The sequence below is a fragment of the Spermophilus citellus genome (genome assembly GCF_964194105.1).
Source record: "Spermophilus citellus genome assembly, chromosome: 10".
NCBI lineage: Eukaryota > Metazoa > Chordata > Mammalia > Rodentia > Sciuridae > Spermophilus > Spermophilus citellus.
Window position 1 is genome coordinate 56,297,665 of NC_138197.1, and position 144,179 is coordinate 56,441,843.

The 144,179-nt window shown below is 35.8% G+C and overlaps 2 protein-coding genes across 23 annotated transcripts in view; both read right to left on the bottom strand.

Annotated features, from left to right (window-relative positions):
* Positions 1 to 681: 681 nt before the first annotated feature.
* Positions 682 to 85,949, bottom strand: LOC308657518 (importin-8). 3 transcript variants are annotated; one of them, XR_014023954.1, is made up of 25 exons: positions 85,646 to 85,949; positions 79,491 to 79,572; positions 64,343 to 64,499; positions 59,692 to 59,850; positions 58,115 to 58,271; positions 55,533 to 55,622; positions 54,072 to 54,166; positions 53,080 to 53,164; positions 52,602 to 52,736; positions 49,944 to 50,043; positions 48,511 to 48,587; positions 48,023 to 48,139; positions 47,492 to 47,581; positions 47,058 to 47,223; positions 45,909 to 46,069; positions 44,961 to 45,086; positions 40,999 to 41,065; positions 36,065 to 36,190; positions 35,375 to 35,472; positions 23,398 to 23,493; positions 11,493 to 11,713; positions 8,551 to 8,756; positions 6,449 to 6,647; positions 3,952 to 4,068; positions 682 to 2,638 (listed from the first exon to the last, which is right to left on the bottom strand). XR_014023954.1 is itself a non-coding variant. In XM_081309274.1 (25 exons), the coding sequence occupies exons 1-25, from the start codon at positions 85,727 to 85,729 to the stop codon at positions 2,541 to 2,543; spliced, it is 3,114 nt and encodes a 1,037-aa protein (XP_081165400.1). In that variant the 5' UTR covers positions 85,730 to 85,947; the 3' UTR covers positions 682 to 2,540. The 3 variants fall into 3 exon arrangements, 2 of the variants coding, with proteins under 2 accessions (XP_081165400.1, XP_081165401.1); XM_081309274.1 differs by having other exon boundaries at positions 6,444 to 6,647; positions 85,646 to 85,947; XM_081309275.1 differs by lacking the exons at positions 59,692 to 59,850; positions 64,343 to 64,499; positions 79,491 to 79,572; positions 85,646 to 85,949 and adding an exon at positions 58,979 to 59,079 and having other exon boundaries at positions 6,444 to 6,647.
* A 13,740-nt stretch (positions 85,950 to 99,689) lies between these two features.
* The window catches only part of CAPRIN2 (caprin family member 2), a 46,603-nt gene continuing 2,113 nt past the window's right edge, over positions 99,690 to 144,179 (bottom strand). For 11 of the 20 annotated variants that reach the window (XM_081310218.1, XM_081310228.1, XM_081310224.1 and 8 more), the window contains 17 exons: positions 140,863 to 140,925; positions 134,931 to 135,017; positions 132,851 to 133,089; positions 131,618 to 131,700; positions 129,097 to 129,264; positions 127,547 to 127,590; positions 125,836 to 126,513; positions 122,264 to 122,386; positions 121,014 to 121,095; positions 119,564 to 119,619; positions 116,117 to 116,221; positions 112,939 to 113,085; positions 110,003 to 110,171; positions 106,052 to 106,237; positions 105,176 to 105,276; positions 101,821 to 101,887; positions 99,690 to 100,602 (listed from right to left, as the gene is read on the bottom strand). In XM_081310218.1, the coding sequence (XP_081166344.1) occupies positions 100,034 to 100,602; positions 101,821 to 101,887; positions 105,176 to 105,276; positions 106,052 to 106,237; positions 110,003 to 110,171; positions 112,939 to 113,085; positions 116,117 to 116,221; positions 119,564 to 119,619; positions 121,014 to 121,095; positions 122,264 to 122,386; positions 125,836 to 126,513; positions 127,547 to 127,590; positions 129,097 to 129,264; positions 131,618 to 131,700; positions 132,851 to 133,050 (2,778 nt within the window). In that variant the 5' untranslated portion in view covers positions 133,051 to 133,089; positions 134,931 to 135,017; positions 140,863 to 140,925 and the 3' untranslated portion in view covers positions 99,690 to 100,033. Of the gene's footprint in view, positions 100,647 to 101,820; positions 101,888 to 105,175; positions 105,277 to 106,051; positions 106,238 to 110,002; positions 110,172 to 112,938; positions 113,086 to 116,116; positions 116,222 to 119,563; positions 119,620 to 121,013; positions 121,096 to 122,263; positions 122,387 to 125,835; positions 126,514 to 127,546; positions 127,591 to 129,096; positions 129,265 to 131,617; positions 131,701 to 132,850; positions 133,090 to 134,930; positions 135,018 to 140,862; positions 140,926 to 143,047; positions 143,340 to 144,179 lie in introns of those variants that run through there. The other 9 variants (XM_081310214.1, XM_081310225.1, XM_081310222.1 and 6 more) reach the window with 6 other exon arrangements.

A 144,179-nucleotide genomic window follows, 5' to 3' on the forward strand; every position in this document is an offset into this window, starting at 1 on the left:
TTTACTGAAAACTATACTATATGTAATTCACTCTATCACTTAGAAAACAATGATTTAAAAATTGTCATTTATCTTAGAAACATTCACTAACTTCCAGTGTATTGGTTCAGTGTAGTCTTAAAATAACTTGGAGGTGAAGATTTTATTGTCAAGAAAGGGAAGCACTAAGAATATAAAGGCTAGCATATATCCAACCAGTTATGACCACTCCAAATTTGATAAGAATATTGTTCCATTTTAGTCACCTTTTCTCTTCCTTCCCTTTCACCTTCCCTTCCTGATGTAGGTAAATGACCTTGCTTTCCCAGAACTCTGCCACTCTCATTTGGATATGTGACTGGGGCTCAGTGGTAGAGTACTTGCCTATCACTGTGTGGGGCGCTGGGTTCAATTGTCAGCACCACATAAAATAAATAAAGGTGTTGAGTCCATCTACAACAAAAAAATATTTGAGAGAGAGAGAGAGAGACAGAGATAGATAGATAGATATGGGGCTGGCTTCCTACCACTCCCCATACTTTGGCTGTTCCTGATGAGACCTTCTGTTGGCCCAGATGAGTCCCTGGTACCTTCCAGACCAAGTCACCTTGCTGCAGGTATCAGAAAAAGGTACTGATAGTTTGTTATCTGCCTAAAGCGCCTGCACATTTTGGAAAACATTTCACACAGAAGAGTTCAGAATCCTGGGAATCAGTCCGCATTTTATTCTACAGTACATTCGTGTAAGTTCCTGCATTTCCAAGATAACCAGATCACATTCAGGTTAGCACTGCTGGTAACAAAATCATACAACTTCCCTGGCTTCAAATACAAGATAGGGCAATGCACATTAATACTTCTTTCCCTTTAATACTGCAGAAGATAATACATCACACACACAAAAATCACATGCCTTTTACAATCCAGTGTGAAGGCATTTTATGTTAAAATTAAGCCATGTGGAACATGGGCACAATAAGAGTTCCAAAGTTCCCTAACATTCCCAACAATGCCATCTTTCTCTTAACTGAGGATAAGATTCAGCTTCAATGCCTTGGGAAGTGAGGGATGGGAAAGTAGAGGATTATTTAATTCTGAAACTCATGGCTTTTCAGGCTACTTCTGTGAAAATTATTTAAATAATCTAAAATTGTAAAGAGTTAATATGAATAAGGGATAGTAATATAGGAAGCACCTGGGAAAAAAATTCCACCAGTCACTGATGGGAAATTTAAACTACAGACATTTCACAAAAATGGAAAATCTGTATCACATCCAGTAATATGTAAATTCTCAAGATACATTTTCATTTTACTGAATGAACACACTATGATCCATGTTCTGGTCTTGAACAGTTCAGAAAAATTCTCCATCTGCAATATTTACTAAAAGCCATCCTAGATCATTACCCATCTAAAAATACAACTGACCAATATACCCAACCCTTACAAACTGAGCTATAATAAAAACGAAAACAAGATATGTAGGAGAAAAATCAGAAGTGTGGGAAAGCAAGTTAGACTTGTTTAAGTCGTGTGACTAAATAAACAATTTCATTATAAAATGGTTCAGACCCTGGTCCAACACGGCTGGAATGATGAGTTACTGAAGATACAAGCCCCCATCCAGAAAGACACTGTGCTACGCAGCATCTTTCTCCTAAAAGTTCAATGTGCTTCAGGTAAAATCATTACTTCACTGCATAATTAAGTACATGATTCAGAATATCTTCAGACTTGCTGTTAACTCCAGTGACTAATGAGCCTCTGCCACTTGCTTCCAAGAAGCTGCTGAGTCCTAAACGTATCAGGTTCTGAATAAAATCGATATGCATATTTGTTGATCCTGAAAGAAATCCCACCCCTTTCAAGGCAGAAAAATATGATGGAAGAGGGAATAAGACACTTCTTAGGAAAGCCACAAAACAACTTATGAAAAACCAGAGCCAGTGCATATTTTACAACCCCTGAAGAAAGCCCCCATAGCAGGGTGGGCAAAGGGAGCAGTGATGTTTTTGAAACCAGAGTGACTTGCAGCTAACTGCCTAACAGTAAATTCACAGAGTAAAATGCAGAATAAGTCGACATATAACCAAGGTTTACATTATATCTAGAAATGTTTTATGCTTTAAAAAAATTGCAATGCACTCCAAAAAAATTTTTCTGATAATTCATGTACAACAGAAGGCACTGTTATCCGCATAAATCCATGGATTCTGCATGGCAAAAACCTGAGACCTGCAAGTCAATCCAATCCTCTAAAAACCATGGTAGGCTGTCAGCCTTTGGAGCGTATGGTTTGTCCTTTTCAATGCAATGATTCTGTTTTTCTTTAATTTCATACATTACAGTAGCTGTTGAAAATATATATTTCAGGGTGAGAAAGGTCAAAGGGGAAAGGGAGAGTGGATAAAAGTACTGCCTAATGCCAGATGATAACTGGTGCAGCAGGAGGGCCCTGAAAAGCAGCCCCCTAATTTCTCCCCTTGAGTCTCACACTCCCTTTGTGAAATTGTGAGATAAAACACAGCGAAGACGTCTTGGTCAGCTGATGTCCTTCCTTCAGTTGTTGCCCGGCACAGTCCCAAAGTTAAAGGCAGAGAGAACTCCTTTGTTTTCAAACGTGAAGCCTCCCTGTTGTTCAATCTTCTTCTTTGCCTCTAGCATTTTCAAAAAAAAAAAAAAAAAAAGAGGAAGAAAACAGAAGAGTCCATAAGGCACAAAGTTGGAAAGAATCTCAAAAGAGCCAGATTCTTTGCATACTTAGAACTGAAGAACCGTGACTTATGGTATTTGTTACCTGGCCAAATTGAATGCCAGCCTTTAGCAGGAGCACATCAATAAGTAATTATGTTTACTATCACAGAAAAACATTACTACAGTAAGTGAAATGAAAACAAGTCTCAAGCTAGATTCCAATAGCTTCACTGTCTCTACTGCTGAAAAGGCACCCGACTTCTCATAGCAGGAGGGTCGATACCAAATCCGAAGACCTAAGTCTGTGAAGAACCAGAGTTCTCAACTCTAGACGCCCAGCCACGATGTTTTCTACCAAAATATTTTTGTGATCACAAAGTCTTTTCCATTGCTAATCTAGGAGTGACCATAACAATCTCAACATAAAAATAAAATAATTTCTTTAGCTTAAAAACTGAAAATCAACATGAGTCACCAACACAAAAAGCCCAACAAATATAAATGGAGAGCATTTGTTACAGTTTGGATTGTAAATATCCCCCAAAAGCCTACATGCTGAAGGCTTGGTTGCCAGCCTTGGCACTCCTATGGGGGGGATGAAACCTTTAAGAGGTGGGGCCTAGTTACGGGAAGTTAGGTCAACAGGGGCATGCCCTTTAAGGGAACACTGGGCCTTGGCTCCTTCCTTCCTCTGTTTCCCAGCCACCTCGATGAGCAGGTTTCCTCCACCACAAACTCCTACATGATATTCAGCCGTACCACAGGCCTAACAGCAACAGGGCCAAGTGACCTTGGATTGAAGCCTCTGAGACTAGAAGCAAAATAAACTTTCCTTCCTTATAAGTTAATTTTCTCAGACATTTTGTCACAGCAACAGAGAGATGACTAATGTAGTATTTCATTTCCAGGAATACAAGTTCCTTGCAAGAATTCATAAAGAGACTTTGGTCTACCTGTGGTTAAGATGTTTAGGTAGGTGTCCATCTGATTAAGTCTCCCTCAGCAAGATTCATGCCTACCCTTACTTTTTACCTATACCTCCAAAATAACGTAAGGATCTGAATGGGAATACCACTAATAAACACATAATGGACAGATTTTTGCAAATCTAAGATATTGGAAATGATTAAAAAGAACAACCATTCAATGATGACAACTCCTCATTATCATAAAGGGTTGGTCTCTAAAAATTTAAAAAGCATATTTAGGTGCCCCCTAGGACACTGAAAAAGTCTGGCTGCCAGCAGTCTGACACACGTGAAAGTGAGTGGCTGACCTGCCACCGTCCTTCGGTGCTCTGCCAATGTGTACACCTCCTGCAGTGTTCTCTTCTGGTCCTCACTGAGAGGGGCTAACAGCAACTGGTACCAAGCAGCATCCCGATTCTGCACAGCTGTTGCATTTCAGGGGTGTAGAGGAAAAGGAGAAAAAGATAAGAGTCCAATAACAACTATTACCTCAGAGAAAAACGAGTGGCATGATCAAATCACAATGAAATTACTTCAGATGATGACAGGATGATGAAACTTAACCAAGGAATAAATTGTTCTTCTTTCTAAATTTTACCATCTATCAATGTTCCCTAAAATCCAGATCATGGGACATACACCTGTACGCACTTGTTACCATTTTCCTCTAGAAGCTTCAGCATTGTTTCCACAACAAGGACCCACATCTGTGTGCATTTAGGCAAAGTCTTCCCCTTAGCTACTGGACTTTCCCCCTTGGATAGCTCATCTCAAATTCTACACAATAAAACCAAATTCAGCACTTTCCTCCCAAACTCTGTTTATCTCCCTATTTCTATCACTGGTTCTATTAGTCTCCCAGGCACCCATCCCAAGCCCTTACCACCTCCGCCCACATTCTCTTCATGTCCAATCCTCTGAGACTTGATGTTTTCTACTCACATGATTCTTTCCATTAAATCCCATTCTCTACTCCAGAACTTATTCCTCCTACTTTAACAAAATAATCTCAGAATGCTTGGCTCCCTCAGCTCTTTTTACACATTGAACACCTGGAAACTCCCTGAAGGTAAACTACCACATGCCCTTACAGAAAACACTCAACACTCTACTGGGGAATGGCGACCAGAACTCAAAGCCGCTACAATCTCGTCCTGTTTCCTTCCTTCACTGAGGCTTTCAGCAGTGGTCATTACAAACTGGCCCAAAGCTGGGTGTCTAACTATCACTTGAGGAGCATTTTAATAGTACCATACGTGCTGGGCACAGAGGCACACACCTATAATTCCAGATACTCAGGAGGCTGAGGTAGGAGGATCACAAGTTTCAGGCCAGCCTCTGCAATTTAGCAAGACCCTATCTCAAAATAAAAAATCAAAAGGACTGGAGATAGGGCTCAGTGGCTAAACACCATTCTCCAGTACCTAAAAATAAAAAAGGGGTGGGAGTATAGCTCAGTGGTAAATCACCTCTAGAGTCAATCCCCATTACTGAAAAATTAAAAAATGAACTACATCTTTTGAGACTCCACTCAATACCTAAAAGTTTCGTTGGTGACTAGGGTGCACACCCATGTCTGGAAAAAACTATCTTGGTACACATCATATTTCCATCTCCACATTTATGCTTTTATTTTCCTAATTGTTTTGTAATGACATTCCTTGTACTCTCTTTAATTCCTGTGAAATTTCAATAAAAATATTTAGGTAGTTTTTAATCTTCATCAATGGTATTTGCAACAACACTAAATGATGCCAAAATTATGCTAATATTGTCCCTGTCAGTAAAAATATTTTATACAGAAGCATATCCACTTTAATATCACTTATAACAAAAAACTAGAAATAATCCTAAATGTCCAAGAATAAAAATAAGTTATATTATGATACAATCACAGAAATACCATCTAACCATAACAGAATATACATTAGTGGGATTTTTTTTCATTGTAATTTCTTTAATAATTTTCTAAATATTATCATTGGTTTATCATTTCTTTTGCAGGAGGGACTGAACTCAGGGGCACCCAACCACTGAGCCACATCCCCAGCTCTGTTTTGTATTTTATTTAGAAACAGGGTCTCACTGAGTTGCTTAATACCTCACTTTTGCTGATTCTGGTTTTGAGCTTGCAATCCTCCTGCCTCAGCCTCCAGAGCTACTAGGATTACAGGCGTGCACCACTATGCCCGGTTCATTTATTTTTATTCTATAAAATTTCTATTTCCCATTTTTATACTAGTTCATTGGTCTTACTCATTTGTAGAAGGCTTTTGGATGTTGTGCATCATAAGCCTATGATACATTTAGCAAGTCTTCTCTCCCAATCTTCCATGAGTCTTTTAATTATATTTATGTGTCTTGCTGTACAAAATTGGTAAACTGTTTAAGAAGTAAAGAGCTACCCTCTGTTCCTTCCCTCAGGGACTGTGAATAACTAAAAGGTTTACACCACCATTTTTAAGTAACATACATATGAAATACTTCATTCTTTTCTGTAAATGCTTGGTCGATTTTTGCCTAAAGGATCAACAACACATTTGCCTGGAATTGCTTTCGTGAGGATAACCTACAGGCTCACCCTATTGCTTTAAAATGATGAAAGATGCTAGGACTGGGTGATTAGAGTTTCTTTATGCTAATCCCTTTCATTTTGCATATGTATGGATATTTCTGTAACAAAAAATTAAAATTTTAAGTGTCTATACCGATTTTTAGTCAGATCCCAAAACAAGTAACAGAAAGGAATGAAAAAAAAAATTCTAAGAAATAGCTCAAAATTCAGGGAGTAAAGACATACTTAACAGAGCTTGTGTAAAGAACTGATATTCATCCACACTATTGTCAAGGTCAAGTGGAGTGCTGAACCCCTCAAGGGCAGTTTCTTCCAGCACTTCTTCATCCCAGTCATCCTCCTCTTCCTCCTCATCTCCACCTCTCCCGTTATTTGCCTGCATGGCTTGAGCAGCAACGTTTGTATCCTCCTCATCACTGGAAATCTCCTCTGTGGATCCATTAATTATTTAAAAGGAATCAAAATATGCAAGTGTAATAGATCAAATTCCATGAAAAAGACTATTTTAAAAATGTAGAAATGGAAAAACAATTTTACATAAATACATAAAAATAAACCTTATGCCTACTCTACAGTTTGATCAATTGAGAATGGCTTTATCCTTCTCACTGAAAACAATTTCCCTAGATCTGCGGGTTACCTGAACATTGCTAATGTTATACTATAGCTGACTCATTAACTTGAGAATACTATTTAACTGCAGATTTCCCATAATTTTTGTTAAAAAAAAAATAAAAAGACATCAAATGATTTTGTAATCAGTACATGTTTTTAGATAACAATGACCTCCCATTGAGAATTCAGGTCTCTCACTGATTAAACAGATTACCAAGTGTTCAGAAGTACCAAAATGAGGAGGTCATTTCCTTTAATAGAAATAGTAAAAATACAAAAAATGTAAATAATAATAAAGTAGTCAACTACATGTGCCTTGAAAAGTTATAAGCCAAGTTACACATGACCTATTTTCAGTGCTGCTCTGTTCCAAGTGGTTAGATGAATATTATAACTGGAATATTGTAACTAGAAGGCAGCAAATGCAGAATAAAAATCAACTTAAAAGGAAAAACCTAGAGTAAACCAGGCAACGTCAATCTAAAACTAGTTCCATAAAACACACCACACTGAAACAGTTGGATTAAACTAAAAGGGCTAAAACAAGAAACCATAGTTTGGGACCAGACATGTATTGGGGTAAAGTGGCAAAGGTACAATTACAAAGATAGCAAGATATACCTTTGCTAGTTAATATTTCCACACTTTGGTAGAAAATTCAACAAGTCTTGGAATATTACTAGAAAAAAAATTATTTCAAGCCATATTATTTATAAGCCAAAAACCAGCAAAACATGAAGTTAGAGATCATAACAAAATGAAAAAATAATTTGTAATTCTTGGAATATGCTTAACCCCCTCCAAAAAAAAAAAATAATAATAAAGAGGGGGAAAAAAGTAACTTCTAGAAAGAAACTATTTCAAAAAATCTACTCAGAAATCAGAAAAATCAGAAATTTTTGTGGTAAGAGTGGTAAAGGGTAGCTTAAAATTCCTTATATACCAGTTAAAACAAAAAGTGTTTTAAATCTATACCTGCTGAAATCACAAAGTTTAGCATCAAAAAATAGTTTGTTTTTTGTTTGTTTGTTTGTTTTTGTTTCCTGGCAAGAATTCTGATTTTTCTTAGCTAAAGATAAATGTCCGTTTTTAACCAGAAAAGGAAAACCTCCACTCAGAATTAAATAGTGCTACTTCCTGGGCCCTAACAAGTAGCTTTACAATCTCATTATTAAATGTCTAATATTCTTGATGTTGACAATCTTATTCTGACTTTAGATTAAGCAAATTATCTTCATTTCTGAACTTTATTCTAAATGTATATTTAGACCACAAATATATCTCTCATTAATAATTTTGGAAGATGAATCACCTACCAATCCTTTTTTTAAAAAAAATCAATCTCCACTGTTCTTAATCTAGTGTTTCATTTAATTCATGGCTGCTGCCTTCATTGAGTCTATTAGCATTAACAAGAAAATAAAATACTAAGTTGTTAATGTGTAGCAAGACCATATGATTCTGTTACAAATATATTTACCAGGTATAAAAACATCCATTAGGCTCAGGTTTAAAAATAATTCAGTTGACAGTTTCAAGAAGTACACAAATCTGTTATCCCACATGATACAATTAACAAGTCAATCAAGTCCAAGATATTTGTCAAATGTTCAGCAAGCCAAAGAATGTAAATCTGTTTAATGAAGCCAAACAGACTAAAAGTCAAAGAAAACAATGCTCAAATCACAATCAATTCTAGCACCGTATAAGACTTTACCATTTTCTTCTATGTCAACTTTCTCTGCTTTTGAGCGATCTTCCCGGTTTACCAGTTGCCTAGTGGCACAGACCTGCTTTAGGCCAAGGAAAAGGAAAAGTATTGAAGGGACAATCTGTCCCACCACAGCATCTACTGCAGGAGGTCGATTTTGCAATTCAAAAAGGATACTCAGTCCTATTATACACATCTTCCGATCATGATGCCTGCAAAATTTAAAGGGAAAAAAATGTAGACATGAGAAGTGCAATAAAGGACAAAACCCAGAGAAATTACAAAAAGAAATGTTCAAGGCAAACTCTAGGGTTTATTCATTGGGACTGTACAGAAATATCTCCAGTTTTCTGCTATATGAAATCTTACATTTAAAAAGTTTTATAAATCATTATCATTAAAGACCCATGGGAGTCTGCAATTAGCATGGTGAATCTTGCTGTAATACCAACTTATGACTAATGTAAATGCTACATTTGAGTGTTGGCATAATGGGTTTTGTTAAAGCAGAAAATTCTTATACAATGGAAAACTTGGAGAGTTCCCCAGACTCTTCCCATTAGACTAGTCCTCAAGTTTTCTTGGCACAGGTATCGTACACTAACATCAGGTGCCAAAAGCTATTTCAAAAACTTGATATCCAAATAAGCTGAGCTTAATAGATCTAAGTAAATCTACTAGCATCCTCTGCTATAACACGGATAAGGAACTCTTTTTATTAAATTATTTATTCTAATTTGTTATACACAATGGCAGAATGCAATTCATTTCATGTTACACATATGAAGCACAATTTTTCAAATCACTGATTGTACACAAAGTATTTTCACACCATTCATGTATTCATACGCGTACTGAGGGTAATGCTGTGTAACTCATTCCACCATCATTCCTACCCTCTTGCCTCCTCTCTTTTCCTCCCTCCCTTTTGCCCTATCTAAAGTGCCTCCATTCCTCCCATGCTCTGCACCACCCCAGGAAAATTTAATTCTGAAGGAAAAGATGTTTGACCAATTTATATTAGTCATATTTTTCTATATATTCCCTTTAAATTGTTTAAAACTAAAGATACTAAGAACTAAAAGACTATTATATTAGTATAACCACTTAAAATTGCAAGCATGAACAAAAAAAAATCACTTGCAGTGGTTCAATTCATTTAAAATAAGATTATAATACAACAACCTCATGAATACTTTACCAGCTTCTGTTATTCCTCATTATTTGCATTGCTTGCTTCATTTGAGTTACTAACGGCCAAGTAGTATGACATAAGAGGAACTGTACGTGACCGAAGGCTTTCTCATTCTCATAGTATCAAACTAGTAGTGCATACCAGTCAAGTGGATCATAGCAGGAAAGATGATTAACCAGTGGGTCTCTAAATAATCTAAGGAAGCACTCTGCAAGGATGCCCAGTGTATGCAAAAGCTAAAAAAGACTTTCTTTGAAAAACTGCTTATTCATGTTGACAAAGATATAAGAATACCAACTACATAACTTTGCATGAACAAATCTCTACTCTAAATCTTTGTCAGAGATAACTTTAAGCACACTTTTTTTTTTTTTGGGGGGGGGGGGTGGGCGGCTACCGGGGATTGAACTCAGGGACACAAACACTGAGCCACATCCCCAGCCCTATTTTGTATTTTATTTAGAGACAGGGTCTCACTGAGTTGCTTAGCACCTTGCTGTTGTTGAGGCTAGCTTTGAAGAATGTTTTTCCCTTGAAAGTTTTATAAACAAATATAAGTGAGGGACAAATTCCAGGCCTCTACAAGTAGAAAATAGGCAGAGCCTCCTGTAAGTGTGTTCACTCAGTCCTACTCTACCATCCTAACCCAGGCCTTCACCATCACCCACACACATGGTAGTGTACTGATCATTTCTACCCAAGTGTCTACTCCCTTCAGCAAATTTTTCTAAGTAATATCTTACAAAACTTAAAAAATGTTCCCAAATTAAGACAGCAAGCAAGCTCAAATTCTAACATAATATGGCCATCAACATGTGTTGGGTGACTTGAGATGGGCATATAACAACATAGGACCTTACTTTTCCTGTGTTTGAACCATGCCCCCTGCCTTTTTTTTCTCGCAATACTGGGGATGGAACCCAAGGCCTCATGCATGCTACGCAAGCATTCTACCTTAGCTATATCCCCAGACATAATTTGTGGTTTTTTTTTTCCTTTGTGGCACTAGGGAATGAACCCAAGACCTTGTACATGCCTCGCAAATGCTTTACCACTGAGCTCTATTTCCATCCCTATGTTTAAAAACTAGGAGAGTGAGTCACAGAAAGCCAAACTCTTCTACAGAGGCAATCTCTAAGCTAAAATTAATAATCTTTCTGACCACATTTGAGAACAGGCTCCTTTGAGAGCTGCAAAGAGCTAAACATCCCAGAACAGTATGTAACATCTTTGGCAGACTGGTATCCTCCTTAGAAACCTGATTGCCCCTAGAATGCCCACAGACACCTAATAGTCATAGCATTTAGACCCTTAATTTTTGCTGCCTAAGATAATAATGACACACAATAATCAAAAACAAATGGGAAGGGGTTGGGGATATAGCTCAGTGGCAGAGCACTTGCCTAGCACATGTTGAGGCACTGGGTTTAATCCTTAGCCCACATAAAAATAAACAAAATAAAGGCATTCTGTCCACCTACAAGTATTAAAAAAAACTTTTTTAAATGGGAAGAGACTTGAATTCTTTTCACTAGATTGTACTGTTGAAACACATTCATAATACTCTAAAAATTAAACATCATGTTACTAATATACCAAAAATAGATCCAATGATATGAAAATTGATTTTGTACATGGTATCCTACATACATACATATATATATATATATATATATATATATATATATATATATATATGAAGTAAACTTCCCAGAAACAGAAAGTCAATATGAAGTCCAAAAGGCACACCTACCCAATAAAATAATCTGTATCGTTCATCCACTGGTTTATAAACTGTACAGTGATAGGTCCAGGGTTGTGAGGCAACTGAATTCGCTCTAAAGTATGTAGCAGCAAATCAGGGTTATAGTACAAGGCAGCAATTGCAACCTGAAGACACATCGTACGGAGTTCACTAGTTTTGACCCCTCGAGTTAATCTCTCCAAAACAAGTTGAACAAAGAGAGGAATGCACTAAAGAGTAAAAAGAAAAGAAGAGTCAACCATACACAGAGCAACCAAGAACTTACAGAAAGCTAATGCTGGCAAAGAGTAGTATCAAAAAGTCAATAAAATGACAATAAAATTTTTGCTTAAATTGTTTTTAGATATTTACAAGATTTACATGTTCATAAAATTCACAGAAATTAAGTAAACAAAACAACAATCCTTCAGCAATGCCAGCAAATCTGCTTTCTTAAGTGAACACTGGAGTTCATGCAAGACTGTCCAGTAGAGTCCACACTCAAATGGTGACAATAACCCATGGGTGAACTCAGCTAGATAAAATGATGAAGGTGGACTTTTCTTTGATTAATCAAATTGAAAATAAATGATTGGGACTAAAAATAAGTATGATAGTCTCAGTATGTCTCTTGAAAACAATTTTACATGAAAGATGAAAAAGAAGTGGTGAACCCCACACATTAAAATAAAATGATCTAATTCCAATGCTAACTCTGTTTCTTACTCAGATGCAGAATACTCCTGGTTCTAATGTAATAGCACAACACATGTGATTTTAAAATACATTAAAAATTATTACCCTGGCCAAATAACTGGTTGAGAATCAGTGAAGTCACAATGGAAAACAAGCCTGAAGAGCTCTTTTTGAGAGGTTTTAAAAGTAAATTTTAATTTTAATTAAATTTTTTAAATTAATTTTTACTAATACATACAAAGCCAAGAGGAACCAAAGGAATCTTTAAGTTTTAAACTAGTAACACTAAAATTATCCCCTTTATAGTATATTAAGACAAAACTGATTATGGAGACAGGTTGGACAAGTTACACAAATCCACAAATAAAGCACGGTGCAACTACAAGAGCAGTGCAGGAGAGCTGCTCGTACCACTGTGGAGGGTGGTCGCCAAGAGAAGAAGGGCGAAAAACATAGGTAGAGTGCACTGCTGTGTATCTAAGAAGCAAGGAAAGAATGAATTTAAAATGGAGGGAAATAGGGAATTGCAGTAAAGGTAAAAGGATCAGTGATGGAGGCTAGACTCCTCTGAATACACCTCATTTATTAAGTTACACTTTAGAACTGTGTATATGTTCTATATTCGTTAATTTTTTTTTAAAAAGCAATCCCTAAAAATTCAGATTAATTGAGGTAAATGAATAAGCCAAACAGGGATTATTTTAGTGACTTTAAATTTAATGATTTGACTGTATATTAACTACATGTATATATTTGTATACTCCCAGAGTATGGACATACCTTGGGTGAAAAGAGCTACCAAAAAATCTTGAACTGTTAATAGTAATTTTTTTTTAAAGAGAGAGAGAGAATTTTTTAATATTTATTTTTTAGGTTTTGGTGGACACAACATCTTTATTTTATTTTTATGTGGTGCTGAGGATCGAACCCAGCACCCCACGCATACCAGGCGAGCGCGCTACCGCGTGAGCCACATCCCCAGCCCAACAGTAATCACATATTGATGATAATAATGATATAATTATTCTGAGACTATTGTTTATATTAGTGGAATAAAGCACATAAGTAATTATGATAACCTAATTGATCCTACCTCCTACACCAAAAATTATATTTAACTAAAAATAAAGAAGCCCTGAATTTTAATTGGAAATTAGAAACATCTACATATATCTATGTGTACTAATGATGCACAGACTAAAAAAAGAAAAAGGTATTTCAGCTCTTCTTCATAGAAACAATGACCAACTCAATATTTATGACTATACATAAACAGCAGTAAAATATATATTATATATGAATGTTAATATATAATTGATGCATATTACATCATCAACATACTAATATATTAATGATATACTACATCTACATAGAGAGAAAATGTGCATGCATGCATAATAAATATCACTTATGCCCAACTTATAGTCTTGAAATACCATTTCCCAGGGTAGGGCAGTCTAGGACAAGAAATCTATACAATGATCCTGGAACAGCTAGTCCTACCTGATAATAGGAAAACTACCAACGACTATCAGAGTTAAGTCAAAAGGATTCATAAGGGCTGGGGTTACTGCTCAGTGGTAGAGTGCCTGTCTAGTACGTGTGAGGCACTGGGTTTGATTCTCAGCACTGCATATAAATAAATAAAATAAAGTCCATCAACAACTTTTTTTTTTAAATATTTATTTTTTAGTTATCGGCGGACACAACATCTTTGTTTGTATGTGGTGCTGAGGATCGAACCCGGGCCGCGCTGCATGCCAGATGGGCGCGCTACCGCTTGAGCCACATCCCCAGCCCCATCAACAACTTTTTAAAAAAATTTAAAAAAAAGGACTCATAAGACAAATTCAAGAGGTTCCCACTGGCCAAAGATGACATATCTTTGTATACTTGGAATATATTCAAATACCTCAACCAATTTGAATTCATAAGTTCACAATGATACAAATCAACAGAATGAAACAAAAACAACATAATAAAACACTTCATTGGTCATCTCTGGAAGACGTCAAGAAACAAAAGTATTATCTTGCTGGGCACAGTGGCGCACACCTATAATCCCAGCAGCTTGGAAGGCTGAGGCAGGAGGATCCTGAATTCAAAGCCAGCCTCAGAAACAGCAAGGCACTAAGCAACTCAGTGAGACTCTGTCTTTAAATAAACTACAAAATAGGGACAGGGATGTGGCTCAGTGGTCAAGTGCCACAGTGAAAGTTCAATCCCTAGTACCCAAGATAAAAAGTATTATTTTGAATCATGGCAGAAGAGAGAATTAACATACTTAAATACTCAAACTTTCTCAGGATAATCATATAATTTATGAGAAAACATTTCGTTTTACAGAAATATTTCATATAATAAATGAAGAAGGAATGGTAATTAGAATATCACTTTCAACACCACTAACCTCAGAGGATAGGAGACAACTAGACCTACTGTGCTTCCTAGGAGAAATACACATCATCACACATGACTTGTTCTTGCGAAAAAGTAAAGCCTGAGTCTAACCCAGTCTCTAAATTTAACTACCACGTGACAGGAAATTTAGAGAAATGGAATGCCAAGGTAATGTGTTCCTTAATAGATAGTGAATGCACTGTGTATTCGCAACCATTAGAAATCCTCTTAAGTCCTCAGCTTTCTGATTAAAAATTCTCTAATACTATCTTCCCAGATCCTTCTACCACCCAGTTTTAGGAGTAGAAATTGACTATATCACTTTAGAGATTTTTGGTTGCTGACTTTAAATGAACCTACACAGATAAACAATCCTCTTATTCAACTCTTCATTACCTACAATATTGCTCCAAACTGAAATTTCAATTTTTTTGCACTTTTACAAGTCTTCCTAATTTGCTGATAAACAAAGCCAAGATAGGCCAGAAGTTCAGCAGAGAAAGCCCAGGAAGGAGACAGCCAAGAACAACTTTCCTGGGGAACAAGAACAACCCTCATGGGGACAAGACAAACCTCACAAGAACCTGAAAACAAAAACTCAGCCATTACAAATGCTTAAAGAATAAAGGAGGGCTGGGATATAGATGAGTCTAGAGTGCTTGCCTAGAGGTGAAGCCCCTGGGTTCAACCACCATGAAGGAAGAGGAAACCATTCTTAAAGGAAACTTTGATTACAATACCTCAAATATAGAATAACAATAAAAACAGACATTATAAAAAAAATTCTGAACTTAAATACTATGAACAAAATGAAAAATTCGGGTTGGGGAAGTGGCTCAAGCGGTAGCGCGCTCGCCCGGCATGCGTGCGGCCCGGGTTCGATCCTCAGCACCACATACAAACAAAGATGTTGTGTCCGCTGAGAACTAAAAAATAAATATTAAAAATTCTCTCTCTCTCTTTCTTTCTCTCCCTCTCTCTTTAAAAAAAAAAAAAATGAAAAATTCACTAAAGAAGCTCCACTGGCCAAAGGTTTAAAATGGCAGAAGAGAGAATTAACATACTTAAAAGACAAGCAATAAAGACTATGAATTCCAAAGACCAGAGGAAAAAAGAGAATAAAGAAAAATGCCCACAACCTCAAGAAAATGTGGAACATAATTAAGCACACTAGTATACGAATAACAAGAGTACCAGGAAAAAAAAAACAGGACAGAAAGGGGGGGAAATACAGAAAAAATGGTTGAAAACTTCCCAAGTTTGACAAAAATAATCTGCACATTTAAGAAGCTCACAAATTTCAATTAAGAAACACAAAGAGAGCCACACACATCCACATCATAGTAAAAATGCTGAAAGACACAATCTCGAAAGTAGTGGTAAGAGAAAAACATATACCAACACAATGAACAAAGGAAGGTTAATAAGATTAACATCTGTTAATCATTGTTTCTTCCCAGAAATAATGGAGGCCAAAAGGCAATGTCATAGCATAGGTAAAATTTTGAAAAAGTTGTTCACCAAAAATCTACCAAAACTACCTTTCAAATATGAAGGCAAATCTTTTCTAGCTACACTTCTGACAGAGGATTAATATGCAGAATATATAAAGAACTCAAAAAATTTAACACAAAAAAACCCCACCAAAAATCAAATAACCCAAATGATAAATGGGCAAATGAACTAATTAGACACTGCTCAAAAGAAGAAATACAAATGTCCAAAAAATATATTAAAAGTTCAACATCTTTAGCAATTACACAAAAGCAAATCAAAACTATACTGAGATTTCATCTTATTTCAGTTAGAATGGCAACCATCAAGAATACAAATGACATCCAGGCGTGGTGACATATGCCTATAATCCTCAGCTCAGGAGGCTGAGGCAGGAGGATCACAAATTCAAAACCAATCTCAGCAATTTAGCAAGGCCCTAAACAACTTCATGAGACCCTGTCTCAAAATGAAAAACAAAAAGGCCTGGGAATAGGGCTCTGTATTTATGCAACCCTGGGTTCAATCCCTGGTACCAAAAAAGTATGAACAATAATAAATGCTGAAGAGAATATGGGAAAAAAGTTAAACTTGTACGTTGTTGGTGAGAATGTAAATCAGTACAACTACAGTATGAAGGTTCTTCAAAAGACAAAGAATGAAATTTCCATATGATCCAGCTATACCACTTTTATACAAAAGAATTTTAAGTTATCATACTATAGTGATACATGCATACCACTTTATAGCAGCACAACTCATAATATCCAAACTATGGAACCAAACCTACATGTCTCTCAGCGAATGAATGAACAAAGAAAATGTGGTATGTACACACAATGAAGTTTCTTTCAGCCATAACGAACAAAATTATGTCATTTGCAGGAAAATGGGTGGAATATGAGACCATTATGTTTAGCAAAATTAGCCAAATTCAGAAAGTCAAGGGTCATGCGTTTTCTCTAATATGCAGAAGCTAGAAAGATGAAAAGAAAGGTGGGGGTGGATCTCATGAAAATTGGAGGGACATTAGTAGAGTGGAGGAAAGGGAACAGGGAGTGGGAGGAGGGGAGGTAAAGGAGAAATACTGGGAAATGGTATCGGCCAAATTATATTGTTATATTGTGTGCATGTATAAATATGTAAAAACAAATCCCTCCATTATGTACAACTACAATATACCAATTAAAATATTTTAAAAAATAAATATCCCTTTAAAAAACAAATACAAGGGGCTTGGGTTGCAGCTCAGTGGTAGAGTGCTGCTTAGCATATGTGAGGCCCTGGGTTTAATCCTAAGCACCACATAAAAATAAGTGAATAAAATAAAGCTATAAAAATATGAAGGTAAGATAAAGGCATACTCAGATAAAGAAAACCAGAGAGGGGCTGGGGATATGGCTCACGTGGTAGAGTGCTTGCCTCACATGTACAAGGCCCTGAGTTCAATCCCCAGCACCACCACCAAAAAAAAAAAAAAAAACCGAGAGTCCATTGCTAACATAGCTGCATTATAATAAGTACTAAATGAAGTTCTTTGGGCTGTGAAAGCAAATGACCCAGATGGCAATTAAACGTTACACACACACACTCATACACATACACACAGGCACCAGTAAAGACAGCATACACAATATTTCTTTGACTTTGTTTTCTTTACTGTTTTAAAAAGCAACTACATAAAACAAAGTATACCACAATTGTACTGTTGGGCCTATGACATAAAGCAATGTAATAATACAGAAGAGGTAGGAGGAGCAAGGTAATCTTGAAGCAAGGAAATAACACCAGATGGTAACTTAAGTCCACAGGAACAAATAAAGGAATCAGAGATGGTTAAATAAGAAGGCTAATATAAAAAAAAAAAACCATATTCCACAAACCAAGAACAACTCTGTGCATACATACTTGGTTATCTCTCCTCTCTCTCTTCAATTTCTTTAACAGATGCAAAGTTACAAAAAGTGATAATTATTAATAATGTATTATTGGATTTGTAACATAAACATAATATGTATAAGAACAGTGCAAAGAGAGAAGAGGAAAGAGTAATATCTGACTATTTCTGTTATCTTTCTGAAATTAATATTAAGTGGATTCTATAAATCACCAAAAAAATTTATTAAAATGAAAAAGTTTATAAGCCTATGTCAGATTCTTTAAAATCTTCAGCTATACCAACAACTCTTGAGTTCCTTAAACTATAGGATCCTGGCCATGATTATTTGCTGTAAACCCATGATAAAGGGGGATCAGGAAGAGAAAATATTTAGGCTGACAGATTTGGCCTTAGGTTTCTCTGTCCGATTTCCTGGCCTATGCGTACTTCCATTTCAGATGGAATCTCTCACTGGGCTTCTCTGTGATTCAAATGAACAATCACTATTTATATCAAACACTACTTTAGTCATGTCTTTAAATTTTTTAACATCCAAAAAATTTAAATAGTGAAAAAATATAGAGTAATCACTAAGAGAACAAAATAGTGGAAAAAAAATAATTAAAGAAATTAAGATGTAACATTGGAAAATATTTACTTAATCAAAATAAAGCAGATAAAGGATTAAATAATGGGAACAAAAACACATGAGATATAAAAAATTGACTAAATCCACATGTAACAATAACAGAGAATGTCAGGATGTCAGATTGGATTAAAAAACAAGATCCAATTATAAACTGTATACAGAAAACACTTTAGATTCAAGACACACAATACATTAAAAGCAAAACCATAGAAAAAAAATATATCAGGGAACACAATTATGAAAAAAGATAATATCAGACAAAATAGACATTAAAACAGTTTCTAGAAATAGAAATTTTGACTAATGAGTCAATCCATCAGAAAGCTAAAACTATTATAAGTATACACAAACCTAACAACAGAGCCAAAAAAAATATGAAGCAAAAATGAACAGAAATTAGAGAAGTAGACAATCCAACAATAGTTGCAGGTGACTTAAATACTTCACTTTCAATAATGGACAGATCAAGTGGGCAGACCATCAAGATATACAGGACTTAACATTATAAACCAACAACTAGACCTAACAAACACCTACAGAACACATCAAAGAACAGCAGAATATACATTATTCACAAGTGCACACAGAACACTAAGACAGACTAGATGAGAAGCATAAAACAACCCCCAAGGTCTTAAAAAGGAGTGAGATCACACAAAATGTGTTCTCCACTCAAAATGGAGTCAGAAATTTCTGAAAATCTACAAATTCACAAAAATTTTAAAAAATACTTCTAAATGATTGGTGGGTCCAGAATAAATCACAAGGGAAACTAGAAAACATTTTGAGATAATAAAACAAACACATATCAAAATTTATGGAATTTATCTAAATCAGTGCTGAGAGGAAAATCTATAGCTGTAGGTTCTTATATTAAAAAAGAAGAAAGATCTCAAATTGATAACCTAAAATTCCACCTCAAAACACTAGAAAAAGAATAACAAATCAACAAAGGAGAAAAAAATAAAGATTAGAGGGGAGACTAAAAAATGGAAAACAGAAAATAAAGAATGAAACCAAAAGTTAGTTCTTTAAAAAGATGGACAAAATTGACAAAACCATTAAGTCAATTACCAAAGGAAAAAAAAGAGAAGATTGCTAAAATCAGGAACAAAATAAGGTCATTATTGCCACTCCTATACAAAAAAAAAAGAATTGTAGAGAATCACTATAAACAACCACATGTCAACAAACTAGACAACTTTGATGAAATGGCCAAATTCCAGAAAGATGCTAGATAATGAAATTGATTTCAAAAAAAACTGGAAATATTAATAGACTAACAAATGAAGAGACTGTGATAGTAAGTTTAAAACTAACCACTGAAGTCTACCAAACATAGAAGAATACCAATCCTTCACAAACTCTTGGAAAGAAGAGAATAGGGGAGAACTTCCAAAATCTGAGACCAACATTACTCTGATACCAAAGCCAGCCAAAGACATCACAAGAAATGAAAATTCTATATTAATCTCTCTTATGAATACAGACACAGCTAGACATAATGGTGCATACCTGTAATCCCAGTGGAAGGGAAAAAGAGAAAAAAAAAAGTAAGGAAGGAAGAGAGGGAGGGAGGGAGGAAATCAACAAACTTTGTCTAGAAATACATAAAATGAATTATACTCTATGCCCAAGTTTGTACCAGGGCTGTAAAGTTGATTTAACATCTGAAAACTGAAAGCAGGGGAGGAAACCACATCATCTCAATAGACGCCAAAAAAAGCATTTGACAAAAATTCAAACCCCCTTCATGATAAAAATATTCAATAACTAGCAATAGTCAAGAACCTCCCTCAACTTGATAAAGGGCATCTTTAAAAAACCCCAATTAACACTAGATCTAATGGTAAAAGATAGGATGTTTTCTCTTCCTAAGACCAGAACAAGACAAGATGTCACCTCCCACCAAAGGCAGTCAACATGGGATACAAAGTTCTAGTCAGGCAATTAGTCAAGAGAAAGAAAAAGCATCCAAATTAGAAAGGTAAAACTATTTGTAGATGATATGATCTTTTATATAAAAAATCCTAAGTAATTACTAAAACAAATGAGTTTAGCAAGGTAGTAGAAGATAAACATACAAAACACATTTGTTTTTCTATACACAGGCAGTGAATCTAAAAATAAAATTATGAAAACAATTCTACTTATAATAGTATCAAAAAGAATAAAATACATAGAAATATTTTAAGAATAGAATTGTAAAGCATATAGTCTGACAACTATCAAATATTGAAAGAACATAAAGATGATCTAATAAAAGTTAAGACATACCATGTTTAGGGATTAAAATACTAAATATTCTTAAAAATGGCAATACCTCCCAAATTGATCTACAAATTCCAAACAAGGCCTATCCCAATCCCTGCTGGGTTCTTTACTAAAATTGGTCAGCTGATTCTAAAATTCATACGTGGAAATTTAGGGGATCCTGAATCGCCAAAATGATCTTGCAAAACAATAAAGTTGGAAGATTCAAATTTCCTGATTTCAAAACTTACCACAAAGCTACAGGAATAAAGATAGAGCAGTTACTAGCAAAAACAGATAAATAAGTAAATCACAGTGACAGCCCAGAAAAAATACCCTCACATTTAAGGTCAATTGATTTGACAAAGATGCCAAGAACACTCAATGGGGGAAAAGTCTTTTCAGTATACTGTGCTGAAACAACTTAATATCCACATGCAATGAGTAATTTAGAGCTCCTCTCACTTCATATGCAAGAAATTAACTCAAAATGGAGCAAAGATCCAAGTATTAAGAGCTAAAACTATAAAATTCTTAGAAGGAAACAGGTAAATCTTTGTGATCTTGGATTTAGAAATTTTTCTTAAATATGACACCAACCACAGGCAATAAAAAAAAATAAACTGAACAGCATCAAAATTAAAAACTGATGTGCTTCAAAGGACATGATCAAGAAAGTTAAAAGACAGCCTACAAATTGAGAGAAAATTTGTGCAAATCATTTATCTGCAAGGGACTTGAATCTAGAATATATAATGAATTCCAACAATTCCACAATAAAGAAATAACGCAATTAAAAATTAAAAATAAGTGTAGAATCTGATTAGACATTTCTCAAAAAAAAATAAGTATACAAAGTCAATTATCCTTGAAAAGATCTTCAACATCCTTAACTATCAGAGAAAAAAAAAAACTAGAGCGAGGCACTGGATTCAATTCTCAGCACTACACAAAAATAAAATAAAATAAAGGTATTGTGTCCATCTACAACTAAAAAAAAAAACCTACAATGAGACACTACTTAATACCTACTACAATGACTATCACAAAAAGATGAAACAAGTGTTGTCAAGGACTTGAAGAAATGGAAAACCACCTTCACTCCTTTGGGGAATAGAAACAGTTTGACAATTCCTCAAATGATTAAACTTTGAATTCCACATGATCCAGCAATTCCACTCATAGGAAATGAAAATATGTCCACATAAAAACTTATACACAATCATTCATAACAGCATACTCATCATAACCACAACAGGGAAATAACTCAGATGATGAACAATTGGTGAATGAATGACAAATGTGATATTTCTACATGATAGAATATTATTTGGCAACAAAAAGAAATAAAGAACTGATACACTACCACTTGGATTAACCTTGAGAACCTTAAGTGAAAGAAGCCTACAAGAAAGCATCATATAATGTGATTACATATAATGTGATTCTATTTGCATGAAGTGTTCAGAATAGGCCAGTCTATAAAGATGGGAAATACAGTAGTGATTGCATGGGCTGGAGGGAGTGAGAGAAGTGTTGGAGAAAGTGATTGCCCATGAAAAGAGAGGGGTTACTCTTTTTGGGTGGGGCAGATGATGAAACATTATAAAATCATGGCAATAGTTACACAATTCTGTGAATACAATGAAAATCATCAAGGTGTACACTTTAAATGGGTAAAATGTATATCAAGTGAATTATATCCATACTACTATTATAATAAATAAAAGAAAAATACAAAACTAAAGAGAAATTCACAATTTTACTCAAATGCCTCCATATGTATACTTAATCAATGAATATCATAATAGTACCAAAAAAATAATCTCATTGAAAATTTATAAATTTATCTTATAAAAAAGAAAATATAAATTTATAATTTTAAAATTTTTCAAGAGAAACTTTCTCCTTTTAATTTTTTCATAGTATCTTAATTTCTATTTAGAAAAGATATTTGGGGCTGGGGATGTGGCTCAAGCGGTAGCGCGCTCGCCTGGCATGCGTGCGGCCTGGGTTCGATCCTCAGCACCACATACAAAGATGTTGTGTCCGCCGAAAACTGAAATATAAATATTAAAAAATTCTCTCTCTCCTCTCTCTCTCTCTCTCTTTAAAAAAAAAAGAAAAGAAAAGATATTTGGTGAGTATTTAAACAGTATACACAAAAACAAAGAAATGTACTAGAGAGCACGGCAGTTGAGTGCTTGCGTGTGGGATGCCCTGAGTTTAATCCTCAGCACTGCCAAAAAATAAAAGAGAAACATGCAAACACTAGGGCTCCAAATAAGTAAAATTTACTTACACACTTATTTCTTTCATTATTTCATAGCTCCTTAAATTATTATATATTTATTATGCATCCTTCTCAGCTAGGATGCAAGGTACAATCTCCAAAATGCATGATTGTTTGGTCATTTAAATAAAATTTGCACCCACAAGCACAAATTATCGGCTATCTTTTAAATTTTGCATCAAAAGAAAATGTCAATCAGGCATATAAATTTTAAATTTGAATGTTTAGACACTTTCCAGAATTGTATTACCTGATCAATTCCCCTTCCTTTGCACTGAAGAATAATGACTTCAAGAAGTTTGGCTGCATGACATTCTGCATCTTCTCCTGCATCTCCACATAGTACCTACAGCAATTACAATTTACCTCAGTAGTGAGTGGTATTGCATGCAATTTAATCAAGACCACTTGAAGCAAATATTCTATACAAACTCAATCATAGCGATTATAGCTTTCCAAGTTTACTTATCAACCCAAAGAAGGGAAGGTCAAAATAAAGTCCATCTATCTCCTCTAGTACCACTCTAATTCCTTATAAGGCATAATAATTCACTCATTTGACTCTAAATTAATAAAGTAAGCTATTTGCATTAACCACCCAGATAAATAAAGATTCCCTTTTAAAGCAGCAAAGCAATGAAAAGAAAATAACTTTTCAAGCAAACTATTTTTCTGTCTTTTGCCCATTTTTTTCAAAACTGTAATTTGATACTATACATTTTTTAATTTTCCACCTGGAATTCATAATTAGAATATTTTCGTTGGCTATTATAACTAATCATCTTACATACAGGACATAGTACATGAATATAACAAAGTTACTAAACTGTTCCTCTATTGTCAATTCTGTATTTTTGCTATTATAAATGATTCTATAATAAACATGTTCATATGTAAAATATGGAATATAATTTTCTTATGATCCCTAGAAGAGAAGTTCCTAGAGTAGAACATGCTTATATTAGAAATTAAGACAAAAAATGAGTCCAAACACAAAACATAAGAAAATGAACTGACTTAACCCAAAAAAATAGAAAAAAATGAGAGCAGAAAATTAAAATACAAAGAGATTACAAAGAGAAACCAAAAGCAGATTCACTAAGAAAAAAAAGACTAAGTAGACAACTTTTGCCAAATGTTTACAAAGCAAAAACTTAAATATATTAGAAATGTAAGACAAATATAAAAGAGAAATAAGAAATAAGAATATGGGGAACACTATTTCCATATTTGAAAACCTAAACAAATTGAATTATTTCCTAGAAAAATACAATTTTAAAAAACTGATTTGAGAAAGACAACAGAAGGAACATTCCTATTTAATTGCATTCCCTCCCAAGAGGTTACTAAAATAACAGTGAAGAGTTTTTAATAGTATATATTCAACAAAGAGAAAAGGAAAGATACACCAGTAAAAATTTTGGAAGCTGGAAAATAGTGAGCTAATTCATAAGCAGATGACGGCAGAGCTAAGAGTGAGGGCTATTTACTTAAGTTTAAATCTCTCCCTCCAGGACAATGTACAAAATCCAGCTTCTAAAACAGCTCTGGAACAAGTACAGCTCTGCCACTCATTACTTGTACTTTTAAAAGCCACTTAACCCCTGTGTCTTACTTTCCATCTATAAAATGAGGATAATAATAGTACCTACCTCAGGGATTTCTATGATATGGAAAAAAAAAAAAAAAAAACATTTCCCAAAATTGCACTCACATGGAAACTTGTTTGCTTAATTGATTTCTGTTTTCTCAAAGGGAAAGAAACAAGATACATCCTGTAATTTTAAAAATGAAGGCAAGGAATGGTAGCACACACCTGTAATCTCAGCAACTCAGGAGGCTAAGGCAGGAGGATGGCAAGTTTTAGGCCAGCCTCAGCAACTTAGCAAAGTCCTGTCTCAAAAAAAATTTTTAAAGGAAGAGGGTGTATGTTGATGGGAGAGTGCCACTAGGGTCAAATCTCCAGAACTAGACTACCTGGGCTTCAAATCTGCCTCCAACACATAGTAGCTATGTGATTTAAAACAATTTACTAAACTCTAGCCACAGCAAAAGAAATTAAATTATGCCCTAGTTCTCTCATTAATAAAAATGTGACACCTTCTTCATAATATTACAAAGATTAAAAAAGTCAATACGTATAAAGTGCTCAGAAAATACCTGATATATTGAAAATTAAGTAAATATAATTTGATATTAAAACCAAGAATATGAAATATATTTTAACTACTTAGTAAGTATAAGGACATTATGAGTATCAGTTTTAGTGTACATGCTTTAACACAGAGCACCTGAGTTACTAATGGAACATACAGAATTGCTGTTTTCTACTTGTTTTCTTTCTCCCTTTCTGTCTCCATAATGGGAAAACTGAAGATGCCAGTGATTTTGATTTAACAAGATGGGCTATCGCAGTGCTAAACTGAGGTTTTTAAATATCACAGCTTAGATGTGAAGTTTAATGACTTCCCAAAATCTCCCAGGCTTTTAATAATGAACTGGAACCTAAAAGAGACAGACTGATTTTCAGTTCACAGCTCTTACCAGATTCTGGTACACATCTCTTCCAGTGAGAATACACACTTGCTATTTTATTCCCTACTCCAGAATCAAACTTTTTGTTTTCAGGCTAGTTAAGCTTTCTAAAATCTGCCTGATGGCTTTAGGCAATATAGTTTTAAATTTATGTATATGTGTGGGGAGCCATTCTGACACGTGATTGGGTGACTCCCGTTAAGGGCCTGAGGCACTCTGGCTGTGTCGGAGTTATCCCGACCCTTTCCTGATGAGAGAGCCCATCCGTGTGGGGGTGTGCGTAACCACTGACCCTGGAGACCCAATCACTGACCCTGACCTTGGAGTACAGCCCCCCCTCAACCTTCATTGGATGGAATTCTCCCCTGAATCTCTTGTTTCCCCCAAATAAAAGGCTGATCCCCGGCGTGTTCGCTCTCTCTCTCTCCTGCTAGCCCAGAGTAATCCTCGTTGCCCTGCTGAGCGGCTGGAGGCAGGGAAACAGGGAGACCGAGCCGTCTCGGACCTAGCATTAAAATAAGGTACTGTCTGTGTGTTTTATTTTGATCTCTTCTAACTAACTGAATGCCAGAACCTCATTAATGAAACCACTGCGCAGGCCGCGTGGTAGAATTGGCGCCCAACGTGGGGCATTCTGAATTAGTTAGATTGAGTGGGAGCGCGCGCTAAAAAGATTAAGGAAATAGAAATAAAGAAATAAAGAGAAAATAGAGGAAATAAGGAAGATAAAGAAATAAGAGAAAGGAAGAAGTGACATTTGGGTCACAAAAGTAATAAAGAGAATAAAGAAAATAAGAAATAAGAGAAAGGAAGAAGTGACAATTGAGTCACAAAAGTACCAGGAAATATTGAAGGAAAGAGACGTTAATTTACTTAAAATGGGAAATTCTACTTCTTCGGATAAGGAAATGTATCTAACTATTTTAGACAGTATAATTAATCAGAAAGGAAAACAGATAAAGAAAACTCAGTTATTGCAATTCTTAAAGATTGTAGGTGAATATTGTCCTTGGTTTTGTGACCAAGAGTCTCCAAATTTACTTACTTGGGAGAAATTAGGAAGAAAGTTACAGAGAGTTTGTCTTTCTACTGAAATACCTGGAGGCATAGAGAATATACAGAAAACTTGGACGGCCCTAGAAATTTGTCTCTTTGAATACATGGACCAGAGTCCGTGGCCACCAGAAGAGCTTCTGAGAGGTATTCAAAGAGCCATTAAGTCTATTCAAATGGAAAATCAGCCTGAAGCTAAATTAATTTCCTTTCCTTTGAGCCGTTTTAAAACAAAAGCGCTAGGAGCTAAAACAAAGGTTAGAAATGTGCAAGCTAGCCCGCAGACAGATTATACAGAACAGCATGATAAAGAAGAAGCATCTCTAATCTTGGAGAGCCCTCCAGAAGTGGTAACCAATCTTCCTGGAGAGGAAAATACAAAGGAAACTCCTAGCGGGGCTCAGGTTTCTTCTCAGCCACGTGAGTTAGAAACCCAAATTCCAAATGGCGATAGTACAGAGTCTGATAGCAGCTCGCAGTCTGAGGAAGAAGAATTAGACATAGAAACTCAGGACTTAGAGAGAAATTTTAATAGATTGCATTTAGCACCACCTGCCCAAGCCCTAAAAATTCAGCCGATACCTGCTAAAAGAACCAAATTTAACAGGTGTGCTGAATTAAAGATGACTTTTCTTACCCCAGTTCAGCAAGGTATTAAGAAGGCTCAAGAAATGGGGGAGGATACTACTGGTTTTCACCTCTTTCCAGTTTTTGAGCAAACTGATGAGCAAAATCAGAGAGTTAGAATTCATGCTGTAATTCCATTTAAAACTATCAAGGAATTAAAAAATACATGTGAAACGTACGGCCCAAATTCGCCTTTTGTTCAGAGTCTGATAGAAAATATCTGCTCACAACCCCTTCCTCCTAGTGACTGGGTTTTTTTAGCCAGATCTTGTTTGAGCGGGGGAAATTACTTACTTTGGAAAACTTACTGGACTGATTTTTGTAATGAACAGGCAGAAAGAAACAGAAGACAGGGCATAAAAACGCCAGTAGCGATGTTTTTAGGGACTGAAGATTTTGCTGATTTAGAAAGACAGTTAAATTATGATTTTGTAGTGTACAATCAAATAACTGATTGTGCAAAACGTGCCTGGAGACAAATTGTCCCCAAGGACCAGTCCAATTTAGTTCTTACCAAAATCAGACAAGGTGCCAATGAGACTTATTCAGATTTCGTAGCCCGACTATATCAGGCTACAAACAGGTCCATCGGAGACCCAGGAGCTAGCGAATTTATTGTTAGACAATTGGCTTTTGAGAACGCAAACAAAATTTGCCAAGATGTTCTCCGCCCCCATCGTAAGAAAGGAACAATTTCTGAGTATATTCGCTTGTGTTCTGACTTAGATTCCACTCAGTTACAAACGGTAGCCTTAGCAACAATATTAAAGGAAACTTTGGGGCCACAAAATTCAGTTCAGAAGTCCCGCAACAAGTGTTACGTTTGCGGAAAACCCGGTCATTTCGCCTACGAATGTCGCCAACGCAAATTTAGGTTTAGGGCTCCATCTACTGGCGATAATAGATATTGCAGGACTCGGCGCCACATGGTTGATTCGGGTGGCGCGGATGAGCCCGCCTTCTCGCCACAAGTATTTCCTCCTAGCGAGGGGACAAAAAACTTCCGTTCGGCCCCTCCCCGGGCCCAGAAACAATATGGGGAGACGTCGCACAGTGTGACGTCACTAGCGGCGCCGACCAGGACAGTCCGCGATTTTTACCAGAACAGAGACATAGATCACAGACAGTTTTCTTAGGACCTTCAGAGACAGTTGAATTAGATCCTGAAACGGGACCAACACAAATCCCTACTGGGATTTTCGGGCCGCTTCCTGAAAATACTGTAGGTTTAATTTTGGGGCGTAATAATTTAAAGGGAGCTATTGAAGTAATACCTGGTGTGATAGATTCAGAATTTAGAGGGCAATTATATGTTACTGTAAGATCCAATTATGCCCTAAGACTCACCCCAAAGGATATTTTTGCTCAATTAATATTATTGCCTTGTGTCTCAGAAAGGCACCTGCCGGCAGATTCAGTTTCTAAACCGCCGGACAGAGTATATTGGTCCCAGTTAGTGCGACAAGAACGCCCTTTATTAAAACTTAAAATTAATAATAAAAATTTCCTAGGAATAATTGACACAGGGGCTGATAGCTCCGTGTTGTCCAGCCGGTTTTGGCCCAGGACATGGCCTCTACATACAGCCTCAGCTAATCTAGAAGGAATAGGAAAAATTTCACAGCCTGCTCAAAGTGCCAACTATCTCCGTTGGGAAGATTCTGATGGGAACAGTGGAATATTTAAGCCTTATGTGTTAGAGTCTTTACCAGCTAATCTATGGGGAAGAGATATACTAGCCAAAATGGGACTGCTACTAGTCACCCCAAATTCTATAAGGTCAGTTGAAGAAATTAATCAAAGGTATTTTCCTGGAGATGATAGGGAAAACTTTCAGGAAGAATATCTGTTTACAAGCCAGTCTCCACGACAAGAATTAGTAAATACTTCAGGTCAAAATTTTTATTAGGGGCACTGAGTACTTCCCCGATCCTTAAAACAGCTGAAAAAATTACGTGGCTCACAGAAGAGCCTATTTGGATTTCTCAGTGGCCCATCTCAGGGGAAAAGCTTAAAATAATTCATAGATTAGTTGAGGAACAACTTCAAGCTGGTCATATTGAACCAACACTTAGCCCTTGGAATACACCTATTTTTGTTATTAAGAAAAAGTCAGGAAATTGGAGATTATTACAGGATTTAAGGGCAATAAACCAGGCAATTCGGCCTATGGGATCATTACAGCCAGGACTTCCCTCCCCCACAGCCATTCCTTTAGATTACAGCTTGATGGTAATAGATTTAAAAGACTGTTTTTTCTCTATAAGGTTACATCCTGAAGATTGTGAAAAATTTGCTTTCACTGTCCCAGCAGTTAATTTTAAAGAACCTGTTAAAAGATACTGCTGGAAAGTCCTTCCTCAGGGAATGCGTAATAGCCCTACACTGTGTCAAAAATATGTTGATCAGGCAATAGATCCCATTAGAAATAGCTTCCCTGATGCATACATTATTCATTTTATGGATGATATATTATTGGCCCATGCTAATTCAGAAGTACTTTCAGAAATTTTTACTCAGTTAGAGACCTCACTTACAATTATGGGTTTAAGTGTAGCTCCTCAAAAAATTCAAAAGGTATCTCCTTTTCAATATCTAGGTCAGATAATTCAAGGGAGTACAATCCGTCCTCAAAATCTTCAGATAAGAGTTAAGGAGTTACGTACCCTTAATGATTTTCAAAAACTATTAGGAGATATTAACTGGCTAAGACCATCCTTAAAGTTAACTACTTCTGAGTTAAGTCCTTTATTTCAGATATTACAAGGAAATCCTTCTCCAACCTCTCCACGTCAACTAACTTTGGAGGCCAAAGCAGCCTTAAGGAAAGTGGAAATTGCAATTAAAAATGCACAGCTTACTAGAATAGATCCTAAAGAAATAATATATTTATTAATATTTCCAACTGAACATACCCCAACAGGAGCCATATGGCAAAAATTAGGAGTTATTGAATGGATTTACTTATCTCATTCCCCTCAAAAGACATTAACACTTTTTCATGATTCTACAGCTCAATTAGTGATTAAGGGTAGAACTAGGATTTTACAATTAATTGGATCTGAGCCTGATATCATAATTATTCCATTTTCTGTTCAACAGACTAATTGGCTTTTTCAAACTTCTAGTTCATGGCAGATAGCTTTTGCAGATTTCCCTGGCCAGATAGATAGCCATTATCCTCGTGATAAGATTGTACAATTTGCATCATTAACATCACTTATTTTTCCAAAGATTGTACTTTCCCATCCAATAGAGGGAGCTTTATCGGTGTTCACAGATGGTTCCAGCTCTGGTAAGGCAGGTTTCTTCAGCCGTGTTCACACAGAGGTAATACAAACTTCTTATACTTCAGCTCAAAGGGCAGAACTTCAAGCCCTGATTTTGGCCTTAGATTATTTTTCAAATGAGCCTATTAATATCTATTCTGACAGCTTATATGCAGTCAGAGTTACCAAAAATATTGAAACCTCAGTTATTGGGTTTACTTCATCACAGGAGTTATTTAAATTATTTCATAATTTACAAAAGACAGTGCTAATGAGGAAGTACCCATATTTTATTGGACATATCCGAGCACATTCTAGCCTCCCTGGACCTTTGGTTGCAGGTAATGATAATATTGATAAATTAGTAGCTTTTTGTCAACAGATGTCTTCATATGACTGTGCCCTAGCTTCCCATTCCTTGCATCATCAAAATGCTTCTAGCTTACGTAAAAAATTTAGTATTACCAGAGAACAGGCTCGTCAGATTGTAAGCCAATGTCCTAAGTGTGTTATTTACACTCCATCTCTGCCATCAGGGGTAAATCCCCGTGGATTAAAACCAAATCAAATATGGCAAATGGATGTAACTCATATTCCTCAATTTGGTAAGCAATGTTATGTGCATGTCATAGTGGACACTTATTCTAGATTTATTTTTGCCACAGCACGTACTAAGGAAAATACTCAACATGTAATTTCTCATTGCTTAGCAGCTTTTTCCGTTTTAGGGTGTCCTATGCAGATTAAAACAGATAATGCTCCAGCTTATGTAAGCTCTGCTTTTCAACAATTTTGCCAAGAGTTTCAAATTAATCATAAAACAGAAATTCCTTATAACCCCCAAGGTCAAGCCATTGTAGAACGAGCTCATTTATCTATTAAACTTCAATTACAAAAATTAAAAAGGGGGAATAAGATAATGACTCCCCAAAATAGCCTTAATCATGCCTTATTTGTTTTAAATTTTTTAAACTGTGACACAGAAGGTCACACTGCTGCTGAGAGGCAAATGTCTCCCTCGGTGACAGGCCCTTTAGGCAGAGTTCTATGGAAAGATTTACAGACTGGTCAGTGGAAGGGCCCAGATCCGGTAATATCATGGGGCCGAGGGCATGCTTGTGTTTTTCCAGAAGGTGCTTTCCGTCCCATCTGGGTGCCTGAACGTGCCATCAGACATGGAGGAAATAGAACCCAGACTCAAGCGACTGAGGATAGACACGGAGGAGCCACAACCCAGAAGGAGGAGATACCGGAAAAAGATGAAGAAAGACCAGATTGAACCAGCTGAGAAGCTGATTTCATGGAAAGATGTGAAGAAATTGACAACCCAGGCTTCCCAAATACTTCGACGCCTAGGAAAGAACAGGACACCAGTCTTGATGGTAGCGACAGTAATTGCCCTACTGGGCTGTCAGGTAAAAGGGAATCAAATAGACACTTATTGGACATATTTCCCAGATCCACCCCTGGTACACCCAGCTGTGTGGACTGGAGAATCTATTCCAGTATTTACTAATGACTCATTCATGATGGGAGGATTTACAGATACTCATATTACTCCCAATCATGTGACTAGATTTAATTATTCTGGCTACAGTGCCCAATTACCTTTATGTTGGTCACATGATAAACATGCTGGCTGTCTGAAAGTATCATTTGAAGAAAAGACAGCGATTGGTAAACCTAGACTGACAAATAATTCTATTTATGGAGACTTAAAACCTAATACTAGATCAATAATTAAGATGGGACTTTCCCATAACAAGCCAGTCATTTCTGCAAAACCTCCACCGGTACCCCACTGTCCAAATAGTTCTATAATTGAAATTGGCACCTTTCCTAAATGGATGGATTGTGTAAATACCTTTCCTGTACGACATAAGGTGTCTAAAGCTAGTGGGTATATTTTAGACTGGTCTCCAAAAATTGATAAGAGACAATTACGAAGAAATTCTGCTATGACACCTACAGGATTTGTTAGTAATATTTTGACTTATAGTGAAGGAGGCATTCAAAGAGATATTTGGCGTTTAATTGCTGCCTCAGAATATTTACATTTTACAGATAAACCTTTACCAAAATTTGTTGGCAAGAACTGTAAAGAGGGATCTTGCTATGGCCTAAGAGCCTGTGTCCAATCTCCTTATGTTTTAATTATTGGAAATGTAAAGGTTAGATGGATAGATGATAGATATTTTGTTACTTGTAATAAGTGCAACCTAACCAATTGTATTTCTAGGTATAATGGAGGAAAAGGAGTGCTGATACTTCATCAGCCCTCTTTTGTTTTATTACCTGCTAATATTTCAAAGCCATGGTATGCTGATGCTGGTTTACAAGTTTTACAGCAAATTCATGCCCAGCTAACAAGACCTAAACGTGCTATTGGAGTCATAATTGTTGGTGTCTTAGCACTGGTCTCATTTATTGCCTCAACCGTCTCTGCATCTCTGACATTGTCTCAGAATATTCAGCATGCAAAATTTCTTAATAATTTAGCTCAAAATACTTCCAAGGCTCTGCGTAATCAAGTAAATATTGATGAAAGGATCGAGACTAAATTAAACGCCTTAGAGGCGACTGTTATTAACATTGGTAATGAACTTTCAGCCTTAAAATTTAAGGAAAGGCTTAAATGCCATGCTAATTATAAGTATGTATGTGTTACAGCTGCCAAGTACAATGCTTCTCTCTGGGATTGGGAGAAGGTTAAAAACCATTTATTAGGTATATGGCAAAATAGTAATAATAGCTTGGATATTCTGGAACTTCATCACCATATCCAAGACATTCAAAATAATAGAGCTGATTTTTCAGATCCTTCTTCTTTGGCTAACCAAATATTGAAGGAGTTAAATGGATTCAACCCTGGAAATATTCTTAAACACTCCGCTTGGTACATTATTGGATTATTCTCTTTGCTGTTAATTCTCTTTTGTATTGTAACTATAGGATGGCGAGTCCTCCAATCAAGAATCCGGGGACTCCAGAGAGTGAACCGCCGCCTCATTGTTAAGAATAAAAAGGGGGAATATGTGGGGAGCCATTCTGACACGTGATTGGGTGACTCCCGTTAAGGGCCTGAGGCACTCTGGCTGTGTCGGAGTTATCCCGACCCTTTCCTGATGAGAGAGCCCATCCGTGTGGGGGTGTGCGTAACCACTGACCCTGGAGACCCAATCACTGACCCTGACCTTGGAGTACAGCCCCCCCTCAACCTTCATTGGATGGAATTCTCCCCTGAATCTCTTGTTTCCCCCAAATAAAAGGCTGATCCCCGGCGTGTTCGCTCTCTCTCTCTCCTGCTAGCCCAGAGTAATCCTCGCTGCCCTGCTGAGCGGCTGGAGGCAGGGAAACAGGGAGACCGAGCCGTCTCGGACCTAGCATTAAAATAAGGTACTGTCTGTGTGTTTTATTTTGATCTCTTCTAACTAACTGAATGCCAGAACCTCATTAATGAAACCACTGCGCAGGCCGCGTGGTAGATATATGCCAATAATTATCTAAATGAGAAAGAAAACATTATTTAGCCATCAAAGATTCCAAGACATAACCAACAGAGACCTAAATCTAATCTATAAAGACAACACAGTAGACAATCATGTTTGTGCATAAAGATAAGAATAGCTATAAAAAAAATAATAAAATAAAGAATAAATTAGGGCACAGGGGCTGTGGCTCAGTGGTAGAGTACTTGGCTAGCACATGTGAGGCACTGGGTTCAATCCTCAACACCACATAAATAAACAAATAAAATAAAAAATTTTAAAAAAAGGATTGCCATTACAGGGATTATAAATTATCTTGTCCTGAGCTAAATGATGCTGTTTTTCTAACTACTATAATTGTTTGGGGATGGGTTTATAGCTAAGTGGTAGAGCTCTTGTCTAGCATACATGAGGTCCTAGATTCAATTCCAAGTACTGCTTAAAAAAAAAAATTGTCTTATATTGTTCAAATTACCTATACCTAGTGATATCCAATATACACATTCAATCAAAAGAGAAAAGATCAATGACAGAATGGGAAATTGTGTGGCCAGTTTTCCTAGCTTTTCTTAGCACATTTCTTTAATTAAGTAATGAGTTTATATATTAGAAAGAAAAAAGTAGAGAAGTACAGTTGGTCCTCCATAGGTTACCTATCCAGATTCAACCAAAATATCAAAAATACTTTTTAGAAGAACTACATCTGTATTGAACACATACATAGTCTTATCATATAACAATTATTTATACAATATTTACATTGTATCAGTTATTATAAGTAGAGATGACTTAAAGTATATAGAAAGTATGTGCATAGATCATATGCAAATACTATCCCCTATTACTCAATGGGCTTGAGCATTCGTGGAGTTTGGCATCCACAGATATCATGAAATCAATTCTTCATTAATACTAAGGAACAGGGCTGGGGTTGTGGCCCAGTGGTAGAGCACTTGCCTAGCATATGGGAGGCATTGGGTTCAATCCTCAGCATCACATAAAAATAAAGTTGTTCATCTACTGCTAAAAATATATTTTTTTAAATTCTAAGGAACAACTATATTTATCTTTAAAATTATAATGTAGATATTAAAGTAGTAAACATTTTAAGCACAACATATATCATGAAACTTTCAAATTACAACAATCCCAAATTCATTCTGAAAATGCAAATTGACAAATACATGTTGATAAAGGATATAAATATTCAAGTATTAGTAAGAAACACTGTGACAATTGATTAGGATATGCTTACCTTTCTACACATTGTAAAAAGTACTTCTAAATGCTTTGGATTTGATAGTAAAGTATTTGTATCTATTGTCACATAATTATGCAGGAGAGGCATCATGTCTAAGAAAAAATTCAAAATCCCAATGAGATTTGAGCAACAGGAGTAGAAATAATTATTCCTAGTGAAACCACACTTCCATAATGCCCAACATAATTCTTTTACCTAGCAACTACAAAATGCTAGAAATGAAGGTGGTCTGCCCTTTTTGTAAATGAGGAAAATGTGAATTTGAGAGATTAAGATGCTTACCATTTATTGTAGTGATTGTCCTGAATTTTTGCTTATTCACCTGAATACTTCCCTGCCCTCTCCCATTCCCCACCAGAATGCAAGCTTCAAAAGGGTTTCTGAAGTTCACTGCCATATTACTGAGTTTAGAAGAGCATTTGGAACATAGCTGACATTCAGAAAATATTTCTTGAATTAACATAAGGACATGTGCTCTGGTTGCAAAGTAACTTAACACAACAAGAAACACAGCCTGACTCTTTTGATTATATATAAACACTGCTACAACAGCTCCGCCCTATTCAGGACAGAAAAATAAGAACATTTTCTAATTAGTGCTAGAATCATGTGTAATATTTGAAGTGTCAAAGGAGTAAATATCCAGAACCAGAAAGTAAAAAGGCCATATGGTCAAAGCCATACCTGTAAAGTATTCAAAGCAATCCTGCTGGAAAACTTCATATAAAATACCTAGAAGTTGCCACATTTGAGGGGAAATTGTGTGACAGGTTAAACTATATGCCAGTGAAAGAATTTCTTCATAGAATTCTAGAAGGAAGAAAATCTCTCATTAGAATATCAGAAATAGCAAAAAATAAACGCAAAGACCACGCAGAGGAGCAACACACGTTCCTCCTATATCTAATGTGCTTACCAGCATCCCTTTCTTAGCATCAGCACTTTCACCCTTCAAGACTTGTCCTCAACTTGAGGCAAGGCAAAAATTTGTTTTTACTAAACTTTCTTTTAATACTGGAAAAAATATAAGTTTTTCTATTTTATAACAAAACAGTTTATTTTTATAAAGTTATATTAGAATGCATGAGAGAAGGAATAGATTATCATACCTCTTTCACGTAGAGGATTTTAAACTTACAAATAATAATATTCTTTGAAGAGCTTAATTACATAGGGATTAAAATATCTACCTATTTCACATTTATATTTTTAAAAGCAATTCTTGCTACCAGTATTTTTCAATCCATAAAACTTAAAGATTTGCACAGTATTCTTCAATTTACCTCAAAACAATTATACCCACAGGGCACAGTAGCACACACCTGTAATCCCAGTGGCTCGGGAGGCTGAGGCAGGAGGATCTTGAGTTCAAAGCCAGCCTCAACAAAGGTGAGGTGCTAAGCAACTCAGTAAGACCCTGTCTCTAAATAAAACACAAAATAGGGCTGGGATATCACTCAGTGGTCGAGTGTCTGAGTTCAATCCCCAGTACAAAAAAAAAAAAATTATACCCACTGTAAAGTAGAAGAGTCCAAAAGAAATGTTCTTACATTCACACATATTTAATACCATCACCCTCAATCAAAAGTAAATTATAGCTAAATATATAATCAGAAAAGACAAGCCTCACTGTAAGTTTCAAATAACTCCTACCATGTCACTGAGCCAAGAAGTCTAACTAGAAAGTTTTATTTTTGTCTCAGAAAGGTAACTAACACTTACCCTGAAAGCCTGAATAATATATTCTTTGTCTTACTTAAAAGAACATATTCAGAAGCTACTAATACAGACATTTGCCTTATTAAAAGTAAAATAAGATAGAAAGTATAAATTTTGGGAAATAATCTGCTATATAAGGTAATCACTTGAAAACCAACAAATTGTCTGAATAAAGGATTTCTGAAAGTTTCAACATGGCATAAAATCAGTAAAATAGAATGGAAAACCTAGAAATAAATCCATGTATTCACACTCAATTCATTTTCTACAAAAAAAAAAAAAGCACAAGAACACATACAGGGAAAAGACAGTCTCTTCAATAAATGGTGCTGATAAAACTGGATATCCACATACTGAAAAATGAAATTAGATCTTCATCTCATACCATATACAAAAATCAACTCAAAATGAATTAAACACTTGAACATTAAGACCTGAAATTATAACACTACTAGAAGAAAACAGAAGGAAAAGTTCTGTGCCATTGCTCTGGGGAGCAATTTTTTTATGACCCCAAAAGTACAGAAAACAAAAGCAAAAAATAGACAAACAGAATTATGTCAAACTAAAATTTTTCTGCATAGCAAAGGAAACAATAGAGTGAGGAGACAATCTACAGAATGCAAGACAATATTTGTACACCATACATCTGGGGGAAAAAAATCATATGTCTAATAAAGAATTACTATCCAAAATACATTAGGAACTTAATTCAACAGTAAGAAAATACAAAATATAATTTTAAAATTGGAATCAGGCAATCTGGCATGTTCCCATAGTCCAAGCTACTCAGGAGGCTTAGGCAAGATGATTGCTTCAGTCCAAGCCACAGTTAGACCTCATCTCAAAAAATAAAAAGACAAATAGATATTTTCAAAAGAAAACATGTAAATGGCCCATAAGTATATGAAAAAAAAATGCTCAGTATAACTAATCATCAGGGAAATAAATATTAAAGCAGATTAAAACTCACATCTGTTAGAACGTTTATTATCAAAAAGATAAATGCTGGAAAGGATGTTGAGCAAAGGGAATCCTCAAACACTGTTAGTCATGCAGCCACATGGACAACAATGTAGAGGTTCCTCAAAAAAGAAAAACCAGAACTACCATATGATTCAGCAAAACCACTAATGGATACATATCCAAAGGAACTGAAATCAGGATCTTGAAGAGATGTAATAGAAATGAAAAAGCTAAGTGCCCATTGACAGATGAATAAATAAAATGTGGGGCTGGGGATGTGGCTCAAGCGGTAGCGCGCTCGCCTGGCATGCGTGCGGCCCGGGTTCGATCCTCAGCACCACATACCAACAAAGATGTTGTGTCCGCCGAGAACTAAAAAATAAATATTAAAAATTCTCTCTCCTCTTTCACTCTCTCTTTAAAAAAAAAAAAAAAAAATGTGGTACATATCCAGGATAGAATACTATCTAGTATTTTGGAATTCTATTCTATTATTATCATTATTATTATTATTATTATTACTACTACTACTACTACTATATTACTATTAAAAATATTTAGAGTTAATTCTTTATACTGCACATTCTATGCATTTTGACAAATGTATATAATGACATATGTCTATCAATACTGTATCATACAGAGAGTTTCAATGTCCTAAACATCCCATACTTCCACATATTCATCCTTCCCTCTCTCCCATTCCTAGTCCCTAGCAAGTATTGATCATTTTACTGAAACACATACTTTTTAAAAATTATCTTTTATGTATTTTTTAATTGGCCAAATTAAAAATGTGCATTTTATAGTTTACAACAAAATGTTTTGAAATATACATGTTTTCTGGAATAGTTAAATCATCTAATTAAGGTATCCATTACTTCACATACTTATTTTTTGTTGTAAAAACACAAAAACGACTCTCTTAGCAATTTCCAAGTATATAATACATTAACTATAGTCACCATTTTGACCAACATCTCCATATCTCAATCCACTCCCACCCTTGGAAACCACCATTCTAGTGTCTCTTTCCAAGAGTTCAACGTTTTTAGATTTCACATGAGATCTCACAGTACTTGTCTGTTTCTGACTTATTTCTATCAACAGCCATCCTTGAACTGTATGTGAAGACCTTTTCAGCATTGCAGCCAGGGAGTGGGAAAATCTGGTATTGGGAACTTCCCGTGGCAATCCCACAGAGTAAGATCCCCCAAATACATGTGAACTCCCTCTCAGCTCTGCTCAAAAAGGTCTCATACAGTACCAGAGATGGGGTGACCTGCTATTGTCACACAGCCTCTCAGAGATGGGTGAAACCTGCCAAGATGCCAACCTGTTGACTGCAAGACATCAAAAGCAAGATTCCACCCTCAAAACTTTATCACTGCCTTTGATATATACCCCCTTAGATAAACCACGGGAACCATTTTCTAATTGTCTAGCTCCAGCTCCTGTGAGGGCTGAACCTATCAGGTCCTCCATCGTTCAAAACTATAATTCTGTCTCTGTATTTTGTTCTTTACTAATTATTTCAGACTTTAAGTTCTTTAGAGGCTTATCCCTCTGAACAGAAAAGGGTTCCCTGGTGAGGAGCTGGCACCCACAATATATTTCACTTCATATAATTTCCTTTAGGTTCATCCACATTTTTGCAAATGACCAAAGTTCTTTCTTTTTAAAGGCTGTGTAAATACTGTGTATGTACATGTATCATATTTTATTCATATTTTATTCAAATAATCTCAAATACTATAAGTATTTGAGTGAGATCAATACTTATTGAATAAATAATCTCAAATACTATTAATATTTTTAGACATGCATGCTCAATTTTTTACTAATGAGTGAACAATAAAAAGTTTGGAGACAACTACTCTTAAGCCATAACATACTTTTCTTACATCTTTCTACATCAGTACTAAATAACTTGTGTCTTTCTCATGCCCATATGTCTTGGGATTGGCATCTTCAAAATGCTTGAAACTACAGAAAGTAGCCTCCTCTATCAAAAATACCCATCAGCTCATAATATCTAGCATCAGTTACTGATTCTACTCACAAGTCAGGCACTTTTAACAGAAAACAGGACAATTCACACTGCTAGTAATAAATATTTCTATTTTTAAACATTTTTCAATCCCAGATTAAAGAATCTCACCAAAACCTCACCTCAGTTCATTTCTGAAAATGTAAAATACAACATTCTCTGTCCTTTATACTTTTCAAAGCCAAAAATTCTCACTGGATATATTATATAAGTTACTCCTTCTCTAAATTGTCCATCTGTCAAATTGAAGGGCTAAAAATGTACTTTAAGTTCATCAAATTGAAAAAATAAAGTCTCGATTATCTTTCTTTGGGGGGGAGGGGTTTTGAACCTAGGGCCTTGCACATTCTAGGCAAGTGCTCTACCATTAAGTTATATCCTCAATCTTCAATTAACCTTTTTTGGGAGTGGGGTGATGGTACAGGGAATTGATCCCAGGGACACTTAACGGCTAAGCTATATCCCCGGACTATTTTTTTTTTTTTTTAATTTTTTAGCTGTCGTTGGACACAATACCTTTATTTATTTATTTTTTTTTTTTAAAGAGAGAGTGAGAGAGGGGAGAGAGAGAGAGAGAGAGAGAATTTTCATATTTATTTTTTAGTTATTGGCGGACACAACATCCTTGTTTGTATGTGGTGCTGAGGATCGAACCCGGGTCGCACGCATGCCAGGCGAGCACGCTACCGCTTGAGCCACATCCCCAGCCCCCCGGACTATTTTTATATTTAATTAGAGACAGGATTTCACTGAGTTGCGAAGGGCATCACTAAGTTGCCGAGGCAGGCTTTGAACTCGCGATCCTCCTGCATCAGCCTCCTGAGCCGCTGGGATTACAGGCATGCACCACCACTGCCGATTTTTATTTAACTTCTGAACTTACCAATTACATGCTTCTGTAAAACAAGGTCAATGATCCGTAGACAGATATTCTCTAATTGCTGTGTGATCTGAAAACAAATTTTAAATATTTACTTTAAAATTCATCATGATAACCTTTAAGTTAATATATAAATTAATATTATCCCAATAAAAATACCTATAAGACATTTCTGAGGGGAACTTGATAAATTAATTCTAATTTTCATGTGAAACATTAACCATGCAAAAATGCAAGGAAGGGGCTGGGGTTGTGGCTCAGCAGTAGAGTGCTCACCTAGCACGTGCAAGGCCCTGGGTTCGATCCTCAGCAGCACATATAAATAAAATAAAGGTATTGTGTCCAACTAAAAAAATAAATTTTTAAAAAATGCAAGGAAATTCCAAAAAGTAGACCAAAGATGGGGATAAGAATAAATCCATAGTAAATCTGTGAATTAGATTAGTTCCTTACCTGTTTTATACCAAAATAAATTTATAATGGATAAAGATTTCAGATGCAAAGAATTAAAACAAACAAACAAAAAATACTAGAATTAAAAAAAAAAAAAAAGAATTCTCGTGTAATCCTGAAGTGGGAAAGTGAATCAAAGCCCAGAAATTTAAAAAAAAAAAAAAAAAAAAAAAAGCTGAGCCATCTGATTGCAAAAATTAAAATTTTCTGCATGGAGCCAAAAATGAAATACTATCAAATGGTATTACAAAAATCAAATTCCCATTATATGAAATCAACAGAAAAACAGGCAAAGGTTATGAAAAATAAATCTAAACAAGCCTTAAGCTTATAAAAAAAAGATGTTTAATATATGAGAAAATTATAAATTCAAAGTGCAATATTAATACTTTTGACCTATCAGACTGCCAATGATCAAAAAGTATGAGACTGGAAAGAAAGACATTGTGGTACATTGATTCGTGGACTATAAATGGGTGCACTCTATTTAGGACAAATTAGCAACATCCTTAGAACTAACTCATATACATACCATTTAACCCAACAATTCCACGTCAAGAAATTACCCTCCAGACATTGTTATGTGCACAAAATGACATGCAAAAAGTATTCATTGCAACAATATTTGTGATTTCTCACCAATGTCCATTTAAACAAGGGACATCTAAATTATTTCTATTAACTAGCAACCTGTTATATAAATTTGACACATCATACAAGAGAATAGTATGCAACCATTAAAAATGTGTAAGTTTACTGACTGGTATAGAAGGATCACCAAGATGAATTAAATAGAAAATGGTAGCTAAAAATTGTGCATAGTATGTTACTGTGTTCATAAAAGAAAAATATGTACACTTTTTGTTTGTATGACAGTAGAAAAACCTCTGGAAGAATACCAAAAAAACCTGAAAAAACTTTGCTATCTTCTGCAAGGGATAAAATTAAGACAACTAGAGAACTGAGTAAGAAAGTAAAATTTCACTAAGTAATCTTTTCAGACCTTTTAAATCATTCAACATATTTGTTTTAAACATTTTTTAAATAAATTACAATTAAAATCCATCATGTTAGATTTTTACTGTAAATATCCAATTTCATCTTTTAAGCACTTTCTAATACTCAATTATTTTCTTCATTGTTGTTTTTGAAGTATTGGGGATTGAACACAGATTAAACTCCTGAACCCAGGAATGCTCTAGCACTGCCCTATATTCTCAGTTTATCTGTTTGTTTTTGTTTTGAGATAGTCTAAATTAGCTAGGCTGGACTTCTAATCCTCCTGCCTCAACTTCCCAAGTAGCTGGGATTATAGATCCATACCACTACATCCAGCTGTGTTTTTATTTTTAATTTTCACATAATAATGGTGCATTTTTGTGGGATACAGTTTAGTAACCCGATATATGTTAAACTATTATCTAAAGTTCAAATGATCCAAAATGTCCCAGTTTAAAAATTGCCAATATACTTAAAACCATTAAATAAAAATGTACATGCTTAAGCACCTATTTCAGATTTCCAATTATGCTCTTCATGCATTAAGTATTTGTACAGATATGGGTTTTTTCCCTTTTAAGGAAATACTGCTTTCAAAGTTTGCTTTTAAAAAGGCAAAGTTCAAAATTAAAGGGCAAGTGACCTAGAGACCAAGATTTCAGTTGGTGTTTTGTCTCTAACTACCTATGACCTCAGTAAAGCCAGTTAGCTAAATCATTAAGGCTTTGCTCTATAGTATAGGTAAGGGAGTTAGATTTGTGTTTCTCAGTTTTAACCCACTCCTCCTTTGAAAACCAGAGTTCACAGCTCCTTTAACATTATTTGAAATTCAAAATAAATTTAATATCAATAGTGAAAAATTAAAACAAAAAGACCAAATGCTATTTTGTTTTCAAACTAATCCTAAAGCTAATTCTCCTACTTCTTACACCCTCACCCACACTCAGAAAAACTGGAATAGGTGATTTCTAAGGTGTCTCCAAATTTAAGGTGAAAAAACTATCCTTACAATACATATTGTAACTTAACTTGGAATATCTCACTGTTACAAGAGGACCATAGTTTCAACATGAACAAAAAAATAAAATGATGAATATGAAAATAAAAATTCACATTAAGCCCTTCAATTAAGATGCATCCAAGAGAGAATACTGAACCATTTTTAAGACACTAGCAAGCTCTCATTAATATCTGATAAACACAGGATAAATCAACAGTCACATGGTTTAACAATAATGCTGTTATGGTTTAGATGTGAGGTGTCCCCCAAAAGTTCAAACGTGAGACAATGCAAGGTTTAGAGAAAAAAAAAAATGAGCCTTAACCCAATCAGTGAATTAATCCCCTAATGGGATTAACTAAATGGTAACTGAAGGTTGGTTGGGTGTGTCTGGAGGAGGTAGGTCCCTGGGGGCGGGGGCATGACTTTGGGGTATATGTTTTTGTATCTGGTGAGTAGAGTCTCTGTTTTCTGATCATCGTGTCAGCTGCTTCACTCCAACACACTCTTCTGCCATGTTGTTCTGCCTCAACTCAAGCCCCAAGGAATGGAGCCAGCTGTCTATGGACTGAGACCTCTGAAACTGAGCCCATAAATAAACTTTTCCTCCTCAAAACTGTTTTTGGCAGGTATTGTAGTCACAGCAGGGAAAAAAAAAAAAAAGCTGACTAAAACATGCTATTTAAAGAACTGGCACCTACTCCCTAAGTCCTCACTGTATAAAACAAGAGCTCCATCCCTGACAAACCAATCAACTTGTGCTCACAGAAATAATGAGTAAAAATCTAATTTGAGGTGAGTCCACGTTATAATTCAGAAGGAGAACTGCAGGTTTTAAGTGGTGGGGAAAAACCAATACATTATCAGAATGATCTGACTACAAACCTAAATGCACAACTTATTAGCTCTATAACCATGAACAAGTCTCCTGAACCTACCTGAACTTGTTGTCCTGTTTCAGCAAAAAGAGATTACCAACACCTGCTCGCTCGCTCGCTCTCTCTCTCTCTCTCTCTCTCATGGCATCAATAAGACTACATCAGCTAATGATATGAAGACACAGGATACATGTCTTTGTAAATTCTTATCCCAATACTATTCTAGAAATTGGTTTATGAAAAATGTCTAAGTTCTTGCCACTCTTCTATTCTTACAATACTAGTAACATCAGAATTCTATTCCTTTACTTAACATTTGCCACTGTGATTGAATAGCTATCTGTTTTTCTCTACCACAAAGACAGAACTGTGGGTTCCCAGAAAACAGGGCTAATGTCTTATACAAAACCTAGCCGGGCACATAGCAGATATGATGAACTAAACTCTTTAATACAGAGAGATATACTATATACTTTAAGTTCATCTCAATGTTTCTTTAAAATTTGAGGGCAATTTTTAAAGCCTAGCAACATAACTAAATAGCAACTTCAAGGTCAAGACTTTAAAACTCATGCCCACCAGTCATAAAAATTTCAGTCACTATTATGTCATAATAAAACACAAAGAAATCCCACCTCTTTATGATCTTCTACAACTGTTAAGATAGTATCAATAGTATGTAAAATTCCCATAGCCATTACTGTTTTGTCTTCAACTTCTTCATATTCATCACTTTGAAGAACTTTGCCAAATATCTCAGCCTAGGCAAAACATATTAAAATATTCAACAGTTGGTACTGTTACAACCCCCCTCATTATAAAAATTAGCAAAAGGGTAATGTCACACATTAAAATATCAGCATCACTCAAACGTTAATTTCTGCACTTTGTGAATAAATCACCGTTTTTCTTACAAAAATATAATCTGTCATATTTTAAATATAGTCATTTCCCCCATATAGTTATCAGTGTGGAATATTCATTAGCCATTACAACCGTTAATTTTTTTTTTTTACAGAGAGAGAGAGAGAGAGAGAGAGAGAGAGGAGAGAAAGAATTTTAATATTTATTATTTAGTTTTCGGCAGACACAACATCTTTGTTTGTATGTGGTGCTGAGGATCGAACCCGGGCCGCACACATGCCAGGCGAGAGCGCTACCGCTTGAGCCACATCCCCACCCACCTTGAGCCACATCCCTACTCCCCCACCCCCGTTAACTAATTTTATTGGTTGTCATTAAGCAAAATGACTTAAAAACAGAGAAATTTATCAAAGTGGTAACACAAAAACAAAAATGCCCCAATGTAAAGAAATTGATATACCAGAATCAAAGAAAGTAAAAATTTAGAATGTTCACATCAAGGCACGTTATGAAATCTTAGGATACTACAGATGAAGAGAGATTATCCTACATGTTATTAGCTTCAAGTCTGCTTAACTACAGGAATATCAGAATTATCAGAGCAAACATTTTTATATTAGTATTTCAGTTAGAAATAAAACTGAACTTGAAATTATGGGGTTTAATTTAGATTACTCAAGGATTCCAAGCCAAACTAACAAAAAACTGTCACGTCTTACCAAGTGTTGGGTCATATCAATAGCAATCGAGGCTACCTCTTGACTGTATTCACATATCATCTTCTGGATTACATTAGTAACATCATCATTTTCTGTCTCTCTAACAATGTGCAACAGCTCCTGCATAATAGGCCTCACATGTGGCTTCATATATTCCTTAGCTAATGCAACAAAACAAAATTAGTAAAAGTTAGCCATTCACAGATAGTAAAAGGAATTAACTTGGTAACAGGTCGAGTGACACAAGGTAATACCTAGATAAGGTTCTAGATACACTCATGCTCTATGGTGAATAAGTTACAGAGTTGCATCAAATAATGTTCACCACTATACCAACTTCAAGAATATAAAAGGGATAAGCAGTTCTACATAAGAAAGGACTGTCCTATTCCAACTGCTAATAGTTCCCACTGAAAAATTCTAACTACACATATTGTCATCAGCATAAATTGGAGAACATAAATATTACATCAGTCTTGATGTCAAGTATAAAAACTCATGTACATAAAGATTATCCCAACACTGATGGGGCCCACTCCCTACCCTAATCCATTTCTACCCCTAGATTTCTGGAAAATCCTCATACAAAATCCAGTCCTCCCATTAAAACATGTTAAATAAAGGTAAACAAGGTTCATGTTTTTCATAAAGCTGAATTTGTTCATAAAGGTTTATTTGAACTTTGAACAGAACATTCTTCTAAACAAACAAATGAGATATTTGTTTTATCACTCCCTAGAAATATTACTTGCTAGAACTGGTAGAACCAAAGAATTCTAAAGTTGAAAAAAATCCTGAAGCCATCTAATCTAACCCCCTCAAGTTTAAATATGTGGAATATAAGCCTTGACAGATCATATGTCTCACCCAGCTTTCCACGACAAGTTAGTAGCAAAATCAAAACTGAACCCAAGCCTCTCTTCCCAGTCTACCTTAGTGCCCAGCAATTATTAACTTGTTCCTCATGTAAAACTTTTCAAGAAACCACAATCAATAGGAACTCCTAAAAAAGGGACAAGAATAATCCCCTACAAAATTCTGAGGGAGCAAAAGCCCAGGAATCCAAACTCCTGGAACCTAAAGAACCCCCTTTATTAGGGAAGGAAGTGAATGAAAAATTACCCTTCTAAAAGGCATTTTTGGTTTTACCTTGTATCTGATTAGAAATTAATGACTGAAGAGCAAGGGCAGCTTCAACTTTGACTGGCATCTCCTTATCTTCAATCAGGCTCTTCTTTGCTAATTCAACTGCATTTCTGAGGTTGAGTTCATTGTGAAACTTCAAAGAACTAAATGCATGAAGCACCCAACATGACTATAGTATGAGCAGAAAGTAAACAGAAAGCTATTAGGATAATGGCACTGAGCAATAATGTCACATAAACAAGAACTTTTTTTTTTTTTTTTTTGGTGGTGGTGGTGCTAGGGATTGAATCCAAGGTCTCACACATGCTAGGCAGGCACTATAACTATAAGCTACCTGCATCCCTCACACAAGAACTTATTAAAATATCACATTTATTTCAATAATTTTCTTACAGACGAGGATTTTAAGGTATAAAATAGATACACAGAAAACTTACTCTAGCTCGAAGATATCCCAGGTTAGACAACAATAAAGGAAATACATGATTCTGTAGGAATAGCTCGATTTGGTCCTTGAATAAACTCTTCTGTTAGGAAACAGAAATTAAATTTCAATTTATCAGTGGCTTTCTCATATGTAAAAATCACTTCCTGATAAAGCATGTTTATTATGACTTGCATTTATATACTTCTATTCACAATTTTGTAAAATTGTCTGACCTACATACTGCATATTTTAAAACACAATAATAGTACTTTAGATCAATTAGATATTGATGGATTTTTGTAGAAATAATAACACTAAAATCATTTCGTATCCTTTTTTATAGAGCAGTTTCATAAGGAAAAACTGACAAAAGTCAAATTTTCTCTTAATAAAGAAATAGGTTACAAAAAAAAGGATCTGTATCGTTGACTCAATCACCCAGAGGAAGTCATAATTTTTAAATTATCCATAACTTTCATACTATCTTATTAGTCTGTGCTTTGCAATTTTATTAAGTAAATTAAATTTTGATAATCTTAACCTTCAATAAAATCTCAGCTAGGGAACCAATCACATGCAGGGCTCCATCTTTCTTCCTAGGGTCAAAGTTCGGGTCTGTTAGGATTTGATAACAGAATGCCATCATTTTTGGCAACACCTAAAGAAATAGAAGAATCCATTTTAGTCTACAAGAACTTTCATTATCTTAATAAAGTATTAAATATGATATAAATTTTCAAAAATAAAAACCATTTTATTGTGTTTTATCAAATAACCTTAAGCTCAATAAGAAAGGTACAATTTATTAAAAAAAAAAAAAACAAAGTACTTCACTCTTTTCCCCTACTAGAACAAAGAATATTCTTAAACTGACAAGTTACAACTAATGATAATATTATTTTTGAATACTAGGGGTGTATTAGAATATACTTTTTCCTTACTAGAGCAAAAATATTCTTAAACTAGGTTATAACTAATACAAGATAATTTTAAAATACAATGGGTACATTAAAAAGAATAATTATATACCTCTTTCCTTTTCTTTGCAGCAGTATATAAGAGAGTCTGGGCTGCTGTGGTAGGAGAAGCATAATCTTCAAAAATATCTAAGATTTCAAAAGGTCAAACCATATTAGTAAAAATGTAGTGACTTATGATACAGATTTTAAATCTGACCAACCAATAATTCAGACCAAAAAATAAAATAATCCACATAATGCCATTCACAGCATAAAGAAGCTAAGAAGAACAGGTGCAGTAGTACACGCCTATAATACCAGCAACTGTAGAGAACTGAGGCAGGAGGAACACGAGTTTGACATCAGCCTCAGCAACTTAATGAGATCCCATCTCAACAAAAAGGGTTTAGGAGTGTAGCTCAATGGTAAAACACCCTAGGGTTCAATCCCTGGTACCAAGTCGGGGGAAAAAAGAGGAGAAAATTAGCTAATCATTTTGTCTTGTCAAAGCAAACTAGAAAAACAAATACATAAGGAAGGGGAAGTAATAAATTCTACACATGAGTTTCAAAAAAACAAAGAAACAAAGCAGGTGGTAAACGTTTCATTTGCTCTTCCTGAACTTTGTCTCCAAGAGAAAAAGTACCTCCTCACTTACAAAGCCCTGTAAAAACACCAGAGTCTGATAATCTAATGCTTATACCAGTAAGTTTAACTCAGATAGCTAGAGACACCTGGCTGAACAGATGACAGCACAGCTTTGTCATGGCACATTTGGCATCTTTGTGTTAGTTCTAGTAGTTGATTTCGACATTTACTGAAGACATATTAAGGCCACGCACAAGTAGAGGAATACAGAGGAGGAAAGGATAAAAAATATAAAACAAATAAGACAAAGCTCCTGACTTCAGATAGCTGCTAACTTGTGGGAGACAGAAACACACAAATTAATATTTTACTATGTTAAGTGCTTAAAGGAGGATAAAGGGAAACAACTTAGGCAACCTACACAGTTCAACAGCTTCCAGGAAGATCAAATTGCAAAGAACCCCAGAGAATTGTGCACATGCAGTATGTCTAAAAGAAATCCTATTCCCTGTGGAATACTTAGTCATAGGGAAAGGACACAGGTGAAATAGGGTGCCCCCAAAACATGCAGAAATCTAAAGGCTGTCTCAGAGTTGAGAACAACCCAATCCATAGGTGAGAACAAAGAAAAAGATGGTCCCTTCAAATCCATGGGACACAGCCTAAGTAACAGATGGCTTCATGAGTATTTCAGCACTCCTAAGAGAGATACAGAGGATTTTCATCTCCCACACCCAAAGGCCTCAAATTCTCTTGTTCAAAAGGACACCAAACTCTCATGAGCTTCAGTTAAACAAACAAAGTGAAACTTTGGGAATTTAACAAAGTGATTAAAAAAAACTGCTTAAAATGTAAATATAGTTATAATATATTTTACATATCCAGGAACTATTAAGGAAAAAATATCTCAAGTACCAAATTTCATCCTTATATACTCATATGGATCTTCTTGCCACAGCTCTTCATCCTCATCTTTATAGCACATCACAGAAAAAATCACATCTTCGGAGATATTCTAAGATGAGAAACAAACAAAACAACAAATGGGTATGGGCTATTCAAATTTGGGGAATACCAATAGTGTATTCATTGACAGTCTCTATGATCGTATTCTTCCGATTATAGTAATTCTTCTTTTAAGCCTGCATTCACTATGGTGAAAGCAAGTAAGCAAAAGTCCCCAAGCAGGCATTGGGGTTAGAATTACAGGTAAGATTGCTTTTGAACAGTGAGTAAAAGCACAGAGAAAGAAACAAATATAAACTACTCTTTGAAGCAACAACAGGGACAATGAAATTTTACTAACAAATTGACATTAAACAGACTTTGATTTCTTTAAGGAAGAAAAATGTCAAGTCAGGGATATATTTCTATTTCTTATGTTGAAATTCTTAACATTTCCACATTGGTCCTAAATGTCCACTGATCAACAATATTATAATTTTCTTTTTTTTCTTCCACTTTCAAAAGACTAATTTTCAACCTCCAAACTGCATATTTAGGGCTGGGGATATAGCTCAGTTGGTAGAGTGCTTGCCTTGCATGCACAAGGCCCTGGGTTCAATCCCCAGTACCCCCCCCCCCCCGGACAAAAAAATGGCATGTTTAGGGAGGTCCTAAACTAGTGGCCTCTCTTACACTGCTCTAACAACTACTTATACAAAACTGAATAATTCAAGAATGGATCCTTCTCTAAAACAGACCATATCTTATGCCATAAAGCAACTGTTACCAAATACAAAGAATAAAGGTAATAACCTGCATCCTATCAGATCATAATGGAAAAAATTAGAAATCAATGATAGAATGAAAAATAGAAGCTACTGTAATACCTGGAGACTAAATAATATGCTATTGAATGATGAATGGATAATAGCAGAAATCAGAGATGAAATTTAAAAATACTTAGAGGTAAATGAGAATAGTAATACAATGTATCAAAATCTCTGGGACACCATGAAGGCAGTACTAAAAGGAAAGTTCATTGCATTTAGCTCATTCATTAAAAGAATAATAAGTCAACATATAAATTACCTAACATTACAACTCAAAGCCACAGAAAAAGAACAATTCAACACCAAAAATAGAAGACAGGAAGTAACTAAAATCAGAGCAGAAAATAATGAAATTGAAATGAAAGAAACAATTGAAAAAACTGACAAAACAAAAAGTTGGTTCTTTGAAAAAATAAGTAAAATTGATAAACTCCTAGCCATACTAACAAAGAGAAAACTCAAATTACTAAACATATGAGGAAAAAAGAAATATCACAACAAACACAACTAAAATACAGAAGATAATTAGAAACTATTTTGAAATTTATACTCCAATAAAATAGAAAACTTAGAAGACACCGACAAATTTCTAGAGACCTACCCAAACTGAATCAGTAGAACATACACAATTTAAATCAAGGATCAATTGCAAGTAATGAAATAGAAAATGCCAGGCTGGGGTTGTAGCTCAGTGGTAGACCAATTGCCAAGCATGTGTGAGGCACTGGGTTCAATTCTCAGCACCACTTATAAATAAATAAATAAATAAATAATGAAGGTTCATCAACCCAAAAAAAAAAAAAAAAATAGTTTAAAAAAAAAAAAATAGAAAATGCCATCAAAAGCCTACCAATCAAGAAAAGCCCAGGACAAAACAGATCCTCAGCCAAGTTCTACAAGATACTATATACTTTTTTAAAAGTACTTCTCAGTTCTCAATGGACGTCTATTTTATTTATTTATATATGGTGCTGAGGATCGAACCCAGTGCCTCACACATGCTAGGCAAGCACTCTGCCACTTAGCCACAATCCCAGCCCCAAGATACTATATTTTTAAAACTAGTAGTAACAGAATGCTAACCAAATCCTATGCTGGACACAAAGGAAAAGTGAAATAATTTATTTTCTTGTTACATACCAACTTACAGAACTTAAGAACTCATAGTTGGGAAGTGGTGATTCAGCTCCTAATGTTTTTGAATTAGCCAGGATTATTTATGTGTGAGTTATTTATTAATGGCCCATAATTTTTTATTCTCGTTTGTAGTTTAAGTAATAATGCTGAATTCTACCTTAAGTAAACAATTGGTATAAAAACAGAAAATGTTAACTTCTACTGAAGAACTTAATCTAAAGAAAATAAAAAGCTTTTCTGCTCAGACCTATAAAAGAAAAATGGTCCACATATCAGATTTTATTTTCTATAAAATAATACTGTCTTAGTAGAGCCCAACTGAGTTTTCAAAATACTTTCTCACAAAATGCCTCATTTGATCCTAGTAACCTTTAGATAAGAAATGTTATGAGCCTCAACAGAAGAGAAACTGAGATAAATGAGATTTTAAACAAAGTCAACTTTCAATCCAAGTCTTCCAACTCTCAAAATGAAAGGCCTCGCTCTTTTCAAATGACTAAATTTTTCAAGTCCATAACAGATGTAAGATTGTGCTTATTAGAAGTTATTAATGGAAATAAAGAGATACTAAATATAAATACAGGATTAATAACTTAGGTTTCCCAGGTAAAATTAGTGTTAACTGGAGAACGATTCTGGAGAGCTGCTCTATGACACTTACCTGTATGTGTGGCTTCATCTGCTTCCAGGTTACAGAATGAACAACCCCTTGGTTGAGATAGTTGAATGCTTGCTGAAGAATACGAGGGGCTACATACTCTTTCTGTCTATATTGATCTAAAATTTTTAGTAGTACCTACAGGAAAATAGGAAGAGAAAATATGGGAAAACAACTTTAAAATTAAAAGAGATGGGGCATCTCCGCGTTACACTGAACCAAAGGCTGACTTGCTGTGACTCCCAGGCATTTGTCCTACTTCTAACCTGCAGAAATACTCAGACTAAGTCTAATTTCTATTCCACTGTTGGCTCTTTGAAATAAATTAAGACTTCTATTTTAAGAAAAATGCAGCTCAGTGGTAGAGCACCCTAGCTTCAATCCACACTACCACAAAAATAATGTAATGAATTAGTATGTCTATAATTCACCTTTGAGTAGATGGAAATAATTTTCTGTTTTAAAAGTGAAGGCTTATTACCTGCTGAATTCCCACTGCATAGGTTTTCAAGAAGAATTCAGAAAATTCAAAATATTCTTTTGTGACATTTCCTGGGCTTCCATACCTTAAAATTCAAAGAAAAATTTCAAATACTATGAAGTTTAAAAACAAAGCAAGCTCACTAGCTTAAATATAGTCATTGAAAGATGCATTCTATTGTAACAAAACTAACACATTCCTCTTTTTCAGAAGGCACAAAATGAAATCATAAAGAGCTGTGCTCAAACTCTGAGCCATACTTAAAATTTCACATGTAAGCTTTTACTTTCTAAATCAAGAGTTCCTACAGAGCTAATGGTAGGACTAAAAAATGCTTATCTGACGTGTAATAATTTTCTTTCCATAAAATGTTTATCTGACATGTAATAAATTTCTCTCAATAAATGTTCTTTTTTTAAAATTTTTTAATTTGTTCTAATGATTTATACATTACAGTAGAATGCATTTTTGACACACTGTACACAAATGAAGTACAACTTTTCATTCATCTGGCTGTACATGGTGCAGAGTCACTCCAGTAGTGTAATCATACATGTATGTAGGGTAATAATGTCCATCTCATTACACCATCCTTCCCATCCCCACAGCCCTTTCCCTCCCCTCATTGCCCTCTGTACAATCCAAAGTTCCTTCATTCTTCCCTATCTCCCCAATAAATGCTCTTAAATTTTACTTTCTAATGGAGCTTGATAGCCATGCACCTTCTTACATAATTCCTGGATATTTCTAATGGACTGAATAATGTTATTTTTCCATGTTTTTCACAGAATAAAAGAAAAGAGCCAGAGAAGGCTCCCTACCTCATTATGATCTCAAAGCCAATGATCACAATTAAGCCACTTTAAACCAAGGGTGACTTTTTGCCCTCTGTGGTTTTGAAGACATATAATTATAAACTGCAGAGCAAGAAGGCAAGTACCCACTTTTATTATACTGACCATACAAGCTAAATGTAATAAACAGAGAATTACCGTTCAAAGAGACGAGCTACAATATGCAGAGCCCACTTTTTACACTTCCACCATACTAGTTCTGGTCTATCATCTTCATCAATTTGCAGAGTCTCCTAAGAGGGCAAAAATCACCCAGATTAAATGTCTGCATAATAGAAGGATTTATGTGACTAACAAAAACAGAATAAGTCTTGGTATAGATTAAATCATATTAAATGTGTAGTTAGATTGCTCTACAAGCATTCTTTATAGATTGCTAGGTAGAAATTAAATAAGCAAATTTCATAGTCAATGCCATTGTTCACATTATCTACTATCTTCAATAGGGCCAAATAAGTAGACAACAAAATATAAACATCATGATCCCTTGATAAAACTCTTGAGATAGCAAAAAGCCTCTACACTTTAATCTGAGTGATGCTCACAAAATTTTACATACTAAATTTTGAGCATCTATATATGTACAGTAAACCTTTATATACTGTTTCAAATTAAAAAGAATAAAACTAGGGATATAGCTTAGTGGTAGAAAGTATACTCAGCATGTGTAAGACCTACATTTATTCCTTGCACACACGTACACAAAGATAAGAACAATGGAAAGAATATTGTACACTTTAAGACCAGCTTAAATGTAAAAATATAAAAAGTTAAGCCAAATGTAGTAATCCCAGCAACTCAGGAAGCTGAGGCAGAAGTATCACAAGTTTGAGGCCAGCCTAGGCAACTTAGTGAGACCTCGTTTCAAAATTTAAAAAGGGCTGGGGATGTGTCTCACTGTAAAGGACCCCTGAGTTCAACCCTAAGAACAGCAAAAGAAAAAATATATTGGGGAGTGAGGGATTAATTTGACAGATGCATACTCTCGCTGCAGATCAAAAGAAGAGACATATGAAATAGGCAAACTTAGAATTCAGTGTATACTCATAATAGGCATCTTCAGCCACTGTTTATTAAAATATAAATCAGGGTGCCCTTTCTGGAAATCATTCCGTAAGATGTATCAAAAGCCTAAACACTTTTAGAAATTTTTCTAGAGAAAATAATTGTGCATGTGCCCAAAAATTTAACTGTGTTCTCATATTTAAAACACTAAAAGCATCTGACAAAAATGAAGTATAAAACATTCATAATCAAAAAAATATATATATATATTAAATTTTAGGCCAAAATGAACTTCAAAATAGTATATACAAGTACTATTTTTTATTCATAAACTATTGTATATAGATGCAGAGAAAAAAGGCTAGAGGAATACCAAGTTTTAAAAATGGTTTTTACCATATTTAGTAGAATTAGCTATTTCATTATTTTTGCTTCTGAGCTTCCTAAAAGTGATTATGAATTATTTTATTAATTAATATTATTACAGTAACAATTTTCTTTTTTCAAATAGCAGGATAGGATAATGAATTAGCCCAACACAAGTACTCCAAACCCAAGACTGCCCATTTTTTTCTCAGAACACCCCTATCTTACAGGAGGGACTGTCCTGTCAATAATAGTTCGGAAGATCTCCATCCATGTTGTCATGGTTTGGTTATTCACCAACTGAAGAGGCAATGCATACTGGAAAAACAGAACAACAACATAAAGAAGAATTCCCATTTACCATAAAAATCAGCAATTTTATCTATTCTAAAAGGTTAAAATATGTAAAATAGCTAATTTTTAAGCATTAAAATAGCAATTTCATATGATTCAACCTAAAATTAACTTGAATTAGATGTGTAAGTATATGTCTAGGCTAGGGATATAGCTCAGTTGGTAGAGTGCTTGACTAGCATGCACAAGGCCCTGGGTTCAATACCCAGCACCAGCAAAAAGAAAAAGTAAACTTTTAAATTATGTATAATTTTGAAAAAAATTTTAATTAAGCTCTTATTTATTCAGCAACACTATATCATTTCAAATGGACAAACGTAGTCTATAGATGGTAAAAGTAAATAAAACAGGACCTACATAACTGTGAGAAGCTTACCTGTGGACCTATACTTTAACTAGAATTGATATTCCAGGTAAGTGATTTTTACTGTTTATCCCTTTGCATGTCAAACTTTTAATTTCAATCACTTTAATGATTATCTTTACCTTACTGAACACTCATGAAACTATTTTTTAGTTACTCTCATCTACACTGTGACATAATAACCACAGTCCACTTTGAAGCAGGCACTTGTCTTCCTGCTACATTGTGAGCTGTAGGAGAGCAGGGACAGTGCCTCTATGTTTATTCCAAAATGTGCTAAGGACATAGTAAGAAAGATAGTCATTGCCCTCACAAGCTTACAGTCTAATTGGAAAAACAAACACACACACACACACACACACACACACACACACACACACACACAAGTGGTAAAGATTAAAGGTGGAGGGATGTAGAGTTTTATAGGCTACATTCAGTTCACACTTTATTCAAAATGCCCTGGGGATGCATTCAGACTTGAATTAGGGTGCAGAGGAACCAGGCTGAGAGTTAAGCAAAGAATGGTGATTTCTCTGGAATGTATGAAATATCCAAGAACCCATACAAATAAATGCTACTCAGACAAAATCAATCTCATTGTACAGACTTTTAAAAAATATTCCTCTGCCTCTTTCCATATTGTCAGTCACTTTTTAGTTACATTATTATTGCAACTGTGTCCCTCAATGCTTTGAAATTTTTTGCTTTCAAAGGAACATATTATATTAGTACATTAACAGATTACCAAAATGGTTAAAAGTGTTGAGGGTATTTACCTATTTTTTAGGTTTTTAGCATGTATAGGTTGAGAGAAAAAAAATTTTAGATTTTTCCCCATTGGCAAATCAACAATAACAACAGGCCTTAGAAAAAATGATTTGGTCAGTCTATCTTACTGCTCAATTCCTAGCTATGTTTCTCCCAATAAGAAAGTCAAGTCTGGTCCTAAACAAACGGGTTATTACCAAATCTAATGGCAAAACGTCTCACTGAACAAAAAATTTGCCTCAAAGTAAAGTGATCCTCCTGAGGAAGATTTCTAAACAGTGCTTCGATAAGTAGAGGCATCATGCATCTTCCTTCCCTATTCTATTAAAAAAAAAAAAAAGTAGAGGAATATACTTTTCTAATATTCTAGTTCTTCTCTCTTCTCAGATTTGCCTCTTTTTCTTTCCTCTCTCAATCCCTCAAAAGGCTGATCTGAAAAACAAAAGTCTAGCTCAAACTGTCTTTAGTAAAAGTTTAAAAGATGTAAGGCTGAGGGTATAGCTAAGTGGTAGAGTGCTTGCCTGGCATACCCAAGGTCCTGGGTTCATTGCCAGTAATACCCCCTACACAGATAGTTTTAAAGATGAGACTTCAATATAACTATAAATCTATATTGAAATGAAATGTTCTGAAACAGTGCCAAGAACAAACTGTCCTGCCTCTCAAGTTCAACAAAACTATCCTAGTATCATGAGGAATTTAACTAAAAACATGTATTAGTGCTTCAATTCACTAATCATTACATTATTTAGGGTGACAACAAGGATTCTTCCCCCAACCAGACCTCATTTACTCAAGCCTTTCAAAGATTTATTGTTAAATACTTTTATATTTTATACACATTACATGTCTGTCTTATAATTTTTTTCATTCCCACATTAGTAGCCCTTATAGCTTTCAGATATGAAAAAAGAAAATTTTGAATCAAGAAAAATGAGCCACCAAATCTTGGTTAGCTTTAGGTTGGTGGAAGACAGAGAAATTATCATAAATATGATTTTCCAATAAAAGAAGGACTCTATTCTTATTTTCCTTACTCTTTTCTTATAATCATAACTATGCTTTGGACAGAAATGTCTACTAAAAGTTTTGGGGAAAGTAATGTGTTGGTTCTTACTGACCTGGAGCTTCAGACACTGGAATGGAAGCACAGACACTGAATCTCACCTCTGTTAACTTCTGTAATCCTGTTTCTCATATTCTTTTTAAAAGAAATATATATGAAAATATATAATAATTTTTAATAATAACTGACTCTGAGCATTTTCCACACGTGAGGAAGAAATACAAGACCTCATTTTTGGCTTCTGCAGTAGAAACTTACCTGAACAAGAGCATAAAAGATTTTGAGAATCTGTTTCTGTAGTAATACAGAATAATGGGAGGAATCAGGAAGGAGCTGCATGATTTGCTGCTGAATACGTGGCAAAAATATCTGCATCGCTGCTATAAGAGGTTCTCTTTCTTCTGCTTTCTTATATCTACATGAGCAAAGACAAAAAGAATGAAAAATAATGTCCCCTCTTCCCCAAAGAACTATAAACAATGAATGAAAAATATTTGTTAACAACATAAAACAAACCCCTCCCCAAAAAATTTTTTTGGCTTACACTTTCTGTTCAGATTGTTGGAATAAACTTTGGGAGTATGTCCCTGTTCTAAGCAAAATACCTAAAATCTTTCTAAAAAAAATTTAGGCTAATTTTTAATAAAAGCATCCAAGACTAATGCAGCTTTCTTAAATTTTTCTAGTATCTATAGTCATTTTTATTAAATCACAATTCTATAAAATACAAGTTGAAAAGCTAGTTTATATAGGCACTCATAATGTGGGGAAATTTTTTCTTATTATCCTAAATTGAGAAGTAAAAATAACTTACAAATTTAGCTGCTCTTAGATCACTTTAATTGCTAAAAATCTAAAATATTCTATAAAAATTGTACAAATAAGAGTCTGCACTAATTTCATGAGTCAGCCATGGGCTGTGCGTGTGAGCTATGAGCATTTGAGCGCTGGAGGGGACTGGACTGATGCTGCTGTTCTGAATGGGTTGTGTGACATATGTGTCCTTTTCGCTTGCTTCGCCTTTGATCCCACACAGCACCTGACATGTGTGTGGCCTTCTAAGATGTCAATCTGCTGACCATAAGACATCACCAAGCAACCTCCTGAAACCCAATCCCATACCTTATTTGGGTTGAACTTTCTTGACTGTCTTCCCCTCAATAAACAGGATGGTCTCAGGAGTACTCTCTTTCTTTTGTCTGCCTCTATTGCTTCCTCTGTGGGAGCTGGGGCCAAGAAGCAATCAGAAAAACATACTTTCTGTGTCTGTGGGATTATTCAGTGCCAAACCAATTTACCTGGAGTGACCCTGACTGATTTAGTTGTGTGTTGAGGCACATTAAATATTTTAAAAGAAGGGAAATAATAAGATTTTGAATGCAAAAGCAGAAATCCTCTTTTAAACCAGAAAATACTATTAAATGTGATCCTAGTCCTCTACCTCTCAAACAACTTTTATGGGAGAAGAATATCCCCAGCAAAGAAACTTTAACATTTTCATTCTTACATCCAGAAAGGTATCTGATTTGACTTATTTCATAATATGCTCCTGAGAAGACAAATGTTAAGGTAAAACATTTAGAGTCTCCAAGTAAAACTGTTAATAAATGTTTGAGAAGCACTGCATATTATATCTGCATTAGAAATTAGCAATATACATTAAAAGACTAAAGTGGCTTTGAATAACTGCAGTAAATTAACATGCTTAACTATATTTAACCCAACATTTTCCAAATTAACCTGGTTTTACAGAACACCCACAGCAGAACTCTCTACGCAAATTAATCCCAAAGTGACACAAGACTATTCTCTTTAGCCAAGAGAAATCAACTTACTCATAAGTCTTCACCAGTTGGTAAAGACATAACAAACTGCCAAGCCAGCTTCCACTGTTCTGCGATTGTAAGTAAAAGTTTATCTTGTCCACTACCGCTGGCCAGTGACCAGGAAAATCATGCTTAATGATGACACGGAGACACATTGTTAACTGGATTCTGTAAGGTGAGAGGGAAAAAGGTAAAAAATACAAGTAGTTAGAAGTATAATGTGTCAAGGACCTCTAATATTTTACATAAAAGTTCTCCAGCTCCTATTTGCCCATTATGTAGTCACAGTCACACATAACTTACCACCATGGATAACGTTATGAAAAATGCATAAATTAGCAAATTCACAGCTTTGGGAATAACACAGAGTGAACTTTTTATAAACTTAAGATGGCTATATCACTAGATAATGTAATTTTATGGGACCTATCATATATACGGTTGACCAAAATGCTGTAATGTGGCATGAGGCTGCATTATATGTGGAGTAGGAAGGAAAACAGTAGTCCTTAAAAAAAAAAAAAAAAAATTCCTGGGGCTGGGGTTGTGGCTCAGTGGTAGCGTGCTCACCTAGCATGCACAAGGCACTGGGTTCGATTCTTAGCACCACATAAATGTAAAATAAAGATACTGTGTCCACCTAAAACAAAAATAATAATAAATAAAAGATACTCTATGTGCTGGCAGAGAATCAATAAAATAGGTTTTTAAAAAAAAAAAATTCCTCAGTAGCTCAATTTACTAAAAAATAAACAGAACGAAAATGAATAAAGCTTTTCAAAATGTCTTATTTTAAAGACAGCTTTTTAAAATATGAACTTAAAAATAAATTTGTAAGGCCAAGCACAGTAGTACATGCCTGTAATCCCAGCAACTCAGGAGGCTAAGGTAGGGGAATTACAAGTTCGAGATCAGCCTCAGCAATTTAGTGAGACCCTGCCTCAAAATAAAAAATAAAAAAGGGCTGGGTATGTAGCTCAATAGTAAAGTATCCCTGGGTTAAATCCCAGTACCAAAAAAAAAAAAAAAAAGAACTCATAAAAATTTCAAAACAATGAATCTACCTCAGCTTTGTAAGATTTCTCAACATGCTGTATTTTATATTTTGGTTACCAAATCCTAAAAGGAATGAGGAGAGAAAATAGTTCATCATTTCAACTAGACAGACTTAGTTTGCAGATGGTAAAAGTAAGTTAAATGGAGGTTTACAAAACTATGGGAAGCATCTCAATTAACCAAAACATTGAACACTCATCCCTCATTAGTTAACAACCAGCAGTGAGTGCTGCACTCGTCAAAGCAGCTGAGATACTAATTTTTGTACTCTGAGTATAAGAAAAAAACATGCATTAGCCAGGCAATTTCTGAAGAGGAAAGCTAAGAGCCGTCTCCAAATAAATAAATTTAGAAAGCAACAGAAAAGATACAAAACAGAAAAAGAGACTATCCCTTTGATGAAACCACAAAGTTAAGTGATAAAAGATGTTGTCTCAACATTTAGTTCAATGATCACTTCCTCAATAGGCTCTCAATCATAATAGAGATTTAAAATAAGGGAAAAAATGTGGCTTCTAGAAACTATCAACATTGTCACTAAATTTGTTCTTACATACAATTTGCAAATGGTTAAAAAATTGGTCTGGCAAATTAGGATTCTATGATACAAAAGAAAAAATGTTCAGTTCAATATCTGCTAACTTGGATTCCCAAAAACCAGTAAATTTAAAAAACAAAAAAAAAAAGGCTTTTTCTTTCTTTTTTTTTTTTAATGAATTGATCACTTTCTTTTTTTTTTTTTAAGAGAGTGAGAGAGGAGAGAGAGAATTTTTAATATTTATTTTTTAGTTCTCAGCGGACACAACATCTTTGTTGGTATGTGGTGCTGAGGATGGAACCCGGGCCGCACGCATACCAGGCGAGCGCGCTACCGCTTGAGCCACATCCCCAGCCAAAAAAGGCTTTTTCTTTTGCTACCAAATCTATTTGAAATTTTCTTTGCAATACTTTTAAATAAAACTGGAGAACTGGAAGAAAATATGTCTTCAGGGTGATTACAATTAAGCCTTAAAGACAGAAGGAGCAAAGCCACAAAGAACTTTCATAACAGGAGGCCTTCTCATGTCACCAGCAACAGTCCTTACAAATAGGTCATATTTGTATGTAATAAAACTGACACTTTTAATTTCTTAAAAATCTCATCTTCAAGGAGCCAGGCACAATGGCGCATGCCTGTAATCCCAGCAGCTGGAGAGGCTGAGGCAGGAGGATCGTGAGTTCAAAGCCAGCCGAGGCACTAAGCAACTCAATTGGACCCTGTCTCATAAAATACAAAATAGGGCTGGGGATGGGGCTCAGTGGTTGAGTGCCCCTGAGTTCAATCCCTGGTACACCCCCACCTCCAAAAAATTTCATCTTCAGAGCTGGGGTTGTAGCTCAGCGAGAGAGCTTGCCTAGCACGCAAGGGCCCTGGATTCAACCAGCAACACAACAAGAAAAAAAAATCATCTTTGGTTGACCTCTCAGTTCTTTCTCATTCCAAGCCAAAGAATGACTATGAAAGGCCATCCTTCATGTTACTATGTAAAATCATTAGAAGATTCAGGTAGATCAGAAAATGTAAGCATTTTGACAAAAAAATGGATACGTGATGATACTGCAGGGTTATCAGGGCCATGACTGGCAACTAGTGAGAATCATGATGATTTTCATCAATTAGCACATCTATTTTCTCCTCTTAACAAAATAACTGCACAAATGGTTCAATGTTTGTTCTTCCTGTTACTGTTACTCTCTTATTTACCTCCTTTCCCATTGCCTATATCATAATTTCTGTTAGACGCTCAGGGCTAAAGTTAAAATTAAACAATTTCATTCCCTTACCACTGTTTAATCTGTTTGCTTCTTTTTTTCTCTCTCTCTTTTGTACTGGAGACTGAACCCAGAGACCTTTTACCACTGAGCTACACCTGCACCCCTTATTTTTCACTTTGAGATAGAATCTCTAAGTGGCCAAGGTTGGCCTCAAACTTACAATCCTCTTGCCTCACGCTCCCCAACAGCTTGGATTACAGGCATGCACCACTACATCTGGCTTGCCCAACATTTTTTTTTTTTTAATATTTATTTACATGTAGATGAACACATAGTATCTTTATGTATTTTTATGTGGCACTGAGAATTGAACCCAGTGCCTCACACATGCAAGGCAAGCACTTTATCACTGAGCTACAATCTCAGCCCCTTGCCCACCATTTTTAGCTCATATGTTGGAGTAAATCTGTTTCTACTACTTTAATCCATTTTTTCCATTATTCCAAATGTGAAACTATAAAAACTAATAAATTGAGCAACAAATACAACACTATGGTAAATGATATTTGAATATTTACTATATTTGCAGAATTGGAAACTTGGGACTTAATGGGTTTAGACTGCAAATCTTGGGGCTGGGAGTGTAACTCAGTGATAGAGTTAGCATGCACAAGGCTCTGGGTTCAATCTCTAGCACTGTAAGAAAAAAGAAAAAAATCTCAACCTAAGACTGCAAAATCTGTATGGCTTTATTGCTTAACAGAACAGTCATTAACTACATATACACACTTTAAATGCATCAAAATTAAATGAAATTTAAAATGCAGTTCCTCAGTTACACAAGCCACATTTTCAAGTGCTCAAAAGGCAAGTCACATGGCTAAATACTGGACAGTTTGGACAAAGAACATTTCTATCACTGCAGAAAGTTCTATTGGGCAGTGCTCTCTATAGCCTCTAATCTAATCTATGAATCTAAAAACCTGGCATTAACTTTTGTAGTTTATATTGACTATTCTTTCTTTGCTGCAGGAAAAGACATTTAGTTCATTTAAAACATGAATAAAAACATAGGTAAAGAATTAAAATAGGGCTGGGGATGTGGCTCAAGCGGTAGTGCGCTCGCCTGGCATGCGTGCGGCCCGGGTTCGATCCTCAGCACCACATACCAACAAAGATGTTGTGTTCGCCGAGAACTAAAAAAAAATAAATAAATATTTAAAAAAATTCTCTCTCCCTCTCTCTTTAAAAAAAAAATTAAAATAACAGTAGATTAAAATTCCCAGAATTGGCTGGGCACAGTGTAACCCCAGCGGCTTGGTAGGCTGAGGCAGGAAGATCACAAATTCAAAGACAGCCTCAGCAACTTAGCAAGGCACTAAGCAACTTAGTGAGACCTTGTCTCTAAATAAAATATTTTAAAAAGCTGGGAATGTAGTTCAGCACTCCTGGCTTCAATCCCAAGTACCAAAAAGAAAAGGAAAAAAAGAAAAAAAAATTCCCAGAATCAATCCCTCATATCAAAAAAAATGAAAGCAAATATAAAAGAAAGAAGAGATTATTATTAACAACATAGGTTATTTACTTCACAAGAATTTACACAATCATTTTAGTTAAGTTTGATTTTTACCTTACTTTTTTTTTTGAGGCAACTTATGACAACTAAATCTTTTCCAAAATATTTTGAGGCAAAGAATTATAAATGCAAAGACATAAATTAGATTAATACTCCTTGAGTGTCCATCTTTCTTATTTACCTTTTTTAAGAAAAAAACAAACTCACCGCTCTCATCCCCAGATCCAAATATTTCATGTTCCCTAGTAATTACACAGATAAAACACAACATACCTCACTAAATCTGGTGATTGAATTATCCCTTCCACAATGTTATCACGTATTTGCTGGCGGTCATTTTCATGAATATTGAAGGGAAATATTGCTTCTCCTGGTGGAGGTTCTCGATCTGGCCAATACTGGGTCACCATGTTCTTTAGGTAGATGGCAGCTGTGTTTGGGAAAATAATGTTAATGTGTTAGTATCAAAAGAAATGCTTTAATTCAGCTGAATAGGGCATGAAAGGCTAAGCCTTTCAGTGCCGAACGTGACACCCAGCAGAAAAGGCAAATCTTGCAGGAATAAAGCCAAGTTAGGAAGGGGAAATGGGTAAGAATTTAAAGGTTTCACTTTAGGTAGTCAAAACAGAAAATATTTTACCAAATCAAACTCCAGAGCTTAAAAGCCAGAAAAAAAATGATCTAGGAATCGTGTGTGTGTGTGTGTGTGTGTGTGTGTGTATCTCCTTAGACAAAACACAAAGTGGTCTAAATGAGGCCATACAAAACACAAACTAAGATCACAAAAATCACACTTTTCATAATGCCTAATACTGAACTGACAACAGGTAAAGCTCTGCTTTCCTTTACACAGACTGGTATTTCCATTTATTTTCTTTCACTGGCTACTATCTGGTACTACCATCTTAGAATATTTATGCTTTTTAAAGCACTGGTAATTTTTATTTAACCCTTTTGAAATATTTATTACTTATAACTAATCGGGAAATTGGGCATCATTTCTATCCTTCAAATATTTTTGGAAAATCTCAGAAAAGAAATAAACAGAAGAAAAATTTCCTATTAATTTCTATCAATTATTTTGTTCCCACTCTTTTTTTTTTTTTTTAATAAGAGATGTCTATTGGTTCTTTTTAGTTATCCATGACACCGTAGAATGCATTTGACTTATCATAGATACTGGAGTATAACTTCCTATTGTTGTGGTTTACATGATGTAGACTACACTGGTCATGTATTCGTATATGAATACATATATTCTTTCCCATTCCCATCCCCCTTCCTTTGTCACCATTCCAAACCAGTGAACCTCCACTCCCTTCAACCCCATTGTGAGTCAGCATCCACATATCAAAGAGAACATCTGGCCTTTGTTTTTTTGGGATTGGTTTATTTCACTTAGCTTGAGAGTCTCCAGTTCCAACCATTTACCAGCAAATGCCATAATTTCATTCTTCTTTATGACTAAGAAATAGTCCATTGTGTATATGTACCACTTGTTCCTATTCTTTTTAACAACCCTCAACTTTTAACAATAAGCTTTTCAAAGAAGATGAAATACTATTAAGGGATTTTAAGAGAAAATGTTAAGTTTTCCAACTGTTCCAATTGAACGCTGAATGAAGGAAAAATACTAAAGATATTCATATTAACAATCTTAAAACCTCCCTTTAATCATTTAAGTATTTAATAGTTAATTGGTCAGAGCTCAGAAATAAAACACCAATATCATCTTAATCTAATTCATAGTGTTATACTTCATTTTCTCACCAAATCCACTTACTATTTATGTATCTTAAGTTTAAAATTATTTTTTGTTGGAACATAATATTTGAATGATTGTGGTAATTCAACTCACATATTATATACATGTACACAATCTTTAATAATCCAATCATGGTTTCTTTGGTTTTTGAGCTAAATCCCTAGTCCCCAATAACTGATTTCATTTCATGATCTACCTCCTCTACTCCACTGAACTTCCTATCACTCATCTATTCATATTTCACTGGTCCTTTTTACTTATAAATATGAAATTCCCTGTGGTATATTTAGATAGGTACATGAAATGATTTTCTTAAAATCATTTTTCATTGCCTCCACTTATTCATCCTCTCACTCTGTAGATCTCCTCCTACATTACTAATCTTTGCATTGTCTTTATGTTATTCTATCACTCTCGCCCTCTTCCTTTATTTTACTCTAGTTTCTGCATATGAAAGAAAACATTTGATCTTTGTGATTCTCAGTTTGGCTTATTTTACTTAGCATGATATTCTCCATTTCCACAAGTTTACCAGCAAATGCCATAATTTCATTCTGTATTGTTGCTGAGAAGAACTCTAATCTATCTATCTAATCTATCAATCTATATCTATTATCTATCTATCTATATATATATATATATATATATATATATACACACACACACATCTAGATATATAGATATAGATAGATAATAGACATATATATATCTATCTATCAATCTATGTCTATTATCTATATAACTATATTAACCCATTTATTTATAGGCACCTGGGTTGATTCCATAGTTTACTATTTTTAATTTTGCTGCTATAAACACTGAAGTAATGTTTTAATCATAATTTTTTAATGGACACAACACAATGCCTTTATTTTTATGTGGTGCTGAGGATCGAACCCAGGTCCCACCCATGCTAGGCGAGCGCTCTACCTCTGAGCCACAATCCCAGCCCCTTAATCATAATGTTTTAATAAGTATTTCCATCTCTTCAAACATTCACTTTTATGTGCTGGGAATTTTGTACTATTCTAATCATTTTGAAATATGTCATAGATTGTTTTGATCTATCATTACCTTATTGTGCTAAAGAAGAACCAGAAGTAATTCCTCTACTCTGTTTTGGTGCCCCTTAATGAAATTCTTTCTAACCCCCCTTCACCCTAACTTTTCAAAAGTCTAATGACCACTATTCCATTCTCTTCTTCTACAAAACTGACTTATTAGCTACCACAAATGAGTGAGAACATATGCTATGTGACCTTCTGTGTTTGCCTAATTTCACTTAGCATAATGACCCCCAGTTTTATTCATGTTGCTACAAATGACAGAATTTCATTCTTTTTAGGGAAGAATAATATTTCATTTGGGGGGATCTTTATCCACTCATCCACTGAAGGGCATCTAAGTTGATTTCATATTTTAGCTGTTATGAAAAGTACTGAAATAAACAGGAGAATACAAATGTTTTTGGAATAAGAATTTTATCACCTTTGGACATATACCCAGAAGCACAATGCTGGATCATATGGAGTTCTATTTTTAGTTTTCTGAGGAATTTCCATACTGTTTTCCATAGTGATTATACTAAATTTACATTCCCACCAAAAGTGTATAAGAACTCCCTTTTAGAGAAAAGGAAGCATTTGCTTTTTTAGTTATTCTTTGTTTGCAATACTGGGGATCAATCCCACAAGGCCTCACACAGGTTAGGTAAGGGCTCTACCACTGAACTATGTCCCCAGCCCATTTTGTGTTTTTTTGATGATAACCATTCTAACTGGGGTGAAATAATATCTAATTGTGGCTTTCAGTTGCCTGCCTCTCTCCTTCACAAGCACAATGTATCATCACTTAAACTTCACTCTCTACTCAGAAACACAACTACAGAAATAAATTGGGCTCCACAACCTCAAAGGATCAAGATAGTTATAAACTCGGTGAGGCAGAATGCCATGCTTTTTAGGTGATCTTTCGAAGCCTCTGCATTCTTCATCATAATTTGGTAGCCCTTCTCTCCATTGCTATTACTTCAATCTGTTAAAGGCTAGGAGATCTGATAACAAATGTATAAGCTATAAATAAAATTAAATTAAACAGATTTTTACTAAGAGCAGAGAAGCATCCCACAAATAAAACAGTTTTAAGAAAAGAGCTTTTTGAAATGCTTCTGAAATGATAAACATTATGTTTCTGTTTATCACTAGCTTCTTCATTTTATAATGCTGAAGTTAGTCTTAACAAATTACACATAAAAAACTGTAAATTGTAATATCATCACCCCATCCCTTTGACATACAAAAAGGAAAACAACCTAGAAGAATGAAAACCAGGCAGGTGGGGGAGGGGGGTCCTGTTAAGCTTTTTTCTGTTTTTTCAATTGATTGGTCCTACATCATTCACTGCAGATGACTTCTTCAGGTCCAATATAATATTCCTCTCAACCTCCACTTTTAAATACAAACTACTCTTCTCACAGCAACTGCAAAATGCATTAAAGAAAAGTACATTCTGAAGCCAAGTTTACATTTACTAGAGGAACTTTACTAAAGGGTCTCTTTCTTAAAAACAAAAGTGACTTGAAAGATTCCAAACTACAACTTCAATATCCTATATTTAAAACAGGCTTCCTCCCAGGCAAGGTGGTGTACTCCTGTAATCCCAGCAGCTTGAGAGGCTGAGGCAGGAGGATTGAGAGAGGAAAGCCAGCCTCAGCAACTCAGTGAGACCCTGTCTCTAAATACAAAAAAAGGGATAGGGAAGTGGCTCAGGGGTCGAATGCCCCAGTACCAAAAAAAAAAAAAAAAAAAAGGCTTCCTTCTCTGCATATTACCTGGTTATAATATTATTATGCTTATCAATACTTTGAAAGGAAAGCAATAGAGCAAACCTCCAAATTTATTTTGACATGGCAATATTAAAATATTAATTTTTTTCCTATTTCTTGAAAATTCACAGTAAGCTAAAAGCAAACATTTACTACTAAGTTTACTTAATAAAAGAATATTTTAGAATTGTCTGCCAAAAAGATGAAAATTAAAAAAAAAAAAAAAAATTTCCCAGGGGCCTGGGGTTGTGGCTCAGTGGAAAAGTGCTCGCTTAGCATGCACAAGGCACTGGGTTCGATCCTCAGCACCTCATAAATGTAAAATAAAGATGTTGTATCCACCTAAAACTTAAAAATATTTTTTAAAAATTTTTCCAGCACTAAGAAACAAAACACTAACATCTTAATCCAATTCATAAAGAAATAAATTTGTTTTCCTACAAAAACAGGGCTATGTAGAGCTATATCTTTCCACTTAATTTTTCTTTTTTTGGTTGGTTCGTTGTTTGCTTTTTGTTTGTTTATTTTAACAGTTTATATAGGCTGATCTTTCTTTAAAACAAAGACCACATCATTCTATTTTTAATATAATGATGAAATGACAAGCTAACTAGATGTCACCTTAAAGTGATAAAGCATCCTTGTATTTTAATAATAGACTAAATAGAAAAGAACATTTATAAACTATTCTTTAGGATATCTGTAAAATGTTATACAATATATTTCAAACTCGATGGCAAAAATGGATGCTTTAAGATTGAAAGTTTGTTCAAATACATTAGGAAATAATCAATCACCAAGCCAAACTGTCCTGCAGCTGAAAGATTTAAAATTTACATACATTATAAAGAAAACAAGCACCTTTACACACAGATTATATTTTATATGAAAACTTCATTACCTAAGTTATTAAGATTCAAAGTTGTAGAGCTAGAGATATGGCTCAATGGTAGAGCACTTGCCTAATATATAGGAGGCCCTGGGTTGGATTCCACACACCACAAAAAATAATTTTTTTAAAAAAAGTTGTACACAGGCACCCAGCCAGACCGGAGGAGGAAGTCCAGCCCCGCCCCGAGTGCTAGTCCGGAGGAAGCCCATCAACCCTTAAAACCCATCAAAGGGGGTTTGGCTACCAGCAGGGTTCTGCGGCTGATCCAGGTACCCGGTTTCCAACTCCCCCACCCTTAGCTGCGATAACTCAAAATATTTCCCACAAGCTTTTGGGGGTTGTAGCTATCAACACAAAACAACAACTGTACAGACATCTGGTTTCTACCTCAGAGACTAGAGTAGGGAAGATACAGGTGGAAGCTCATTTCCTTTCACACTGGCTATACCCACCACCCTGAATACAGAGACTCAAGCTAGGAATAGACAACGCCACCTACTGGAAGCAAGGAAAACAGTGTTCTGAGAGACTTTTTTTTTCTCTTTCTTTCTCTTTTCTTCTCTCTCTTCCACAACTTCAGCATATGTGAAACCATGAACTGTGCATGAACAACCGAATTACCAAAGTAATATAATATAGAGGAATTGCATATACCCCACCTTCCCCCCATTTTTTTTCTTTATTTCTATCTTACTTCCCTTTTCCTTCTCTTATTTCTCTTTTCTTGTTATTATTTCTTTTTTTTAATTCGTATTCTCTCTATCCCACTTTCAACCTCCTAACTTTTGCTATCTATACATAGGGTAACTATCTAGATAGATAGGAGGTTAAGTCTATACATTCTTCCATAAATTACCAGTCCAGTGGTTAGAGTTCTCCAAAGGTGCTAAGTTTAACCTCATACCCTCACTCCTTTCCCTCTAAGTATAACCTCCTTCGTCTGAAATTAAGTTTTCTATATGCCACCAGATATGATACGCCTTTTATGAAACCAATGAATATATTCTTAATAATTAAAACCAATATCTAGTCTTAGAATCTAACTATAAATGTATTAATAATGAAAACTTGTGCTTAGATAATGTACTGTTGATATTGGGATCTGTTAACATTGTCTTTCTCCGCAAAAGAGGGATTTTGGAGCTATACAAGAACAATACAAATATATAAGGGGAAAAACATCAACACAACAGTTTCACAAAGCTAGAAAGAATCATGAGCAGTATGAAAAGACAAGGAAAGAAAGGACCACAAACAATACAGGTCAATTCAACATTAGATGAGGTAATATCTGCAGCTGATGGAATGTCAGATAAAGAATTCAGGATATACATGCTTCAGATGATCTGGAGTCTCAAGGAAGACATTATACATCAAATTAAGACAATGAAAAGTCACTTTGACAATGAATTACATAAACAAATCCAAGAAGCAAAAGATCAACTCTATAGGGAGATAGAGGATATAAAAAACAAACAAACAGAAATCCTGGAAATGCAGAAAACAATAAACCAAATTAAAAACTCAAATGAAAGTATTACCAGCAGAGTAGAACACTTAGAAGATAGAACTTCAGACAACGAAGACAAAGTTTTTCAACTTGAAAAGAACACAGACAGCTCAGCGAGAATGTTAAGAAATCATGAGCAGAACATACAAGAATTATGGGATAACATCAAGAAACCAAACCTAAGAGTTACTGGGATACAAGAGGGTACAGAGGTCCAAACCAAGGGAATGAGCAATCTATTCAATGAAATAATACTAGAAAACTTCCCAGACTTAAAGAATGAAAAAGAAATCCAAATACTAGAAGCCTACAGGACACCGAATATACAAAATCATAAGAGATCCACACCAAGACACATAATAATGAAGATGCCCAACATACAGAATAAGGAGAGAATCTTAAAAGCCACAAGAGAGAGGAAGCAGATTACATTTAGGGGTAAACCAATCAGGATAACTGCTGATTTTCAACACAGACTCTGAAAGCTAGAAGATCCTGGAACAACATATTTCAAACGCTGAAAGAAAAAGGGTTCCAACCAAGAATCATGTATCCAGCGAAATTAAGCTTCAGGATTGAAGATGAAATAAAAATCTTCCACGATAAACAAAAGTTAAAAGAATTTGCAGCTAGAAAACCAGCTCTTCAAAACATCCTTGGCAAAACATTACAGGACGAGGAAATGAAAAATAACAATGAAAACCAACAGCGGGAGGTAGTACAGTAAAGGAAAAACTAAGAATAGAGGAAAAACAAATCATGTTAAGTATCATACATAACCAAATATGGCTGGAAATACAAATATATCTCAATAGTAACCCTAAATGTTAATGGCTTAAATGCACCAGTCAAAAGACATAGGCTAGTAGAATGGATTAAAAAAAAGATCCAACAATATGCTGCCTACAGGAGACTCATCTGATATGAAAAGACATACACAGACTGAAGGTGAAAGGTTGGGAAAAATCATATCACTCATACGGACCCCGAAAGCAAGCAGGGGTGTCCATACTTGTATCAAATAAAATAGACTTCAAGCCAAAGTTAATCAAAAGGGATAAACAAGGACACTACATACTGCTCAAGGGAACCATACACCAACAAGACTTGACGATCATTAATATATATGCCCCAAACAATGCTGCAGCTACGTTCATCAAACAAACTCTTCTCAAGTTCAAGAGTCTAATAGACCACAACACAATAATCATGGGAGATTTTAACACACCTCTCTCACCAATGGACAGATCTTCCAAACAAAAGTTGAATAAAGAAACCATAGAGCTCAATAATACAATTAATAATTTAGACTTAATTGATATATACAGAATATACCACCCAACATCAAGTAGATACACTTTCTTCTCAGCAGCACATGGATCCTTCTCAAAAATAGACCATATATTATGTCACAGGGCAAATCTTAGCAATTACAAAGGAGTTGAGATACTACCATGCATTTTATCTGATCATAATGGAATGAAATTGGAAATCAACAATAAAATGAGAAAGAAAAAATCCTACATCACATGGAGATTAAACAATATGCTACTGAATGAACAAAGGGTTACAGAAGACATCAAAGAGGAAATTTAAAAATTCTTAGAGGTAAACGAAAACTCAGACACAACATATTGAAATCTCTGGGACACTATGAAAGCAGTACTAAGAGGAAAATTCATTTCATGGAGTTCATTCCTTAAAAGAAAGAAAAGCCAACAAATAAATGACCTCACACTACACCTCGAAGCCTTAGAAAAAGAAGAACAAATCAGCAGCAAATACAGTAGAAGGCAAGAAATAATTAAAATTAGAGCTGAAATTAATGAAATCGAAACAAAAGAAACAATCGAAAAAATTGACAAAACTAAAAGTTGGTTCTTTGAAAAAATAAATAAGATTGACAGACACTTAGCCATGCTAATGAAGAGAAGAAGAGCGAGAACCCAAATTACTAGCTTATGGGATGAAAAAGGCAACATCACAACAGACAATTCAGAAATACAGAAGATAATTAGAACTTATTTTGAAACCCTATACTCTAATAAAATAGAAGATAGTGAAGGCATAGATAAATTTCTTAAGTCATATGATCTACCCAGATTGAGTCAGGAAGATATAAACAACCTAAACAGACCAATATCAAGTGAGGAAATAGAAGAAGCCATCAAAAGACTACCAACCAAGAAAAGCCCAGGACCGGATGGATATACAGCAGAGTTTTACAAGAACTTTAAAGAAGAACTAATACCAATACTCCACAATCTATTTCAGGAGATATAAAAAGAGAGAGAACTTCCAAATTCATTCTATGAGGCCAATATCACCCTGATTCCCAAACCAGATAAAGACACCTCAAAGAAAGAAAACTACAGACCAATATCCCTAATGAATTTAGATGCAAAAATCCTCAATACAATTCTGGCAAATCGTATACAAAAACATATCAAAAAGATCGTGCACCATGATCAAGTAGGATGCATCCCTGGGATACAAGGCTGGTTCAATATACGGAAATCAATAAACGTTATTCACCACATCAATAGACTTAAAGATAAGAACCATATGATCATCTCGATAGATGTAGAAAAAGCATTCGACAAAGTACAGCATCCCTTTATGTTCAAAACATTAGAAAAACTAGGGATAACAGGAACTTACCTCAACATTGTAAAAGCTATATATGCTAAGCCTCAGGCTAGCATCATTCTAAATGGAAAAAAACTGAAGGCATTCCCTCTAAAATCTGCAACAAGACAGGGATGCCCTCTCTCACCACTTCTATTCAATATAGTTCTCGAAATTCTGGCCAGAGCAATTAGACAGACAAAAGAAATTAAAGGCATTAAGATATGAAAAGAAGAACTTAAATTATCACTATTTGCGGATGATATGATTTTATACCTAGAAGGCCCAAAAGGGTCTACAAAGAAACTACTAGAGCTAATAAATGAATTCAGCAAAGTGGCAGGATATAAAATCAACACACATAAATCAAAGGCATTCCTGTATATCAGCGACAAATCTTCAGAACTGGAAATGAGGAAAACCACCCCATTCACAATATCCTCAAAAAAAATAAAATACTTGGGAATCAACCTAACAAAAGAGGTGAAAGATTTATACAATGAAAACTACAGAACCCTAAAGAGAGAGATAGAAGAAGATCTTAGAAGATGGAAAAATATACCCTGTTCATGGATAGGCAGAACTAACATCATCAAAATGGCGATATTACCAAAAGTTCTCTATAGGTTTAATGCAATGCCAATCAAAATCGCAACGGCATTTCTTGTAAAAATAGATAAAGCTATCATGAAATTCATATAGAAAAATAAAAGACCCAGAATAGCAAAAGCAATTCTAAGCAGGAAGTGTGAATGAGGTGGTATAGCGATCCCAGATTTCAAATTATACTACAGAGCAATAGTAACAAAAACAGCATGGTACTGGTACCAAAACAGGCGGGTGGACCAATGGTATAGAATAAAGGACACAGAAACCAATCCACAAAAGTACAACTATCTTATATTTGATAAAGGGGTTAAAAGCATGCAATGGAGGAAGGATAGCATCTTCAACAAATGGTGCTGGGAAAACTGGAAATCCATATGCAACAAAATGAAACTGAATCCCTTTCTCTCGCCATGAACAAAAGTTAACTCAAAATGGATCAAGGAGCTTGATATCAAATCAGAGACTATGAGTCTGATAGAAGAAAAGGTTGGCTCCGATCTACATATTGTGGGGTCGGGCTCCAAATTCCTTAATAGGACACCCATAGCACAAGAGTTAATAACAAGAATCAACAAATGGGACTTACTTAAACTAAAAAGTTTTTTCTCAGCAAGAGAAACAATAAGAGAGGTAAACAGAGAGCCTACATCATGGGAACAAATCTTTACTCCTCACACTTCAGATAGAGCCCTAATATCCAGAGTACACAAAGAACTCAAAAAATTAAACAATAAGAAAACAAATAACCCAATCAACAAATGGGCCAAAGACCTGAACAGACACTTCTCAGAGGAGGACATACAATCAATCAACAAGTACATGAAAAAATGCTCACCATCTCTAGCAGTCAGAGAAATGCAAATCAAAACCACCCTAAGATACCATCTCACTCCAGTAAGATTGGCAGCCATTCTGAAGTCAAACAACAATAAGTGCTGGCGAGGATGTGGGGAAAAGGGTACTCTTGTACATTGCTGGTGGGACTGCCAATTGGTTCGACCAATATGGAAAGCAGTATGGAGATTCCTGGGAAAGCTGGGAATGGAACCACCATTTGACCCAGCTATTGCCCTTCTCGGACTATTCCCTGAAGACCTTAAAAGAGCGTACTACAGGGATACTGCCACATCGATGTTCATTGCAGCACAATTCACAATAGCTAGACTGTGGAACCAACCCAGATGCCCTTCAATAGATGAATGGATAAAAAAAATGTGGCATTTATACACAATGGAGTACTACGCAGCACAAAAAATGACAAAATCATGGAATTTGCAGGGAAATGGATGGCATTAGAGCAGATTATGCTAAGTGAAGCTAGCCAATCCCTAAAAAACAATGCCAAATGTCTTCTTTGATATAATGAGAGCAACCAAGAACAGAGCAGGGAGGAAGAGCAGGAGGAAAAGATTAACATTAAATAGAGTCATGAGGTGGGTGGGAAAGGGAGAGAAAAGGGAAATTGCATGGAAATGGAAGGAGACCCTCATTGTTATACAAAATTACATATAAGAGGTTGTGAGGGGAATGGGAAAAAAAATAAGGAGAGAAATGAATTACAGTAGATGGGGTAGAGAGAGAAGATGGGAGGGGAGGTAAGGGGAGGGGGGATAGTAGAGGATAGGAAAGGTATCAGAATACAACAGTTACTATTATGGCATTATGTAAAAATGTGGGTGTGTAACCGATGTGATTCTGCAATCTTTGTAATGTTTTGAATAACCAATAAAAAATAAATAAAATTTTTTAAAAAAGTTGTACACAGGGCTGGGGATATAGCTCAGTTGGTGCAGTGCTTGCCTTGCATGCACAAGGCCCTGGGTTCAATCCTCAGCACCACAAAAAAAAAAGGTTGCACACAGTTGGTGAGGATATGGGGAACCTAGCATTCTAAGGCACATTTTTTCCTCCACAGTGCTGGGGATCAAATCCAGGGCCTCCTGCCAGGGCTCTGCCATTGAGCTACACACCCAACCCTCTTAGGTACATTGATAGAAAAAGTAAGCAAGGGCTGGGGTTGTGGCTCAATGGTAGAGCACTTGGCTACCATGTTCGAGGCCCTGGGTTCAATCCTCAGCACCACATAAAAATAAACAAAATAAGTATCCAACTAAAAAATAAATATTTAAAAAAAGAAAGAAGGGCTGGGGATGTGGCTCAAGCGGTAGCGCGCTCGCCTGGAATGCGTGCGGCCCGGGTTCGATCCTCAGCACCACATACCAACAAAGATGTTGTGTCTGCCGGGAGGGAGGGAGGGAGGGAGGGAGGGAGGGAGGGAGGGAAAGAAAGAAAGAAAGAAAGAAAGAAAGAAAGAAAGAAAGAAAGAAAGAAAGAAAGAAAGAAAGCGAGCGAGCAAAAGTAATTTTGTGATCAGATTCAAAATTATAACTATTAATATCTTTAACATCTATTAACCTAGCATTTCATTCCTAATAATCCATTCTAAAAAATAAAAATTCCCAAATACCCAGAGGTACATTTCCAAAGATGCTCATTAAGCACTGCTTCTATTAACAACAAAAAAAGGACAATGCGGGAAATGTCTGTCAATATCAAATTGTTTAAATAAACCATGACAGTTCTACACAATGAAATACTACTGAGTCACTGTAAGAATGAAGAATGTGTGTGTACACAAACATGGAATAATCTCCAAGGTACATGGTTTAATGAAAGAAAGGAAACTTGAAAATAGCATGTGTAATGTAAATGGAAAAAACTAAAGCACTGCCCCAAATTTGATGGCAGCTATCTTTGAGAGTGGTATTAAGTATAATCTAATGTAAAAGTTCTGTGTTTTGTTTGTATGTTATATAAACAACACATTAATGTAATAAATTGTTTTAAGATCTTCTAAAACAATATATTTTAAAATATTTTTAAAAAGCTTCTTAAGAGGGGCTGGGGATGTGGCTCAAGCGGTAGCGCGCTCGCCTGGCATGCGCGGGGCGTGGGTTCGATCCTCAGCACCACATACCAACAAAGATGTTGTGTCCACCGAAAACTAAAAAATAAATATTAAAATTCTCTCTCTCTCTCTCTCTCTCTCTCAAAAAAAAAAAAAGCTTCATAAGAACATCACAATGTGCCTACAAATACTTGGATTATTAAAAATATTAAAATAGGTTTCATTTAGTAAAATGTTGTTTCAGAACAGCCCCACTTTAAATTTTTTATTTTTTTTTTTAGAGAATTTGAATATTTATTTTTTTTTAGTTTTCGGCAGATACATCTTTGTATGTGGTGCTGAGGATCGAACCCGGGCCGCACGCATGGCAGGCGTGCGCGATACCGCTTGAGCCACATCCCGAGCCCTACAACAGCCCCACTTTATAAAGTCAAAGATTAAACAAATGAGATCTAAAATTGCAAAAAGCATTTACATAATTCTTATAAACCTTATTAAAATAAATAATCCCAACATGAATGTTTTTCCATAGGTTTTTCTTTTTTATCTAAACCACAAAGCAATCTTGTAGGAAATCATACAGAGTTATGTTCCACATAATGACATTTCAGTCATTATGACAATCAACCACTTTTCCAAAGGTAAATACCACAAAGCCTAGATGTGTAGGAAGCCATCCTGTCCAGGTTTGTTTAGGTAGATGCTATGATATTTGAACAGTGATAAATAAATTGCCTGCCTACACATTTCTCAGAACATGTCCCCATCATCAGGCAACACATAACTATATTTTCATAAACATAGTCCCAGAATTTAATTATTCCTTCTTTATTCTTTGTCCAAGTAAAATTAAATACTTTGATCGGCATGTAGATTATAGTTCAATTTCTATGAAACTATTCTTCTACCCTTGTACCTGAACACATGTAAGACTAATGTTCACCTAATGTCAATGAGGGTCATTTCTGAATGATGAATACTGGATAATTTTACTTTCTTCTTTGTATTCTTCTTCATTGCTCAGATCAATTATAATGAATAGAGATGACTTATCGTGGTTCAATGCATGCTTATTTAACTTTAGAATGATGCAAAAGAAGTATGCATTCAATAGAACCCATACTTGAAATTTTGAATTTTGATATTTTCTGGGGCTAGCAATATGTTGTAAGATACTTTCTCATGATGTTAAGCAACCACAGTCAAGAGATCATGAGGGTAAACAACAGAAACTCAAGAGTATACTGTGTTGTTAAGCTATGGTGTTCAATAGATTAGGTGCATCAAATGAAATTTATTTGTTTGTTTTTTGGTACCAGGGATTGAACCCAGGGGCACTCAACCACTGAGCCACATCCCCAGACACCTTCATTTTCTATTTTCAGACATGGTCTCACTAAATTACTTAGGGCCTCACTAAGTTGCTGAGACTGGCCTCAAACCTGTGATCCTCCTGCCTCATCCTCCCGAGTCACTGGGACTTCAGGCATGCACCACCATGTCCTAAATCAAATGCAATTTTGACTTATTATTTTTCAACTAACAATGTTTTCAACTTATAATGGGTTTATCAGAAGGGAATTCATCATTAGTGGAGGGACATCTATATATATCACTAACATAAGGCTTTTAAATACACTTACTTTTTAAATTAGCTATTGTCATTTTACCCCTGTTAGTTGTTTATAATTATTATCTTTTCCGGATATTCCAAGGACTTGTGATATTCCAAGGCTTTCTCAATATTTAACCTTTGAGCTCTAATGAGAAGCCCACTTTAAAAAAAAAAAAAAGTGCATTAAGCAATTACATAAAATCCCAGACTTAAGAATAAATTTGTGTTTAAAACAAAAAGTCCAGCTCTCCAAACATCTGGTTAGGAACATCTGTGTGACAATTACCACCATCAATTGACACATAATTAGAGCTTGAATTCCGATACATAAACTCATGGTCTTAATCTGTGGATCCAAAGGTAAAGCTATCAGGAATCATAAGAAATTAGGGAGATAAGCAATTAAAACTGGGAAAACTAAGTGAGAAACTGACATTGTAACAAAGGCAAGAAACTGAGGGGTAGAGCAAGAGGGGCGGGGGGAGCTATTTGAGAGTTTAGTATTTACCTTTAAGTTTTCAGTGGGAAAAAAAGGTAAATTTTTATGCCTTAGAAATATGTAGATGCGCTTCCTACTTTTTCAAGAAATTATATTTAGAATTAAAATAAAATTCTCATTCTATTTTCACCTATAAATCACTTTTTAAAGTATTAAAAAAAAAAAACTCACCTGCCTGGCGTACTGGAAATTCCACATGGTCAGAGACTATAATCCGAAGTAAACTGGGGGCAAAATTGATAATCTTGTAAGACTGAAATGACAAAGAATAGTTTTATAAAAAGAGGGAAATGTCAATAAATATCTATTAGCACCTGTTAATGAATACCTTATCATCCAGATAAAAGAAAAACTGCTAATATAAAACAAATTCTCCATGGCAAAGTGAAGATTATTAAGATATTTCAAATCAAAAGACAATTTCTTAGAATAAGCTCATAAATAAAATTGTGAACACTTAGGATTTTTTTTTTAACTAGGTACTGAACTTAGGGGCACTCTGCCACTGAGCCACATCCTCGGTCCTATTTTGTATTTTGTTTAGAGATAAGGTCTTACGGAGTTGCTTAGTGCCTCACCTTTGCTGAGGCTGGCTTTGAACTAAAGATCCTCCTGCCTCAGCCTCCCGAGCCACTGGGATTACAGATGTGCACCACCCCGCCAGGCACTTATGATTTTTTTTTTTTTTTAAAGAGAGAGAAAGAGAGAGAGAGAGAGAAATATTTATTTTTTTAGTTTTCGGTGGACACAACATCTTTGTTTGTATGTGGTGCTGAGGATCGAACCCAGGCCGCACGCATGGCAGGCGAGCGCGCTACCGCTTGAGCCACATCCCCAATGATTTTTGACATATGCTGCCAAAATGCTTTCCACAAAGAATATGCAAAATCACACACTCAACAGTAGTATACAAGTGTCCATATAAGCAATGTAGGTAGAGTATTAACCATTTCTTTGAAACTTTAATACTTTAAGTTATATTTCCTCTATTACTAAGAAGGCTTTTTGTGGTTGCTATTGTTTTGTTTGGGTGCTAATTGCTTCCACAAATTCTTTACTCCATTTATCTTTTTGTAGGTGAAATTTTCACTTTTTCTCAATAAAGTCTAAAAGCTATTTATGGATTTGAAGTCTCTGAATAACTCATTACAAGTGTTTATTCTCAAATTATTTGTACATTAATTTTGTTTGTTATTTTTGACAAACGCAAATCAAGAAAACATCAGCTACAGAAAACTGGATATCCAGTACCATGAACCAGACGATGTTAAATAATGCCTAAGCTATGGAGAAGAGCCAGTCCAGATTGGAACAGGGTGACTCACAAGACAGGGTTGAAAGCTGTCATTGCCAGCTGTCCTCTGTGGCTATAGCATCTTTTAAACTTAACAATGCCTAAGGGAGCCTATGCTGATGGAGTTTCTTCTCTGCCCTGCTGATTGAGTCACTTCACGCCCCAGACATGCTCTACACCAGTACTCTGCTCCTGAGTTTGGCCATGGTAACCTTAGAAGCAAAGAAAAGAAACAGAGCAGCCGGTTCCTTCTGGCCATGCTCTACACAGATGTTTAGTATCTGGACCTTCACAACCCTGTACATTCCCAGAGCCCATAAATGGATTTGCCCACTGACAATCCCAGAAAAGACTTGTAAATTCTCACTGAAGCCAAACCAGACAATGCCCCAGAGAGTCTGTCTAGCTTACATTCTCCTGGGAGCCTGAATCTCTGGTATCATCCCTTTGAAGATACAGCTAGGTTTGTGCATACACTCATTTATTTAATCACCTTTTCTATTACTTTATTTATAAAGTAGCATTTAAGGTAAATATGATTAAAAATAAATTTGGAGAAAAACAACATCTTTTCCATTCAAGTACATTTTTGTGCTTTCCCAAATACTTCAGTAAAATTTTGTATTATCTTATAATTATTCTTCCCTCCTGTATAGTCTTTAAAATCTTAAATCTGGGGCTGGGGTTGTGGCTCAGTGGTAGAGTGCTCGCCTAGCTTGTGAGAGGCACTGGGTTCGAAAGATTTATAAAGGTATTGTCCATCTATAACTAAAAAATGTTTTAAAAAATCTTAAATCTATCATACTTAAGGGAAATCCATTTTCATAATTGAAACTACAAAATTTCAATTTTTTTTAAGTTGTAGTTGGACACAATACCTTTATTTGTTTTTATGTGGTGCTGAGGATCGAACCCAGGGCCTCATGCTTGCAAGGCAAGCGCACTACCACTGAGCCACAATGCCAGCCCCAAAATTTCAATTCTTAAAGAAACATATTTAACTATAATTTACAAGTGGCAAAATTAATATAGATTTAGCACCATCTTCTACATCTCTCTACATACATGTTATAAAATAATTCATTTGTGCTGGGCACAGTGGCACACTTTGTAATCCCAGCAGCTCAGGAGGCAACAGCAGGAGGATCAGAAGTTTTGAGAGTGAAGCCCTAAAGCAACTTAGCAAGACCCTGTCTCAAAATGAAAAAATAAAAAGAGGGCTTGGGATGTGGCCCAGTGGTTAAGTGCTCCTGGGTTAAATCCCCAGTCCAAAAAAAAAAAAAAAAACTATATCAGTTACTTTAATCATAAAACTAATTGGTTACTTTTTAAAAAATCTTCCTACACATAAAAACAACATAACCTTTACACTTAGATAATGCTACTTATTTGAAATTAATTTCAGCATTGTTGCCACAGTTGGAACTTCTTTTTCAACTCTTTACATTTTAAAGAACTTCAGGAACTTTGTCTTCTCCTTTTAGCTTTGTTTCAATGTATGTTAATTTGGCCAGATAAAACATTCAGCAGTAAATTCTGGTATATTCTCATACTATTTGCCTCACAAATATTACTCAATTTCTTTGTCCTCCTTTGGGTTTCAAGTTTCTAAAAAATAAATAAATATTTAAATAAGTAAATACATAAATGAGATAACTGATTTCTCCATGATTTCTTAAGGATGTTTATTTTGAATCTGTGAAGTTCACTGAAAACTGTTTTCTTGCTTGGCTATCTTCTGCATTTTATGAGAACTCCTATAAAGCAAAAGCCTGATTTTCCCATTCTCTGATTCACTGCTCTGACTACATTTACCTTTCAAGTCTTCTAAAATGACAGGTTGAGGGCCTTTTCTGAACTTGCTATTCCCTCTGCTCCTCTCCCAATTCTCTTAGCTCGCTCATTCACAACATCTATGTCTGTTCAATGTCATTTCTCAGAGAATGATTACCCTATGCATACATTCCAACACACTTTCTCAGGCTTTATTAGCATGAAATTATATTATTTGCTTGCCTGTATCTCTCACTAGCATATAAGCTCTATGGGAGAAGAATCTTATACCAATGCCTACAATATAACTCTATAAATATCTGTCATTCATATAAACAAACTCTCTAAAAGGGGAATAAAAATTGGCTAGGGGTGTAGCTACTGGGTGTAGAATAGTTACTGGAGATCTACTGGGTGTAGATCCCCATTAACTAATATGCAGGCTCAAGCGCACACACACACACACACTTCCATGGAAAATGGGGATTCCAAATTTTGGCAATTAAAGTAATTATCTTTATTTCCCTATTGAAAACATGTGGAGGATAATTTTAAAAAGATGACTTTTTAAAAAATGTTTAGTTATAGATGGACACAATACCTTTAATTTTTTTTATTTATTTGTATATAGTGCTGAGAATCAAACCCAGTGCCTCATGCTCAAAAGAAAGCATCTTGGGGCTGGGGTTCTGGCTCAGCAGTAGAGCGCTCACCTAACACGTGTGAGGCCCTGTATTCGATCCTCAGCACCACATAAAAATAAATAAAAACAAAGATATTAAAAAAAAAAAAAAAACGACGACATCTTTCTGAATGAGTTACAGAAGCAAGACATCTACCCAATGCTACTCCTCTATGCTGCTGCTAAAGGGACTTCTAGGAGAGACAGTGAGGAAGGTGTACAGTATTCATTTTTAATAAAAAAGACTCAATCTATTTTCCATAGAAACAATATCACAGACAGTCAGAGAACCAGTCACTGCTAAGAGAAAAAAGCTGGCCTAAGAAAACATAGCTTCCAAATAAGAATTTATCCCTTAGACCTTAGGCTATTATGCTGAAGCTACTTACTCTTAAAGCAATTGACAGATCAATCAGCACACTGTAGACGCTACCCCCACTTCCTATGCAAAGCATATTTGCTGAGGTGGGGCAGTCTAGACTAAAATTAATGAGCTGGGGACTAGAATGTAGCTCCATGGTAGAGTATTTGTCTAGCATGTGCAGGAACCCGGAGTTGGATCCCCAGCACTATGAAAATAAAAATTTTAAAAACACAAAATTTTAAGAGGAGAACCATAAACACTTATGATAGATTACCCACCAGATTATCCAGCAAAGCAGAAAGTTACAGTGGTGGTAATGGACAAGCATACAAAACCCAAAAACCATAAACTATGTGTGTTTTTGTTTTCCATACTGGGGACTGAACCCAGGGATTCTCTACCACTGCACTACATCTCTAGTCCTTGTTATTTTAAGACAAGGTCTTACTAAGTTGCTCAGGCTGGCCTAAAACATGTAATCCTTCTGCCTCCAGCCTCCCAAATAGCTGGGATTACACATGTGTGTCACCATGTCTAGCTAAACCGTGTTTTACTATAAGGTTAAGTAACATTATATGGTGGCCTTCTACTTAAAGACAATTCCAAAAAAACTTAGTGTGGATATATTGCAATGCAAAACACCATACAAAACAAATGCTAAATGAGTGGCATGGCAATAATCTATATTTATTTATTTATTTATTTATTTATTTATAGAGTTTTTTGTTGTTGGTAATGGTTTTGCAGTGCTGGGATGAACAAAGGGCCTCAAGCATGAATACGGTACCTTAAGAAGTTGCACTGGAAATGGGTCTGTGATGAGGAGAAGGGGGTCACAAACAAGCTAACTCTCCTGTTCATATTAGAAAATTGCAAGATCAGCTCTTGTTTTGTTCTTCCTAACCAACCCCTGGATTACTATTCTTCCAACTAATCTGCAAAGCAGGTGCTGACTTTAACTTTATCCTGAGTGATGGTCCTGACACATCCCCTTTGGGTTTTAATACAATCTCTCCTCTTCATAGTACTTTCACAATCCCTCTTATCGCTTGGGAATCCAGGTTTCAGTCTACTCAGAACTCCACACAGATTTCCCATTAAGATAATTCCTTTCAAAGACTCACAACTCATATCTGCTTTTTAAAATTAACCCCAACAGAAACATTTACTTAGGACAGACTATCACATTTTAGAAGGAACAGAATCACCTGGTGAGTTAGTTAAAACACAATTGGTTCCCACACCCATAATTTCCCTTTAAGTCTGGGAAGAAACCCCATAACTTGCACTTTCAATAAATTCTCAGAGGATGTTGATGTGCTGGTCCTGAGCAAATACCTTGCGAGTAATTAATTTGAGAATATTCCTTTATATTTTAAGGATTGTTAGAACTTCAAACAGTGGTCACCTTATCCTAGGAGTAGGTATCATTTGTACTTTTTAGTAACAGGTCTATGGTTCAGTGTTACAGGTATGAAGGAAGAAATACGTTAGAGTCCGGGATCATTAAGTTTTTGGAATATTGGGGATAACACTGTAACAAAGCCAAGGTTGGTTAGGAAGAACATCTGAAGTCGAATAGAAGAAATTCTTACACATTTTAGCATTTAAAAGAAATCCCTCCAAACACCGATTAGGGGATGTGTCTTTGGTAAAGCACACGAAAACTGCCCTTTCTTCCCAGAGCACTCTCCCGACAGCAATGCCCAGCGCTCCAACAAAACTCTTGTCACTCTTTGTCAAAAGAGACCGTGCAAACCCCACAGAAGCAGGCGATGGGCAGGGTTTCCCACAGCAACACCTAAAAAGGGTTGGGTCTGGAGAAAAGCTAACTCGGCTTTGAATATGAAGTGAATTTCCCCCAACCGCGTCCCCAATTTCAGAGCGCTCCCGGAAAAGCTTCCCACCCTGAAGACACCGGCAAAGGTTGCAAAAGCTTCTCTATTTGGACCAAGTGGGGTTGACAAACTGCACTGGGAAGGAAGGCGACACGAAAAGATGCAAAGGTGACCAACAGTTGCGTGACTTGTTCCGCAAAGACCCCGGGGGAGTGCCATGCTGCTCCACTGGACCCGGGGCGGGACAGGCCGAGGGAGCGCCGGGGTCCCGAGCCCGGGTGGGGGTAGAGACGAAGGGCGTCGAGCGGGGAGAGCTGGCAATCCGGCTGGGGGCACCGCTTCGGCGGCAGCGGGGCGCCGAAGGCCCGCTCTCACCTGGTTGAGCTCGTTCTCTGCTGCAATCCGAAGCTTCGGGTCGATGGTGCCCTTCAGCGCCTGGATGATCCGGTTGAGGTCCATCTCCCCGGGTGGGGGCTCCGCGGCCCCCGGACCAGTAGGCCAGACTGCAGATTTAGTTTTATTTGGACCCTCTCACCTTCCTCCTCCGCGACGCCTAGACTACCTCACTCCCCAACCCCCGCCACCGTCGCCACCTGCAGCCACTTGCTGCGCCACTCTGACTCCGCGCCCCCTGTCCTCCCTCTTTCCCCCCCCACAACTCGCTCTCCATTCACCCTTTTACGACAGCCGGTAGGAGGCGGGAGAAGTAAGAAGAGGAAGCGGCGCCTCCTTTACGGCGGCCTCTTCCCCCGGGCGTGATGCGGTGACCGGCTCCCACGGGCGGCGCCATGATACTGTACGGACAGAGCTTTCGACTTCTACCCGCAGAGGGAATGTGCGGCCGAGTTCAGGAAGGCAGCTGCCATGCTGCTGTACGGAAAACAGCCTCGGGGTGGGGGGAAACAAGCTTGGCTGTGTCTTCTTACAGCCTCTTCCAAACGAAGCGGGTCTAGTGGAGTGACACTTTCTGTTACTCCGAAAACTGCTTGGGCATCACAGCTAAACCTATTCCATCACAGACTTGTTGGGACCTTAAGATTATGTAGCCGCCGGGAGGACAGAGTTGCATCCCAGTCTATTATGGGAGCCATCATTCATTCATTGACTCACTCACCGAACATTTGTTAAACTTATATTTCGGATCCAGAATTCTAGGATGTCTAAGTACCACGTTATAACAAGATGAATTCGATACAGTTTAATATAAAGGCATTCAGGACCTGCTAGGAAAGACAAATATAAACATATGAAGTATATTTTCAGCGTGAGGAAACACAGGTCAGGGAAAGTCTATGGCTGAGATTTTTTCAGAAAAAAATTCCAGAGGCTCTCAGAAAAATAGTGAATGGCAAGAAGAGGGTGACACTATTTCCAATTACAACAGCCGTATCTGGCCCCACAACTTTAATGACATAAGAATGTAGAGCAAATTTTTCCTGAAATTAGCCCAGAAAAGAGAGTTTTAATTACATTTAGTAAACATGGCTGTGAGCAAAATACAATTGAGGGATGGTGGTCTTTCCAGGAGCACAAAATGAAGATTGATTGGTTCAATTAACTGGGTTTAATGAAAAGGGTAGAAAATGTGGCAAAAAACTTATCTGAAACAAGGCCCTTCAGCTGGGTGCAGAAGTAATGAACTTGTCTCTGATTGCTTTGAGTGTTGCCCCTCTTTTAATTCATTATCCACAGTACCATCAGATTAAGGTTTCTGAAAGGTTAATATGGTCCTATCCCTTCTTTGACTTTCCATAAATTCTAAGATAAAAAACAAATTCCTTAACACTGCAGGGTCCTGTGAAACAATGGCTTTCATCTCTTTCATTGTGGCATTCTCTCTCTCTCTCTCTCTCTCTCTCTCTCTCTCTCTCTCTCGTACCTCATGATTATCTCAAGCTTCTTTACATCTGAAATCTTAACTCCAATATCATCTTTTCTAGTCAGAAAGTGTTGTTCCATGTTTCTCTTGCTCAATAATTCTACACCTTTTTTCTAACCCAACTGATACTACTGGTTATCTGCCACGAATTCTGCTCCCCCACATATTGATATTTGAACATTGGAGAAGCACTCTGGAGTCAAGCATATAAAGCAGGGTTTATTTAGAAAGGGGTAACATAGGAGGAACATAGGGAGGGAGAAGGGGGCCATAGTGATATCCTGGTATCCCCAGAAGCCAGATGTTCTGCCCTTTTTATAAGTCCTAGGCTTCCTTTGTTCTGCCCTCTTCCCCTTATCTCTCTCCTTTCTGCATACAGGATTAGGCCTAGGAAATCCTTGGTGGGATGGCCAAAAGGTGGAAACAGGTGGGATGAAGGGGGAAGGGCAGAATGGTGCAACCAACTACACTTTAACAACTTATAGCTCCCTGTAGGGCGGTTACCTTGGCAATAGGTTGGAGCAGGGGCAGGTTCTAGATAAGGGTGATGGAAGGGCTCTGTAGGAATTAACATTTCAGTCCTTCAGGGGAGTCTCCAACTTCTTGGACTCACTCAAAATTGGCCTCCTTGATCCGACTTGACTCAATTTACCTATCTATGCTGACTGCCTGTCTAATTTTGGCTTCACAATCACTACTTCAGTTCTCTTAGACTATCCACTCCTGACTCCACATCCTCTTCTTCTATTAAACTCCCAATTCAATTTCTCAAGCCCATCCTGGCCCCACTGTACAAACTGACAACACTACAAACACGTGTTTTTTTTTTTTTTTCTCAGACTCAACAATCCTATTCCTTGTGATTAATCAGCACCATCTCTCATTTCTTCAATGACTGTTCCAACCCTCAGGACTCTTCTCAAACCCCCTACCCCAAGGATGAGGAAAGCCATTAGGCTGAACTCACCAAACACAAGTTAATCTCAGCTTACCCCTCTCCACCTCCCTCCCACCAGTCTGAACCAAATCCTCTCTCCCATCTCTTCCAGAACCTTTCTCCTTAAATCTCTCCTTTCTTTTGTATAATTTTTCATTAAGATAAATTTGGGGTATTATTACATGCTCTTTGTTGACTAATTATAAGATTTTTCCTATATTTTTGGGGTATTCTCCCCAGTAATTCAACTTTATCCTAAAACATTGGCCTCCAGTTTTTTTAAATCATTTTTCCATTAATACTCTCTAATTATTGCTTGTTCTTTTCACTTTACATTCAAAGAATCGCTTCATTCATTACCTCCACTTTATTTCCCATTCATGCTTCAAGTAGGTATCCCTGGTCTTCTGCCTGCATTTCTACTGAAACTGCCAAGCAAAAATGAACACTCATCCCTTTAGCTACCAAATGCAAGATATATTTTTAGTCTTCCAATTAAATTGTCTCTCATCTAGCATATAACACTGTATTATATGCTCTTTTGCTAATGTCTCACTTCTTGTTTTACTTTCCAAAGTATATCCTAGCCCTTTGATTACTCAGTTACCCAACTCTTAAGTATGAATGGACTCTGGACTCAGTTCCTTTCTTTCTCTTCCACCCAGACTGCATGAGTCATTTCATCTACTTATATAACTTTAACCATAAACTTAATAGAGACAATTCACAAAAGTTCTAACCAATGTCTCTTTCTTTAAGTTAGATGAATCCAAATGCCTACTACATTTATAGGTCTCTCAGAGTTCTCTCCCCTCACCATTTCTATCTTTTTGGAATTATTGCTCTTGCATGCATCTGCCTTCCTCCTTCCCCTGCTAGTTTCATGGAAACATTTAACCAACTTTTCTGATTGGGCTTTTGGCCCCTTCCCTCACCCCATCTTTCACTTCTGGTCTGTTTGATTCCATTTGGTGCCTTTTATGGCATAAATCACTGTCCTTGTTAATTTTTTAGATCAATAAAGTCATTGGCCTTAAAAAACAGGGGTGGTTGGGGGCGCTCGTGTACACCTATAATCCCAGCTGCTCGGGAGGCTGAGTCAGGAGGATTGCCAAGTTCAAAGCCAGCCTCAGCAAAAGGGAGGCACTAAGCAACTCAGTGAGACCCTGTCTCTAAATAAAATACAAAATAGGGCTGGAGATGTGGCTCAGTGGTCAAGTGCCCCTGAGTTCAATCCCTGGTATCCCCAAACACACCAAAAAAAAAAAAAAAAAAAAAAAAAACTAAACATGCAACTTCCACATGACCCAGAAATTGCACTCCTGAGCATTTGTCAGAGAAATGAAGGCTTGTGCTCATGTAAAACTTTCAGGCAAGCTGGGAATGGTGCCCTGTGTTGGGAGGCTGAAGCAAGAAGATCATGAGGCCAGCATGGGCAACACAGTGAGACCCTGTCTCACTGAGAGAATTGGGGTACCTCAGTGGCAGAGCCCACACTCAAGCCCTAGGTTCAATCTCTATCACTGGGGGGCCGGGGAGAAGCACCTATTAATAGCAGTTCTCCTCATTATAGCTAAAAACTAGAAACAATCTAGATATCCTTCAATGGGAAAATGGTTAAACTGTGATACATCTATGCCTTGGAACTCTACTGAGCACAAAAAAAAAAAAAAAAAAAAAAAAAAAAGGAATGATACATGCAACAACCTGCATGATCTGTAGAGAATTATATTGAGTGAAAGAGGTCAAAGGATATGTATTGAGCTGTGAATATAACTCAAGGGTAAAGCACTGACAGCAATAGGAGATGCCCTCAGCTGAATCCCCAGAACTACACACAAAAAGGGGGCAAAATAATGTGTATTTTCTAATTCCATTTACATAAAATCCTTAAATTTTTTTTAAGAGAGAGAGAGAGAGAGAGAATTTTTTTTAATATTTATTTTTTAGTTATCGGCGGACACAACATCTTTGTTTGTATGTGGTGCTGAGGATAGAACCCGGGCCGCACACATGCCAAACAAGCGCACTACCGCTTGAGCCACATCCCCAGCCCAAAGCCTTAATATTAAAATATATAGAAAGATCAAGTCAGTAGTTTCTGCAGGCTAAAAGAAGGGCAACTTGAGAGATTCTTGTAATAATAGAAATGTTGTGTATCTTTTAAAAAAAAATTATTAGTTCTTAGTTATATATGACATGTTCTGTATCTTAACTGTATCTATTAGTATCCTGGTTGTAATATTGTACTATAGTTTTGCAAGATATTACCATGAAAGAAAGTGGATAAAGGATACATGAGATATATTTGTATTATTTCCTACAACTGAATGTGTACCTTCAATTATCTCAAAACAAAATTTTTAACTAGAGCTATGGATGTAGCTTATTGGAAGAGACTTTGCCTAGCATGCAGAAGGCCCTGAGTTTGATCCCAACTCAAATATTAAATTAATTAAAATAATATATAACCAAAAAGTCAATTTTCCCATGAAAACCTTTTCAAAAAAAATTTTTGTAGTTGTAGATGGACACAATACTTTTATGTTTTGTCTACTTTTATGTGGTGCTGAGGATCGAACCCAGTGCCTCACACATTCAAGCAAGCATTCTGCCACTGAGCTACAGCCCCAGCCATCCCATGAAAACTTTTTATGCTTTAGTGCACACTCCGTGAAGACCAAAAAAAAAAAAAAAAAAAAACTATCAAATTTGAGGTCACCAAGGTAATAGGTAAAGATCAAAATCAGGATAAAGATATAGGCTCTCAGATTCTGCTCTAAATTTTCTTTACGTGTGTTTTGCTCCCTGTTACATGTGGCTCATTGTTCTGACTCCTTTCTTTTTGTATTACTTTGTGTGAAAGGATTTCTATATTTCCTAATGACCTCATTTTGGTCTCAGTACCTTGAGTCACCTGTATTGTCTTGTTATAATTTGCAGATATGCCTCATCTCTTAGCACTTGTTTCCTCATCTGCTTCTAAGAGTTATTATGAAGACTAAATAAGTCCTGTTGCCCTTGGGAAATGCTCAATAAATCTTAACCACTATTGCCATCTCTTTAAAAAGAAGGAAGAATGCTGGGCCCAGTGGCTCATGCCTATAATCCCAGCAGGGTGGGAGGCTGAGACAGGAGGATCACTAGTTCAAAGCCAGCATCGGCAAAAGCGAGGCGCTAAGCAATTTAGCAAGACCCTGTCTGTAAATAAAATGCAAAATAGGGCTGAGGATGTGGCTCAGTGGTTGAGTGCCCCTGAGTTTAATCCCCGGTACCAAAAAAAAAAAAAAAAAAGGAAAGAAGAAAAGACATCTTATTCAGACTTCACTGAATAAGACATAAAACAGCCTCACAAAATAAACAACCAGTAAGTACTAGTTGAATACATAAATGCATGCATGTTCGATAACAATGTGTCTGAAACAGGATGTCCACGGTAGGAATGAAGGTAAGAAAAATATGAGACACTTTGCAGGTAGAATCAACAAGGATGTGTGACTGATTAGGTACACAAAATTAACTAAGGGAAGTCAAGAATGATGCTACAGTTTTAAGCTTTGATGACCTATGGAAGTCATTAGCCAAGGGAAATGGAAAATACATTTTGGAGGAAAGATGAGGTTACCTTCGGACATTATGAAGTAGGAATGCTTATAGTTTATACAGCTGGTGAACTCCAGCGAACAACCTGAAACCACATCTGTACTTATATAAGAGCTGGGGGAGGAAGAAGGAAATGATGGTGGAGAAGAGGAAGAAATAAAAGGACAAAGAGACTTGAGTCATTTGTGTACATAGGGTAGCTGACATCAAGGACATGATGGCATTACCCTAGAATACAGCATAGCGTGAGAAGAACTGGCATGATTACAGCTCAAATTACAGAAAGCAATTGTTAGTCCCGCACCGCCACTATGGCCTTTTTTGAGATTTAACATTTTAGTCATCTAAATGGAATATCACACAGCTGTGTTCCCCCTCTGCTGGCAGTAGCTCATCCGTTGGTCTATATTAGTAGGTCTGAATCTAGTCCATACGGTAAGAGACAAATAGGAGTTAAAAACCAATGCATAGGGCTGGTTTGAATCTAGTCCATATGGTAAGAGACAAATAGGAGTTAAAAAACAATGCTGGGGGGGCTGGGGATGTGGCTCAAGCGGTAGCGCTCGCCTGGCATGCTGCGGCCCGGGTTCGATCCTCAGCACCACATACCAACAAAGATGTTGTGTCCGCCGAGAACTAAAAAATAAATATTAAAAATTCTCTCTCCCCTCTCTCACTCTCTCTTTAAAAAAAAAAAAAAAAAAAAAAAAACCAATGCTGGGGCTGTAGCTCCATGGGCACAGTGCTTGTCTTGATCCTTAGCAACACATAAAAATAAACAAATAAAATAAAGGCATGCTCTCCATTCATCACTACCCAAAAAAAAAAAAAGTTTTTAAAACAATGTATAAAAATCCTATCTATAAACTCAATAATTCATCTTTTATTTTTTTAATATTTTTTTTAGATGTTGATGGACCTTTATTTTATTCATTTATTTATATGTGATGCTGAGAATCGAACCCAGGGCCTCACACATGCTAGGCAAATGCTCTACCACCAACCAAGCCACAACTCCAGCCCCAATAATTTATCTTTTAGACCACATTAAACAGTCTGTAAGGGAGTGCTGTGAAGTTGGTTCTTAAAACATCTTTATTCCCAAAGTGTCTATCTTGGCGGAGCTCCACATCATAGCACCTGACATATATGCAAGTGCACACGGGTACATCCTGAAAATGTAAGATCTTTAATATTTTTTTCTTTTTTTTTTAAAGCATGTACCTTTTATTTTATTTTTTTAAAGAGAGAGATTTTTTTTTAATATTTATTTTTTAGTTTTCAGCAGACACAACATTTTTGTTTGTATGTGGTGCTGAGGATCGAACCCGGGCCGCACGCATGCCAGGCGAGCGCGCTACTGCTTGAGTCACATCCCCAGCACAGATCTTTAATATTTTGTTAATGGAAGTCAACAAAAATCTCCTTTAAAATAGCACCCAAGTAGACTTCCCTAAAAGAATGTGACAAATCTCCCAGTTAAAGAAAACTAAAAAAAAAGGAAAAAATGAGTGACATATGTAGGGCAGCATTACAGTTTCTCAACAGAAGCCAGAAACTTACTTTTCCAGAGACTACAATGGTAGTAGTGGTGGGAAGGTTGAAACTAAAGATAGTAGTGTTAACCGAGACAAAAAGATGACATATCTACTTTCAAATAAGTTTTTTGTTGTTTTTGTTACTGTTGTTGTTGTTGTTCAAAATGTTGTTTCTTCGTTGCCTCAAGCTTTCCTCATTCCACAGTGAAAAAGGAGATGTCCCTTGCCTCAGCTTCAGCACCTATGAGGAACTACTTTATGACAACCTCAAATGAATCTGGCTTGCATGGTTCGTGAAGGATGTAACGTGCCATAGCAAAATTTAGTGCCTCCAAAACATGTGCAAGACAGCAGTGGAAGATATGGTGATAGAAAACACTACACTATTCAGACTTGGAAGAGACAATTGGCTCTTTGCTTCTGCTCCCTTACAAAATCTCTAAGAGTCCCTATTTTCTTATGTCCCACACAGGATCTATCTCACCAGTGCCATTGTGAGGATCAAATAAGATTTTATACAAGACAAATCCTGAGGGGAAATCCAAGTAGAGAGGGGGTGGGGATGGTACTCCAGCTTTTCTGTTAAAACTCCTCCATGTATTATCTCAGGCTGGATGATAATACCCAAACTCCACCCAAGGAAAGTCAAGACTGGGCAATAGCATACAATCTACCATTTTAAGTGTTTTAAAAGTGATATATACATTTTTATGGTAAGATGCAGAATGAAAAGTCAGTCTTCTTTCCTCCTACTTGCAACTCCCAAAACCTTTACACAAGACCAAAACTATCAAAATCTTTGTCTACCCTATCCTACTAGGGGAAAAATTTAAAAATCAAGTCATCAGATATATGCTTTTACATTTTTGTCACACAAATGAGATATTATGCACTTTGACTCATTTAATTCCCTACTAGCAGGCATATGTGTTGTTTCTCTAGTTTTTGCTAGTATAATTAGTGCTGTACAAAATATTTTTGTGCATGTATCTTGGCATAATTCCAAAACTATTTGTGGAATAAGTTTCCAGCAGTGGGATTTCTAGGTCAAAAGCATGTGCTTTTTTATCTTGACAGCTACTGCCAACTTACCTTCCAAAAACATGCCAATTTCATTCCCATCTGCTGTATCTGAGCCTCCATTTCACCCTCATGCTTGCCCAAATACGTATTTGAAAGTTTTACCTTTGCTTACTAATCACCTTTAGTATGCATGTGTGTGTGCGTGAATCACTTCATCTTTTTAATTCATTTTTCCCCACTCTAGGTAGTCTTTTGACATTGATATTTTCCTGAAAACAGAAGTTTTGGGGGAATAAATTCTGTGTGTCAAATTGATCCATCCTTGGGGCTAGGGATGTGTCTCAAGTGGTAGCGCGCTGGTCTAGCATGCATGAGGCACTGGGTTCAATCCTCAACACCACATAAAAATAAAGATATTGTAGCCACCTAAAAATAAAAAAAGAAATATTAAAAAAATTGATCCATCCTTTATGCTGTTTAGGTTTTGTGTCCTACTTAGAAAGCTCTTCCATACCCCCACATTGGTGTTTCTTCTTCCTCTCTGGGGAAAAGAAACATAATAATACCACAAAGTCCAAAGTCAACAAGCCCCACCTCTGTGTTCAAATTTTCCAATGCATTTTTGGTACCGTGTTCTTCGTATGAACAATAGCCAACTACCAAGATTCTGGGCAAATATAATGATAAGAAAGTGGATGTAAAAAGTACAGGAATAGACCACAGAGAGAAGAAAACCTGAAAAAAAAAAAAAACCTTTGCCATTTAGTAATGAGAAAATGCAATCATGAAATAAGGATACGTACAAGAAACATTCTGATAACAAATGTATTTAGATATTTTAAATGTGAGCAGAAATTTAAAATGCTGTGAAATGGTAGAAATATAAAATCTCCCAATAAAGAAACTTTGAAACAAAAGGTCCAAAGAGGTCTAGTTTTGAATAGTAACACTTCCAAATAAAAGAGGTGTGTCAGAAATCAGAGAAATAACTTGAGATTTGCTCAGTAAAAGAAAGTGATGAACCTGATGTATATGAATATTTAAATGTCATTCATCTTTGCAGTCTGAGTCAGGTACAAATGAGATTATCCCAATATTTAAAAGACTAACCATTACCAAATTATGATATTTAAATAGTCAATGAAACAATAATGATTAAGAAACTTAGAATTAGTGAGCCTACATCCTCTTGGTATTGATAATGGATAATTTTTTATAATCTGGCATTTGGTGTCACACACTGGTAGTAAATGAGCTGTACCTATCAGATGTCAACACTTGCTCAAAAGATGAAAAACGAGGACAAAGCCATTGTAGCCTCATTACTAAAGTTATCAAAAAGATACCTTTACTAAAGTAAATAAAGTAGCAAGTAGAGGACCAAGAGACAAATTTAAAATTTTTCCCCTTTTAGAACACTTAACATATTATCCTATTTATCACAAGGACCACAGTGTAACACCAGATCATTTAAGCTAAAAAGTTTAATTTGCAAACAGAAAAGATTAAAATACAGTTAAAGGATTATAACTGTTAAGGAGTTGAGAAAGGGGACAAATCAGCAAACCTTTAAGCTTCTTGCTTTAAATGCCTGCATTTACTCACAAACCAATTTAGAGACAATATGCAAAAACTAACAATTGTGGATGTGAGAAGAAGTCATTTAACAAAAAGACTTAAAGTGAAGGAAAAGAACTTGGGGGAAAATATAGTAAACATGTACTATACCCTGTTCATCTCCTTCAGTAAGACAACGAAGCATTTATATGTTCAGGTAATTATAAAATGCCTTTGTACTTCAGTTCTATTTACAAGATCTTCCCAGTAAAATATAAGTTCTTTATAAAAGGTCCATTAAAGGGGCTTTCAATTTCTATGGATGTTCACTCCATCTCTTGCAAATGTATAAATATGTACATATGCAAATCTTCCTGTAAGATATTATGCTTCTACTAAAACATCCCAAAGCTATCTTTAAAATTTTATACTGCAGGGTTGATGATTTAGATTTAGTGGTAGAACACTTGCTTATGAACATGCACAAGGTTCTGGGTTCAATCCACAGAATTGCAAGAAATCATACTGCTTCAGGAGGAAAGATCATGTCCATTCATTTTCGTAAGTCTAATTTATAATTCATAATCTTTATATTTGGCAAAATAGTAATTTCAGACACTCGCATAACTCCAGTTATGGTAGCACATGCCTCTAATCCCAGCTACTTGGAAGGATAAAGCAGAACAGGATTGTCCAAGGTCAGCCTATCCAATTTAGCAAGACCCTGTCTCAAAATAATAAAAGGGGGTGGGTGTCACGAGCCATCCATGGGCTGTATGAGCTATGTGCATTTGAGCACATGAGAGGACTGGCTGCTGTTGTGTGCTCTTTGGGCTGTGTGACACACATGTGCCCTTTCCTCTCGCTCTGCCTGTGTTCCCACAAGGCACCGAGATGGGTGTGACTTGCCAAGATGTCAATCAATCTACTGACCACAAGACATCATAAAGCTAGACTCAACCCCCTGAAACCTGATCCCTTGCCTTATTTGGAATATTCTATGAATGGTTTCTCCCCACTAAATAGGGGGACTTCAGGTTTGCTCACTCTCTTGCCTCCTTTGCTCCCCATGCCCTCTAGTGTGGAGCTTGATTGTTGAGGCTGTAGAGCTGTCCTGAACTCTGAAAAAGGCATTTTCTGTGTTTGTGTGGTTTTTTTGTTGCCAGCCCAATTCACCCAGAGTGACCCCGATTCCATCGCATACTGCGACAGGTGGGCATATGGGTCAGTGGTAAAGCACACCTAAGTTCAATCCCTAGTGTCAAAAAAAGAAAACAATTCCCCTAAAACAAATATTATGATATCCCATTTAATGAATCCCCATTGGTGGATTTATATTTTTAAAAACTCAAGAAATGCTCACACTATTTAAATAAGCATTTATTGTGTACAGGAGAAAAATAAGACTAAGCTAAAAATCCCAATGTAGTAGGAAGCATAATGGATAAAGGCCTTGTTGAACTTGAGGACTCACTATTCCTATACACCAAATTTTGCTTTCAATCATTATACTTTGTGTTCTGGACATAAACGCCAAACCATGAACTAATTTATTTAATTGAAATACTAACCTACAAAGTATCTACCATGAACTGAAAAAAATTCTGTTAAATAGTGACTCACCCCAAATCCTCTCTACTGAGAACACTAAAATTTAAAACCACAAAGAGAGCCATGTGTATGTACCTGTAATTCTAGCAACCTCGGAGAGAGGATTGGGGATTGAGTTCAAATTGAAGGCCAATGTGGGCAATACAGTGAGAACCCATCTCAAAAAACAAAAAAAAAAAAAAAAAAAAAAAGAAAGCTGGTAATGGTGGCACACCAAAAGCAAGGTGCTAAGTAGCTCAGTGAGACCTCGTCTCTAAGTAAAATACTAAACAGAGCTGGGGATGTGGTTCAGTGGATGAGTGCCCCCGGTAACCACCCCCTGAAAAAAAAAGTTATGCATAGCTGCAGGGTTTAACTGCTGAACCCAGACCCAGCTCAAAAATAATAACTTTTGTAGATATAAAACCTTTTACCAGCTTCCCAAGTTTACTCAACATCTCAGAAAAGAGAATCGAAACAACTTTCTGCTTTAGCAGAAGACTTGCATCTATTTCTCCATATTGCAACAAAATAGTTTTGATGAATTTTATTTAGCCAAAAAGAAAAATGAAATTACGGCATTTGCAGGAAAATGGATAGAATCAGAGACCATTATATTAAATGAAATAAGTCAAACTCAGAAGGTCAAGGATCTTATGTTTTCTCTTACATTGGAAGCTAGAGAAGAAAAAGGAAAAGAAAGATGGGAGTAGATCTCCTAAAAAATCAAAGCAAGATCAGTAGAGGAAGGGACCACGAGGTAGGAAACAGGGAGGGAGGGGGGAAGTCCTGGGGAGTGATACTGATCAAATTACATTGTTGCAATGTGTGCATGTACAAATACATAACAACAAATCCCATCACAATGTACAACTAATGCACCAATAAAAAATGTGGGAGGAAAAAAAAAAAAATCAAGCTCTGAGTACTTGTTGTGCTTGTTGCTAATGAAATAGTACTGCTTCTAAGAGCTTCAGTGAATAGAAATAATTTAATGATTTTTAAATGCAAAAAAAAATTGAGAAATAAAATATTAATTATTAATGAGAAAGATATAAAGCTTAAAGGGTGAAGTTTGAGATGTTACATGCCTCAAATGAACAGTAAACTCTGGTAGTACCTACTATACTGCATAAGACAACATATACACACATACACAGAACCCTGTATAGTCTTCATAATTAAGAAAAAACAAAAAACAAAAAAACCCACAGCACCTCATATTCATTTAATGCCAAGAGCCAGGCACTAAGTCTTTTAGACATATTCTTAGCTAAGTTTCACAACTGCCCCATGAGACTGACCAATCATCATCATCATTCCCATTTTACGTGTGCAAAGACAGTCTTTAAAAATAAACGAGAGAGAGAGAGAGAGAGAGAGAGAGAGAGAGATCTTAGAGGTAAAATAGCTTATTCAATTGGATAGCTTATCCAATCCAGATCAGTTATGAAGTGGCAGCACCAAGGCTCAAACACAGTATTGCCTGACCAAAGACTATGCTTTTTGATGATTTAGCATTTTACCTAATTCAAATTAAATCAAGAACCCAGGAGAAAGCAAAAGCCTTACTGATGGTGGACCAGGATATTACCTGTGTATTTTTTTTTTTTTTTTAAAGAGAGTGAGAGAGGAGAGAGAGAGAGAGAAGAGAATTTTTTTTTTTAATATTTATTTTTAGTTCTCGGCGGACACAACATCTTTGTTTGTGGTGCTGAGGATCGAACCCGGGCCACACGCATTGCCAGGCCAGCGCGCTACCGCTTGAGCCACATCCCCAGCCCCTTACCTGTGTATTTTCTATTGTATCTTGTATTATTATACATGTAGGAGGTTGCAAAAAAAAAGACCTAATTAAAGGAAGTACATGCCCTACTGCAAAAATAAAAGAAAGAAAAGAAAAAAAAAGTTTCAAGGAGAATGTGTGATTTGGTCCATTGAAAACATATTAAATCTTTTAATTAAAGAGATGTATATCTGGGGCTGGGTATGTGGCTCAAGCGGTAGCACGCTCGCCTGGCATGCGTGCGGCCAGGTTCGATCCTCAGCACCACATACCAACAAAGATGTTGTGACCGCCAAAAACTAAAAAGAAAATAAATAAATATTTTTAAAAAAAGAGATGTATATCAGTGACCCTGAAAGGAACTGTTATATATAAAAGTCTTATTTTAAAATAACAGCATGAACCCATGAATAAATAACCATTCAAGAATTATCAGTGATGAATTCTAAAAACTTAGGTATCTTACCTCTCATCTAAGTGTTCAATCAAATAGGAACAACTGAAGGTGCAAGTAACTTTTTTATTGAGGCACAACAAGGCATTGTAACTTGCCTGAACTTGAGGCAGGCAGTTTAGTAAGCTTACAGTTAAGGATTAAGTGCAAACAATATACATTCACAGCTTGACTAGCGAGGCTACATCACAATTTATAAAGTGCCAGATTAGTGCTAATTGTCATTCAGCTTGAAATTTTTCACCTAGAGAGGAAAACAAAAAAGTAAGGACCTCCACCTTCCTCTAGGAATGAAAACATTTTCTTAAACCAATCAGTCACCATGGCAAGGACTACATTTTCTCCAACCCCACTAATTCGAACACCATCCTTTTATTGTCAATTCTGAACTGACTTTCAATCTTGATAAAGAAGATAGCCTGAAAATGTAGAATATTTCCAACTACTTCCATAAATTGCTCCCCTGTGCAAACGTAACCATATCTGGTCGCCCTGGAAGAGCTGGAGAATTGCATGATTGCTAGCAGTTTCATGGTCTGGAGCACCATCATTGGCATAGGCTGATACCAACACCTCTTCATTCTTCATGAGGTTGACATACAGTGGCACATTAACTGCCAGCTTTAGCATATGGAAAATGAAAACATAAGTGCCATTCACCGGGCAATTGAATCTACCAAGCTGAAGATCAAAAGTCTCCCCCAAGTTATTCAGAAGAAGATCAAACACAATAGGTTGGTCTAAAGTTCCAGGGGCCAGGTTAGAGGTTCTGGCTGCTGAGAAGGCAACTCTCATCTGCTGAGGCAGGGGATAGACGTGTACTGGCAGTATGGTGGCTGCTGGGTTTGTCACTGGCACATCCACAGGGGTCATGCTACGGGAGTCTCCTTGTCCAGAGTCACCACTGTTGAAGGTTTCGTTGTCTCTTTCTGGGCTGCTCACCTGAGAAGAATCACTCCACCCTGCTGTTTTATTAGCAACAGTGAGTTTCTCATAATGAAGCAGTTAGCTTTGAACACAATATTTAACATTAGTCGGCTACTGAAACACAGATAAAGATACATTTTATAGTAAATTCCAAAACAAAAGCAATAAAATGTAAATAGCTTACAATTTCTTAGATTTTCTGGAACAAACTTTATAATACTATTCTGAAACCAAAAGGGACCTAACTAATCTTGTCTAATTGTCTTTTTAAAATTTTTCTTAAGAAAATGTGGTCCCCAAAAAGGTTGGATAAAAAGGTTAGCAAAAACTTGGGCTGGGGATGTGGCTCAAGTGGTAGCGTGCTTGCCTGGCATGCGTGCGGCCCGGGTTCGATCCTCAGCACCACATACCAACAAAGATGTTGTGTCCGCTGAGAACTAAAAAAATAATAAATATTAAAAATTCTCTCTCTCTCTCTCTCTCTCTCTCTCTCTCTCTCCTCTCTCACTCTCTCTTAAAAAAAAAAAAAGGTTAGCAAAAACTTAACCCCAGGTTTAAACATTTTTTACTTCTGTATCTTTTTCCCATAATTCTGACTCAGTTAATTTCTCATGATCCATCTTCTACTCAGAGTAGATAATATAGAAATAAAATAAAACCTACCTAGATTAAGAAACCAACTTTTAGAACTACTGGCTAATAGCTCTTCAGAGATATTTTGATTTGGTACTAAACCACATGATGAATGCTTACTTTTTATTTCCAAGTTAATGTGACATCAAATAATTTTAATGTGATAGGGGACATACAAAAATAATGCTTAGGTCAGGTGCAGTGGCACACACCCATAATCCCAGCAACTTGGGAAGCTGAGGCAGAAGGATAGCAAGTTTGAGGTCAGCCTCAGCAACTTAGCAAGGCTCTATGCAATTTAGCAAATCTCTGCCTCAAAAAATAAAAAAGGGCTGGAGATGTAGCTCAGTGATAAAGTGCCTCTGGGTTCAATTCCCAGTACCATTAAAAAAAAAAAAAAAAGCTTAGATATAAGGCAAAGATGTTGTAAATATTGGTTACTTTTTCAAAAAGAAAAGATTGTTTTTAGGCTGGGATTTAGTTCAGTATTACTCTTAAGAAAACTAAAACTTTAACAAGATCAATGCTGGAAGCAATACACTTTGGGGAGAAGTTGGAAGAGGGTGCAGAATGAACTAAAATTATGCTTTTGGTAAATAAACTACTCACTTAATGACCCTTACCTCTTGAATTTGCCCGAGGACCACCAGATGTTGTCCCTCCTCGCTTATAACACTGTTGGAAATTATCCTAAAACGAATACATGAATATTCACCTTGGCACCAAAAATGCAGGACAAAAATTAGTTATTACACAGGATTATTGGCTGCTAAGTCCATAAGATTAAAGTTCTCCTAATTCTTTATCTGACCTTCCCCAGCAACCATCAAGAAGCTCAAGATGTTCCCAAACACCAGAAAAAAACAAAGCAAAAGCAACAGTGGCAATACTTGCTTCATCTGTTAATTAACCTGACCAATTAGCTATGTATATGCAAAAACAATAAGTCACTTAGAAAACACTATGTAGAAGGTACAATACTAGGTAATGATGGCAATTCAGAAATACAGCATGGTCCTTTGTCCTTCATCTCAATATAAGACATAAAGCAAGAACAAGAACATAAAGCCAGGTGAGGTGGTGCATGCCTTAATTCCAGTGGCTTGGGAGGCTGAGGCAGGAGTATTGCAAGTTCAAAGTCAACCTCATCAACCTAGCAAGGCCCTAAGCAACTTAACCAAATCCAGTCTCAAAAAATAAAAAGGCGGGGCTGGGGATGTGGCTCAAGCGGTAGCGCGCTCGCCTGGCATGCGTGCGGCCCGGGTTCGATCCTCAGCACCACATACCAGCGAAGATGTTGTGTCCGCCGAGAACTAAAAAATAAATAAATAAATATTTAAAAACAAAAAAAATAAAAATAAAAAGGCTGAGGATGTAGCTCAGTGGTTAAGCACCCCTGGGTTCAATCCCACATACCAAAAAATTTTTTCAATCTTATTTAATTTATAAATCAAACTGAGAAGACTAAGTTTGTTTGTTTTTTGATAGATAAAATTAAAAATAATTACATCATGTAAGTGTATTTATTGCCTGGAAATATGATCCAAAATAGAAAAGAAAAAATACTCAAGGTGCAATGCTTCCAACTGATTCTCAAGTATGGAAAAAGCATCTCCGCATAACCCATGAAAATAATAATTAGTTTTTTTTGTTTTTTTTTTTGAGAGAGAGAGAGAGAGAGTTTTTTAGTATTTATTTTTTAGTTTTCGGTGGACACAACATCTTTTTTTTATTTCTATGTGGTGCTGAGGATCAAACCCAGCACCCCGCGCATGCCACATGAGCACGTTACCGCTTGAGCCACATCCCCAGCCCAATAATTAGTTTTTTAATTAAATTAATATGTACAATTTTGGGGAAAAAAACAGGCCAGAAGACATTCAATAAGAATAATTAAGTCTCCTACTCCAGAAGTTCATAATCTCCTTTCTAATAGCACCAATATCAATTTCTTATGTTTTCTCAAAGAAACTTAGAGCAACACACAAAAACACTGGAACACTGATATTAAGAACAAGTAGTTCTATTAATGAAGTCTACATTCATCAACACCCTCCCCAAATATAGTCACTGAGGATCATATAATAACAGCTAATATTTGCATGCTTGATATACACTCAGCACTGTGTTGTTAAGCACTTATATGTATTGTTAGTTCATCTGATCCTCAAAATATCTCATGGAGAAATCCTCAAAACCCCTCAGAGTTAGATGAATAACTAAGAGATGAGTCCACATCTAACAGATAAGGAACTAGAGCTCAGAAGGCTAAAGGAACATATCTAAGGTCACAAGGCAAGAGAACTGACAAAGTAAGAAAGTAAACACACATCATTTAGATTCTAAGGTGTGTCCTTCACTCCTTTTCAATCCTGCCTCTATACAGACATCTACCCTACCTCATGTAACTGAAAGCTCCAGAAGAATAGGTATTTGATATATTAGCAACAAAGCTCAGTGTAGTACATATACACATGCACCTCTTCTTTAATGGGGTTATGTCTTGAAAAACACATCATACATTGAAAATATTGTAAGCCATGTAATTATACAAGAGAAAATTGAACACTTTTTAAAAAACTAACCATTCCTTTAAATATATATATATATATTTAAATATATACTTAAATATATATATATATTCCTTTAAATATATATTTATATATTTAGTTGTAGACAGACACAATACCTTTATTTTATTTGTTTTTATGTGGTGCTGAGGATTGAACCCAGTGCCCCACACAAGCAAGGCAAATGATCTCCTGAGCTACAACCCCAGCCCCAAACTGACCATTCTTAAAAATGTTTAAGAATATGCAATTTGTAAAAAAAAAAAAAAAAAACTAAACTAAATAATCACAATGAAGACACATGCCCCCCCCCCCGCCGCAAAAAAAAAATATATTGTAAGTTAAAAGGCATTTAATATACCTAACCTACTGAACATCACTGGTAGGTAGCACAATATTCTACTCAGTATAATTGGTTGTTTACCCTCATGACTGCACAAATGACTAGAACTCTGGCCACTGCCCATGATCATGAGTATCAAAATTCAAAATCTGAAATAGACTTTCTACTAAATGTATATCACTTTCAGTCATCATAAAGTCAAAAAAATCATTACGTTAAACCTCCTTAATTTGGGGACCATCAGTACATATTCAAAATCTTATAAAAGTCCAAAATGGAAAATACTAATATGGTATAAATTTATATCTAGGATACCAATGACTTCCTCTTCCTGGTTTGTAAACTTTTTGGGCAGCCAGTGGGGGGCGGGGGGGGGGGGGGCTGTGTACGTGTGTAACTGAACTCAGGGCCTCATGCATACTAAGCAAGCAATCTACCACTAAGCTACACCCAACACAGCCACACCCCTTTTACAAATATAAATAAATTTATATCCATATGTGACCAATAACAGGAAGTTCCAAGGTTTGTTAAAGCAAAATGTCTAACATCCTATCCAGTCTTCCATCAGATGTAGTGATGGAAGATGTTTTGATTTATTGCAATCAGAATAAAAGACAACAACAACAACAAAAAAGAGCTCTGTTAATTAAGCAAGTTAAGTTAAAGGCAATATGGTAAAGTTGAGATCATGAGGTTTGGAGTTAAGAAACTCACATTCCAATCTAAGTTCTAAAATATACTTGCTGAATGACCTTAGATAAGTAGAGAAGTTACTTAACCTCTGAACCCCCAGCTCCTTTTTCAAGGTGAAGGATTAAATGGGCTAATGTGAACATGATTACTAAAGTCCTTAACACCTTTAAATTCCAAATATCCAGTAGCTGACATTTATCTTCCTTGGGTGACTGGGAAAGCTTCCAAATCAACACTCCATAGGACTTAAAATAGTTCTAGAACTAAGAACACACTTGTACAAAACAGATTATTACTGTTATAGTTTAATCACCAGCTTAACACCAACAACTGTAATACTATTCAACTATAACAACTATTCTTACTTACCCTTTGGGAGTAAGGAGTTCCAGAGTATTCTCTAGCTTGGAACTGCAGCTGGCTATAATTTCCATTGGAAATTGAAGGTGGTCCTCTGTAAGTATCAAAACCTAACAAATAAACAAACAATAAACCAATTAATAAAGCATACTAAATTAATGTGCACATACAAATATGTAACAAATCTGTTACTATTATAATGCATCAACAAAAAAATGAGGGAAAAAAGCATATTAAACTATATCACTGCAAAAGATAAACTGACCCTGTAAAGCCATCATTACTTCATTACCTCTTTAAGCAAAGACATATTAAAATTGCTCCCACAGTAAAAATACATTTATAAAATATCACTGACTTTAAACAAGCCCAGTTTAGAATTTGCTGCCACTGGAATACAGGTGGGGATAGGAAAAAGTGGTGGTAGGGCAATTAGGGGTACTTGAGGCTTCTGTCTTGAATATTTTGCTAATACTAAGCAGTAATTAAAATACTTGGGATCATAACTAAAACTTAATATCACTATCATAGTTTCAAATTCTGTGCTCCTCTGTGTAGAATTAGACAAATAATTAGAAAATAGATATTATCTTATTGTGACATATTTTTTGACAAAGTTAACTAACAGAAAAAGACACTATTCAAATACAAAAGCCAAACTTATCCCTAGAAAAACAAGAAGATTGACCGTTCTATTTAGTAAGCAGCAGGATTAATCTGTTCTTCAAAAAGGTAGTTCTGTTATTGAGAGCAGGCATACTAGGTAGAAGACCCCCATTACATTACAAATGGCAATGACAAAACAGAAAAAGGTTAAAAGGGATTGAGCCAGGTAAATATACAGACAAAATAATTCAGTACAATTAAAGTTGATTCACAGCATACCTTTATAACTACCAGGGGACCTATATGAATTGGTCAGTAATCTCCCACCACGAGTACATCCTCTCACAGATCCCCGGCTGTTGACAAATGGCTGAGCAGGTCTGGGAAATACATTCGTCTGTGCTGGGTAAAAGGCAAGGCTACCATTGCTTACTTGAACAGTTCCATCAGGATGATAATTTGAAGCTTAAGGAAACAGTTAAGAGTTAAATGGTAATAAAGGTCCGATACTCTTTATATGTAAAAAAATCAATAATCAAAACCTTTAATATATTTTCTCCCTTTAAAAAGAAAATGATTTAAGTGATGAAGCCACTACAAGAGAAACTAGGAAAACTACCCATTCATAATAGCCTCAAAAAAAAAAAAAAATACTTGGGAATCAATCTAATAAAAGAGGTAAAAGACCTCTACAATGAAAACTACAGAACACTAAAGAAAGAAATTGAAGAAGACCTTAGAAGATGGAAAGATCTCCCATGCTCTTGGATAGGCAGAATTAATATTTTCAAAATGGCCATGGGCTGGGGCTGTAGCTTAGTGGTAGAGCGCTTGCCTAGCATGTGTGAGGCACTGGGTTCGATAAAAATAAACAAATAAAAGTATGCTGTCCATACACAACTACAAAAAAATGTTTTAAAAATGGCCATACTACCAAAAGCATTATACACATTTAATGCAATTCCTATTAAAATCCCAATGACATTCTTCACAGAACAATTGAAATTCATTTGGGGGAAAGAAAAAAAAAAAAAAAAACCCAGCATAGCCAAAGCATCTTAACAGGAAGAGTGAATCAGGAGGCATCACAATACCAGAGCTTAAACTATACTATAGAGGAGCAGTAACAAAAACGGCATGATATTGGCACCAAAGTAGAAATGTAGACCAATGGTACAAAACAGAACACACAAAGACAATCTCCCATAAATCCAGTTATCTTATACAAAGGTGCCAAAAAACATACATTAAAGAAAAGACAGTCTATTCAACAAATGGTGTTGGGAAAACTAGAAATCCCTATGTAGCAAAATTAAATTAAAACTCTATCTCACCCTGCACAAAAACCAACTCAAAGTGGATCAAAGAAAGACACTAGAACAGAAATCCTGCACCTAATAGAAAAAAGAGTAGGCCCAAATCTTCATCATGTCAGCTTAGGATCTGACTTCCTTAACAAGACCCCTGAAGCACAAAAAGTAAAATTTTAAAAAATCAATAAATGGGATGGATTCAATCAATAACGTGAAGAGAGAGTCTACAAAACGGAAAAAAATCTTTACTACATGTACCTCAGATAGAGCACTAATCTCCAGGATATATAAAGAACTCAAAAAACTTAACTCCCAAACAACAAATAATCCAAATGGGCTAAGGAGCTGAACAGACACCTCAGAGAAGAAGAAACAAAATCAATCAACAAATATGAAAAAATGTTCATCATCTCTAGCAATCAGAGAAATGCAAATCAAAACTACTCTAAATTTCATCTCACTCCACTCAGAATGGCAATTATCAAGAATATAAACAATAATACGTGTTGGTGAGGATGTCGGGGAAAAGGAACACTCATACATTGCTGGTGGGACTGCAAATTGGTGCAACCACTCTGGAAAGTGTTATAGAGATTCCTCAGAAAACTGGGAATGTAACCACCATTTGACCCAGCTATCCCATTCCTTGGTTTATACCAAAAAAAAACTTAAAAATCAGCATACTACAGGGACATAGCCACATCAATGTTTATAGCAGCTCAATTCACAATAGCTAAACTGTGGAACCACCCTAGATGCTCTTCAACAGATGAAAAAAGAAAATGTGGCATTTATACACATGAAATTTACTCAGCCTTAAAGAAGAATGAAATTATGGCATTTGCAGGTAAGTGGATGGAAGTGGGAATATCACATTAAGTGAATTGAGCCAATTGCAAAAAAACAAAGCCTAAATATTTTCTGATAAGCAGATGCTGATCCATAGTGGGTGGGGGTGAATGTAGGGAAGAATGAAGGAACTTTAGATTGTGCAGAAGGGAGTGAGAAGAGGGGTGGAGCATTGGGGATGGGAAGGACAGCAGAACGAGACAAACATTACCCGATATACATGTATGATTACACTACTGCTGTGACTCAGCACCATCTACAGCAAGAGGAATGAGAAGTTATGCTCCATTTGTGTATAATGTGTTAAAATGCATTCTACTGTCATGTATAACTAATTAGAACAAATAAAAATAAATTGCAGGGGCTGAGGTGTGGCTCAGTGGTAGAGTGCTTGCCTAACACATGAGGCACTGGATTCTATCCTCAGCACATTAAAAAAATAAATAAGTGAATGAATAAATAAAATAAATTTTAAAAATAAATTGCAAAAAAGTGATTTTTGTGTGTGTATATGAGAGAAATGAGTATGATTTATTGTTTCTTATAAATGAAAGAAATTTGACACATGCTACAACATCAATGAACTGTGAAAAAATTATACTAAGTGAAAAAAGCCACTTCCAAAGGACAAATATTGAATGATATAACAGGAAGCTAAAGTAGTTAAATTCATAAAGACACAAAAGTAAAATAGTGGTTGTCATGAGCTGGAGAGGGAGGAGAAGAGGGAGTTCGTATTAAATGGTTCTAGTTTCAGTTGGGAAAGACAAAGTTTTAGAGATGGATTATGGTGATGGCTACACAACACAAATGCAGTTAATGTCACTTAGCTGTACACTTTAAAAATGGTTAAAATAGTCAGGTTCATATTATGTATATTTTACCATGATTTTAAAAATAATAAGCTAACCATTTCAGGCCAGGGAGTAGAAGAAAATTAGTCCTAATTCATAGAATTCATAATTGAAAAAGCATATGACAAAATATTATTTATGTAGATCACCTGCCCTATATTTCAACAAAATAGGTGAGAACAGAATGAGGTCCCTGTGGTTAGAGATTTATAATTACTATCTCTTCACCATTTTATTGAAAAGTACCAACAAGCTGGGCATGTTGGCACACACCTGTAATCCCAGCTAAACAGGAGGCTGAAGCAGGAGGATCACAATTCAAGGCTAGTCTGGGCAACTTAGTGAGCCCCTGTCTCAAAATATAAAATAAAAACAGCTGGGGATGTAACTCAGCAGTAGAGCACTTGCCTAGCATGAGTGAGGCCATGGTTTAATCCCCAATATGGAAGAAAAAAAATGCTCAGTTCACTTGCTCAGACATTAAGTTTCAGAAAAGTGAACAAGGAGTTGAAATACCAACACTGAAAATCTATAAGTGCTCCTTTAAGAAATAAGTACAAAGTTGCCTATTTCATAATTTAAAGTAGCATAAAAGATCAAAATATTCTCCTTTCTCTGTTAACAGTATAATAAGCATACTAAGTTATATCTTCACATTAATCAATGTTGTATGTAAGAGAGGGAAAGGTCAGATAACCCTTTATCTGTGGTGAAAAAATTAACACAATGGTTTCAAAATCTTCATGCACTGGGTATGGTGGCACACACCTGTAATCCCAGCTGCTTGGGAGGCTGAGGCAGGAGGATTGCAAGTTCAAGGCCAGCCTCAGTAATTTAACAAGGCCCTTTCTCAAAATAAAACATGAAAAAAAGAGCTGGGGATATGGTTCAGTGGCTAACCCTGGTACCAAGGAGGGGGGGGGGGGAATCTTCACACAGTCAGATAGTACCCTATCTACCTCAGTGGAGTGCTCAAAGCAATTAGATTTTAAAAAACACAACCCTACAAGGTTAAATCAGCCAAAGTTCTGCCTCTCTATAAAAGTTCAAATTAACAGGTGAACTTAACTAAACAGAAACAAAGACACTCAGTGCTTCTCAACACTTTAGAAAGGTTTATTGGACAAGAAAGAACGTCTTGAGTGTCACTACAGACTTCCTTTCCATTTAATTACCTGTTACCAAAATCTTCAAAATATATGCAAAGATCTTACCAGTTTCTTGAGACATGCCAGTTGGTTCTACATGTATAGCTGGCAGTTGGCACTGGGGTGGTGTTTGTGTACTTGCTGTAGTAAAACTTTGATTGTAGCCAGGTGTATAAGGGGATTCTTTAATTTCCTGTTCTTTCCGTGGAGGCAGAGGTGCATTAACATTAAATACCTTAAAAGATAAGGGTAAATAGGCCATTTGTGAATGTTTATAGGAAATGCCTAAGGATAGCATTCATCAAACTACAATATTTTGATATTTCTATTTGTATAAAGGACTTGAATAGACATTTCTCCAAAGAAGACAAATAAGCACATGAAAACATAATCAACACACTTAGTCATGAGGAAAACATAAACCATAATAAGATGCCACTTCATACCCATTAGGACAGTTATTATCAAAAGACAGAAAACAAGTGGTAACAAGGATGTGGAGAAGATACATTGCTTGTGGGAATGTAAAATGATGCAGTCATGAAAAACAGTATAATGGTTCCTCAAAAAGTGAAACATAATCTACCATATGATCCACCAACTTCACTTCTAGGTATGCACCCAAAATAACTAAAGCATGGACTGGAATAGATATTTGTAGACCTGTGTATTTAGCAACATTATTCATAACTGACAAAAGGTAGAAACAACCCAAGAGCCCGCCAACAGATGAATGAATAAACAAGATATATACATAAAATGAAATGTTCTTTAGCCAGAGGAAGGAATGAGAATCTGATGCATGAACCTTGAAGCATTATGCAAAGTGAAAGAAGCCAGATACAAAAGAACAAGTATTGGGCTGCGGATGTGGCTCAAGCACTAGCGCGCTCGCCTGGCATGCATGCGGCCTGGGATCGATCCTCAGCACCACATACCAACAAAGATGTTATGTCCGCCAAAAACTAAAAAATAAATATTAAAAATTCAAAAAAAAAAAAAAGAACAAGTATTGCATGATTTCACTTATGTGAGGTACCTAGAATAGGTAAATTTATTGATATAGAACATGGAATAGAGGTTACCACAGGCTGGGGAAGGGGAGGAATAACAACTTACTACTTAATGAGTACAGTGTTTCTGTTTGGGATCATGAAAAAAGTTTTGAAAATAGTAGTGAGGGTTACACACAAAATGAATGTATTTAATGCCACTGAATTACACACTTTAAAATTATTATAATGGTAAATTAAATTCCATTTGATTCCAGACAGAACTGACACCAAAGAGTAAATGTTAAACCTCTATTAAGCTATCATAATAAGGCTTATTGAGAATAAAAGTTATATAGAAGAAAAGGATCCTTTTTAAAAAACTAAAATAATTTATCACTTTCTGAATTTTTACTATGTGGCAGGCAATAACCTTCCAGAACCTGGTCATAATTTACAAAAGAACATTTCTATTACCTTGGCTTTCTTACCTTGCTCCATTTTCCTTACATTACATGGCATCTGATAATATATATATTTGTCTTTCTAAACCTCCCACTTCTAGTAATAATAATAATATAATAAATTATTATTTAATTTGCAATAATAAAAATGCAAACTTCTTGAGCAAAGACCTATTTTTAATTGCTATAATCCCAGTGATTTTGATCTGGCTTCATAACTACATGTCTAATGAATGAATAAATGAGAACTGATCTGAACTTGAAAGGCTTCAAAACAGGCAGAACACAGACAGAGGCATGAGCAAATAGGTAACTGTGCCAACAATGAGCAAGCCAAGCCCATTAGGGGACTGGTTTGACAAGTTATACAAGACTACAAAGGTACTGAGTGTCAGGCAAAGGACTCAATTTCATTCTGTAATGGACCACTGCTTGCTTTCAATTAGGCAAAAGAAAAAGTAAACCCAATGTGGCAAAACTGTATAGGATGGACTGACAGGGAAAGAGGAAAAGCAAGGAAACTAAGATATTCTAATTGATTAAGCACAGAGTGATAAGATTGGTGAATTCGGGTGTCGAACTTCACCAGCCTATTCCTACATTGTGTCTGCTTCCCATTGCCACTCCAAGGGCCCCCCACACACACACCATCATCACTCCAAAGGAGCTGAGTGGGACATTGAGCCAATTAGGCTCACTAACAGCCCTACAGACTGTTTCATGCTGCTGTGTTTAGAGAATAAATGTAGAAATCTAGCTGCAATATTATCATTAAAAAAAGAGAAAAAAAGTTTTAAGCCAGGCATGGTAGCACACACTCATAATCCCAACAAATCAGGAGGTTAAGGAAGGAGGATCACAAGTTTGAGATCAGCCTCGACAACTTAGCAAGAACCTGTCTCAAAAAAATAAGAAAGGGTTGGGGATGTAGCTCAGTTGTAGAGTGACCCTGGGTTCAATCCCCAGCATGATAAATAAATAGAGTTTAAAACTATAATTTGTAAAGAAATACATAATTCAGAACACCAAACAAATCTGAATAAATCTCTATGAATAAGCATGAGATCAGGATGAAACCAAATGAAATCTTCAATAATGAAGTGAGGTGCTAAGCAAGTCTGTGCCCTGAATTTTGGGTTACTAATGCTAGGAACATTGCTAGTACCCTTTTAGTAATGATTAGTATTATTAAGCTGTTCCTAGAAACAGATGTTTTTCACCTACACATTTTCTTCCTTTTTTTGCTGTGCAGGGTACTGAATCAATCACATAGTTTATTTGTCTGATATAGGCCATCAGCTTTGCCTGCTAGTTTTCAGAGTGGGAACAATGCTCTGATAAAAGACCCATTCAAAATTCTAGGGACTGGGGATTTAATACTCCTCTGTCAAAAACAGTATGTCAACTAGACAAATGTAAATTCTAACCACCCAAATAAGAATACAAAAGGCAAACTTTTCACATAGCACTAATAATAGATGTAAGAGAAACAAAGACTCTTAGGCAGAATAATGAATAATGAACTGTGATCATCATTCATACTCACTGTCTGCATGGCTTGAAAGGGTGCTGTGTTAATGGTTATTGAACTAGTACTTGCTGGAGGTGACTGGAAGCCCTGTTCAGAACCCTTTGCCATGGAAGGATTTGGAGCAGCTAGTGAAGACGGTGGCTTGCTTGGGGGAACTGCTGCCTGGAGGGAAGAAATGCAGCATCAGCCAATCACCTGCCATATAACAAGCAGTTCACTTACACTAAACCCCAAACTGGCGCAAGTCAGCAAGTTCTTTAGGATGACATTTGGACACAGGAATGCAAAAGAATAGCTTTTGCTTACAATTTCAAATCTCAATTGCTGAGGATGCACACTAGTATTTGCTTTGCACAGCCTGCTGACTAAGTCAAAGAGTCTTACTGATAATCAGTCTAACAAAAGAGGGGCTGACCTTTTTACAAGCATCTAATCATTTCTGAACCCTGAAATACCATTTTCCAGTTAAGAATCTAATGTTATTCCAAATTTATACAGTGGAATTGAGCTTAAGAAAAATCTTGGTTACTTCTTTAGTGTTAATTTTTCTGTTTTAAAGACTTATTAGTGGATTTCTGAATCAGTTAACTAAAAAAAGAAAACCAATCCTGACCTATTTTAATTAATTTTTAAGGAAACAATTAGTTCTTGACATAACAGACTATGAAGACAAAGACTTCTAAAAAGATAGTAAAATCAGGCTGAGGCTGGGGCTCAGCAGTAGCACACTTGCCTGGCATGTGTGAAGCACTAGGTTCAATTTTCAGCACCACATATAAATAAATAAAGGTCTATCAACAACTTAAAAACATATATTAAAAAAAATAGATAGTAAAACCCAATTCCAATTAGTTATGAAGCAGATACCTGTGGTAACTTGGTAAAAATCACTATCTACTTTTTTTTCAATATTGGAGATTGAAACCAAGGATTCTTTACTACTTAGCTACATCCCCAGTCCTTTTAGTATTTTATTTTAAGGTAGGGTTTCACTAAGTTGCCAAGGCTGGCCTTGAATTTGAGGTCTTCCTGCCTCAAGTTCCCAAGTAGTTGAGATTACAGGTGTGTACTACCATCACATCCAACTGATTTGCCACTTTTTTTTTTTTTTTTTTGAGTACTGGAAATCGAACCCAGAGGTTCTTAACCATTGAGCCACACCCCCAGCCCTTTTTATTTTTTTATTTTGAGACAAGACCTCACTAAATTGCTAAGGCTGGCCTTAAACTTGTGATCCTCCTTCCTCAGCCTCCTGAGCAACTGAAATTACAGGCATCTGCCACCACACCCAGCTTCTTCCCCCATCTTTTTTAAATGAAGAACCAAATCTCAATTTAGACCAAGGTAGTGCCATAAAAACTAATGATTGTGGGGCCAGGGTTGTGGCTCAGTGGTAGAGTGTTCACCTAGCACGTGCAAGGCCCTGGGTTCAATCCTCAGCACCACATAAAAAAATAAATTAAATAAAGGGTTTTTTTTCAACTACAACTAAAAAAATAAATATTTTGAAAAAACTAAAAACTAATGATTGTTTGTGGGGTTTTTTTTAGTTTTTTTTTTAAAAGTTGTCAATGGACCTTTATTTTTTTTATTTGTATGTGGTGCTCAGAATCAAACCCAGTGCTTCACACATGCCAGGCAAGAGCTCTACCACTGATCCACAACCTCAGCCCCTCTATGTTTTCTTATATTGTATAATGAATATTTCTATATAATAGCACACCCAAAATAAAACTAATATTTGTTAAACTGTCCTTCAAAATTCATTTTATCCTGCTATGTCTGTCTCAAAGATTTGCTCAAACATCAAAATCTATAACTCAAGAACAGTTTGTAATCCCAGCAGCTCGAGAAGCTGAGCAGGAGGTTCATGAGTTCAAAGCCAGACTCAACAACTTAGCGAGGCCCTAAGCAACTCTGCAGGACCCTGTCTCTAAATAAAATATAAAAAAGTGCTGGTGCAGGGCGTGGTAGCTATTGGTGCACACCTGTAATCCTAGCAGCTGGGGAGGCTAAGACAGGAGGATTGCAAGTTCAAGGCCAGCCTCAGTGAAAGTGAGGCACTAAACAACTCAGTGAGACCCTATTTCTAAATAAATCACAAAACAAGGCTGGGGATGTGGCTCAGTGGTCAAGTGCTCCTGAGTTCAACTCAGAGTTCAATCCCCGTACCAGGAAAAAAAAATATACTAGAAATGTTGCTCAGTGGTTAAGCACCTCTGGGTTCAATTCCTGGCACGCACGCGCACGCACACACACACACACACACACACACACACACACACACACAAAACTGAAAGCACAAAAAAACCTAATATTGTCAAATAAGCCAAAAGAGTAACTCACAACTGAACTAACATTAATCAGTTTTGTTTGGTTTTGTTCCAGAGATTAAACGCAGGGGCATTTAACCACTGAGCCACATCCCCAGCCCCTTTTAACTTTTTTATTTTGGACAGGATCTTATGAAGTTGCTTAGGACCTCACTAAGCTACTAAGGCTAGCTTTAAACTTGTAAACCTCCTGCCTCAGCCTTCTGAGCCACAGAGATTATGGGCATGAACTACCATACCCAGCTTTTGAATTAGCATTAATTTTTTTTTTTTTTTTTTTGGTACTAGGGATTGAACTCAGGGACACTCAACCACTGAGCTACATCCACATCCTACTTTTGTATTTTATTTAGAAACAGGGTCTCACTGAGTTGCAAAGCGCCTCGCCATTGCTGAGGCTGGCTTTGAACTCTCGATTCTCCTGACTCAGCCTCCTGAGCCACTGGGATTACAGGTGAGAACTGCCACACTGGGCTAGCATTAATCTTAATCCTAAAGATTACTGTCTTCAGTCATGAAAAAATAAAAACTTGTCCAGGTTTTCCTTAGGAAAATCTGGCCTACTCTTACCTAAAATTTTTTACTTTTCTATATGAAAAATTAAATATTTATTGCAAAAGATAAGGCAATATACTATTAAATTTACCTATATGGCAAAGCCACTGTAAAGTTACCTAGAAAAGTTCTAGGACCACAACATCTATAAAGTCATACCTTAATAAATTAAACATTACATCATTCAACTAATCATTCCTGTAATTCATAAAATAAACTAGTTCTGCTATTCTTTTAGGAAGAAAAGAAATTAAGACCATTAGAAAAGTGAAAAAAAAAAAAAAAGACCATTAGCCTTTTATTACCTCAGGAGTCTCTGAAGTCACAAATTCTGTTTCAGATCCAGTTGAAACCTGATCAGCAGTAACCAAGCAAGCATTTGAGCTACAAGTAACTGGAGAAGCAGTAGCCTAGACACAAGAAGACATAAAATACTATAAAAAAGTCATATTTTGCTCACTTTCCGTTTCCTGGGCCCTAGGTCTCCTAATATGTTCCTCTTACTAGCCCTCACTAGTGTTAAGCATTATGTTAAGCCCATCACACATATTAGTATTTAATATTAATAATAACCCTGTAAAATACGTACAACTATCCCCATTCTATTGATAATCAGGCAGAGACAAAGAAAAGTGCAGTGATTTTCCCAAATAACACAAAAATTATGTGGCGGGGTTAAGATTCAAGCTCCAGGCCTAGGGCTAGACTGAGTGTCTCAAAAAGCAGCTCACTGAGGGTAAGCTCGGGCACATGAACTCTTCAGCCACAGCACTGTCAGGGATCATCAAAACTAGGTTTTTATTCTATAAGTACTTTCTGTATTAAAGAGGAAGTTGGAAGTATAAATGGGATAAACTCCACATAAATCAAAATAACACTAAAATTCTAGTGCAAAACTACATTAAAAGCATAAATAAAAGAAAAATTGTGAGATAGCACAGCAGGAACTAAGGCTGCACCAACTGTAACCAATAAAATACTATGAGAGTAGCTAGGAAGGAAATTTATGGCACAGCAATTATTAGAATATATCAGAGATACTTCCCAAAATCTAGCAAGCAAGGTCTAAAGCATCCACAAATTCAATAATTTTATCTAAATGCTTCTATGTGGTTCTCAGAAGCTCAAATAATAAAATACATGAATGGAAACTAATGAGGGGTAACCAAACATTAGAAGTTATGCTGCTGCAACCCTCCAAAGGGGCCTTCATGATATGCTGCTCCTTTAAGAGTGTGGGACCAAGTTTTAAAAAAGATCACATGGAAATAATTTTTTAATCGTGTACAACATTTTATAAAGTTAAACAGGCATAATTTATATCCAACTAAAATATTAGAATACGAGATTGAACACTTTTAAAACTATGCCTTTCTTCTGTCTTCTGAAAGGACTTCTGAAAGGACATCATATCTATGTTACCCATAGCAGAGAAGAAACTGGAAGAAATGAAGTATTCTAGGCCAGAATGTTCCTATTTAGAAGACACATTTACATACAACCATTGCTGGATGTGGGTAGTTTATTCAGCACTACTGTGCATAAAATCTACAAATGTTAAGTCCTTATTTGAAACATCTGATCATTTTAGATGTTTAGAGGTGCACAAAGTATGTTAAAAACAGAGGTACTAAATAAAACACTTTATAGATATTTTTTAAAAACTGACTTTTTTTCTGTCTTCTTATTAAAATAATGAGACAACTGCAAAAAAATAAATAGAACTGGCTGTTGTGAGGACATAAGTCTCTCAACAAAAGGGTTTCACAGATACTAAGTATTAAAGCTTCTTGGACCACCTCATAGTTAAACTTTAAAAGACTTGAAGCCAGGCATGATGGCACATATTTATAATCCTAGTGATTAGGGAAGCTAAGGCAGAAGGATCAAAAATTTAAGGCCAGCCTTGGCAAATTAAACTTAGCAAGACATGGAGATACAGCTCCATTGTGGGGTGCCAATGGGTTCAAATCCTAGCACCATAAGAGATTTAAGGGGGGAAAAAGTTTACTTAACAACAAAAAAGACACATGTTTTTTCCCCTAGTACTATGAATTGAACCCAGCAGTGCTTAACACTGAACTACATCCTAGCCCTTTCCTTTAATTCTTTAAATTTTCAGACAGGGTCTTGTTAGATTGCTGAGGCTGGCCTCAGACTTGTGACCCTCTTGCCTCAGCCTCCCAAGTAGCTGGGATTATAGGTGTGCACCACCAAGCCCAGCAAAGACATATTCTTTACACTTGTATTCATGTTAGCAGCTCTTGTTCCAAATTACCACTCTTTAAAAAGTGAACCGGCTGGAAGAAGATTACATATTGGTGAGTAAACATGATGTTTGAGATGAGTGGTTCCAAATACAGATATGCAGATTCACCAGGGAGTTATATTCAAAAGATAAATACTTAGCCAGTATTTACATGTGCCTGTAATCCCAACTACTTGGGAGACTGAGACAGGAGTATTCCAAGTTCAAGGCCAGTCTTGGCAACTCAGCAAGAAACTAACTCAAAATTTAAAAAAAAAAAAAAAAAAAAGGATTGGGGGGAGGGTATGGATCAGTGGTAAAGCACCCCTGGGTTCAATTCCCAGTACAATAAAAAAATTTCTTTAATAAAAAATAAATAAATGAATGCTTAGATAGCAACCCTGGAAATGATGCTCCAGCAGGTTTAAAGTTATACCTAGAAATACATATTTTTATTAGAGTGACCAGAAATTCTGATGTAGCTATCCTGTCAGCCTGTACCTGAGAACTTCTACACAGACCAGTAGTTATTCAAAAAGAATTTAACTTGACAAATGAAGGCCTTTTGTAGAATTCTAACAGCTAGATAAGATAAACAAAACCACTTTAGTAAAAGCATAAGTGGAAAAGATAGGGCAAAACCCCCCTGATATACCTTGCTTAACAAATGCAATTTAAAAACTGAGGACTCAAGATGTAGTCCAGTGGTAGAGTGTTTGCCTAGCATGCACAAGGCAATGGGTTAAGTCCCCCATACCCCAACCCCAAAAACTAAGCCACACCTTTTCAAATTATATATAAACCACCATAAACAAATGGTATTTACTCAGAGGGTTTCAGAAGGGAAGATCACAACTGCTGAACCAACCAGTCAAAATATTTAACTTACTGTCAAAAGAGCTACTGTCAAGAAAATTGCCATAAGGCTTTCACAGAAACAGTTAGAAAACGTTTTCAAAAATAATGGCCAGTGAAGTTTGGGCTTACCTTTGATGGAAATGCAACTTGACACTGGGGATCTCAAAATCTAATTCCTTTGTGCTTCTAAGTGGACTCAGTGAAAATGAGAAGAATGAACTATTATGGGCTGTGGGGGAGGGACTGATTAACCATGGACTAAACAAAATTAGTTTCTTTCTTTAGACCCTTTACTATGCTAATGAACTGTAACTTGCATAGCTCAATAGAAAAGCAATATTCTTAGACAAGGTACCCCTGAATTCTTCAGGGTTGTTCTTTACTCACCAAAATCAGTCAACTGTCTCTACTGTAATAGATGTTTTCAGCATAGTCAGAGAATCTTTTTAGAACCAGTATGCTTAATCTAAAAAAACTAGATAGTCTTAAAACACTTTTAACAATTTAGGCAAGTGCTCTACCACTGAGCTACAACCCCAGCCCTACTTTAAACAATTTAGTTAGGTATCTTAATAAGTCTGGTCTTACTTGCCAAAGCAAGAGGTCCTTCCCTGAATAATAAAAATGAGTAATCTGAGGATATTACCTGTAATGGCTCTTGAAGAAAATCACTTTGACTGGGAAGAGTTTGTTCTGTAGATACTGCAGAGAGTAAAATAAACCATTATTGAGGAGGAGAGAAAAGTTACTGCATAGCAATTGGAAAGAATCTAAAGTTTACACTTTACAGCAAAATGGTTAGCTGGAAGAACTAGGTATTAAGTCCATCATGCATTCTTCATTAGTACTTTAAAAAGAGCCAGAGAAACTGGGCACAGTGACACATGCTTGGTATTCCAGCTACTCAGAAGGCTAAAACAAGAGCATCACAAGTTCAAGACCAGCCTGAACGAATTATTAAGACCCTGCCCAAAAATAAAAATAAAAGGGGCTGGGAGTGTGTGTTGTATATCAGTGGCGAGAACTCCTGGGTTCCATCCCCAATTGCAAAAAAAAAAATCAGAGAAGGTGGGGAAGAGCTGAAAATACTAATTTAATCTGTGATACTTTTTCATGGTGATATTTTAAGGTTAAAGGGTTATAAGCATTTCAAGGCTTCTAAAGAAAAGAACTAAGACTTTAAAAAACAACCAATAAAACACAAGTTTCACAGGTTTCAAAATAAGTCTTAGCTGGATCGTATGTTCAGGTATTTTTCTTGCTGGTTATAATAATATGCTTTTCAAACATGTAGTTTTCATTTTGGTTTCTTGTTAATGTCCATCACATTTGTTTATTACTTTCTACTGATTTATTACTTCACCCTGGAATCGCTGCCCCTGTCTTGAGCTGGTGTCTAGTGCCCACTGCGGCTGGAATATGGCTTTGATGTGTTCTCCCCTCACCTGGCAGAACCTAATATGGACCAAAAAGGCTACCTGTTAAAGCAGCAGACCAGATGCACATTTGGGGTGTATCATTAGTTACTGTGTTAGTCACTGTTCTAAGCATCTCTCAGGTGATCTCATAGTTAGGATCCAAAAGCACCAACTCCAGATTTAGAGTCCAAAAGAGTCAAGCAGTTTCTAGTCAGAAATCACTCCAAGAAGAACATAAGATATCGCCAAAAAATCCAGCTATTGGGCATTTCCATTCACCCATCTGAAAACTTTCTCCCAAAATGCAAACAGGTCAGGTAAGCACAGTAATGTACTAATGGTAATTTATCCTTATATAACTCTGATGGCAGAGGATACAATTAGAATAAATTATTACAGAGACATATTTCAGTTTAACCCTTATGCTATCTAGAGCAAATTATTTGTAAAGAGGTATAACTGTGAGCTCTAAAGCTGTTTGTTCTGAGTTTTTTGTTGTTGTTGTTGGTGGTGGTGGTGTTTTTTTAGTTATACACAGACACAATATCTTTTTTTTTGTTTATTTATTTTTATGTGGTGCTGAGGATCGAACCCAGGGTCTTACATGTGGGAGGCAAGCACTCTACCAGTGAGCCATAACCCAAGCCCTTGTTCTGAGTCTTTAGAAAGATTACATACCTACTGGGCTACCTGGAGAAGCTGAAGGCAGCTGTGATGATGGAATTGCACTTGAAGGTTTGTCAAAATCCAGAACAGACTCCTGAAGATAAGGGATTTTAAATAATGCATAGGAAACAAAGATCATTAATTTAAAAGATATTACCATTAAATTATTCATGGTATTGCCCATAGCTTATTAGCTAAAGCTATAGGTATCTAGCTAATTAACATCTCAAGATGTTCAAAATTCAGCATATAAGAGAAATTAAGAGTCAAAAATCAACTCTAATGTAACTGCCAAATGTTAAAAACTATGATAGCAATTATAAGGCCTAACTTGGGAAAGACACTCCTCTTTTTTAAGCATAAGCATCAATCCTAATCTAGTCTGTACCTCCATTTTTATTATTCCCAAATTAGAGAGGGTCTAATTATTTTACCGCAACCTCCTACTAGCTCATGTTGTTAAACAATTTAGTGATGAGAACCATTCTCATTTCCTACCTACACTACATATCTTGGTTATCTCAGAGAAATTTCCCCACATTTTGCATACTTAAACTACATACTTGTAGTAAGCATTTTAGGTTTTTTATTTTCAAATAATCCACAGAGGTAATCCATTTCTTAATTTTGTAAATAAGTAGAGGTTTGGAAGTTAAATAACCTGCGTGGATTATATAAGTCTTAAGTGGTAGAACTGAGATTTAAACCCAGGTCTAAATGCAAATCTCAAGATCTTTTTGCTAAACAAAAATCTTATTTGACTACTCAGTCCTCAGTAATATCATGCTATTATGAAATTCTATAAGAGTCTGTATCTCATAATTTAGCATTCAACTATTGATATAGCAAAGTTTATAATCTTATACAGCTGGAAATATAAACTCCTCAAAGGCAAAAAATGTCCTATCATTTTCTATATACAGCAATACCCAACAGAAGACCAAGCATGGAGCAGGTTCTCACAGCCTGAGTGGAACTACTGATGACCTGCAGCAGTAATAAGTACTTGAAGTTTTTTTATATGTCTAATTCATTTCTTTACTCAGAACAAACTTAGGAAGTAGGGAATATTATCTTCATTTTTCAAATAAAGAAACCAAAGCAGAGAATCAAGTAATTTGCCCTCAGAACTAAGGGATAGCAGAGCCAGGAGTCTCACTCATTCTGGACTGCAGAATCCACAATTTCCCTGTAATTCTTCAGATCAGAAGTTAACTGCCCCATGAATACCACCAAAGATTCTTTTTTAAAATGGCTCATACTTGCATAAAGTTACAAGTTCCTTGAATCTGGGTCATCAGATCCTGCAGTTTTTCTTTCCTCAATACTGGATCCTTTGGAAGAGCAGAGGAAGAACCTACAGGCTGAGGCATGGGCTTAGGCACCTATAAGACAAACCCATTACGTATAAGAGAAATTCAAAGTCAACAGCATTATTCAGGATCTCACTGTATCTTAATAAAATTAAAACAAACAGCAATGTTCATTTATCAGATTTATTACAAGTAAAGAATTTCTACATAAATGCATTTTCTAAATAATGTAAGCAAACTTTAAATAATTTTCCCTTATTCATGACAACTTTAATGGAGATCTTTCTTTAAAAACCTATTTCTAAAGGGAAGACCTAGAATAACAGAACTTCCTTGTTAAGAAATGTTCACTACTGACAATAGTTATCAGTATGTTCTCTGCACTGAACATACTCTTAACAAGGATACCACTGACAAATACCAATGATTTTTTTCTCCCTGGGGCAAAAATTACTACTATTACATTAAATATTTTTAAGATGTATCTGATTTCAGAAACACTAAGATACAAATACATATACACAAACACAGGCACCCTAGAACTGAGGAAATACATTATTACATTTTTTTACTTTGAGGCTACTGGTGTTTAAAAGGTGATTAGCTAAAATTGCTGTACATTATGAATTAGACCTAATTTACAATTTATAATTACTCCTTACAAATGTTAGGATGACAGGCTCCATCCACATCTCTTCCCCAACTTGTAAGTCACCTGAGTGCTTGTCAAAGGTACCAGATAAGCTAATAGACTATAAGTAAATAAATGAAGAACTCTTTCAGGAGAAAAATATGAGCTTTAGTGATTAATTTCATGTTACCCAGTCTTTTGGCTTTGAATTCATTTTGCCCTTGCCTATACCTAGTCATGTTCTAGACAGCTGAAATCACAAGACAGACAAAATCTGCACTACACAGAGTAGTATCCTCTCAGTTACTTAAAAACAAACAAACAAAAAAAACTAAAACTACACTAGAATGTTGTCTATGCTATTAAAGCAAATCACATGTGAGTTCTGACCTTTCCAACTAAGCATGTAAGGAAAGGAGAGCAAAAGATAAGTAACCCAACTCTTTCCATAAGAGAATCGAGCTAGAGGTAGCAGAGGTAGTTCACTGTTTATAAAATGTAATGCTTGGCTTTTTTCAAGCTAAATGTTTTAAGGTATAAGGCTAAAGACTAACTGGAAAGCCTTGACTAAAATGGCACAGAAGTACAAGAAAGACCACTACACAGAGGCGGAGAACACTGGAAGGATAAGTTCACACTTCTTATAAAGCAAGGTGGTAACAAGTTTGTGTTCACCACAGTAGTGAGCAATTTAGTAACAGGCAACACTAGCATGGGACTGTATCCAAGGATTATTCATTATTAGCCTCATCTTCCTGAAATAGGTTATTTATCATTAACAGAATGAGGCCTTCTTTTTTCAAAACTACAAAATATTTAATGCCTATATTTTCTTATCTCTGGAAATTATTTTGAAACAGAAATAGAAAACTAACTCAAATAGGGGCTGGGATTGTGGCTCAGTGGCAGAGCGCTTGCTTCGTACATGTGAGGTACTGGGTTCGATCCTCAGCACCACATAAAAATAAATAAAATAAAGGTATTGTGTTTCCATCTACAACTAAAAAAAAAAACCTAACTCAAATAGTTACCCAAAAACCAGGATATCTGTAACCATCATGTATCTCACACTTCTTCATAAAAATTCAGGCTAGTCTGAGTGTTACAAATGAAAAAATACAGAAAAATGTAACTTCTGTCAGAAAAGATCACCCATGTGCCCAGTGGAAAACTCCACAAATAAAACTAAAACTACACTAGAATGTTGTCTATGCTATTAAAGCAAATCACATGTGAGTTCTGACCTGTCCAACTAAGTATGTAACAAACAACGCATTATCACTATTCTGTCATGGAAAAGGTTCAGCATTGCTATACACAGTGTAACAAGTCTCCCATTCTGTGACAAGTATTTATATTATTCACTTATTCACATTAAGGTCTTGTCTGAAATAGCCACTATCTGATGTCATACTGTACCATTAAAAAGTCAACATTAATATGTATCAAAAAATAAGAGTAGCTGGATGCAGTGGCCTACACCTATAATCCCAGTGACTCAGTAGGCTGAGGCAAGAGGATCAAGAGTTCAAACCCAGCCTTAGCAATTTATCAAGGCCCTAAGAAACTCAGCAAGACCATCTTTAATAAAACAAAGAGTTGGGGATATGGCTTGGTGGTTAAGTGCCCCTGGGTTCAATACCTGGTACCCCGCCCCACAAAAAAGACCAAATAAAAAGCAATCAACCTGTATTAATAAATAAATAAGACAAGATTTACGATAAGTATAGTAGACATAATGTGAAGTTGTTCAGATATCACATGAAGTTAGATGCTACTGGAGCCTTAGAGTACATAATTAAGTTTAAACATTCAGTCACAAACTACGTATTACTTATATAAAACTGTCCTAAGTAAATCATTGTTCAGGATTAAAATAAATATATTCCTCAATTTCATCTAAGAGAGGTGTTGACAGCTCAGTCACACTGAAATACTATAAATCCACTGTGAATGAGGTTCAAATCTGAATTATGTAACTTATTTTTTGACTCATACAACCCAATTAATTTTATTTGTTTTATTTTCCTCACATTTGAATTAGAAATAACAACTTCCTAATTCATTAAGGTTCTATGAAATATATTTGATAATATGTTAAATAGGTACTTCATATCTTTTCATTAAATATGTGTTGTACCTGGTCAAAAAATTGGCATTAAATCTTAACATTTTATAATTGTAGAAATTTCATCTTCAGTTAGACTCCTAGGAAAAATAACAGATCAACTCATTAAAGAGTTAAGGGTAGAGGCTGGGGATGTGGCTCAAGAGGTAGCGCGCTCGCCTGGCATGCGTGCGGCCCGGGTTCGATCCTCAGCACCACATACCAACAAAGATGTTGTATCCGCCGAGAACTAAAAATAAATATTAAAAATTCTCCCAAGAAGGGAAATTGCATGGAATTGGAAGGTGAGCCTCAGGGTTATACACAATTACATATAAGAGGAAAGGAGGGGTAGGAGAAAAATTATATAAGTGGAAGAAACGATTTATAGTAGGGGGGGAGAGAGAGAAGGGGAGGGAAGGGGAGGGGAGGGGAGGGGAGGGGGGATAGTGGAGAATGGGATAGACAGCAGAATACATCAGTCACTAGAAAGGCAATTTGTAAATCAATGGAAATGTAACTGATGTGACACAGCAATCTGTATACGGGGTAAAAATGGGAGTTCATAACCCACTTGAATCAATCTGTGAAATATGGTATATTAAGAACTATGTAATGTTTTGAACAACCAACAATAAAAAAAAAAAAATTCTCCCAAAAAAAAAAAAAAAAAGAGTTAAGGGTATTCAATTAATATTACAAGGGGTTTGTTTTTAAAATAAATTATCATTACTACAATTCCTTATGCCTCCACTGACAGAGCCAATATGCAGATCTACTCACATCTTTGGATTCTGTATTAAACTTCCTGGGCAGGAGCTGGTCATTTGGTATGAGGCCTGCTGTGGCTACTCCCCAGTTCTTTGGAGAAATCTGAGATTGTGGTGTTAAAGAGTGTTTTTGACTCTCAACATTGCTTTCCCAAGATTTTGGAGTCCCTGGCTGTTTTGCATCCTGCTCTTCACACATGGGAGTGGACCATGACTTGCTGACATTCTGGTCACTCTGCACAGAAGGTGTCCAGGACTTTGGAGTTTGCTTCTTTGGATCCTGTTCTTTATGCAGCTGAACTGGCCAAGGCTTTGGTGTCTCCTGCTTCTTCTGCTCCTCTTGAATATATCCTGCTTTAGACTTAGGAGTTTCTTGCTTCCACTGGCTGGGAGGTGGTTTGGATTTAGAGATCTCCAGCTGCTTCTGCTCTTCCTGCAAAGTTGACCTGAGTTTTGGAATCTCTTGTTTCCTCTGATCTAAGGAAACTGCAGGCTTTGGTGTCTCCTGTGGCTTAATAGGAGACTCCCAGGACTTGAAGGATTTCTGTTTCTTCTCTTGACCATCTGGTTCAGTAAGCATATCCCAACATTTGGGGAGATTTGGTTTCCTAGCATAATCTGCTTCCCAAGATTGCTCTTCATCTTGTTTGCCTGAATAATCCACTTCAGTCATATAGCGTCTGTTAAGAAACTGAACCAGAGAAATAATGTGCTTGAGTCATAAATTTATACAAGACCTTGAAAGCAATGTTCAACTCTACTAGTATTCCCATATCCACTGGTCTGAATCATCATGCTGATATGAAATTTCTGTCCTTATCTTACTTAAAAAGACTGGCCTACTTCTTTGTTCATTCCTTTTTCCTCAATTAACAGAAATATAAACTTTGATATTCCAAAAGCAGCTATTTATGTTTGACTCACTTATGATTGGCAAGAACAGGGCCAGGGTTGTGGTTTGGTGGTAGAGCGCTTGCCTAGCATGCATGAGGCACTGGGTTCAAGCCCCATCGCCACATAAAAATAAACAAATAAAATGAGGGTACTGTGTCCATCCACAACCAAAAAAAAAAAAAAAAAGATTGGTAAGAACTACCCATTGTGGTGCCACAATTGTTTGATTTAGGCCCTTTAACCAAAGCTATTTCACCTCTGCCAGCCTTAGGACCCTTCTACCTACTTGACTCCCTTAATTTAAATAGTTCATATAAGAAAACCTGCTTAGCTCTATTTCCTGTATTACCAGCCTTTTCTTTTATTTCCTTCATATATTAATTATACTATGTTTTCTTCTCTCACTCTTTTTGGCCCACAAATTTCAATGTCACATCTAAAAGAGGGAAAAAAAAATACCCTTTTCTGCTAACAATGTGAGTAAATTCTGGAGAGAGCATAATACCATACATCTTTAAATTCTAACACAAGAATAAAAACATCAATAACAGTTAACAGCACTAATTGTGTGTCAGGCAAAATTCTAAGTAATTTAACTCCTTTGATCCTCACAATAACCCCATGAGGAAAATATTATTATTATCCTTATTTTAAACATGAGAATAACGGACACAGCTGGGCCAACAATCTTGCCCAAGTCACTAAGCTAATAAGCCGCAGAGCCAGGATTCAAGCTCAGGCTGTCTGGCTCCAGAGCCTTAGCTCACAACTACAACACTATACAAAAGTCTGAAAAAACAGCATCAGCAAATGATCTTTCAGTCTCTTACCTCCTGTGGTTGTATCTCTGGCTGTGCAAGTTCCATGAGAGACTCTAGGAAGATAAAAGAATGTTAAATAAATACTAAATAAGAATATTAAATAAATACTAAGTAATTCTAAGTTTTTAAACTTATTACAACTGTAATTCATTCCAGCAACATATTTCAGAGGACTTCAGAAGAACAACAGAAAAAGAATAGTACAATTAAGTACATTTATTGTACGAATGATTCTAACTATTGCTTTATTGGTCAAAAGCATGTGGAGGGGCTGGGAATGTAGCTCAGTGGTAGAATGCTTGCCTAGTATGTGTAATGCCTGGGTTGAACCACACACACACACACACACACACACACACACAAACACACAGCAGCAGGTGGTCTCTAACTAAAGCAAGTAGCTCTCCTATATAAAGCATTCTGTTAAAGTCAAGTTTCAGCTAAAAAATTATTTCTGATTGAAAATAATACTATCTCCTCCAACCCAAAATACAGCTTTATTAAAATTGGAATCATAGTTTAGGTCTTATGTGTAAAAATTAGTCATCTCAGCTTTGAAAAAGAGCCCTTAAAGACCTCTTCCAAGTCAGTTTAAGGTCAGGAAGGAAGCAAAAAAAGAGAGATACTGAAGCACTGGTCTTAGAAGTAAGGAGAAGTAAACTTTGAAAATAACTTTACTCTTACTGGTAGGCACTAGAACCCTACCTGGACTACCTCCTTGAAAGAGGCTTTAATAAATTCAACCTCAACAAACAAAAGCAAATTTCTTCTTGAAAATCTTTCTTTCTCAGGAAAATAATTTGAGAAGTATACTGTCTTTCTTAATTTTGGCAATTTTGTTCCTAAATCAGTATTTTGATTTTAGATTATTTAAATTTTCATTCTAGCTCAGTATTGGATTCTACTATAACTTATATTTATGGCACAATTTTAAGCAGAATTATCCTACTAGTAATTTAACTGAGAGATTAAACCAATATATTCTCTTGGAACAAAATATAATCTAATGTTTCTCTTAAGGTTTGCTCTATAAATCATGGCAACAAAGGCTGGAGATGTTTTCTAAACTCAGGCTTACCTTGAAAAAAGAATTCTATACATAAAGAATCAAATGAATTAAAATAAGACAAATCATTTCAAAAAAATTTTTTTTTAAAAAAATGCAGTGTTAAGAAACCAATAAAGGGGCTGGGGATGTGGCTCAAGCAGTAGCGCGCTCGCCTGGCATGCGTGTGGCCCGGGTTCGATCCTCAGCACCACATACCAACAAAGATGTTGTGTCTGCCGAGAACTAAAAAATAAATATTAAAAAAATTCTTTCTCTCTCCTCTCTCACTCTCTTTAAAAAAAAAAGAAAAGAAAAGAAACCAATAAAGAGGGGCTGGGGCTGGGGCTCAGCAGTAGAGCGCTCACCTAGCACATTCGAGGCACTGGGTTTGATCCTCAGTACCACATAAAAATAAATAAATAAATAAAGATATTATGTCCAACTACACACAAAAAAATACATATATATGTATATATAAACCAATAAACAATCCCAGAGATTTTTAACAAACCTGACTCTCTGATAGATTCAGTCTTCAATAATTGATTTTTCTTTTCTGATTGTATTAGGATTTCTTCCTCCAAGGATACTTCTTTTTCCTTAGCATTTTTGGGAACAGGGATGCTTTCAAAATAACCTGAGTTCAGCAATTTAGACAGTAGATCTTTCATGTGTTTGTCTAAGAAAGAGTTAATTAGGACTTAGTTATCACATAACCTAACAGTTCATTGAAAATTATGAGGAATAGGAATCCTAATTTTACCCTAGTTACAGTACTAATGTACTGTTACAAAAGTTAACATAGAGATACTCAAAGAATTAGTTCCATAAAAAGTAATAAGCAGCCCATCTCTATTTTATGCTGAATCAATATAATTGATAAAGATTAGAATCTCAAAGTTCAGCAAATTACTAAAGTTTCTCTGGGCCTCCATTTCCACCATATGAAAAATGACTTAAAATTAGAGATCCTAATCAGACTCTACTGTCACAAATGCACACATTCCCTGAACTGAAGACAAGTCCATTTGCCCGACAAGATATCACAACTAGCAACTGCTTTGTGTTCCCCATTAAGGCTTTGGAGAAGTAAAAGACAGTTCCTCAAAAATAACCAATGTAAAACCATAATTGGATGATGTCTTAATGAAAATATAAAATTCCATAATTAAGATTTTACTAAGTTATGTTGTAGCACATCACATTAATCATATGATAAAGTTGCCCACTACAAATAGGTCTAAAGAATATTTCATTTTAAATATCCAATAAAAAAATAATTCCCAAACTAAGCAGAGTTCCCATGCTTGATCTGGGTCTATTATTCCTTTCATAGAAGAACTATGACATAGATTTTGTCTTTTTCTTTTTTCATCAGCTTTGAGATATAGCTTACAAACAACAAAATTAACCTATCTTAAGTACAGTTTTACCAAATATATAGTCATGTTACCACCCTTTAGAACCATGATATAAAGCATTTTCATAAACCCAAAAAATTCCTTATGCCCCTTTTGCAATTACTCCCCTTCCCCAACCTCCAGCAACCAACAGCCTATCTAATTATGTCTTTCCTAGAATTTCATAATATGTACCCATTTATTGTCTGGCTTCATTCACTAAGCATAATTATTTTGAGATTCATCTATATTTCACATATGAATAGTTCATTCCCTTTAATTGCTGAGTGGATTCCACTGTATAGATATTTTGTTTTTTTTTTAAATATTTATTTTTTAGTTTTCGGCGGACACAACATCTTTGTTTTGTATGTGGTGCTGAGGATCGAACCCAGGCCGCAGGCATGCCAGGCGAGCGCGCTACCACTTGAGCCACATCCCCAGCCCCTAGATATATTGTTTATTGATTTATCAGCTGATGAACATCTAGGCTGTGGGATTATTATGAATAAAGCTAGCATAAGCATTTATTTTCAAGTACTCATATGAACATAAGGTTTTCATTCATCTTGGGTATTAGAAGTATCAATGTTTGGTCATACAGTAAGTGCAACCCACTTTTGCCCAGGTTGGCCTTGAACTCCCACGCTGAAGCATTCCTCCTACCTCAGCCTCATGAGTAGCCAGGAATACAGGTGCATGACACCACACCCCACTCAAGAAATAAATTTTTAATTGTGACTTAAACTTTGAGTTAGAAATCTTAATAATTATACGTACTTGGATTTTTTTTAAAAAAAGGAAGCAATTAACTTAAATGTTAAGCAATTAACAATAATGTCTATTAGCTTCCAGTAAGTTTTCATTATTCTGAGCCAGTATAAAAAGCTGTGTCCTGCCAGGTATAGTGGCCACAGAAACTTGGAAAGCAGAGGCAAGTTCAAGGAGGACTGCAAGTTCAAAGCCAGCTTTAGTAACTTAGTGAGGCCCTAAGCAACTTAGTGAGTTGTTTTATTTCTCAAAATAAAAAATACAAAGGGTTGAGGATGTAGCTCAGTGGTTAAATATCCTTGATTTTTGGGGGGGAAAAAAACTACATACATATGTACATCACACGTATCCATTTTTGCTTGTTCATTTGACCAATAGATATTTAGGAAGCCAAAAGGAATCACTCCCTCTCCAGATAATTTTCAAATCAATAAAAAACAGTGCTTCAACAGACTAACCAAACCGTTCATATTTTCTTATGCCAATCTGGTAGATAAATCCATGCATTACTAATGTCAATGTTTTAAGATTTTTAAATAGAACAGGTACTTCCACTCAGAATAGAGAACTGAACCCCAAAATAATCAAGCTAGAAATGAAGCAAGCACTATTACTTAATTTTTATTCTCAAATCACATTGCTTTGCCACTTTAAACTTTTCCCTTAGTTCCACTTTAGTAAGACTACATAACAGCTGCTTTTAACAGAACTGAACAAAGGGATTATTTTCTCAATGAATATAATATTGTCAGACATGTAAGTTCTGATGGACTGACACAGCTTAGACCCTCAATATCATACTAAACTTCTAGACATAAAGTTTAGTATTTACTGCATAAGTCCAGAGTAGAGAAAACTCACATGTCGTTCCTACCACTGCTTTCTCACTACCTTCCAAAAGGTCCCAAAAGTACAAGGATGACTGTTCCATCTGGTCTTCAACACTGACAAGGAAAAGCAGCAGCAGAACAAAGTGGCTTTAGAAGCACATATGTATATATGTGGAGCAGTACAATTCATGCAGTATAATCCATTAACAGTCAAGACAGTCAAATGTTAATATTGTCCATTTTACTCATTGGAAATGAGAAGTGAAATTTTTATAAAGGGTGAAATTTTAAAAGGGTAAAATTCCCATTTACAGATTTCAAAAATAAGAAATTTTTCTTAAATCAACTAAAAATAAAGATTTTACCAAATATGACTATCAAAGAATAGACCAAAAGAATTTAAGACTGCCCACGAGGTATCATTGGTTATAAAGCAAGTTTCATAGATGAAAGAAAAATTAATTGGAGTCAATAAAAGCTGCATTTAACTTTAAAGACAGCAGCTGATTTTTCAAATTACATTTTGCTGACATTTCACATACTTAAGTATGTTACATTCCCTGGACCCACCAAAGTGAGAAGGTAGCAATAAGCAATCTAACAGTAGTGATGGGGTAAATTATCAGCATAGGAATAAAAAGATAAATAGCTATCTACAGGTAATTAAGAGTTTTACTGGGCACCTTCATGATATAAGGCTGATTTCTAGTAACAGATGAAATCTGACTCTCCTTTAACATGACTGACTAACACAAAGTTGGGATAACGTGTATTTAACAAAGCAAAAGCATAGAGATATATTTATTAGCTGATTTACTCTATTTAAACAAAAATAGTAAGTGGCTAACTATAAGGAAAAAATTAGCCCAAATTTGTTGATTGTAAAACTTATATTATCAGATCTATGTGTTTGCTCACAGGATAAAAACATGTCAAATAAGTCTCATTTTTAAAGTTTAATGATACTGACAAAGTTAAACTTTATTACTCTATTTAAGTACAGCAGGAATAAGAAGACAAAAAGTTTTCAACTGTCTATAATTAGTATCATGGTTAATAATTGTATGGGGTTAAAACTTGATCAGACATTTTTAAAACATTGTTACAATGAAAAATCACATTAACACATTCAAACTAACTTTTTTTCTGGACAATCTATCAAACGCCAAAGTTTTCCATGTTTGATCAAATTAATGTTTTCTTCGTTGATATATACTAAAGTGCTATGGGGCTCTTATTTCGGAACAACTTTTCATTAGCTTACCTCAGACTTTCGTTTCTTTCAGGGCAGGTCAGTTTTGAAAATTTAATGAGGTAGTCAAGTTCTTTTGAAGGCAAATACACTGCACCATTCAAGCCCCCTATGAAGTCTTTTTGTACATGATCCTGTGTCAGATTCTGCAATACATACTGAACTTGAAGTATAGTTCGAAGCTTTTTCTTCTCAGCCTCAAGTTTTAGCATGTGCTCCCTTCTTTGGGCCTTTTTCTGAGCTTTCAGTAGCTGTTAAAACAAATGCTGAATGACAACTCTCCACCACCCACATTAGCTATTCAAAGATTACAAGATATAATTCCAAACAGCTGAGATTAGATAATAAATCTTATTGCTTAAGCCATCTCCTTTTCCAGTTAAAGAACTCACTGCCAGGTGTGCTGGCCCACACCTATAAACCCAGCAACTGAGGCAGGAGGTTCAAGGCCAGCCTCAGTAAGGCCCTAAGCAACTTAGTAAGACCCTATCTCAAAACAAATAAGAAGAGCTGAGGATGTGGCTGTGACTTAGTGATTAAGACCCTTGGGTTCAATCCCCATACCAAAAAGAACTCACTGGTTTGTCTCAGGTAACCAGAGACAAGGGAATCCAAATATCTGACTTCCAACTCCAGGATATACCTGGTGTCTTTAAAAATACCATGATACAAACTAAAATACTAATCACTGATAGCCATACTTATTTCAAGGTTTTATATATATATATAAATTTTTTTAGATGTTAGTGTACCTTTATTTTATTCATTTATTTATATTCAGTGCTAAGAACCCAGTGCCTCACACATACTAGGCAAGCATTCTACCCCTGAGCCACAACCCCAGCCCCAGATTTTACCTTTTCTTATTATGTATAATCAAGCCTTTCAAGGCCAAATATTTTAAGAAAAATACTTTAACTGGGGGTTTTCAAAAATCCAAAATCTGAAAGCTCCAAATCTGAAATTTATTGAGCAGCAACATGACACCATAAATAGAAAATTTCACACCTGACTTCATGTGATAGTGTGCAGTCATATGAAAAAACAATGAAAGCATATTTCTTATTGGAAACTCAAAAATCAGGTTACATTTTTCTTATCTTCCAATTGAAGACCAATTTGGAAAGGAAGAATTTATACAAAATAAACCACTCCAAATCAATAGTAGTGAATGACAACTTATTTTCTGAACCATGACTTAGAATGATGAATCCCTCTGACAGGGACAGAGCTCATCTCACAATGACAAAGGCTTTTCCTTTTTCTTTCTTCCCCCTGATGCCAAAGGAACAGTAAAGAAATTTTTAAAAAGGAAAAATATCAAAAACATAGAGACTATAAGACATGCTCCCCATGGAATCAATTTTTTTTTAATTTCCTCAATTGTTGAAACATGACCTTTAAAGGAACTTCTAATGCTAAAATCCTGAAATAGTGAAGAGTATTTCATTAAGGAATGCTTAAAACTTTATATTAACTACTAAATACATCAGAAATAAAAGTTTGAGGGGCTAGGGATATAGCTCAGTTGGTAGAGTGCTTACCTCACACACACAAGGCCCTGAGTTCAATTCCCAGCACCACAAAAAATAATAATAAAAATAAAAGTTTGAAAAGTTTGTATTATCAACATAGAGAACTGAACTATTACAAGGGCAGACTTAATTTAATACGAATCACAAATTTTCCATAATAATTTTCATGCGCTCAATAAGAGTACCAACTCTATATTTCCTCCTTTATTAAATAATGTTCAACTAACAAGCCTATATTGTGTAAATTTATAGGCATATGTTCAAAAATTATCTTCAATATACTTGTCAAAATTATTCTCAATGATTTCTGTGATTCCACGATGAAATAAAATATTAAATAACCAATGCTTTATTTACGGTGTCCCATATTTCAGGTGCTATTTGTGTTCCCTTGAGACTCCAGAAATCTAAAAAAGTATTAACTATCCTCAATCTTTAATACCAATATAATATCAGCAGAAATTAGAAGGATGATAAACAAACATTGTTATTAGATACTGACATTTCTTCAAGGTGGTTAAACTGGTTTCAGGAAAAGCAAAAAAAGACATACTCACATCTTGACTTAGTCCAGAAAAGGTTTTCTGAAGCTCCTTGGCAAATTCCAAATTATGTAGCACTTCTTCATATTTCTCTACTGCTTCCTACCACACAGGATAAGAAAACATCAATTCTGTGACCATATAAGTACAAATATGTAAAAATAAATGTTCCTTAAATACAGCAGAGGAGATTTAAGATTTCATGAACTAGCCATTTACTATATACACATTGAAATATACTTACCTAAGGAAAAATAACAAGCAATATAAAGTTAAATGTAAAAATTATAAAGTTAAATAAAGTTATATAACGTTAAATGTAAAAATTCCACTTTAATGCTAGAAATTCAAGTTTTATACTAGAAATCAGACTCCCTAATTCTACCCTATCTATGAAGTTTAAGGTTAGAGAGGCTTGCAGGTTTTAAGAGCACTGAGCCTATAGGATTTCCCTATAAATATTCATTCATCAATCAAATGTACAGTAGCACAGTAAGCATCACAGAAATCAATGAGCGACCTCAAGACATTTATGATATTGTGGAAAATACATATAAACAATTATTTATTAATAGGCAAACAATATCCTACAGGAAATTAAAGGAGCAAGTTTAAGATTTCTCAAATGAACACAATTTATTTTAAAGAATGACTTTATTCATGATAATTTAACTTGAATCTATATGAAAGAAGGGCCAATTGAAACACACAAAAAAAAATTAGAGAACTTGCCAAACCAGATAAAGACAAATAAATTATAAATAATTAAAACAGTATAGCATTGAACCCCTAGATATTGCCCAAAAGAAATGAAAACATGTCCACAAAAAGATGTATGAATCTATATAACAGAATTACTCTTAATAGCCCAAAATAAAAACAATCTAAATATCCAGCAATTGATAAACAGATAAACAAAATGTGTGTAGCCTTATAGTGGAATACTATACTATACATACTATTACATGAAAAACATGAAAAACATTAGGCTAAGGGCTGGGGATGTGGCTCAAGCAGTCGCGCGCTCGCCTCGCATGCGTGCGGCCCGGGTTCGATCCTCAGCACCACATACCAACAAAGATGTTGTGTCCGCCGAGAACTAAAAAATAAAAATATTAAAAATTCTCTCTCTCTCTCTCTCTCCTCTCTCACTCTCTCTTTAAAAAAAAAAAAACAAAAAAAAACATTAGGCTAAGTAAAAGAAGCCAAATGCAAAAGACTTTATTTTATATGAAATGTTCACAAAAGAGGAGCTTATAGAGACAGAAACAAATCAGGACACAAAAGGGACTTTAGGGGGTAAAATATTCTAAAACTGGACTGTAGTGATAATTGCATAACTCCACAAATTTAGTATAAATCACTGAATTGTGCAATTATAATAAGTTTATTTTGTGACACTTATCTTATGCCTCAATAATCTGTTGGGAAAAGTCTGATAATACTAAGTTCCTATGAAGTTATAGAAAACTAATAACTCCTTGTACCATCAATATTAGTAAAAATTGGTACAATAATTTGGGGAGACAGTAACATTTTTACCCATAAAGTTAACTATGGGCAAACCTTACAGCCCAATGATATGTATATACCCTAGAAAAAAATCTTTCTCCCATGTCTCAATAACATATATACACAAGATTGATGAAAGAATTGTTCAAAATACATCTATTTACAGATTACTATTAAGAAGAGAAAAATATAAAATACAGTTACTTGCATCAATAGAAAAATACTAAATATAGTGAGTGAAAAAGGAAAACTACAGAATATATAGTGTGATACCACTGATTATAAAGTGCAAAAAGTAGCTCTCACAGATTTAAGGGCAATAAACAAAAATTAAATTAAAAGTGGGGAGAGAGTTTCAAGATCACAGTTACAGAGAGGAAAAAATACTGGGTAAGAACTTCAGTAGTACTGACAATGTACTATTCCAGTTGAGAGGTGGTTCTGCTGCTTGCTTTATTATGCATTATAACTCTGATGCAACACTCTGTTTGGACCATGTTTCATAATAGAAAAGATAACGTGGCCTCCCAGCTATAGAAACATGAATGGGCAGATAATAAAACCATAACATATAATCCTCAGAGGGACATAAATCTAGAAAGGAATACTTCAAATCCATTCCCAAAAGGTATTAGCTTTGAGCCACCTGACTTCCTATCACCCAATGAACACCAGTCCTTTCCTTACAGAGTAGAAGAGATTCTCTCCACCTGTGCCTTGGATCATATTTAATTCTACTTTCAAAGAAATCCGTATTGTGATTCTCTCTTTAGAGTTTTCTAACAGAGCTTCTCCCTCTCTGTTGATGCTTTAAATCAGCATTTAAAAAGTCCAAGTCATGGGCTGGGGATATAGCTTAGTTGGTAGAATGCTTGCCTCACATGCACAAGTCCCTGAGTTCAATCCTCAGCACAAAAAAAAAAAAAAAAAAAAAAAAATTCAAGACATCCCCAAATAAGAAAAATTTAAAGTTCCTCTCTGGCAACCACTTCTTTCCAGTCTCAGACAAATTTCCAAACTGATGGTCTCTATTTCCTTTTCAGACCTCATCAGCCTGGATCCTGCTTCTACCATTCCACTAGACCAGTTCTAATTGAAGTCAGTGATGTCAATCCCATTCTTTAAAGCTCTGGTATGGGTCTTTTATAATTCTCATTTGATTGATTTCTCAGCAGCCTTCAACAAAAAGGCACTCTCCTGCTTTATAAACACCTTGCTTCTCATATAATAAACTTCTATTTTTTCCCATTTACCAGCTGCTTATTTGCCAACAATATTTCCATTAACTTCTCTCACTTCAGTTTCAAGTACCTGTAAGATAGGCATAAGACCTACTGCACATAGATGCTGTAGAATTTAAATGACTTAGTACTTATAAAACACACAAAATGATGCATGAGCCCTAATAAGTTCACTGTATCTTAAGCTATTATCCAAACATGAAATGTCAGATCCTCAGGACTCTGTCCTCAGTATCTATTCTGCTTTCTATAATCCTGCCCAAGATAGTCTCATCTTCTCTTATGGTTCTATTAGCAGCCATATAGGTGATAAATCTCTAGACTAAACTTTATGCTCCAGGTTGTATACTTTTAAATACATACATACCCCATGATATCTCATAAGCACATTAAAATCAGGGGTTAGAGCCAAAATTGGTTTCAGGCTTTCACAGTTGGATAGCTGGCAAAACCATTTAATGAGCTTGGAAATACCAGAGGAAGGTTTTTGTTTTGTGAGGATGAGGTATAAAAAAAGAGATCAATTTTGTACTGAGATTTCTGTTTCACAACAAGGACACAAGAGACAATAGGACTAAAGTCCCAAGAAAAGGCTAATAGTTAGAAAAATAATGGACAGTTCAGGTGGCCTACCTTGATTAGGCCAATAGAAGAGGAATGATGAAGGAAAGAAGATTCTATATTATTTTTTTTCCTTTTTGTGTGGTACTGGGAATTGAATGCAGGGGTACTTAACCACTGAGATATACCCTTAGCCCTTTTTTTCCCCTTATTTTGAGCCAGAGTCTCACTAAGTTAGGCAGGCTGAATTCAAACTTGCAATCCTCCCACCTCCGCCTCCCGAATCACTGGGACTACATGCATGGACCACTGTGTCCAGAAGATTGCACATTATTTAATGTGTTTATCAGTAGGTGCATTAATTACAACACAGGATCAGAGTTTAGCCGTAAGAGAAACCAAATCCTAATTCTTCAATGGCAAAAACTTCTGTAGAACCCAAGGTATCACTCAAGAACTCACTTGTAACTTGGTTCTCCATTTCAAATCTATATCTGAACTAAAACATATAGTTTTAAATGGGACTCTAAAGTCAACTCAATTAAGATACTATCTTTGCCAGGCATCGTGGCACATGCCTGCAATCCCAGTGATTTCCATAGCTGAGCCAGGAGCATCACAAGTTCAGGCCAGCCTCAGTAACTTAAATACCCTATCTCAAAATAAAATAGGGCTGTTGGTGGTTACGTGGGGTGGTGATGATGTAGGTCAGTGGTAGAGTGCCCAATACAGACAAAAAAAAAAAAAAGAAAAATTGCCACTTCAAAGTGGATAAAAGAGCCATACAGACAAAAGAAAGCTTTATTTATAATATTACCAATGTCTGTTGGGTTAAAGAAGAAAATCAAACTAAAATTATCAAATTTTCTCACAATTAAAAATACAATATCAATACCTAACACCACTAAAGCAGTGCTTGACAGAAAAATCACACTCGAGGAATTTTTACAAATAAAATTTTTATGTTAGAAAAAGTAGCAAACAAATCAAAAGGGAAAAGAAAAAGGCAAAAAGTGAAATTTAAAACAAAAATCCAAACACTAATTCTTAAGGAAAAAAAAAAGTATAGTGTGTATGTGTGTGTGTGGTACGTATAGATACATCTATACACACTTTTTCTGCAGACATATATGTGTACATACACACAAACACACACCTATTATGAGTTAGCTTCATTAAGAATAAACTGAGGTCTGCCTGTGTAGGCTGCTAGCACTGAAGTGGATTGCACAGTGGGAAAAAAAGAAAGAAAGCCCTACTTGGCAGAAATATTTAAAGGTTAAAATAAATAATTTCAAGATTAAAAAAAAAGAAAGAAAAAGAAGAAGAAACTGAGGAAATAGAAACACAAAAAATTAAAAATAAACAGAAAGTAACCAAAGAAGCAGGCAGTGAAATTTTATTAAAGGGACAACTTCATTCCAATCTATGCAAATAAATTTTAAAAAGTAAATAAGTGATTTTCAAGAAAAAGGTTTTGAAAGTTGCTTCCAAAAGAAAAAATCTAAACAAAATCAATTTTCAAAGGGAAAAAAATAGAGAGTATTTTCAAAGAGCTCCCATTCCCACCTCAAAAAAAAAAAAAAAATTCAAATAGTTTCACAGAGGAGCTCAACCAAACTTTAAAGACTGTGTATTATGGAGACACTACTGCCACATAAAATCAATGAAAAAAAAAATTAAGTGAATGAATAAGTGTAGTACAGAGACGATTTAGGATGGTGAAACTATTCTAAATGACACTAACGGTAGATGCATTTATCAAAATACATAGAATACACCAAAGGGGTTGGAGGAATGCCTCAATGATAGAGCACTGACCTACCATGCAAACTGGGTTCCATCCCCAGCACGAATCAAAAAAAGAAAGAAAGAAAAAAGAATGAAACAAAGAAAAAGAATATGCAACACCAAAAATTAACCCTAATGAACTTTGATGATAATGTGACAATGTAGGTTTATCAAATGTAACAAATGCATCTCTCTGAGAGACATTTATAATGGAAGAGGCTGGGGGTAGGCAAGGGGGTACATGGAAACTTGTATTTTCTGCTCAATTTCCCTATAAACCTAAAATTGTTCAAAACTAAAGTCTATTAAAAAATAAGAGGCAAAAATAAATCTTTTTTATAAATTTATATAAATTTAAAGAAATTCTGAAAGAACATAACGATCTATTAACAATGAGTATACCGTAACATGAGAACTGAACAGTGAAAAGATGAGGTGAAAGAAAAACTACAACGTTTTAAATATTTCCTGGTTTCTGAACTGTATAAAATATTACAAATTTTAAAAACTAAACTCAGGGCTTGTTTTTTATCTTTAATTGACATAGTAACTGTACATGTTTGTGGGATAGAGTATGATATTTCAATACATATATACAATGTGTAATGATCATATCAGGGTAACTGGCATGTCCTTCACCTTGAATATTTATCATTTCCTTATGATGAGAACATTCAAAGTCCTCTCTACTAGCTATTTTGAAATACACAATTATTTGTTATTAACCTAATATGCATCAGATACTAATTCCTTTTGATCTATTAAACCTCTGGTCTCACTAAATCCACCTAGAATTTTATTAAGAAACCAGTATGTTTGACAAAGAATCATAAGCCACTTACCAACTGGTCTGGATTAAGTTGCTCTCCATTTTTCAGACGATCTTTATAATCTTCCAGTTTGAGCTGCAAAAGAGAAATTTGTAACTACTATATATGATTTAAAAAAAAATCTGAAGCAAATAAATATCAGACTTTGTTCCCTCTGAAAACAAAGTTTCTTGAAGTAAGCAATCAATACTCAAGAATACCATTTTACCATAGGCAGAGAGCAATTAAATGAGTTCCAGTCATGGTGGGGCACATAGAATAACATTACTCTGGTCTCTGCACTGCTTCAGTGTAGCCAGACTCTTTGTTTCATAGAGTTGAGCCCTGAGATTTCCCACTACTTTTTTGTGTTGTGTCCAACTGCTGCAACAAAACCCTGGTGTTGGCTGACTTTAGGTCAATATCTCATAGATGGAACAGCCTCAGCTCCAAATACAACCTGAATACCACAGGTAAAAGCCATTGAAAATGGGATATTCTGATGCTGGTATTTTAATTATTTCTACGGTTGCAATAGAAAAGTGCCTCTCTTGAGGTGAAACATTCTTACATGTAATAACTTTGCACCCCAGGAGTTAGAGCAGTAGAACAGTGCTGAGTGGTGACAGGACAGTGTGACAGCTGCTTCAAGTTCATTTAGTTCTCACAACTCTGAGTTAGGTAGTAGTCTCTCATTTTACAAATGGAAGAAGTAGGTTAGGTGGTTGAGTTCCCTACGTGAATGAATATCTCTGAAGAAGGAGCTCCACAAAAGTAAATTTTTGGCTATGTGACTGATGGAATCTGTGGTGATTTAGTGCCCCAGTGTAAGAGTAACAAAATTTCAAACAGATAAGGCCGGTTTGGGGGAAGGTCCACAGTAGATCCATTAAGAATATAAAGTCTGCCAAGCACGGTGGCACATGCCTGTAATCCTAACAACTCTAGAGTCTGAGGTAGGAGTGTCACAAGTTCAAAGCCAGCCTCAGCAACTTAGTGAGGCCCTAAGCAATTTAGTGAGACCCTATCTCAAATTTTAAAAAAGTAATAAAACAGGCTGGGGATGTAGCTTAGTGGTTAAGCACCCCTGGATTCAATCTGCAGTACAAGAAAATAAAAAAAGAATGAAAGGTCTTAGAAAAGAAAGGGGAAATACTGAGGAATGATATTGGCCAAATTATATTGTTACACTGTGTGCCTATATGAACATGCAACAACGAATCCTACTTCATGTACAACTATATACACCAATACAAAATGTAGAGAAATAAAAGAATGTAAGGTCTTCATAGTACTTAATTGCTCTGAACCTACAGAAGTTTCCCAAAATTGGGCACAAAGGGAGCATCTATAAACATGTCAGATGTTTTTGATGTGTGAAGCATAATGAATTGCAAAAAAAAAGGGGAGGGTGATTTTTTTTTCCCAGTACTTCCAGGGGCACTTAACCAAGAGCCACATCCCCAGCCCTATTTTGTATTTTATTTAGAGAAGACAGGGTCTCACTGAGTTGCTTAGGGCCTTGCCATTCCTGAGACTGATTTTGAACTTGCAATCTTCCTGCCTCAATCTCCTGAGCCACTGGGATTACCCACCACACCAGGCTGAAAAAAGGGGATTTAAAAGGATGCTACAGTGCTAGATTATTAGAATATGAAAGTATTGGCGGTAATGGGCAAAGCTTTCATATGAGAAGAAATGTGACAGATTAGCAAAACACATGTAGCCCATTCCATGCTAGCCCAAGTTCATTCCTATTAACCAGTCTACATGTCTAGCAATTGAGATTTATTATTAGAGCCTGTATGCTAATTATAAGTAATTCATTTTCCAGGACCTTTAAATGAAGGAATTTAATATTTTCAAAAAGAATAACATTATTATAAAATTATAATAAAAAGGTACAATACTTTTCTCTTGCTTTTTTTAAATTTTTTTTAATTATCAATGGATCTTTATTTTATTTATTTACATGCAGTGCTGAGAACCGAACCTACTGCCTGACACATGCTAGGCACTGAGCCACAACTCCAGCCCTTTCTCTCTAGCTTTTTAAGACAGGGGTCTTGCTATATTGCCCAGGAGGGCCTCAAACAATTCTCCTGCTTCAGCTTCCCAAGTAGTTGGGACTAAGGGCACATGCCACTGCACCAACTCAAAGCATTTTCCTCTTAAAACTTCTATTTATAATTAGACTACTTAATGCACAGAGACTTACCTTAGTCAATTATATGTGGTGTTCATTTGGGCAATTTTGTCCTCCAGAGACATCTGGCAATGTCTGGAGACAGTTTGGGTTATCACAACTTGGGGAGCTAAGAGTGAAGTGGACTAGTATCTTTTGGTAGAGGCCAGTAATGTCACTAAACAACCCATAATGCTCAGGATAGCCCCTCACAACAAAAAATTATCTGGCACAAATCAATATCAATGGTGTCAAGGTTTCAAGTTCTGCTCTAACCTCATACTTAAACTTATTAGTTCAATTACCTGCTGAATTATATGACAGTTTCCTAAAGGAAGCACAAATATAAAAGAATTCCTTTCTAATGTTATAGTAGCCACAACTTATTATTTTTCATATTAAACTTTATATTTTATTTAAGGAAATACATGAAAAATAAATTGCATTTTCAGTGCCATAATGATAACATAAACCCAGTATATTTGTCAAGCATTTCTCAGGTTCCTCCTATATTGCTTTAGAGTCTAAAAATGCTTTCCCAGAAGCTTGAAATGAAAGCACCGGTACTTCCAGGTATTCAAAATTAAAGAGGAATAGTAGTTAAGCTAGAGAATATAGGTTTATATATATGTAGTTTCTCTATCTGAGGAAAGCCATTAATGAATCTCCATTAATAGTCCCACTTTGACTAGTTCTCATAGTGGTAGGGAATTTGTGCTGACCCAGGCAAATTCACCTTATCACACTTGTGATCAAATGCATATATTCAAAAGAAAAATGGTGAAGATACTAGCAACTGGCCCTTCTTTACTACCTTCCTAGCTGAAAGAAAGAAAGAGTGAAAAGAAAAGACAGGGTGAGGGGAGATAAAGTCAACCACACTTTTAAAATCTGGTTAAAACTGGGCATTGAAAGAAACTTCCCAGGATTAGGGATATGGCTCAGTGATAGAGCACTTACTTGCCTAGCATGTCTGGGGCCCTGGGTTCAATCCCCAGGACCACAAAATGAACTAAAAAAAAAAAAAAAAAAGCAAAGCAGGCTTCCTAAGGTTTAACTAGATCTTGACATAAAAGTATGTACAAACATGTAGGTCCAGATAGTTACCCACTCAGCCTTACCGTCTAAATCAGAAGAGAATCATGACACAACAAAGAAACGTTCA

Excerpts from the sequence above, each read along its gene's own strand:
- LOC308657518 (XM_081309274.1), bottom strand. The coding sequence starts at position 85,729 with ATGGACCTCAACCGGATCATCCAGGCGCTGAAGGGCACCATCGACCCG. Across the intron at positions 47,224-47,491 it reads TGGGATATCTTCGAGCTAGA|TCATGTTGGGTGCTTCATGC; the intron begins GTAAGTTTTCTG and ends CTCATACTATAG. Across the intron at positions 35,473-36,064 it reads TTGCTTTGAATACTTTACAG|ACATGATGCCTCTCCTGCAT; the intron begins GTATGGCTTTGA and ends ATTTTTTCTTAG.